Source organism: Pempheris klunzingeri, chromosome 5, assembly GCF_042242105.1.
Source record: "Pempheris klunzingeri isolate RE-2024b chromosome 5, fPemKlu1.hap1, whole genome shotgun sequence".
NCBI classification, from domain to species: domain Eukaryota; kingdom Metazoa; phylum Chordata; class Actinopteri; order Acropomatiformes; family Pempheridae; genus Pempheris; species Pempheris klunzingeri.
Genome location: NC_092016.1, coordinates 27,375,064 through 27,519,242, shown reverse-complemented (window position 1 = coordinate 27,519,242; position 144,179 = coordinate 27,375,064). Strand labels below are relative to the sequence as shown.

The 144,179-nt window shown below is 42.3% G+C and overlaps 3 protein-coding genes and 1 long non-coding RNA gene across 4 annotated transcripts in view; 3 read left to right on the top strand and 1 right to left on the bottom strand.

The window, feature by feature from the left end:
* The first annotated feature begins 43,608 nt into the window (after window positions 1–43,608).
* Window positions 43,609–82,153, top strand: ripor1 (RHO family interacting cell polarization regulator 1). The gene is made up of 24 exons (XM_070831304.1): window positions 43,609–43,832; window positions 59,925–60,048; window positions 61,193–61,345; window positions 62,149–62,227; window positions 62,845–62,868; window positions 63,224–63,277; window positions 64,229–64,378; window positions 64,492–64,555; window positions 66,040–66,083; window positions 66,182–66,307; window positions 66,592–66,740; window positions 68,047–68,179; window positions 72,644–72,769; window positions 73,653–73,816; window positions 73,961–74,660; window positions 76,693–76,832; window positions 77,589–77,709; window positions 78,458–78,593; window positions 79,002–79,163; window positions 79,275–79,433; window positions 79,528–79,724; window positions 80,515–80,598; window positions 80,777–80,867; window positions 81,540–82,153. The coding sequence occupies exons 1-24, from the start codon at window positions 43,814–43,816 to the stop codon at window positions 81,635–81,637; spliced, it is 3,297 nt and encodes a 1,098-aa protein (XP_070687405.1). The 5' UTR covers window positions 43,609–43,813; the 3' UTR covers window positions 81,638–82,153.
* On the bottom strand, window positions 51,583–52,943 carry LOC139201871 (uncharacterized). The gene is made up of 3 exons (XR_011584329.1): window positions 52,437–52,943; window positions 52,125–52,230; window positions 51,583–51,926 (listed from the first exon to the last, which is right to left on the bottom strand). It is a non-coding gene; the product is annotated as an uncharacterized lncRNA (long non-coding RNA).
* A 5,608-nt stretch (window positions 82,154–87,761) lies between the features above and the next one.
* On the top strand, window positions 87,762–104,224 carry ctcf (CCCTC-binding factor (zinc finger protein)). Its single transcript, XM_070831301.1, has 16 exons — window positions 87,762–87,938; window positions 92,091–92,271; window positions 92,401–92,543; window positions 92,688–92,807; window positions 92,983–93,162; window positions 93,734–93,949; window positions 94,097–94,259; window positions 94,865–95,035; window positions 95,173–95,306; window positions 95,626–95,746; window positions 96,242–96,391; window positions 96,505–96,665; window positions 98,994–99,176; window positions 99,298–99,430; window positions 99,535–99,792; window positions 101,269–104,224. The coding sequence occupies exons 2-16, from the start codon at window positions 92,103–92,105 to the stop codon at window positions 101,511–101,513; spliced, it is 2,547 nt and encodes an 848-aa protein (XP_070687402.1). The 5' UTR covers window positions 87,762–87,938; window positions 92,091–92,102; the 3' UTR covers window positions 101,514–104,224.
* A 2,527-nt stretch (window positions 104,225–106,751) lies between these two features.
* Window positions 106,752–144,179, top strand: part of carmil2 (capping protein regulator and myosin 1 linker 2) — a 51,581-nt gene continuing 14,153 nt past the window's right edge. The window contains exons 1-34 of the mRNA XM_070831295.1: window positions 106,752–106,779; window positions 108,644–108,747; window positions 108,849–108,899; window positions 109,628–109,687; window positions 109,954–110,075; window positions 110,924–111,021; window positions 111,251–111,321; window positions 111,784–111,857; window positions 111,948–112,023; window positions 113,051–113,139; window positions 114,332–114,426; window positions 114,979–115,065; window positions 115,376–115,485; window positions 115,979–116,056; window positions 117,105–117,181; window positions 117,760–117,864; window positions 118,896–118,965; window positions 119,137–119,218; window positions 119,714–119,810; window positions 120,478–120,532; window positions 120,769–120,941; window positions 121,304–121,372; window positions 121,888–121,981; window positions 122,072–122,158; window positions 122,836–122,964; window positions 123,258–123,374; window positions 124,676–124,851; window positions 127,353–127,440; window positions 127,983–128,072; window positions 128,175–128,241; window positions 130,677–130,742; window positions 130,794–131,206; window positions 137,047–137,150; window positions 142,186–143,089. Of these exons, the coding sequence (XP_070687396.1) occupies window positions 106,752–106,779; window positions 108,644–108,747; window positions 108,849–108,899; window positions 109,628–109,687; window positions 109,954–110,075; window positions 110,924–111,021; window positions 111,251–111,321; window positions 111,784–111,857; window positions 111,948–112,023; window positions 113,051–113,139; window positions 114,332–114,426; window positions 114,979–115,065; window positions 115,376–115,485; window positions 115,979–116,056; window positions 117,105–117,181; window positions 117,760–117,864; window positions 118,896–118,965; window positions 119,137–119,218; window positions 119,714–119,810; window positions 120,478–120,532; window positions 120,769–120,941; window positions 121,304–121,372; window positions 121,888–121,981; window positions 122,072–122,158; window positions 122,836–122,964; window positions 123,258–123,374; window positions 124,676–124,851; window positions 127,353–127,440; window positions 127,983–128,072; window positions 128,175–128,241; window positions 130,677–130,742; window positions 130,794–131,206; window positions 137,047–137,150; window positions 142,186–143,089 (4,206 nt within the window). The remainder of the gene's footprint in view (window positions 106,780–108,643; window positions 108,748–108,848; window positions 108,900–109,627; window positions 109,688–109,953; window positions 110,076–110,923; window positions 111,022–111,250; window positions 111,322–111,783; window positions 111,858–111,947; window positions 112,024–113,050; window positions 113,140–114,331; window positions 114,427–114,978; window positions 115,066–115,375; window positions 115,486–115,978; window positions 116,057–117,104; window positions 117,182–117,759; window positions 117,865–118,895; window positions 118,966–119,136; window positions 119,219–119,713; window positions 119,811–120,477; window positions 120,533–120,768; window positions 120,942–121,303; window positions 121,373–121,887; window positions 121,982–122,071; window positions 122,159–122,835; window positions 122,965–123,257; window positions 123,375–124,675; window positions 124,852–127,352; window positions 127,441–127,982; window positions 128,073–128,174; window positions 128,242–130,676; window positions 130,743–130,793; window positions 131,207–137,046; window positions 137,151–142,185; window positions 143,090–144,179) is intronic.

The window sequence follows — 144,179 nt, the reverse complement described above, 5'->3', positions numbered from 1 at the left end:
AATAGTCACAAAATCTGAATCTATGAATTTGTGTTTGGTTAACATTTAACCACCAGATTTTATCCTTGTTTTCCTCTCTTTATGTCATCAGTCTGCACCAGTCCTCGGCGGTCCAGAGGGTCCACTGCCTGTCAAAAACGTGTATTTGATAAGTTAAAAATAGGTCATGTCTATTAACTCGTCCCTGCTACCGCTAGCTAGCTAAGTGCAAAGAAGAGACCAGACAACATGTCTCTATTGTGCCACTGCTATTCTAACTGCATTTGTATAAATATATCAAGTTAATGGCTGTATTAGCCCTGTGGGAAAAGCCTTTCCCTCATGAGCTGTGAGCTCACAAAGCGAACGAATCACTCACTTGCTCACTCCAGCAGCAGTGCACTCGCACTCGGGAGTGAGTGGAGCTTGTGACTGACTCAGTGACTCAAAAACCCGATTCTCTTTGAGAAGTGACTCGCATAAACTCGAGTCAGTAAAACGAATGGAGTTTCCCATCACTAATGTGAACAACCTATTGTATAAAAACAGTAACATTTAGCCCGAAATAAAATGTGCCGGAGCCCAAAACCAGAATCTAAACAAACATTTTTCAGCCTTCAGTCTTTGGCATCTTGAGTCATAGGCCAAACAGAAGAAACCCGTAATGTCTGTACTTATTCACAAACCATGTGAATGTAGGTAATGAAAAGCTCAGTAACCTGTAAAAGCAGAAGAATGAATGAGCGAGCGAGTGCAGCAGTGACAGGAGCAAAGCACAGCACTACCTCCTACCGGTAACAGCAACATGCTCAAAGTGTATTAAACAGAGGCCTTGTAGTCTCATCAAAGGCAATAACTAACCATTATGGCTCGTATTTGCATATTTCAAAAAACTAAATAAACAAAATGATACTCTCAAAATGTAAAACCAAACCACACGACTTTGTTACCGTACAGTTTGTGTGAGTCACACTCACACACTTGACCTCTGAGGCTGGGATTTGCATCCAGGCTCTAATCTGTGGTGAGGTTCATACCGTCACAGTTGAGATGACCTACACGCAGAATCACAAGGCAGAGGAAGGTGGAAGGTGTTCTGAATGATTTAGGCAGTGTAAAGTCCAGTCCTGTCCAGAAGTCACAACCGAGAATCCAGACAACCAGTCAGAGGTACAAATCACATAAATAGGCACAGGTCAAAATTGGGTCCCCAGTAAGCACTCAGTACCAACGGGTGTAAGGAGTGGATGGTCTGGTCTTAATTAAAGAAGAGGACGTGTCTCTTACAATCAGAAGTGGGACCCTTTAAATGGCTGCACTGTCACAACATCCAAACAAATCCACAAATTCCTCAGCTGGTACGTCCTAAAGAAAAGCCTTCTCTGTGTTGGTGCTGAGCAGGCAGAGAACAGAGCGTTTTCACTGCAAATGTCTGCCTGCTGCTGCTGGAAAGTAGGTTGATGAAAGTGCAGTTTTTGTTCTAGGAAGCCAAAACAATGAAGAAAAGGCTAAAAAGCTCCATGGAGTTTATCACTTAGAAGTGATCACCAGAAGTTCACTTGGTTCAATATTCATATAAAATGACTGATCAGTGTAATTTTTAATTAAATTGAGACCTGCTGTAGTAGAGAACAAAGCAAATCGTACTGCTATTGTGAATTATATTTCTTCTCATCTTAACGAAACACACTACTATGTTAAACCCTACCCACATTACACGTTATGAACACATATATACTGTTTATGATTTCCAGTTCTTCAAGTGTTGAAATCCATCAGCCCTTCAAAATGACAGTTGGACTACAGACCAACTAATGAAGCACTTGTCAACCAGCAGATTATTGCATCTTGCCTCTGCGACTGGCAATTTTCTGCTCGGTTGTCTCATCACTGTGCTCACTGGAGTGTCTTTCTCTAATTACTAATCTGTGTCTAATAGTAGCTGCAGCAAATAAAAGTTTGTGTCCAACTTTCTAATTACTCATCTGCCTTCAATATTGTTACTGTGAGTGAATGACCTGCCTTCACATCATAATGACACAGAGAGCAGAGCCGTGGAAATGTCGATTTGACGTTTAATCAATTTGTGCAGTGAAGTGGATCAGAAATCATCAAGGGTCCATTCCATTGGTTCCCATTACACTAAAAAACACACTTATTATTGACTGCTTATCAAGTTTATCTTGTGGACAAGTAACCTTACAGATTACATAGAACAAATGACAATCAGTGAATAACTCAGCTCAGAAATACTTACTGTAGCAACACTTAAAGGGATAGTTTGGATCTTTTGAAGTAGGGGCGTATGAAGTACCTATCCATAATCAGTGTATTATATGCAGTAGAAAAAAAATCTGACCTATCCCTTTAATTTCAATGAGGACATATTTTACCTTTTTTTTTGTGCCATTTTTGGGGCAAATGTGTGCGCATGTGAATATGCAAAAGGAGGGAAGATGTGCTGTCTGAGACAACGGAAGACAGCATAAATGGCAGAATCAAAAAGGTGACCTACCTACAAAATAGCTGCCACTCAGATGTGTGTGGGGCCAGGTCATGTGTTGGATATATGTTTGGCTGTTAGCTCTGTCTCTTGGTCAAGGTCAGTGTGTGTAGGTCTATATGAGTGTGTGTAGGATAACAGTGGTAGGGTTAAGAAAGGTTGGTTAGTTTGCGTGCAAGAACCTGTGTCTGTGTGAGCAAACCTAACCAACTTATCGTTATGGCCATGCAGCAAACTAACAACACATCAAAATGATCAAACCCAATGAAAACACTAAAGCAAATCTAAACCAATACATTAACAAGGTGAAACCACTGCTTATCCATGTATACAGTTATTTCTGCTCTATTTGCCCAGTTAGAGTTTGTTACCAGTCCTTGGAGGGAGAGAAGAGAGATCCTTGGGATTGTGGTTCTGAAGTCAAAGTTGGTCCTTAACCTTGATGTATTCTCATTGCAGGTTAGAGGAAACCGGTCGCTCCTTTGTTTTTTGCCCAGTGCTAACTTGCTTGTGTCCTGTTTGCTTGAAAAGTCAGCTGGCAGAGTTCGTGTCGTACCTGGTGGTGCTAAATAAAGTTGGTTCAGGCAGAATTTTGTGCCACTGCCATGAAAATGTGGTCTGCTCCAGGGGTGTATTTCGCACATAACATTGATAGAAACATGTAGTCTCTACCACTTTGGTTGAGGTCCAGCAACCTACTTATCTGAGTGAGTCTGAGTCTTATCTTTATCATCTGAGTCTTTATTAAAAATGCAATGTATAGAAATTGGCCACCTGCTCCTGAAAATAGGGGCAGCATTTCCCCTCCTCATCCCACCCTCCTCTTCCTCTAATAAACTTTGGAATGTCCTCAAAAAAAATGTACAGTCATCACCAAATGTCAAGATTCAAAGTTCAACACAAGGTTGCACAATGAAATGAAAGTTGTAGTGTCTTCATGCTCCACACTCATGGGACATTCTGTATGTAAAGATAATTACATTCAGAATAGAACACATCAATAATGTCACCCGGTCAGCATACTTCCTTCTACGCAACATTAATCGCCTCCGTCCTTCCCTCACCCCCGCCAGCACCGCCATCCTGGTCCACTCTCTGGTCACCTCCCGTCTGGATTATTGCAACTCACTTCTCTCTGGTCTCCCCCTCAAGTCCCTCCATAAACTACAACTGGTTCAGAATGCTGCAGCCCGGATCATCACCAGGACCCCTTCTATCAGTCACATCACCCCTGTTCTCCAACAGCTTCACTGGCTCCCAGTCACATACCGCATTTCATATAAAATCCTCCTTCTAACCTTCAAAGCCCTCCATAACCTCGCCCCTCCATACCTGACTGACCTCCTCCACATAAACACACCCAGCCGGACTCTCAGATCATCATCCTCCATCAACCTCACGATCCCTCCTGCCCGTATGACCAGCATGGGGTCCAGAGCCTTCAGCCACTCTGCCCCCCGCCTCTGGAACTCCCTCCCACCGGACATCAGGAACATCAATACTTTGACCATCTTCAAATCTCACCTCAAAACCCACCTGTTTAAACAAGCCTACTCACTGTAACATCACTCTGCAGATCTTCCACCCCTTGGTTTTTTACATTTTTTGACTTTTTAACTTGCTTTTTCACTGTTTGTTTTTAACTGTGTTGTACGGTGTCCTTGAGTGCCTTGAAAGGCGCCTATAAATAAAATGTATTATTATTATTATCATTATTAGAACAGCATTAAATATAAAGCTATTTATATACTGTATATGTATTCATATACCAGTGACGTGCGGTGAGGTTCCTGGCACTGACTCTTTCAGATTTACATATATCTGAACCCAATGGAGTAGCTTAAATTCACCATTCAATTGGCAGCTTGCACAATGACTACTATCTCATACCAGCATTCTTTACACACATCAGTAAGGTACATAACTGGCCAAGGAAGAACGATCAAATTATAGCTCGGAGAAATATGCTCTGCATCCCTCCGTGTTCTTCTTAATTTGCCATTACAATTCCACAATTCATACTCATTCAACACAGTAAGCATGGTCTTACCTTTACTTGTAAATGAAGTCCATTCGCCTGTCCTTCTGGACAAAAACCTCTGTGACTTTGTTGTAAAAGTGCTTTTAGTTTTAAAAGTCTCTCCGTCTCGTTGGAGATTATTGCCAGGGATGAAAGTCGTCCTCGGTCAGTCCGATTCCGACTGTACGTCTTGAGTCTTTTCAAAGCAGAGAATGGCCTTTCCACTGACACTGTTGACACGGACTACCTCAATTCAATCATTTTGTATTCTGTTTGACAAGCCAGAAAACACAGCGGATATCTCCAAGTGCCTGACTAACCTTTCATCTTTCTCAGCAAAAGCATGTAACAGTTCGACATAGTTGCCACGATTAGAAGAGCTTGTGCTGTCAGCGTTACCACAGAATGATGGTTCCTGTTTAGCCAGGAAGCAGGCTGCATTAACGAGGTCTTTTAAAGTCTCTGTTTTCCTTCACCTTAGCGTTGTGGATGCTAATATTTTGTCTCCACTGTTCGTTTAAAGCCTAATCTATTCTTGAGGTTCCAAAAGTTTTTAAAGCAGTTTGGTTTTGAATGTGAGTAGTTGGTCTTTCATGTTTGCTGATGCTTCTTGGTAGATTTTTCAAGTCACAAAATCCCGTTTTAGTCCAGACATTGTCACACGTTGAGAACAAAAGACAGGAAAAGCAGTAAAGGCGGTTTCTTGCAGAGCAGCCACACAGCCGGTCTTTTCGGGGGTACCCCTCTGTTTGAAAAGAGCGAGTTATCTTCTGTCCCGTCGTTTGAAGCGAACTTTTTAGCTCCGGCATTGGTCTTCCATTATTTATCACTTCCTGTTTTGATTGAAAGTCCAGTTTTGAGAAATGTTGTAGCTTATAAATGGAATCTTCCAGGTTTGCAGTCAGAGCAAAATATAAAAATTTGTGAACTTGATGTAGTGGCATTGATTCTGCGCAGAAGAAGAGCAATAGCAGAACGAGCATAAACCCTTGGGCTCAGGCACGCCCCCTTCTGTGAGACAGAGGTACTGGCTGTCGCACCCCATGCTTTTTAGTGTGGTTTTATGTCAAACCCTAAATGCACATATATGAAATACGTGACCTATTCTATAGAAAGTGATGACATACAATAGGAGTGTGAACAAACCCAGTTTGAGGCTCAGCTCGTCTCTGCCTCACTTTGCACATTTCCCCTCTGATTGAACAGGAAATATCATGTCATTTTGATTTAAATAATGAGTGGAATTATTAGAATAGCACAGAAATTGCAGTTATAGAACAGATCAGTAGACAAATATTATGTTATGTAAGATTTATTTTATCATTATTTCTCTTTTTACTTTTCATGATGGCTCCCTGACAGTACGTCCCTGACACTCACCGAGGAGATCATTCTGTAGTGCATTTTTTAAATGTACATGTGGGAAAATGTAAAGAGCAGCAACAGGGTAGTGATGATAGTATGGTCTTGGGATGGATGGATAGATGGAAGAAAACAGAGTTAGCCAGTTAATCATGACTTACCCAAACCTTAAACATTTTTTCTTCCACAAATGAATAACTAGATCTCGGTTATCAGTAACGTTATTGGTTATTATCTCTTTCAGGCGTAAGCCTGGAGGGGATCGTGCATTTGGTCATGTGCGTGTGTGTGTTTGTGTGTGTGTGTCTGTTTATCTGCCTGCGGCTAATTTAAAAGAACACTGGACCTATCAGCCAAATGTTCTTGTACACATTTCTACCTGTATGCTGAATTACATCTCAAGGTTGTGATGATTCACAAGTTTTGAAAAAACAGTTTTACTTCCTGTCATTGCCTACTGACTCCTCACCCCTCTGAACTGTCCTGTCGGGGGCCACAAGTCACCAATAACTGCTTCAGTCTGACGTCACAGAATAAAAGGCCAAAAACAAGCCTTTTGGCCTCACTTTGATGCAGGGCCTCTGCACATTCATTCCACACGTAATATTTTCACATGAAAGAAATCTCTTTATTTAACAACTCTGTTGAACCAGAGTATACAACAAGTTTAAGACACATTTACAGCTGCAAAGTCTACAAACACATCAGGGGGACCAAACACGATTACAAAAATATAAAGTAAGATAAATATCTTGTAATGCCTCCAATGCATGGTTACAGGTGCATGTTTAAGTTTAGTTACATTATGGTTGGGTTGTGATTTGGTGGGTTAGGTTTAGGTTAGGGTTAGGGTTAGGTGCTCTACTGAGGGCACTTCTCTAGTTAGAAATATGTTTTAGTCCACATTAGAAACGTTGATGTTGTTGATGTGATGCTGCTATCATGAAACCTTTCTTTTTCATTAGAACATTAACTTGTACTGTTTCAAGACAGATGATGAAGACATTTCTTACCAAACTAGACTAATAATGTTTTCGCTAACACACACAAAGTTTCTGACAGCACTAAGTGCTCTGATACAAACGCACAGGCTGATTGACACATTCTCTTCTCTCTCTCTCCCACCACACACACACACACACACACAGAGTTAATGAAGTGTAAACAATATTCTCTCCAGACCTTCACTACAAAAATGGATTTTGCACTTTATGAAACCGTTGTTGCACATACATGTGATACACACACAGCTTTAAAAGGTGTCATTTGTCCGCTTCAGTAACCAAGGTGAATATTCACCCTGACAGCTCCCAGCAAAAAGACAGAGCAAAGAGAAGCCATTGACAAGAAAGAAAGAAAATAAATCAGCAGGTTATTTTATTTTAGATCAAAGAGATGATTATTGCAGGACTCACATGAGGAACATCAGCCTTGTGTTTGTGTGTGTGGTCACACAGACATCTGTCCTCCACTCACCACTGACTCTAATGAGAGTGGAAGCGTTTCATACAGTTGTACCTGACCTTCATTAAGCGGTCAGTTAGAAAGAAAACAGATTTTCTCACTTTTGCTTCTATTTGTCCAGGTTTTAATCTTAACTTTCTCTGAGCTTTGAGCCTGCGCTGCATCGCACTGAAGAAGGATGGAACTTTATCCTTTATTTTTATGTCCTCTGCCTTTAGTCTAAAAGAGGCTGCAGTTCTCATCTATGTATGTATGTATGTATGTATGTATCTATCTATCTATGTATCTATCTATCTATCTATGTATCTATCTATCTATCTATCTATCTATCTATCTATCTATCTATCTATCTATGTATCTATCTATCTATCTATCTATGTATCTATCTATCTATCTATCTATCTATCTATCTATCTATCTATCTATCTATCTATCTATCTATCTATCTATCTGTCTATCTATCTATGTATCTATGTATCTATCTATCTATGTATCTATCTATCTATGTATGTATCTATCTATCTATCTATCTATGTATCTATGTATCTATCTATCTATCTATGTATGTATGTATCTATCTATCTATCTATCTATCTATCTATCTATCTATCTATCTATCTATCTATCTATCTATCTGTCTGTCTGTCTGTCTGTCTATCTATCTATCTATCTGTCTATCTATCTATCTATCTGTCTGTCTGTCTATCTATCTATCTATCTATCTGTCTGTCTGTCTGTCTGTCTCTGTCTGCATGTTTGTATTTCAGACAGAATGGTAATCATTGGACATTGGACCGAAGACCATCTAAAGTTAAATGACTTGGAAACAACATCAGCACCCTCAAACAGTACACATGTCCAAACACATAGTGCAGCCTGTGTGTGTGTGTGTGTGTGTGTGTGTGTGTGTGTGTGTGTGTGTACTGTTTGCTTGAGAGGCTGCATGTTGACTTGACAAAGCTCTTTGTCCTTTTAAATAAAAGCCTGAGGACACACACACACACACACACACACACAGTGACACAGACACACAGAGCCACATGTCACAGCTGGGGGTGAGAGAGAGGAGCCTTTTAGCTAATGAGCTTTTTCCATTCCTCACCCACTCTCACACTCTCTGCGTCTACAAATATTTCACCCATTTCTGTCTCTCCTTTGTCTGTCTCACTCCTGGTGTCTGTTGCTCTGTCTCTGATGTGAGTATCACTGTGATGTTTCTTTCTGAGAGACCATATGACTGTCAGCACTCTCAGTAAGAGAAGAGTGTGGGGTTCCCAGGCTGCAACATTGGTTCTGTAAACACAACGAGGTTTAGTTGATCTCAAAAGTACATGCTACATTACAGGCAGCGACGTGCACAGACATTTGAATTCTCCATCTGGATCTAATGTAACGTGCCCAGCAGGGCACGACTGGTCCCGCAAAATGTGCTCTTATCTCGTCAGAGGCCAAAAGTCCAGGCGCTTGAACACCACCTGGGGTTTATCTGTGCATGTGCCTGCTGACAAGACAGGCAAAAAGACTCCCATCCTTGAGTTGGATGTGTCCCCAGTAGAGCTCCGTGGCCTACAGTGTCTGATTAGTTTAATGAGCACAGCCTGAAAGCAGACACTGTATTCAATATAAGCTGTGTGAATGACCTGCTCTATAATGACTGGTCATCTGTGTGACAAGCCACATCATAAATATCCAGTGTTAGATGACCTGTGAATCCATGTCTGTTGACACAGACAGGATGAGCTTGAACGATGAGAGTCTTAGCGACAGGGAGTGTAAAACTAGTGGTGTGCAGTCAGGCTCTGTGAAAATCAAATAAGACTAAAAGTCTACAGACATTTAGCTCCCAGAAGCTCCAGTGCCATTACAATCAGCAGTGGAGAACAGACATACTTTACTATTCTTTGAGTTTTCCTGTGGATGACACTGTAAGGGATCTAATGGGGTGTCCGAACGGAAAGGGTTCATCCTCTGGAGAACTAGATTACACCTAGGGCAATCACATCGTTATATTTTTACCGTTCGTGAGGACATTTTGGTCTGATCACGGCATTTACTTTGCCATATACTGTAATGCCATATTTTGGCCTGATTTCACTGGACAAAATGACAGCGTCATCACAGTTATCACAGGTCATTGGCTATCAGAGAACATGGACATCTAGCTTGTAGGCAGCCTGTTGTATGTTTAAGACCTAATACCTAGGTAAGAAAGAAAAAGGCTCTGTGAAAACTATTGCAGTATGCTGTGTTAGAGAAATACTCTCTTTGAAAACAGTTGTGGCTGGAATCGTTTTTAGTTTTACGAACAGACCCTTTAAAGGCTAACTTAACATTAACTTAACAAAACAGTATTTCACTGTCCACTCTGGTTGAAAATATAAAGTCTGTTGCCCCCCTGACACCAGTTTCACTGATGGGGCAGTCAGTTGTGTGCTCTGTTGCTCTTGTAACCAAACCCAACAGTGATGTCTCAGTAATCTGACACTCAGAAATGGACACAAATTCACCAAAATGTATCTTGTTACAAATTACAAATACTGTATTTACCGGACTATAAGCCGCTCCTTTTTCCCCACGCAATATCCTGCAATATCTGATCGTACCATTATCTCACAGGACATATGAATCTAACACCACAGCAGCCTTTTCCTTCGAGCTGCTGGTCAGGAAGGACACAAATGAAGTCATGTAGGTCACAGAGCTAGAGATCCAACAGGACACGTCATGTGATTCACTTACATGGAGCCAAAGACAATGACTGGGCTGATCATTGTACAGTTTTTTTCTACATTTTAACCTTGGGGAAAAGGTGGAATATACAGATGAATATACAAGCTCTTAAAGTATTTTGTTACAAATTGCATCTTTTTCTTCTGTCCAGCAAAATACAAATCACATTTGTATTCTAAACACTGCCCATGTCTGGCTGCAGGTCTCTTCCTTTGCATCTTCACACAAATTTCCTGCTGAATCTAGCTGAACAGGCTGCAGGTATCATGTAGTGAACAAAGCGTGGAACAGACTGACATATGGACAAACAGATGGGCCGACCAGCTGATTGCGATTGCCACTGCCATCATCTGATCTGGTTTAACATGTTAGAGTTTAATCACAATTAGGTTATTATAGGAAAAAGACAGATATGTTGAGTGACATTTTCTTTTGTCGTGTCAAAATACTTGACCCTTGTCTTTAGATCTGCTGTAATCCAATTAAACTGTGGTATCTAGAAACATGTATACTGTACATATGAGGTCATATTATTTGGAACAGTTGCTGCCTACATCTAGACTGCTGTGCAGTTGACCATGAATTGTGGCATACCCTAGGTTCACTCAGAATGGGGTATGTTGGCGTTTGTTACGCATGGGACACATGTCTACTACACAACCTACGGGTGGCTGTTGAGGCCATGTTCTTTTCTATGCTGAATGTTGTGGTCATCAGAAGTGCGTGCATTTAAGCTGCATATGTGGTCAAATTCTACGTCTAATTCTTATTGTATCCTACCTGCATGTTACTGGTAAAAAAACTAAGACAGAGATAGAAAGAGAATACCGTGTGACTGCACATACAGAGGGAGAGTAGTGAAGAATAATGTGATCTAAAATAGTGATAGAAAAGTGAAGAATCAAGACAGAAGGGAAAGAGTGGTAGATAGAGTGATGTAGGAGGAGGAGGGGAGTTGATAATTGTGTGTCTGACAGATAGAGAGAGAGAGAGGGAGAAAGAAGAGGCAGAGTTGCTAATAGTGTGTGTGATGTTGGTATTGATCAGTCACACAGACAGAAAGGTGGGACATGACACCATGACCTGACACTGTGGCTAATCGAAAACTAATTCCCCGTCTCCATCATCATCATCATCATCATCATCATCATCACTGCCGATATCTCACGCACACATTTACAGCTGTGATCGGACTTCATCCAACTGCTATCATCTTTGCTAGGATATATATATATATATATATATATATATATAGATCTAATTGATATATATACACACACACACACATAAAACTGTTTCTATCAGGACCAACTTTTCACATCACAGAGCTCATAAACACAGAGCAGCAGCTACATGTCATGTGTCTGTGGAAACTGTCTCACTCCTGTTCAAGTCAAAATGCTGTCTGTCTCCGTCTCTCTGCTGTCTGTCTGTCTGTGTCTCTCTGCTGTCTGTCTATCTCCATCTCTCTGCTGTCTTTTTCTCCGTCTCTCTGCTGTCTGTCTGTCTGTCTGTCTCCATCTCTCTGCTGTCTGTCTGTCTGTCTCCATCTCTCTGCTGCCTGTCTATCTCCATCTCTCTGCTGCCTGTCTCTCCATCTCTCTGCTGTCTGTCTCCATCTCTTTGCTGTCTGTCTGTCTCCATCTCTCTGCTGTCTGTCTATCTCCATCTCTCTGCTGCCTGTCTCTCCATCTCTTTGCTGCCTGTCTCTCCATCTCTCTGCTGTCTGTCTCCATCTCTCTGCTGCCTGTCTGTCTCCATCTCTCTGCTGTCTGTCTCTCCATCTCTCTGCTACCTGTCTCTCCATGTCACTGCTGCCTGTCTGTCTCCATCTCTCTCCATCTCTCTGCTGTCTGTCTCTCCATCTCTCTGCTGCCTGTCTCTCCATCTCTCTGCTGCCTGTCTGTCTCCATCTCTCTGCTGTCTGTCTCTCCATCTCTCTGCTGTCTGTCTCCATCTCTCTGCTGTCTGTCTATCTCCATCTCTCTGCTGCCTGTCTCTCCATCTCTTTGCTGTCTGTCTCTCCATCTCTTTGCTGTCTGTCTCCATCCCTCTGCTGCCTGTCTCTCCATCCCTCTGCTGCCTGTCTCTCCATCTCTCTGCTGCCTGCCTATCTATCTATCTGTCTGTCTGTCTCTCCATCTCTCTGCTGCCTGTCTCTCCATCTCTCTGCTGTCTGTCTGTCTGTCTCCATCTCTCTGCTGCCTGTCTCTCCATCTCTCTGCTGTCTGTCTCTCCATCTCTCTGCTGTCTGTCTCCATCCCTCTGCTGCCTGTCTCTCCATCTCTCTACTGCCTATCTCTCCATCTCTCTGCTGTCTGTCTCCATCCCTCTGCTGCCTGTCTGTCTCCATCTCTCTGCTGCCTGTCTGTCTCCATCCCTCTGCTGTCTGTCTCTCCATCTCTCTGCTGCCTGTCTCTCCATCTCTCTGCTGCCTGTCTGTCTCCATCTCTCTGCTGTCTGTCTCTCCATCTCTCTGCTGTCTGTCTCTCCATCTCTCTGCTGCCTGTCTCTCCATCTCTCTGCTGCCTGTCTGTCTCCATCTCTCTGCTGCCTGTCTCTCCATCTCTCTGCTGTCTGTCTCTCCATCTCTCCATTAGTAAAGGTGTCTCCTTGGGTCGATGTTTAGCAGGGTGACAACTTGTGACGCCCACTTCTCTATAAACATCCAATCATAGACCTTATGACTCTCAGCTGACCTCTGACCCCTTTCCACACCCAGGGTACTGTGTGTGTGTGTGTGTGTGTGTGTGTGTGTCACAGAGAGAGAGAGAGAGTCTTTGTGCACATGGCAGATTGAGAGCGCTGAGTGATTACGCTGTCAATAAATGTGTTTATTTGCCAGGGGCTGAGTGGAGCTTTTCTTGGAGATGAAAAGGTGTTTTGAAGCACTTTGTTGCGAGGCGGAGTGCAGACAAACGCTGTAATCAGATCACTGTCTGGAGAACAATGTGTGGTCAAAATAATGAGCAGAAATCACAGGGTAAAACCCCTCAACACAAAATCAATATGGCTGACAGCAGAGACAGTGAGAGACACAGAGAGATGAAGGCCTTCTGCCTAATCCAAAACACCTCACTCATCATCTCAGTGGACATTCTTTGGCCTTTACAGCCATGAGTGAGTGACTGAGTGTCTGAGCTCCAGTATGAGCCACAGAGAGAAAGAGTACTGAATAAAACCTGTGATGAGACCAAGACTTCCCTCATCAGCTTTCATCTTCTCACTGTGGCCTTAACAATCCTGTTCAGTGTGATGACAAAGACTGGATGAGTTGAAAAAAGATAATAATAGTAATGTAAATACTACTGCTACTCCTACTACTACAACTAATGATAATAATAATATAGTCAGCATGTCAAAGTGTCCTTGGGCCAGATACTTGGTGTGCCAGATGCTTTGATGTGTGAGTGTGTGTGAATGGCTAGTTTGATTAGATTATATTATATTACACTGTTGCCCATAAAGTTGGAATAATTGTTCAATACCCCCAATTTAGTTAAAGCCTGAATCCACAGTTTGCAAAGGTTCATTGTGGTTTAAGTTTCACTGTGATCTGTTTGGAAGAGTTTGATCAATAAAGTTGAGAAGATATACACTTTATTTATCAAGAATAAATCACATTGTCACAATCATTTCATGAGAAGAGGTAAAAAACACTTTATTCCAACTTTATGGGAAACAGTGTATATTAGATTAGATTCAACTTTATTGTCATTGCACATGTCACAGGTACAAGGCAACGAAATGCAGATTGCATCTAACCAGAAGTGCACAGGCGGTAGCTATATACAAAAGTGCAGATATTAAATATAGAAATATATATATATAATATGGAATATAATATGGATAAACAGATGGAAAGAAACTGTTCCTAAACCTGGTGGTTTTAGTCCGGAGGCTCCTATAGTGTCTCCTAGAGGGCAGGAGGGCAAACAGTCTGTGTGCTGGGTGGCAGGAGTCTTTACTGATGTTTTATGCTCTCCTGAGACAAACGCTTCCTGTAGATGTCCTCAATAGCAGGAAGTGAAGCTCCAGCGATGCGCTGGGCAGTTTTAACCACCTTCTGCAGCGCCTTCCAGTCCGACACAGAGCAGTTCCCATACCAGACTATAATGCAGTTGGTTAGGATGTTCTTGATGGTGCAGTGGTAGAAGTTCACCAGGATGTCTGAAGAAAGGTGGTTCCTCAGGAAAAAGAGGCGCTGGTAAGCCTTCTTAACCAGGTTGGAGCAGTTAGTCGTCCAGGTGAGGTCCTGTGAGATGTGGATCCCAGGAATTTGAACCTGGTCACACGCTCCACCGCCACACCGTTGATATGGATGGGTGTGTGTGTGTCAGCTTTCCTCCTGAAGTCTATGATGAGGTCCTTGGTCTTCTTGTGTTTGTGTATAAACCATAGATTCCCTCAAACCTCAATATTTCTTTCAAACGTTCTTGATTTTGAATTGTGTTTTCTTGGCAAAGTGTGACTAGCTAACAAACAATAGGGAGAGAGAGAGAGTGTGTGTGTGTGTGTGTGGAGACACACTTTCTTTCACCTTATTATGTTGATGTGAATTATATATCTAAGTTCAAGTGTGCCTTTCCTTGTCAGGATTCTTTTTAAGGGAAATGAACTGATCAACATGACCATGCTGCAGTACACTGCATTGAGCAGAGACACTAACTCCTACAGTGCTGAGCACTCTTTCTGATGGAAAAAACTGATGGCTGGTATAAAGAGGAGACAGCAGACAGCAGAATCAGAATCAGAATTCTTTTATTTGTCATTGAGCACGAAGCACAACGAAATTGAAATAAAAACAGCAGCTCTCATGGACAGTGCAAGAACAACGAAAAGGTGCAAAAAGACAGAATGTGCAAAGATGAAAATAGTGCAAAAGAAATTAAATAGACTGTACAGTTCGCGGGGGGGTAGGGGTATTTATACTGGAGGAATAAAGAAATATATACAAAAATATATATATATAAATATAGGTGAAGGTAAAAGTAAAAAGTAAACATTCAACAGCAGCAGTCCACCTGCTGTAGTGGGCTGTCTGTCATTCAGGGCCAAAGACATCTGCTCTCTGTACCTTGTAGTGATTTGGTGTGCTGTGATGGTCACATAAGTTGAGGCGTCGGTCATTATTGCCACTTGTTCTGTATTGGAAAGTTCTTGTTTAACTTTGTTTTTTACTTTTGTATAAAACTCAGGCAATGTAGTGTTGTCTACTTTATATCTTCTAAGGTCTGAAGTCCTTAACAATAAAACAGGCTATAGATACCGTGATTACCTCGGACCTTGCCGCGTTTTGGCTTAGTTGGAGCTGGAATACGTTTTAAAGATCAAGTGTCTTAGTCACAAGACTGTGTGTGTGTGTGTGTGTGTATATATATATATATATATATATATGTATATATATATAGGAAGCCAGCATGGAGGGTTTCATCCCAAGTCCAGCACCCTGAGACTGTACACTAAGTGGAACCTGATAATGCAGAAGAGAAGGATGAACCTTCCTGGAGGGACAAGCCCCTACACAGCATGTACCACCAACAGATAGAAGAAGTGGCTGGAAAAGGCTGGGTTAAAACACAGCACAGATCTAATCATGGCAGCACTAGAGCAGGCACTTAATACAAGATCAATAGACGCTGGGGTCTACCACACCAGACAGGACCCCAGGTGCAGGCTGTGCAAAGATGTTCCTGAAACAAGCCAGCACATAATAGCACGGTGTAAGATGCAGGCAGGAACAGCGTACAGTTTAACGTCATTATAGCATCACCGGATAGACAGTGATAAGAATGAGCCTCTCATTGGACACACACACACACACACATGCAGACACACACAACTTGACATGCAGTATATACAATGTGAAGCACACATTAGACCTCCAGTATGCAGTAATTACAGGCATTATAGGCAGTTTTATCTATATTAGAGCATTAATTACATACTGATCTGGTCCACACACACACATAACGGTGCAGAAAATTAATTACATACAGTTAACAGATAAATAGTCCAAGGTGACATCTCAACACTCACTGAGAATGTCTGTGGCTGTGTGTTTGTGTTTGAGTGTGTCCTACAATACAGAGATGCAAAGAGTGTAAGATCGGAAAAACAAGAAATGCATTTAAGAGTCAGTCCTGCTCTTGAAGGGAGCACTCAGAGCACCTTGGTGACTGAATGTTTACAGCCCATGCCACACAGTCACATGGTTACAACCACTGCCACTGTCCAATTAAGGCAAAAATGCCACTGAAAAAAGAAAAAAGTTTCCAAACTCACCCACATCATCTCTATGGTGTTTTCTTGTGTAAAAATAGAATAAAACATATTGTTCCTTGTTAATGGTAACAATAAAACATACATTTACCCTTTGTGTGCAGGAGTATCATGCACAGTTTATGTTGGCATGGACAGTTTTACCTCATACAAAGATAATAATTGTGTTACCTGCTGTGGATCTGAGTGTTGGAGGTCCCACCTGATAGTTCATTTGGTCTGAATGAAGCTTGTTTGTGACATTCAGGCTGAACGTGTCTCTCCTGTTTTCTCTGCTCTGGATGCTTTTATCAGAATTAAAATCAGCCTCGTGTCTCTAGATTCTTCATATTGATGTTATGAGCCTGAGCTGACCTCACCAAAATCTGAACAAAACTTTGAGGTTTGCCACTTTGATTTTGATCGGCCTTAGTGCATAGTTATATGGACGTCAAAAGAAAAAGGGCTGAATCTCACCAACAGTGTTGTTTTTCGTTTCAATACTTGCAGCCATCAGCAGCAGAAATAGGCTACTGTATGTGCATAACATCTGCAGTGTTCAGTGTATTACTCATGGCTCTCACAAGTAACTTTGACCTGACTGTTGACCTTCACAGGGATGGGCTGTTTATACAGTGAGGTCTTTTATACTGTATCATTCTTTACTTAAAGCTCATTTCTAAACCCTGTTTCCTCTCAGTAATCAAAATAAATTCTGTAGTGTCAGCAAAGTTATTACGGAAAGGTTGTGACCAGACTGCTTTATTCATTAATTGCAGAAGAGGCACGATTGTGCATGTGTAAATGTAATCAGTTTATTCAGCTATACTAAAAAATAGTGAAACAAAAATGTACACATACAGCAGCTAATAGACAGCAGTAATGGAAGATACTTTTAGATGTACAGTGAGCGAATTGTTTTCTAAAATAACATTGTGCTCATCATGTACGCACTGACAGGAGTTTCACCCCCTGAAATGTAAACTCAACATCATCTGCCATTGGAAACTGACTGGGGATGTTTTTCTCCAAAGGGGCAGCTCATTAGCTAATTAAAGTGTAAAATTGTGTGCTGCTTTAGGAGGGTTAATGGGGAAGTCCTCAGATCTGGCCGAGGGCACCACCTACTTCACTGTATGCTAGAAACAGCACTGTTAATGTTCACACTGAAGCCATCCACTTACCAGCAATATGTTATGTTTATGATCAAACATCCTACCTCTCATTAGCCGAAACCCAACCCCTAACAAATGAATGAAATGAAACAGTGGCCATATAAAAGCGTACCCTCTAATGGATGGATGGAGCGTCTGAAGTGAAGCTACACCCACAGCAGCTGGAGGCAGAGTCTGGGGCCTGTCGCTGACACCAGGCAAACAACCTGAAATCCACTGACTATCTGAATAACAGTGTAAAAACAGAAATTGAATTTTGAGAGGATGTATTTCTTTTGTCCATGAATGAATGATAAAACTTTTACTATGCAAAAAACTCCCTCTGTACTGCAGTAGTCTGTGTAGACTGAGCACAGTATGCAAGAGTAGCTGTGATCATTGTGATCCTTGGCTGCCATCTTCTGGCAACAGTGGTAAATATATTGCCGACGGCACGAGTGGTGCCACAATAAACACTGGATCAAAGGAAAAACTGTTGCAAACTAAATTACACAGGGAGGACACACATTTTCATTTATTACATGTGGAAAAGTTTATGCAATAATTAAAACATTCCTCCCTGCAGTTTCCTGGTAGTAAATGTATGAGGGTTAAAGGAAATGTCTCGTATATAATAATAATAATAATAATAATACATTTTATTTATAGGCGCCTTTCAGAACACCCAACTGTATAAGACACAGATAAAAACAAACAGTTTAAAAACAGTATAAAATAATATGATTAAAAAAAAGAGTCAGAGACAGTCAGAGTGAGTAGGCTTGTTTAAACAGGTGGGTTTTGAGGTGAGATTTGAAGATGGTCAAAGTATTGATGTTCCTGATGTCCGGTGGGAGGGAGTTCCAGAGGCGGGGGGCAGAGTGGCTGAAGGCTCTGGACCCCATGCTGGTCATACGGGCAGGAGGGATCGTGAGGTTGATGGAGGATGATGATCTGAGAGTCCGGCTGGGTGTGTTTATGTGGAGGAGGTCAGTCAGGTATGGAGGGGCGAGGTTATGGAGGGCTTTGAAGGTTAGAAGGAGGATTTTATATGAAATGCGGTATGTGACTGGGAGCCAGTGAAGCTGTTGGAGAACAGGGGTGATGTGACTGATAGAAGGGGTCCTGGTGATGATCCGGGCTGCAGCATTCTGAACCAGTTGTAGTTTATGGAAGGACTTGAGGGGGAGACCAGAGAGAAGTGAGTTGCAATAATCCAGACGGGAGGTGACCAGAGAGTGGACCAGGATGGCGGTGCTGGCGGGGGTGAGGGAAGGACGGAGGCGATTAATGTTGCGTAGAAGGAAGTATGCTGACCGGGTGACATTATTGATGTGTGTTATATATATAGTACAACCTGACATATTAATTCCATTAATGTGGGCAGGGAGATTCAAACCTCTGAAGGGGGGGATCAAGAGGAAAACATCTTTTTAACTTTCATTATGAACAAATAACTTTTACCTCAGTATGCACAGAGAAAAAAGAGAGCGATTTAGCATGAAGTAACAGTGGTAACATGCAGCCTGTGAAGAAGCTCATGCAGAGTCTGTTACATGTAAATGTGTATCTGTTGAAATCTATAGCCACCTGCCAGTCATCTTCAATAGATTCTAGATTTCTTTCCCATTCATGAGAAATATTTGGCAACTTGTATGTGTCAGAGGAGTCTATAAGCATTTAAAATCATGATATATTTTCCATTTTGGTACAGATTTCCACTGGTCTAATGTCCATTCCTTGTGTTTCTTGGCCCAAGCAATTCTCCCCTTCTTGTTCTTCCTCAGCAGTTTCTTCTTTGCAGCAGTTCAACCATGAAGGTCTGACTCACACAATCTCTTCTGAAGAGCTGATGTTAAGATTTGTCTGCTCTTTGAACTCCATGAAGCGTTTATGTGGCTCTAATCTGAGGGTCTGTAAATTTGTGGTTTCTGAGGCTGGTAACTGTGATGAACGTGTCCTCTGCAGCAGAGGTTACCTGGTCTTCCTTTCCTGGGGGGGCCTCATGAGAGCCAGTTTCATCCTGGTGTTTGATGGTTTTCACGACTGCACTTTAGGATATATTCAAAGTTCTTGAAATGTTCCTGATTGACTGACCTTCATGTCTTTAAGTAATGATAGAGTGTAGTTTCTCTATAGGAGTACTTGAATTGGGCCGTTCACTGTACAGAACTCTCTACCGGCCCTACCACTGGACAACAAAACTGATGGTCTCAAACACATTAAGAAGGAAAGAAATTCCACAAATGAACTCTTGACAAGGCACACGGCTGAGAGAATGAGCCATGACTGAGAGAAAAGGAGGCTACTGTGAGACATCTAAAATATAAAACATATTCTGGTTTGTTTCACACTTTTTGTTCACTACATTATTCCATATGTGTTCCTTCATAGTTTTGATGTCTTCAATGTAGAAAATAATAGAAATAAAGAAAAACCATTGAATGAGAATGTGTGTCCAAACTTTTGTCTGGTACTGTATCTGTGACGGAGCTTACTAGCAACTTCCTGAACTTTCTGTAGAATTCGGTACCTTAACGATTTGAGTCAAGAGCTTAAGTTCCCTTGAGAATATGTATGACACCTGAGCCTTCTTCCTTACTAATTGGCTTGCATAAATCCACTTTCTGCTAATCAGACATGAATGGAATTTTATCTTCTTAAGAAACTTTGCTCTGGTCCAGCAGATGATGTCGGTCTGAGCTACAAGTTACCAACAAGGTTTACTGCCTGATCAAATCACCTGTGTTTCCTGGTCAATAGCTGGTTTAAAGTTACACTACAGTTAGTGTAACTTTGGGGCGGCTGTGGCTCAGAGGTAGGTCAGAAGGTCGGTGGTTCGATCCTCCAGCTATGAGTCAGCATGTCAAAGTGTCCTTGGGCAAGACACTGAGCTCCAACTTGCTCCTGAAGCAGCTTCAGTGTGCGAAAGAACAGTCTCCTCCAACTTAGATTCCTCCTGAATGAATGATGTGTGAATGGTTGAATGAGGATGTGATGGAAAAGCACTTTGAGTGGTTGATAGTTGTTATACAAACACAGACCATTTACCATTTAGTTAGTTACACTTTAAGGGCAGTGACTGGTGGCCGATATAATCCACTACTACTACGAGAGAGAAGCAAAACCTGATGGGGGATTGTGACGAATTCTTTATCCAAGGGGCGTAACAGCCTCTGGATACTACATATAAATCCAAGTCATCGTGAAATTCACACATTTTGTACTTTTTTTTTGGAAAGGTCAGAGCAGGAGGGAGGCATCAATATCTGGGTCTGGTAGACTGTTAAAGACACCTCACAAAAATTAGTATTAGAGGAAATGTTGCCAAATATGACAGACGTTGTTGGATGGTAAATTAGCTACACTAGTATAGCGTTTTTCCAGTCACCTATTCACACACCATTCATACACCGATGGGAGGCTGCCCTGCAATCCTGCTAAGGACAAAGGAGGCTTTATACATCCAAGGACAACGTTCTTGGGCTCTGAAAGTTCTCTGGCACCCAAAGTCCCTAAAAAGGTTCCTGCATTCCTGCTTAGAAAGTTGTCCACCTCATTTGGACTAAAGGTGCGATCCTCCCTGTTGAAAGTAGGGCATGAGCTTGGTTCCATTGATCTGACGTCTGGCTTCCTTCACCTGGAGAATGTAAATCTTGTTGCACTGGTGGGTCAGTTTACCTTTCTGCCTGACTGCCGCAAGAATCTTTTTTTGGCACCGAAATTGTGCAGTTTAATGATAATAGCCTGTTTTTGTTTTTTCTTTGGCGGGCTGAGAGCTCTGTGTGCCCCGTCGATCTTCATAGTCCATCGCTTTGTTTCCAGTCCCAGTGTGTTTAGACGCCTCCTTTAGAAAAACTTGATTGCATGCCTCCCTTCTGCACCTTCTTTAAGATAGATGACTCATATGTTATCTCTGTGGCTCCTATTTTTCACGGTCCTTGGCTGTCTCAGGTTTGGTCTTAACTCTTTGCTGAAGTTTAGCAACCTGGCCCTCTGCTCAGGTGTGGTCTTCCCCTCAGAAATGTGTTACTCTTTTGTTACTGCAAATTCAGTGTTCATTTATTTGAATCAAACTAACTCTTAACCTCTTAAGACCCGAGCTCTTGTTTGATATGCATTTTTTATTTCTCCTTGCTATTTGGGCTTATTGGACCCTGATAAGTATAAAACCTAAGCATCATCTTTTTTTACATGGTGTAGTTTTAGAGAAACATTATGTCCACATATGTGGACAATCGGTCTTAATTTCCAGAAAACGCAATAAAGTCACCTTTGTGCAAAACTCTTTATTTCCACCCTGAACATAGCAGTTTTTTTCCTGACTGACTATTTATAACACATACAAAACATATTTTGAACATGTTTTGAAAATCCATCCAACGGTGCAAAAAACAATATGAAATATCAACAGTTTTGCCCACATACATGTCCATACGGCCCCAGCTAAGCAGAATTAACTACTATGGTAATATAACCCAAAATGTGATGTCCACGCATGTGTACGCCAGGTCTTTAGAGGTTAAGCATTGACAATGCAAATACACATGATGATGCTAGCGACTACCACAATGTGTGGCTAATAACGTAACTGCTGCACTGATTCATGTTGGAGGAGATGACAGAGGAGACCAGTGTGGGAGTTTCCTAGTGCTGGTAGACATCCCAGTCTACAGGAAATGCTGACACTAACCTCTAAAGGCAGCAATGGGTAAATGGTCTGTATTTGTACAGCACCTTTCTATTCATTTCGACAACTCAAAGCACTTTTCACACATCATTCATTCAGGAGGAATCCAAGCTGGAGGAGACTATTCTTTCACACACATGCAAGTTGGGGTTCAGTGTCTTACCCAAAAGAGACAAATTACAGAATTTAAAAACTTAAGATGAACTGTTATTATCAAATGATATATGGTCTGCGCCTCTCTAGTCATTACATCACATCCTCATTCACCCATTCACATCATTCATACAGGAGGAATTAAGTGTGTGAATCACATTCAGAGATCGAACCAGCAACCTTCCAATTGATGGACGATCCACTCTACCTCTGCCTCTCTGAGCCACAGCCACCTCTAGTATTGTTATTATTATTATTACTGCTTCTATAGATATTACAATAGTATCATTATCGTGGTACCTATTTTCAAAGTAGTTCACTAATCAGGAGCCTGTTACCCCTATATCTTCAAGATGTTCATTTGTCATGTGCACAGTAAGAACACGATGGTGTTCGTTTCCCTCCACATAGACACAAGAATAAAAAATAAAAAAACAATTATAAATATAAAAAAAGAGGGCAATACAGAAGAATAATTTAAAAGGATAGTGCAAATACAGTGTGCAAAAAGTAGCGTGCAAAAAAGTATTCAAGTATTAATGGTTGCGGAGGTAGTGTGGTTCACAGCTTATGACCGGTTATATGTATTTATTTAAGAGCCTGATGGCCTGTGGATAGAAGCTGTTTTTCAGTCTTGTTGTTCTGGCGGTGGCGCTCCTGTAGCGTCTGCCAGATGGAAGGAGTGTGAAGAGTGTGTGTTGTGGGTGTGTGCTGTCTCTGATAATGTTCTGTGCCCTCTTTGTATATGTGATGGAGTGGTGTGAAGGCTGCTCCGCAGATGTACTGTGCGGTTTTAATGACACACTGGAGAGCCTTCCTCTCCTGTATGGTACAGTTCCCATACCATACTGTGATGGAGTTGGTCAGGATGCTCTCCACTGTACATCTGTAGAAGTTGCTGAGAAGTTTGGTGGGCAGACCGAACTTTCTCAGCTTCCTTAAGAAGTACGGTCTCTGTTGAGCCTTCCTGATGATGTGCTGTGTGTTGTGAGTCCATTTGAGGTCTTCACTGATGTGAGTGCCAAGGAGTTTGAAGGTTTTCACCCTCTCCACCTCAGACCCGCTGATGAAGAGTGGTGCAAGCTGCTCTTTCCTCCGCCTCGGATCAATAATCATCTCTTTAGTCTTCTCCGCGTTTAAAGAGAGATTATTTTCATGGCACCAGGATACCAGCTGAGCCACCTCTTCCCTGTAGCCTGCCTCTTCTCCACTGGTGATCAGGCCAATGACTGTCGTGTCATCAGCAAACTTGATGATGGTGGTGTCATCCTGGGAGGAGATGCAGTCATGGGTGAAGAGGGTGAACAGGAGAGGGCTGAGCACACAGCCCTGGGGGGTCCCTGTGCTCCCTGTTCTTGTGCCTGATGACCTGTTGCCAACCTTGACTTTCTGGGGTCTGTCTGTGAGGAAGTCCAGCACCCAGTTGCAGAGGAGGGGTGTTAGTCCGAGGGTGAGCAGTTTCTCAGCCAGTCTGCTTGAGATGACCGTGTTGAATGCTGAGCTGTAGTCAATAAACAGCATTCGGACGTAAGTGTCCTTCTTTTCGAGGTGTGTGAGGGCTGTGTGGATGACTGTGTTGACGGCATCGTCGGTGGAGCGGTTCTGACGATAGGCGAATTGCAGGGGGTCCAGTGTGTCCGGGACAGCCTTCTTTATGTGTGTCATTACTATTTTCTCAAAGCACTTCATCACAACTGAGGTGAGTGCAATGGGACGATAGTCATTCAGGCAGGTAACTGTCTTACAATTTGTCAATAATAAGTCATGGTCAACAGTGTCAATTGGAGATCTAGGAATACCCCTACGGCATAATCTGTCTTTTCTATTGCAGATGTTATTTTGTCCAAAAAATCCATAAGTGCAAACAAAGTTGTCCTCTCGGTCCATCTCTGAAGTAATACTGCTGTTCATTCTAGAGAACTGTGGAAGTAAGGACTCAGGTCTGTAACTTGTGTACATGTCTATTTTCATCCAAGTATTGGTATGACTTTTGGGATTTTCATTTTGCTTAGAAATAGCCTACAACAGTGTTTAGACTTACAAATATGTGTAAGAGCTTTCAATACACACTAAATGATATTGTAACCCAACAACTGGAACTCATAGTATCGTTCTACCCCACTAGAGCACTGTGCTCCCAGACTGCAGGCCTACTGGTGGTTCCTAAAGTCCTCTAAAGTAGTTCAGGAGGCAGAGCTTTCAGCTATCAGGCTCCTCTCCTGTGGAATCTCCTTCCAGTTTGGGTTCGGGGGGCAGACACCCTCTCTACATTTAAGAGTAGACTAAAAACCTTCCTTTGTGATAAAGCCTATAGTTTAGGGCTGGATCAGGCCTTAGACCAGCCCCTAGTTTTGCTGCTATAGGCTCAGACTGCCGGGGGACTCCTATGGTGCACTGAGCTCCTCTATTCTCTCTCCTCCTCTTCCTGTCCATCATTATGTCTCATGTCAGTCAAATGTCTGCCTCTAACTTGCTATCTTCCCCGGAGCCTTTCTGTGCTTTCTCATCTCTCAGGTTCCTGTGGATCCTGGTCCTGGTCCTGCTGCTGTGGTTCTCAGGTTCCTGTGGATCCTGGTCCTGGTCCTGCTGATGTGGTTCTCTGCTTCATGAATCACTGCTGCGGATTGTTGGCCACTTGTCATGTTTTTTAATAATATCATACTGCTAATCTTTTAGTCACACTCCTATTGTCAGTGCTATAGTCACTGCTAGTATGTTGGCTGCTGGTTGTGTTGTCTCTCTCTCTCTCTCTCTCTCTCTCTCTGTGGACCCTGACAGAAGCCACCCACATTGAGCCTGGTTCTGTTCCAGGTTTCTTCCTGTTAAAGGGGAGTTCTTCCTCCACTGTTTCCTAATATAATAACTGATGCTGCTCATGTGGGAATTCTTGAATCCTTAATGTTGAATTCCTGAATCATTGGGTCTCTCTCTAATTAAAGAGTTTGGTCTAGACCTGCTCTTTATGGAAAGAGTCTGGAGATAATGCTGTTATGAATTGGCGCTATATAAATAAAGATTGATTGATTGATTGATTGATTGATTGATTAATTGATAACCAGTCATATCAGTTCCAATCCAGTAGACTTCTTACTCTTAAATGTTCTGACAATGTGGACAATTTCTTATTTATCTGTTTCCCTAATAATCATGTCAATGAGAAGGACATCCCAAGTCATGTTCACACAGGTCCTCACACGCCTCCTGCTACAGATGAATTCAAGGTTTCGGAGGTTTTGATTTGTAATATCAAATTTAGTGAAATATGACTAAAAGTAAAAAAGAATAAAACGTCATTAAATGAAAGGGAGGCACAAAGTACAAACAACGCATTCATTTAAGTCCCAGCTACCATGTTCAAAATCGCAAGAAATGAATAAGCTGTACAGACTGCTTTAAGGACTTACTGGGGCAACCTGACAGAAAGGAATTGCAATAATCCAACCTGGAAGTGACAAATGCGTGGACCAGTTCATTGACAGGATGGGCCTGATTTAGTAATGTTTTGCAGATGGAAAAGGCAGTCCTGGAAATTTGTTTTATGTGGAAGTTAAAGGACAAAGCCTGATCAAAGATAACTTCAAGATTCTCTACGGTGGAGCTGGAGGCCAGAGTAATGTCATCCAGAGCAGCTGTATCATTAGAAACTGTGTCTGTAAGGTGTTTAGGGCTGAGCACAATAACCTCAGTTTTGTCTGAGTTTAGCAGAAGAAAATTGCTGGTCCTCCGGGACTTTATGTCCTTAAGGCAGACTTGAAGTTTAGTCAACTGGTTGGATTCATCTGGCTTCATTGATAAGTATAATTGGGTATCATTATAAAACTATTTTAACTTTTAACTTGTTTTTTTCACTGTTTGTTTTTATCTGTGTGTTGTACGGTGTCCTTGAGTGCTTTGAAAGGCGCCTATAAATAAAATGTATTATTATTATTATCATCTGCATAACATTGGACATTAATGGAGTGTTTCCTGATAATGTTTACATGTAAACTAAAAAACAGCTTATAACCATTAGGACACACTTTTGTTGATTAACCTAATTCCCTTGTGTGGTCTGATAAAAAAAAAAACAGTCTGGCCACAATGTCCAGTCAAGAATGAACTATCTCAATAACTTATACACAATGTGTTTCAGCACCTTATACAAAACCTGCAGCACAGAGTGTCCTGCTGTGAACAATGGGAAACTACATAGTATGTTTAAAGACATGAAACATTCAGAACTGTTAAAAAGCTATGACAGGTGCTCCCAAGTGTACCACATTTTCACTTTTGCTCTTTTTTCTCAGAGCCTCTTGTTGCTTCCTTCCCCAAGTGTGTCTGTTAGTTCGTGGAATGTTTTCAACACCAAATTAATTTAGCAACATGAACCATGTACACCAGCATCAACTGAAATTACAGATGGTTTGGCAGGTTCTGTCATACCTTATGGCTTTGAATCCTAACAGGTTATAGGGTAAATGATGCAGGTTTCGCTGGTGATCAAGTTATTTGATTTTTAACTTTGACAACATAGTGATTATTCTATTTGTCCACTTGTACAACTTGTACAAGGAAAGACATCTGCTTCAAAAACTCATCTCATGTGCTGTCATGTCCTTACAATATGAGTACTTTATCCCATATGAACATGTGTATATACTGTACAGAAATACACGATTCATTTTTGTCTTCCTCAGGGTTTGTTTTGCACTGTAAAACACAAAGAATCTCTTTCGCAATCTGCCATTGCATTGTTTCTATACTTTAGTAAAAGTTGGTCAGTAGTTGCTAAAGTAAAAGCTGTTATGTCTCTAACTAGAGTATGGTGGTAAGTATATGAGCAAAACATTACATGTCTACTCTGTATAGATACATAGATAGATAGATAGAAATACTTTATTGATCCCTGAGGGGAAATTCTGGTGCTACAGCAGCAAAAGAGTAAAAGCGAGTAAAAGTGACCACCACCATGAATACAACAATGAATAAGCAGATAATAAATAAGCAGATAAATTGATAAAAAGATTAAAACCAAAGTGCGGGTTAAATAAAATAAAATAAAAACTATAGTGCACGTTAAAGAACAGAAATACATATTTGTCAAATAGCAGAGGGTGCTGAGAGCTCTCTGCCAGCCAGAGTTGACTTATTAAAAAGTATACTGAACTGCATAGTGGTCACCTTATTCTGCATGCAGCCACTTGTGCATGGCCTGGAGCGTTCCTGCCTTAATATTCAGTTGCATTATCTTTTTTGACATCTGCATTCATCAGGAAATCCTTTGCTCCTCCATTTTTAATGGAGTGAGCAATTAGAAATGTAGCCAAAGAAGTATTACTGCCTCACAATTATGTTGCAAAGACGTTTTAATTTGAAAGCGCCGACCGGAAGTCATCAGATAAAACGCGACGTGCTTGACGCTGGTGAAGTGAACGGCAGGCTGCTGGCTGCATGGAGGAAAGCTGTGCAGTGAACTAACCTGGCGGATACTTTTGAGCAGACTAGACACGGATAACCACGGCACTGATGGACTGAGAGAGGAGCCGCGCTCGGAACGATATTATCTGGAGGCTTCCGCCGCGGAGCTCGCGCTTCTCTCATTTGGATAAAGAAAAGATTTGTGTCAGCGCGTGAGGAGAGCAGCGCAGCAAACATGTAAGTGGGTCCACTTTTCCATTTATCTCCCTGTCCTCACCGCTAACTACCTGTTTCGCCATATTGTTTATCTTGTTCAGATTAGCCGTAGCCGTCCTCTGTGTTGTGGCTGGGCGCTTAGCGGCGGCATTAGCCCGGGACACCTCTGACCGGTTCGGTGGTGTGTGTCCCGTCCTGTCCTGTCTGCCTGCCGCAGCCTGTCTGTGTGCTGTCAGCCAGACATGTCCCGGGCCCTTCTCTGCCGGACGGACACACGGACCAGACCTCCTCAGCCAGGAGGTTTCAGTGAAGAGGCACCTTGGTGTTGTGCTCGCTGGTCAGTCAGCAGTGTTCTGCCCAGGAGAGTGTTCTGAGGGTCTGACTAATGTCTGGATCTGTCATTGTCATCACACTGACTTTTTGTTGATGTGCCCGTGTGTGGGACACTAGTGATGGAAGGGACCCTGGTGTGTGTGTGTGTGTGTGTGTGTGTGTGTGTGTGTGTGTGTGTGTGTGTGTGTGTGTGTGTGTGTGTGTGTGTGTGTGTGTGTGTGTGTGTGTGTGTGTGTGTGTGTGAGAGAGAGAGAGAGACAGACCATTTTAGCACCATTTTATTACTGACCTGAGTCACTTATATCACCATATCAACGGTTATGTTATTGCATATTGACTCTAAAACTTCCATTTTCATTCTATGAAAATATAAAATAGTAGATGGACTTTTCAAATCAAGGGGAAGCTCAGAGTTTCTTCCAACAACCGACCATTTACCTTAAAGTCGAGCTGAAAAGAAAGAGGATCCCATCTGAAATGACAACAGTTGACTTCAGTACCAGTGCGTCTCTGTCCTCAGCAAGCTGCTAATATCAGACTGTAGTAACCACAGCAGCCTTTCTGTCTACATTGTTCGACTAATTTCAATCTAGAATAAGAAATAAAAATATGCACACAGCAAGAAATAAATAATTTCAGACTTAGAATTAAAAAATGTACTTCAGATGAACAGCAGCTCACTGTTCTATGCTTTGACCTGAGCAGTCTGTCAGTATGTTCTGTGTATGCACACATTACATACAGTACACTGATGAAAGTGTGTGTTTGGAAAAGAAGTATGAATAAATAATTACTGATAAACAGAAAATTACTAAAAGTCATTTGCCCCTCTGCATCTTCCCACCCCCTCCATTATGACAAGCTATCTGTCTCCAGATGGACTGGCAGCATTCTTGGCATAGCTTTGAAATACAGCACATACAGTGTTGATACTCCGCCTGTAAAGACAAACACACAGTCCCGCTTGATTGTGGTCCAAGTGGGAAGGTTGTGGAATCCAAATGTTGCTGTAATAGGTGACAAAAACAAACTTGTTCAGACTGACTGTGAAAATGCGCCCTCCAAACCACTAACACACTGTCTGTGTTGCTCTCTCAGTGCCAAGTGAACAGTAAGTCCATTGTGCTGTTGCAGGACTCTCACTGCTACAAGACCTAATTCAGCTAATAATCAGGCCAGACCTAACAAGCTGTGTGAAACGGATACAGAGGGCAGACACTGTACTCACTCATCTAACTGTCATTTCATTATTGTATTCATCCATAAAGCAAGATGGAACATTTAGAACTGTGTCAATTTTCAGCTTTAGCGGTGTACTTGTAGTTAGACAGCTGTGCTTAGTGCACATTACACATTTAGGGTTTTTTTTGTCTGTCCGACTGCAGTTTTTCAAGGTCAAACTTCTTTTCAAATGCTGGCAGAATAGATCTTTATTGTCATTGTTGTGAGACAATGGAAGGCAGTTTAGCAACTCTTCACTTAGCAGCATGGTAAAACAACCAAAGTATGAATTAAATATTAACAGCAACTATATTAGTGACAATAGGAATATGACTAATAATGAGCAATATGGTGACAGTGAAAAACATGACAGTAGTTAATATATGAATAATAATAACTAACTAATAGCAGTAAAAAGTGTCGGCGGCCAACCTTCCGCAGCAGTGATTCATGAAGCCAGAGAACCACAGCAGGAGAACCAGGACCAGGATCCACAGGGACCAGAGAACCACAGCAGGAGAACCAGGACCAGGATCCACAGGAACCTAAGAACCACAGCAGGAGAACCAGGACCAGGATCCACAGGGACCAGAGAACCACAGCAGGAGAACCAGGACCAGGATCCACAGGAACCTAAGAACCACAGCAGGAGAACCAGGACCAGGATCCACAGGAACCTGAGAACCACAGCAGGAGAACCAGGACCAGGATCCACAGGAACCTGAGGGATGAGAGAAGCACAGAAAGGCTCCGGGGAAGATAGCAAGTTAGTAACAGACATTAAAGAGACATGAAGCATCAGGATGGAGAGGAAGAGGAGGAGAGAGGAGCCCAGTGCATCATGGGAGTCCCCCGGCGGTCGAAGCCTATAGCAGCATAACTAGGGGCTGGTCTAAGGCCTGAGCCAGACCTAAACTATAAGCTTTATCACAAAGGAAGGTTTTTAGTCTACTCTTAAATGTAGAGAGGGTGTCTGCCCCCCGAACCCAAACTGGAAGGAGGTTCCACAGGAGAGGAGCCTGATAGCTGAAAGCTCTGGCTCCATCACTACTTTAGAGGACTTTAGGAACCACCAGTAGACCTGCATTCTGGGAGCACAGTGCTCTAGTGGGGTAGTTTGGTACTATGAGTTCTTTAAGATATGATGGAGCCTGATCATTAAGAACCTTGTAGGTGAGGAGAAGGATTTTAAACTCTATTCTAGATTTTACTGGAAGCCAATGAAGAGAAGCCAGTACAGGAGAAATATGGTCTCTTCTCTTAGTTCTCGTCAGAACATGAGCAGCAGTGTTCTGGACCAGCTGGAGAGTCCGAACCTTGTGGAGCTCCATGCCTAACTAGTGTGGATGGGCTCATTGTTAACATGTCCAAACTGAAATCGATCTGATAAATAGGACATAAACCAGCTTAATGCGGTTCCTTTTATGCCAATGAAGTGTTCCAGTCTCTGTAATAGGATGTGGTGGTCATTGGTATCAAATGCAGCACTCAGGAGGAGGTTGTTGTCCTCAAATAGACTGTTGGCATTTAGAAAATTACGCAGCTGATTGGATACTACTTTCTAAAGGATCTTGGGGAGAAAGGGAAGGTTGGATATACAGTGCTGTGAAAAAGCATTTGCCCCTTACAGATTTCTTCTGTTATTGCTTTAAAAGCAGTTTTTAAATGATGATAAAAGCTATCCAAACCAACCTGGCGCTATGTAAAAAAGTAATTGCCCCCTAAACCTAATAACTGGTTGTGCCACCCTTGGCGGCAACAACTGCACTCAAGCGTTTGCAATAACTGGCAATGAGTCTTTCACATCGCTGTGGAGGAATTTTGGCCCACTTGTTTTAATTCAGCCACATGGGAGGGTTTTCGAGCATGAACGGCCTGTTTAAGGCCATGCCACAGCATCTCAATCGGATTTAAGTCCTGACTTTGACTAGGTCACTCCAAAACCTTCATTTTGTTTTTTGAGCCCCTCAGAGGTGGACTTGCTGGTGTGCTTCAGATCATTGTCCTGCTGCAAAACCCAAGTGCGCTTGAGCTTAAAGTCACTGTCACAGCCATCAATCAAGTCGTCCAGGTCCTGAAGCAGCAAAGCAGCCCCAGACCATCACACTACCACCACCATGTTTGACTGTCGGTATGATCTTTTTCTGAAATGCTGTGTTAGTTTTACGCCAGATGTAACGGGACGCACACCTTCCAAAAAGTTCCACTTTTGTCTTGTCAGTCCACAGAATATTTTCCCAAAAGTGTGGGGGATCATCAAGATGTTTTTTGGCAAGTGTGAGATGTGCCTTTGTGTTCTTTTTGGTCAGCAGTGGTTTTCGCCTTGCAACTCTCCCATGGAGGCCATTGTTGCATCATGACCTTAACTGAGGCAAGTGAGGCCTGCAGTGCTTTAGATGTTGTTCTGGGTTCTTTTGTGACCTCCTGGATGAGACGTCGATGCGCTCTTGGAGTCATTTTGGTCGGCCGGCCACTCCTGGGAAGGTTCACCACTGCTCCATGTTATCTCCATTCGTGGATAATGGCTCTTACTGTGGTTCGCTGGAGTCCCAAAGCCTTAGAAATGGCTTTTTAACCCTTTCTAGACTGATGGATGTCAATGACTTTGTTACTCATCTGTTGTTGAATTGCTTTAGATCGGGGCATGATGTGTTGCTTTTTGAGATCTTTTAGCCTACTTCATGTTGTCAGCCAGGTTCTATTTTAGTGATTTCTGGGATAGACTGATAGATTTTTCAGTATTATGCATATCATGATATCATCATGCAAGATCATTTGGTAACCACAGTAACACCTATGCATGTCAGCACTTACACCTATCCATCCATCAGAAAGGGTCTTTTTTTTTTTTTCTTCCCATTCTTATATCAACTACTTCCATCACTGTTTGTGTGCACAGCTGGGTGCAACACTAAGAATACCACAGAGAAGAGACTCCATTCAAGTGTGTGCTGGCCTCCCTGTTTTTCCCATGTTTTTCGCATCTTTATGACAGCCAACTTGTCAGCATGCCTTCAAGTTTCTTCTTTATGTTTATGTTGCTCCAGCCGATGGTAAAGTGAGAGCTGCAGTGAAAACTGGAGCACCACTGAGGGAGTGGCGCTTTAAGGCCCCAAAAGCAACCCAACAAGGTTTACCCAGCATGCATTCTTTCTTTTTTAGAAAGCCTTAGGCATCTGTCTCTCTCTCTCGCTCTCACACACACACACACACACACACACACACACACACACACGTGCGCACTCCTTTGAAGGTAATGACTTCCTCTGGTGGAGTAGACTTCCTTGAAGAACTGGACAAACAGCCAATTAACCCACACAAACTGGACATATACACACTTATAGAGACATGCACACACACACAGGCCAGTGTGGACTATTAAAGTTCTAATGACAGTTAATGACTTTGACTCTTTAAACAGACAGTGTTGTGAAGCCAATAACATTCTCCCCAAGGTTTGTACTGAGGGTTTGTTTTTTCAGAAATAAAGGTTTTATTTTGTGGTCTGGAAGATTTTTTAGCCTCCACAGTCAGGGTTTTAAGTCTGGTTTAACTCAAGGCCAGCGTCATGCGACACTGAAAGCACTTGTAAGAGCCAGATGATGCTAGAAACTGACTAGTTAGTACAAAAGGTACAATATTGCTTAGATATTGGGATAATGGCTCACATTTACAAGCAGCCTCACCTGGAAGGCAATCACAGTGTTTGCACTTGGTTGTTGACACGAAAAGTGACAGAAGTAGTTGTGTAAAAAATGTAAAAGGAGACGAGAGAGAAGTTCAGACCCTGGCTCTCCCCCACACAGCTGACCAATCACAGCATTATGTGGATGTGGATGCTACTATCTGGCGAGTGGTTCGGATGAAGCATACTGGCAGCTTTGAGGTGTGAGGTAAAGTGATGGAGGAACCTGTAAAGGTGTCTTGGTTGTAGGTGCAAGTAACCAAGCAGCCATCACTTCTAAGCCAACACAACTACAATGTAGAGTATGTAAAGAATGACACTTTTGTTCAGTTTTGCTGATGGATATGTTCTAGGAGAACTTGTAGAACCGGCTACGCTTGATGTTTATTGGAGGTGTATTTAATATTTTGTACACCTTGTTGTTACCTTGTCAGAGAAGATGTATATTAGAAACAACATTCAGTATAATGCAAAACAATGCAACCGAATCTAAAACTGCAGCCTCCAAAATGATCATACAATTGAATCAAATCTGAATCAACCTCTCTAAATATGTCCTTATCTTTATCCTTATCCTTAACTTATACTGAACAGTCAAACATTCAAGAAGGGAAGATTTATTCCAGTGCTGTTTGATTACACTTTATCTGGTGTAGCTGGGTGGATCTGACTAACTGGTAACAGAGTGCAGGCATCAAATTGCCACTGGAACATTCAGTAGGTTACATGTAATCTCGCAATGTCTAAAAACTACAACCTCTTGATAAGATCAGCTGTAAATCACCGAAACCAGGCTGCTCCAACGCTGCACTTCAATTTGAGAAATAAATGGGGAAAGCGAACTCCACAAGCCTGTGCTTCATGGACCGATGGCTGCATCACAACACCGCCTGTGGGATCAATGATTATTTTAGAACTAGTCAGTGATTAGACATTCTTTATGCATTTCAAGTATTTTGAAAAAACTACAAATATTGTAGATATTAGTAACATTTTTAACAGCAGTGGCCAACACTGATTATTGTTGTCTGTGGTCACACCGGGGTAGTCGTCAGCCGTAAGTACACATGGGTGGAACCTTAAAGAAACACAGAAGATAGATCACTGTTATTATCAACGTCAGAGTTCTACCTGACATGACCTCTGACTCAGCCCAACACGCACTTGGTGCGTATGTCCATGCAGTGGAGAGCTGCACAGAGTGGCTCATGCTGTATCTTTGACTAATAACAGAGCTGGTGCAAGAATCATATATTACACCAACTGGAACAGCTATATAGCCCTGGACAGACCTCTTATCTTTCTCTCCTTCCTAAAGTAAGTGTGTATGGGGTTGAAGAAAGTTTGGTCATCAGATCGGTTGCTGTTATTTTCAGCACTGGCCCTGGGCAGCTGTTAATGGTGGAATTATCTGGTCTCCTCCCTGGAGGCTTTTGCTTTGAAAAGCAGTGACAGGAAATGTTGAGTTTGCATCAACTGCAACTTACACACACAAGCCACGCTCATTGTCTGTTTCATGCTCATTCTCTTTCTTCAGCGTCGCTCATTCCTTCTGATGCTCATGAAAAGTGTTATCAGTGATTTCTTTTTTTCCCACAGATTATCCTAGATTTAATGCAGGCTGCCTGAATTTTAGATAACCAGGACAAACAAACAGGAGTTTGTTTGATCATCTTTCCATTCATCTAATCTGCCCTGCCTGTAGGCTACTATGAAGAGTCACAGTGATTCTGTCTGTCTGTCTGTCTGTCTGTCTATCTGTCTCTTTCTCTCTCTCTTTGTCCTCCTCTGATGGTGTCTGCACATGCAGATGGTTCAGGTGAAAGAGATAAGAGGATTACCTACTAGGCCATTTGCCCGTAAGACAAAAGCCAAGGCAACAGAAAGGGAAAGAAACATCCAGCGTCCTTATGCAACAAATGTATTAGTATTATGGATTGTTAAATCTATCTATGTATCTATCTATCTATCTATCTATCTATCTATCTATCTATCTATCTATCTATCTATCTATCTGAGGTTATCAGCCCCTCTCCCAATCAGCACAGCATATGGCCGGGAACCAGGAGTACTGATGGGACTCATTTCATTAAAGTGAAGCTACTGAACAGGTGGAATCAACCAATCAATCAATATACTTTATTAATCCCTGAGGGGAAAATCACTACCATACTGTACAAGAGTCAGTACTGCTTTGGGTATTTTGCCAATTTAGCTCTGCAGTGAGCAGCAAGCACTCTAGCTCTAGTATGATCTGTGCAAGCTCATAGCAAGCTCGAAGAGGAGGAGTGAAGGAGCAGGGCCTGTCCCAGGGTTTGACCCCCCTGCTCTGCCCGCTTCACACCGGACACTGCATGCAGCCTGACAGAAGCACTCTCTCAGTTGCCATCCTCACAGCTGCAGCCCTCGGCCACTTTATTCCCTAGCATGAAAGACACCCCTCTAATCGCTAAGGCAACATTTTGGCTACGGGCTTAAAATCACATAATTGCATGTTTAGAATTCATAAAAGCATCAGACAATGGAGTCTGGATTGGGATATTTGATGAGTGAAGTACTTGCGTATCAGCACCTGATACTGATATTTGATCAGATCGGCTCTAGACTATACAACTCTGGAAAGTTACTGCAGCACCAGCAATGTTCTCAATAGTACACACCCCACAATACACACACAGTACTGTAATATACTTACGATGTGTTCTTGCTTGTGTTGATTGGTTATAGCAGTTGGATAACGCTATACTGAAGCAGAACCACTTTTGTGTCAGGGTACCTTTTCTAATTGTGTTTTTGCTGTGGTTCTCCGAGGCAGCACCACTGCTGCACCAACATTGAGGCGTGATAGAAATAAGTGTGCATCTCAAAAATACTAAGCAGGTGCCTTAAACTCTGGAGGTGAATGTAGTACTTCCTTTGAGAGTGGTTGTTTTCTGCAGGCAAAGCGAACAGAAGGTAGCACTGAGTCACAGTGAGGCCAAAAGTACTGAGACCTGCACAGATGTAGTGGAGAGGCACCTCTCTGTACAATACGCTCAACAGGATTAAAATCATCCCTCTTACTTTTGTGTCCACTAAGGCGTTTATCAGAGTGTGGGCCAATACATTCTTTACAGCTTCTACATACTTAATCAACTATTGCCCAGTGTTTGCTCATGTGGGATTCTAGAGTCCTTCATTTGAAATTCTTGGCTCGTTGGGTCTCTCTTAATTAAAGAGTATGCTTTTGACATGCTCTATATGAAAAGTGTCTTGACATTGGCGCTATATGAGTAAAGACTGATTGATAGACTGGGCCCCAAAACGTTGCTGACTCCCTACCTAACAGTTGTAGTAGTGCTTTGAAGAATCTGGGTTCTAAGGTAGGGGTCTAAAGCTGTTTTCCATTTGAACTCCAGACAATGTCCAGAGAATCAGGTCCTGACACTGTCTGTGGTTGCCCTGTCACACATTTAGCACACAACAGCATCAGGTCTATGTCAGACATGGTCCTACCTACTGGAAATACTCTTTTTTTTTTTTTAGGCCAGGGGGTACCTGGGTAGAATATATAGGATGCAGGACATGACCCAAGAAGTGCAGTAGAGTAATATAGATGTTTGTTTACGGCACATCGAAGAATGAGGAGGAGGCTGCTGAGTCATCAAATCACTGCTGAGCCTAAGTACAGCCTCACAGAGCTGCCAGTGTGGCTGCAGACTCTTCGTCTGGCTAACACTTTTGCTTCTTTTCTTCATCTGAGGCATGTGGTGGTTTTAACAACATGTTGTGGTTGGAGATTATACCACTAGTTCAGCAGCTGCTCTGTCTGCCTTTTTACCTGCCCATGCAGCAGCTTAACCTTCCATGAAGGGTTAACCGAATGACAGTTCCCCGCTCACTGGCCCAGCAGTGTAGAGTCACAGTCACAGATACAACAGCACTCCTCAATAGCAACGATGCCAGTCAATAGCCTTGTGTCTTTTAAGAAAGTGATTGATTGATCCACCTGACTGGGTCATGTTTACTGTACATGACTAATGGAAACTGCGCTAACATAACATTTTCCCTTTCACAGTTAAATGTAGGTGTGTAAAACAACACTATCTAGAAACTTGAACATCCATAGTATTTTACCACGAGTATTAATGTGGAGGTTATTTTCAGTGTGGTGATTGTATTTGTGGCTCTGAACCATATTAGACATATTAGACCAGTAATTAGCCTGCTGCGCTCTAGTGACAGTAAAGCTGCTTATTGGCCAGCTGGAGATTAACCAGAAAGTCCCCACTTCACAGGGGTCCACACACGCACACACACACACACACACACACACACACACACACACATTCACATTCGCACACACACACACATTCACATTCGCACACACGAACAGACACACACACACTGTCACACGCACACACTCTCAGGGCCAGTCATGTGGTGCTTAGTGAAGTAGGAACAGCCTGTCAGCTCATTAACAAGCTCACTCTACTTCACCAGAATGAAACATGGTCAAAATGATTATCAGTACTGGGCTGGTCCCTGCTTGACTATACCTGACGTGGGCCATGCTGACTGATATCAGCTACATAGGTTAGAGGATATCAAAGTGTGAAACACTAAAAATATGAAGCGGGACATTGTGGAGTTCTGTTAACATTCCCTGGATAGAGTTAAAAATAATCCTATCCACAGAATAGGAGGCAGGTCACACAGACAGCCAGGGAGAACACTGTTCTTCATTCAGTTGACCTTTCTAAATGCAGGAGCCAGATTTTTTTCTTCTTTATTTTAACTTTGTAACTTCCTAGAAAGAGTCTCTGCAGGTCCCACCTCAGAAATATTTTGGCACATTACCCTCTGCAAAAAGAACTGTGGGCTACCTTTTACATTTTGGTTTTGCGAAGATTTCCCATGTTTCCATTCTTTATGCTAAGTCAAGATAACTTCCACAGTACATTTTTCCACTGGTCTAATGTCCATTCCTTGTGTTTCTTGGCCCAAGCAGTTCTCTCCTTCTTGTTCTTCCTCTGTAGTGGCTTCTTTGCAGCAGTTTGACCATGAAGGTCTCTGAGCAGTTGATGTTGAGATGTGTGTGCTCCTTGATCTCTGTGAAGCATTTATGTGGGCACTAATCTGAGGTGCTTTTCATTTGTGGTTTCTGAGGCTGGTAACTCTAATGAACTTATCCTCTGCAGAAGAGGTAACTCATCCTAGTCTTTGAATGTATCCTCAAGTGCAGTCGCAAAAACCATCAAAGTTTTCTGCTTTGACTGACCTTCTTGTCTTAAAATAATGATGGACTCGCTTCTCCTCAATTAGTTGAGTGGTTCTTGCCATAATATGGATTTGAACAATTGTCGAATAGGGCTGTTCACTCTGCCAGCATCCACTGTAGATATCAAAGTTATTTAATCTCGAATTCAAAAAGTCGTGTCAAAAGACATAGTGTAAGTGCAGCATCATCTCTTTTCTCTTCCTACAGAGACCTCTGAAACTTCTATCAGAATATTTGAAGTGATCGTAGTCAGTTTCATAATGTGTGTCAGTGTGCAGAGATGTTACTCCTGAAGACTAAGATAATAAATAGATTTCCACAGCCTTACCAAAGGACTGTACCAGTGGTTTTCCATCCATCCTATAATTGTTAAATTTGTGTATTCTAGCCTGGCCTAGTCAGTTTTTGACTATTTGTCTAATGTCTCAGGGCTATGCCCTGAGAAAATCATTGTGCAGAAATGTGAATATTGCATAACAAAGATAATCCATTGAAAAAATATGTTTTTGATAAGGAAACGTGCATTAGTGATGCATTTAATGATCAAGATGTTAAAAGTGGCTGAAAATCCTAGCTATGATGTTGTCCCCAAACCCAGGTACAGCAACAAACAACAAGTAAATATAGCTGTTGGGAAAAGGATAATGTGAAGTTGTAGGAGGTGAACATACCAGCAGAGGGAGGTCTCACCACTGCATTACCACATGATGATGCTGTCAACTTGGGCAACAGCGTGCTCTAACTGCAAGTAATATGCTTGATATTGCTTAAGTCATGTAAATCTGCTTTGCTATAGTTAGCCCACTATGTGTCTCTTTAAAGGCAGAGGCCAGAGAAGGATGGAAGGAAGATAAGGAGAGCTCGATGAGTAACCGCAAATCACACCATGGTTTAGACCTTTGATGAAAAAGGGAGAGATCTTTCATGCTTCGGCAGTATTCCTCCCGGATTTCTCCTGATTGATGATGCATTCATTTGACTCTGTAACATAAAAGGGCCTCCTGCAAAGGACCATTCACACTCACAGCACATGATGTTGCCACTATCAGGCTGCGTGGTAGGGGTGCTTTTATTATCTGATCAAATTTAGCGTTAATGGCCAAAATGCTCAATATTAGCCTCAGCACTAGCCCGACTGTCACTTCAGTTGCTTTCAGGAACTCGAACGCTCTTACTGATGAGTCACTTGGGCATCAGATACTGAATACACAGTGTCTCAAGTCTCAAAGCTATAATCTCTTAGAGATCTGCTGATCAGTGTCAGGAAACCTATTCCATCCTTGTATGTGGGTGTGTGGTTCTTAGTGTGAAACAGAGAGATAACCCATGAACATGTCATTTGTGTGTGTGTCAGATGGTTCCATTGTGTAAGTGTTAGTTCAATAGCAGCTGATCTCCTGCTCTACTCAGATAAGACACAGTTGACTGTCCTACAAACCATGGATGCCTTTTTGTCCATGGAGATGGTTCAATGCTTGGCTCCTGGAGTAAGGCGAAGATTCAAACATTGAGGCTGTCTAGGAGAAAACCTTGCAAATAGCAAACATTTTGAAATTTAAAATGTACTCACATTATGTCTCACATTACTTTTTGCTGAGAAATGCACTGAGTGTATGTTGCTCAGTGGAAAGTTCACTTTTGGGGAGTATACGTTGGTAAGACATACTGTATCTGTATTCTGCTTTTACTCTACAAGTGGCTTTTGTGTTTCAGATCAAAAACACGTGAAGGCACGATGAGTAGGATTTACCTACAAGAACAACATATAGACTCTCAATCATCACTAATGGCCCACTAATGTGTGGCAGTGTCTGTATCTGCAGAGACACTGCTGCCCTCTGCCTGTATTTTCCCATTTTCGTATTAAATTGCTGTGTTTGGGACACTTTTGGGCTTCAGTGTTTGTGTCCAGTGGGTAAATATAAAAATATAAAATGTGGCAACCAGGTTCCATTATTGTCTCTGTCTCTGCAGAGTTTTGAAGAGCTGCAGGTCGGAGCTACACACAGCTGCTGTACACTGCTTTGTTCCCACTAATGCCACTCCTTCTCTTCATTCAATCTCTCACATGCTAAACCGCCACTGCTCTCTCTCTCTCTCTCTCTCTCTCTCTCTCTCTCTCTCTCTCTCTCTCTCTCTCTCTCTCGACCATTTGGTTTTTAACCACGGTTTCCAGCTGCTTCTGAAACACCAAATATTGTGAGGGCCTGGATATTTTGGTTTGTACAGCAAGTGTTTTTGACAGTTCTTTTTTTAGTAGTATTAAGTATTTGTTGTCCTGCTCCACATAGATGCAGTACTGAAATAGCTGGAATTGTCCAATCTGCTTGATCTATTGTGGCACCTCATCTGCTGGGCTAATCACTTTCAACAGCAATGCTGCCAACCACTACTTCTTACTTAACTTGTAAAATGTTGTTAAATGGTGTGCAGGCAACATATGAGATGGCAGGCATTGACTCCACTGTATGAAAGACTGGATAAAGGAAGTGGATATGACCCGCCTCTGATTGGGTAGTCAGAAAGTAGCCCCTGCCCTGCTTTATCATTTATTTCCCTCTAAATGGGAGCATAATTTACTAAATGAATTCTATACTACTGTAACGTAGAGACTGTAGACCATAAACTCATTAGGAAAATGTTTACTGAGGTGATAAATCAAGTGGTTCACAGGGGGCGCACAAACCCCCCCACCACGATCACCACCTTTATCGTGGAGCTGTGTTGTCAGGGGCTATAGCCCCTGGTAGGGTCTCCCAAGGCAAAGTGGTTCCAGGGGAGGGGCCAGACTAAGAGCAAAAAAAACCCTGTATTAAGTGGAGCCAGAAGTTCAGTGTTCCCTCACCCAGATTAGGGAAGCATGCATGGCAAGCCAGGTGGCAGGCTAAGGCGGGGTCCCTTGCATTGCCGACTAGCTCTGGAGACTGGAATGTCACCTCTCTGGCCTGAAGCAGCAGATTGGTGCTGGGGACCAGAAGGTTTGTGGCTTCAGTGGTTGCTGAGGCGAAAAACCTGGATGTTGGAGGAGTTAGGCAAGGCTATGGAGAAAGACTTTGGGGTGGCTTCCAGAAAGTTCTGGCAAACCATTTGGTGGCTCAGGAAGGGAAAGCAGGGCTTGGCTCAGGCTGTGTTCAACCAGGGAGGAGAACTGCTGACCCAGACTGGGGATATCATTGGGCAGTGAAAAGGGCACTTTGAGGAACTCATGAACCCAATCAACACGTCCTCTGTGGAGGAGTCTGGGGAAGCCTCAGCCATATCCCTCGCAGAGGTCTCCGTGGTAGTCAAGAAGCTCCTCTGTGGCAAAGTGCCAGGGGTGGATGAGATTCGCCCTGAGATGCTGAAGGTTCTGGACATTGTTGGGCTGTCATGGTTGACACGCATTGTCCTCAGAGGAACAATGCAAATTTTGCCCAGATTGTGGAACAGTGGACCAGCTGCACCCTTATGAGGTTGTTGGAGGGGTCATGGGAGTTCCATCTAATGTGTTTTGTGGAGAAAGTTTATGACAGTGTCCCTCAGCAAATCCTTTGGGGGTTCCTGCAGAAGTATGGGGTACAGAGTTCATTGCTACAAGCCATCCGGTCACTGTATCTCCAAAATGAGAGCTGTGTCTGCATTCTCGGCACAAAGTCAAGCACGTTCTCAGTGGGTGCTGGACTCCGCCAAGGCTGCCCTCTGTCACGATCTATGGACAGGATCTCAAGGCGCAGCCAAAGTGAGGAGAGTGTCCGGTTTGGGGACCTCAGAATTGCATCTGTGCTTTTTGCTGTTGGCTTCCTCAGACCGTGACCTTCAGCATATGCTGACATGGTTTGCAGCTGAGTGTGAAGCGGTCAGGATGTGAGCCACGCCTCAAAGTCTGAGGCCCTAGTTCTCTGCTGGAAAACGGTGGATTGCCCCCTCCCGGTTTGGAGCGAGTTGCTGCCCCAAGTGGGGGAATTTAAGTATCTCGGGGTCTTAGGAAGGACAGGAAGAAAGCAGGTTTCAGGCACTTTTGCATTGGCTTCAATTTTCATAGCAGAAAGGTGCGTCCACTTCCTTTATACAGTGTGTCTTTTAGAAGTTAAGTTTTGTCTTGTAAATTGACATTTGAATGAATGTGCAACGATTTGTACAAACGCACACATTTCTGACCTACCTAAAAATGTTAAATTAAATATTAAATGTAAAACTTGGATTCATGTGTGCATTTGTACAAATCATTGCATATTCATTCAAATATCAATTTACAAGACACAACTTACCTTCTAGAAGACACAAGTTGGCTCTTAGTGTTAATAGTTATGAGACAAATCTCTCTCCATAGTTCTAACTGAAACCACACTCAACCAGCACAAATTGACACTGTGACAGATTTTGGAGTGTATCCAGTATCACCTGCTGCGTCCAAATTTAGCTCCAGAAAATCGTCCCCAATGCAGGGTGGAGTGGAGGGAAACTAAATCAAAACCCCAGACTACGGCATGACGCTACATAACAAAAGTTCCAGCAGTGACAAAGAGCTAAAAGTAATTAACCATGAATGTGTGTTTGCACAAATTAGCACAGTGGGTGTCTCAATGACTTTGCATTGTGCTGTGGAAAAGTTGAGCCAGGTTAAATTTTTTTGCTGGACGACCCTGTGAGCCCTCTGTGACCACCTGATTGGGTTCAATTGCATCCAGAAGAGTCCCCAGTTCACTAGCTATCACTGTGCTTTATCTCTGCCAGCACAAATTAGTGTTGACGCTTTTCCATGTCCCCATGGTTCTTTCTCTTAAATAATGTGTCATTAAATCCTCAAAACAATATAGAGATATGTGTGTGCACATTTACCTACTGTATATGCGAACTTTGTCAATGTTTTGCCATCTTTTGGCACTGAAATGATGCTGAAAACCTGCAGTGATTCCTTACAATGAGTTATGTTTGAAAAAAATGGATGCTGTGGTGATAGGATGGTTGGTAGAGTAAGACTTATGTGGTGTGTAGTGAGAAACAATATGTTCAGCAGGGAGAAGGAGGGGCAGGAAAAACTAGTGATGTCAGCAGAGAAGAAGAGGAGGGAGGACCGCCTTGCTTTTTCCTTTTTCCTCCTCCTCCCTCTTCCGCCTCCTTCCCCTCCTCTCCTTATCAGTGTGGTAGAGAGGGGGAGGCCGGGATCACTAGTTGAGTGGACGAGGGATTAACAACTGTGACAGTGGATATGGGAGAAAAGCGAAAGGGAAATAAACTGGGAGAGAGAGAAGTGAAGTGAAGCAGATGCCAAAAAGAGTGAGAGAGTAAAAGAGAAAGGAAAGGGAGATATCAGAGGAGTCTTCTAGGAGCGAGGGCTGAGCGCTTGTTTCTGGAATTGGGTGGACCCATCGTAAGAAAGACCTGAGCTTCACCATCACAGCTACCATGTACAGTGGATATGGAGGTATGAACGGGTGTAGGACATTAATAATCATTAACTCTCTCTGTCTGTCAGGATGAACTCAGAGTTGCTGGTTAACAGGTTTGTAACTCATTGTGAGTTGAGGGCGAGAGAGCTGCGCTCCAAATACCAAAGACCAACAAAGCCTGTGACTTGTTTAGAGCAGCATTTGTTTGTCATATTCATGTGATTCAGTGGAGGTCCCTTCCTGAACATAGCAGCATACTGTCTTAATACTTTTCATGACTTGATTATATTAAATTGATTAAATTAAAAAATAATTGTTCCTACTGCTAATGAATAGATACCTTGGGTCACTCCCCCCATGCCACTGTATCACTGACACTACAGTCAGGGTTGGGTTTCCATACCTAGTTCCATTTTGGATCTGGTTTGTAGAATATCCAGATCCATTGTTAAAGTGCGTTTAAGGATGGGATTGTATTTTCTCATGTCTGTTTTGTAAAAGTACTGTGTCATGTATGATATATTAAAAAACAAGATGAAAAAAAACGGTGATAGTCGTAAAAGCTATTCGATTTATAATTATAATTTAATGAACATTCGAAAATCATGGCCCATCCCTGGCAGTTGGCAGTTTTGACTGTTTGTCTTCATCTCAAGGTTGAATTAGTTTTTTGTCTTTGGATTTACACTGGTTCTTGAAATGTCATCAATCTTTCTTTGTTCAGACACAGTAACTGTTCACAGACAACATTAGCATTGAGCAAAGAGAACAGTACACTGGTGTAGGCGGAAGCGCCTACACTCTTTGGTGGACCAACCACTGTCAGGTGGTGGACATTACCTTTAGATTTTTCCAGGGAATGTTGTCACTGAAACCCAGTTCTAGTTTATATCTTTAAGGAATGCCCTAAGACTTAGTAATGTGTAAATGGTTTGTGAGGAAATCTGTTTGTCTGTGTAAACAGGTAGTCACTGCAGTACCTCCTACTCAACATACCTTCCAAAAACAACAGCTGTAAGGGGACAAGTAATGTGTTAAACCCTGACATTTCTATTATCCACGATGAAACTGGAGCAGCAACAGTTAGGTTGGAGATTTGGATGTGTTATGCTAGTAGTGACTAATGTGGCTTAGAGCCTCTAGCCTTAACCAGACATAAGGAGGAAGCTACAGAGATCTGGTCAGCACACTTCAGATTTCTTTCAATTTATCAGATTTTGTGCAGCTTCCTCTTCAGCCACAAAAGGCTTTATGCAACTTGTTTAATATATGCAGTTGTACAACCATTCAGAGAAATGAAAGGTGTGATGTTACCAAATCCTGTCTGAAGTACACCAAACGCATCTTTCTTATTAAAAAAAGCTTTAGCACAGTTGTCTGTTTTTCTTGTACAAAACGCAAGCGCCTTCAAGGATTCAACAGAACGTTCCACAGCAGCAGCAGCAGCCATCTTGATTGTTTATGAAAATGTTGGTGTATTGTATCGTATCAAATAGACAGCATTTTAGATAAATGGTTGTGATTGGCTGGAAATCTGTCTGAATGGGAGGGAGACCAGACGCATCTGCCAGCGTAAATGAAACATGAACTTGTAGATTCCACTCATTCCAAAGCTATGCATTCCTTAAAATGTTGAACTATTCAGTTAAGATTTTAGAATGTTTTCCCACTGTTCAGTCTGTGAAAACAGATGTTTTTATAGTTACATACTGTTGCATGGTAATACAGTTGTACCTGTAGATTGATTATAATTGATTGATTACAGTATTGATAGTACTGTATTACCTCACAACAATAATTTACCTTTTTAACTACAAAAACAGAGTTGCTGCTTTGGCCTTTTCAGCTTTATAATAGTTTTTCAGATACTACTGTCCTTTGGAAGTGAGCAAGGCTGTACAGTAAAGCTCTTGGGTTTATTTCTGTGACTCAGTGGAGCCATAAATTGCACTAGTCTTTTCCTGACCCTGCCCTCTTTGCAGGATGTTACTCCCTCCTGGGTTTCCTTCTCCTAAAGACACTAATATGAAGGGAATGTCCCGGGATTATGAAACTAAACTATTTGCACTTTATGTGAGGGGCTGTGAGAAACGGTGTATAAAATAAGTGTGTTGTAAGCGCAAGAAAGTAACATCAGATGAAGCAAAAGTGATCCCAAGATGAATACTAAGGAGTGACCCTTTGTTCACCTTGCTTAGACAGTGTTGTCAGTGGCCACAGCTCACCAGGAGGAACCATGTGATGGCTGTGAGGGGCAGGAGGCTAGTTTCTTTTCTTCACATTAGTTCTTATGGATCCCACCATGGGTAGAGCCAACCATACCTCACAGGTTCTTATCCCAAGCTTAAACATACATACTCTTACCTAGCCTTTTATACTTGAACCCACTTAAGACTTAAGATTCCACACAAAGACAGTTTGCATACAAGATACGTGTAATTTCATGTTTTGAAAAAAAACTCATAGAGCGGATTTGATCCTGTATTGTCTATGGTTGCCTCCTAAACGTTGATGTTTCACATTGTAAAGCCCTCAAATGAACCTAAGTTTTGTCATTCAAATCACTTTTTAAATTGGTACAGTAACACAGGATAACAGTACAGCAGGCTGTAAACCATTACAAACTGAGTGTGTGACCTCAAAACCAACTAGCAGTGATGGAAACAGAGGGGTGATGAAACGTGGGGCAACGCAGCGTAAGGCATTGATTCACTTCTGTTTACCCCAGGCACTCTCAGCCATAGTCGTCAATTTGTTTTTACCCGTGTGTGCCCACATTATGTGAATACTTCATTTTTAGTAGCGTGCTAGTCATATTGTACTGTATCTTACATTATGTGCTAAGGTAATTGATTTAATTCCTGTGGTATATTGTGCCAAGAATTATGAGAGAGAGTGACTTATTCATGGCCTTTGCCCAAGTAATATGTAAAGATCAGTATAAATGGCACATATATAGACCAGGCTGGAGTAGTAACTGTAAAACAGACCGTGTATAATCATTATCCTGCTAGGCCTTGCACCCACAGCCTACCACAGTATGTTACCAACAACTATGGCCAATGTTTTCTGAGCTTATGTGTTTTTAACAGGACATGCTTCATTAACCATGGAAGTATGAGGTTTGCATTTATTGCAAAGATTTTGTTGTTGTAGCAAAAATTTAAAATCTGATCAGTATCAGCCAGCATCATCAGTAACTGAACAGCAATCAGATACTTAACTGGCACCTCACCTCCCCGATATCACTGCTGCTCGTAGATGGTATTATTTGGTACCAATCATGTACTGGGCTTGGGGACTGGGACACACATTCCATCTGTGATGTTTCCATTCAGGGTGCTTTCTGTTGCTCATCAAAAGTTAAAGAGTAATAAAAACTGGGCACAGGATTTTTGTCTAAGTTTCCTTTAAAACATAGTTTTACCCTTATATTTAGTTAGTTTAGTTATAGTTATCTCTTATTTGACTAATTAATGATAATAATTCTAATAATAATTACATTTTTAGCTGAAGCATTCCTTGCAGTTGTTCCCATCAACAACTGTGTTCAGCTTGACTGTGGCAGCAGTATAGGTGCACTATTGGGTTTAGCAGTTTAATTATTATTCTTGACACAAGTGTGTTTTTCCCCTTTCCCACTGCGTGTATGTGTGCTCTTGGATCAGCCTTGCTGGACTTGACATTCCTGACATGGCAGAGGTATGCACAACCAATTTTTCCCTGGAGTGCATATAAACATACGTGCACCCACAAAATGTGATTCTGACAAAGAGACTACTTCTAGTGGACATAACAAGCAACATCGTGTCAAGTTTACCACTCTCAGAGCTTTACCAGCAGTGAGCCAAGACACTGTCCAGCTGGTAGGTACAACAATGGTTAATGGTTACAAAACTCAAAAGAACATGAATATGCTCTGCATATTTTCTGGCAATCTGCGTTTTAGATAATTAGCTATTTTATGTGGAAATTTTATATTTTTTGCCCATATTTAGATTTTTTTTGCCACTTTATCAGTTAAATCAATATTTCCCTTAAAGGACCATTTCATGGATTGCAGTTGTTGCAGATGTTTTCTGTCTCAGAGGTGCTTCTGCAAAATCTGTTGTTGTTCCACCATTAGTGCTGTAATTTGACTAAAAGCCATTTCAGCGATTTCTAGTCTCCGCCTAGCTGGGGCGCTAGGGGTGCGCTCTAGATGCCGCTCAAAAACAAAACTTCCTTGTTCTTTTCCCTTGTATTCCAACCTGGCCTTGTTTCCAACAGGCTTCTCAAAATATGAGTGCAGTAGATGTTATGGTAAGGATATGGATATATTTTACCATGTTGTGGCCGACTCAGATATTCCAGTATATATAGATAGATATAGGTATATCCAGGCAGCTGCTGGAAGGATTTTGTGTTTGGGTGTCACAAGCTTGGGTGCAATGCATCCTACTACATGTAGGCACGTGTAGGCATGGCTCTGCAAACAAAAGAATTGGTGCTCTACAGTAGCCCCCCACATCTTGTATTTTAATACATGATCTTGGAGGAGGAACATTCAGATTGTTCTTTATTTGTAATATGTCATATATGTTGTGATGCTGACACTGTGTATGTTCTTTCCACTCTGCAAACAAAACCCACCGACTCTGGTCTTGGACCGTTGGAAGTGAAGTGAAGTGATGTTTAGAGACTGTGTGCTTCTTGCTCTGCATGCGTCATTTGATGTTTGCGGTGATAAACTTTGTGTGTTTCCCGTCTTTGATGGAACAGTTTTTCAGCATAGTTAACGATACACAGTTCATCATCACAATCACTCAGTCTGCCTGGCTGAGGCTTTGTCTTATTTAGTGTTTTAATCCAGTTTTTAGGCCATATTTTTTTGGTAGTTTTCCTGTACTATGAAAATACAGGAAATGCTACCTTGATTGTTTTGAATAGTTAAAACAATCAAGATACCAGTTCCTGTATTTTTATGGTACTTTTAGCCAATTTCAGGATTTTAGCTCTCTCAAAAGAGAGCCTCAAATGTGGCTGCCTCACCCCCTGTCCTACGTCTCTCCAACTGGTACTTGACCCTGTGTGATGACACTCCTACCTACCCAGTCCGTCCAACTGGCTGATGCACCCACAGCTTAGCAGCCCTCATCTCGTGTAAAGTCCAGACCATTTTTATGCTGATGACTGTTATATTTGCCTTTAAAACATACTGAACCTACCCAGCGAGCTTGCCTCGCTAATTGTCTGTCTGATATTAAATCACAAAACTTCCTCAAATTCAATATTATATTACATAGGCTGCTAGGAATCTTGGTGTTTTATTCCAACCTCCGTTTTAATGGCTAAGTGAAAAGTGTTTTTTAATCATGTTTTTACCTTGTTAAACTTGTTTTTGAAATCAGGTCATTCCAATCACCTGCTGATCTAAAAAAAAAAAAAAAGACTGGATTACTGCAATGCACTATATTCAATAGTAAGTATTTGTCTGAGCTACTCACCCAATATGTACCTTCTCATTGTCTACAATCAGCAAATGAAGCCCTGTTAGGCATTCCAAGGTCACAGTTGATGACAAAGTGGGAGAGGGCTTTTGTTATTAGAGCCCCCACACTGTGGAACTCTCTGCCCACTAAACTGAGACTCAACAAATCTCTGGGTTCTTTAAAAAAAACATTTGTCTTTGTAAAAGCTTTTGATAACGCTTGATATGTTTTTAATTTTACCATTCTTATCTATCTTATCTTACTTACTCCTTTAATAGTTGTAACTTCCCATTTCCCTTTATCCTTTAGTTTTATCTTCATTTTTAACTACCATGTCTGGTTTTGCTTTGTTTTCTTAAAGCACTTTGTAACATTGTTAAGAAAAGTGCTATATAAGTAAAGGTAAAATAAAGTTATTAATGTGTCAGATTTGAAGTGTTATGGCCAAATGCAGCTGTAAGAAGCCATGCAGCTGTTTATGTTTGAGGTTGCTGTCACTTTTGTTGCTCTCTGAGCCAACACTCAAAGTTGTCTTTAGCTAACTTGACCAACCTTTCTGTGCCTATTTTCAGACGTGGGCTGTCCATTCATAAAGCACTGCAACATATGATGCGCTATATCTACACCTTCCTTTCAGCGTGCATTACTATCACTTATATCAAACTTTGATATATTAACAGTACATCAAACTTGTCTTGCCTTTGTCTTCAACAAGTGTCTCTATCATTTCCTGCCTAGTATAGAAATACAGATTTAAGACATTGTGATTTATCCTAACATTACCACCCTTAGGTCATTCCACTAGTGGTGCAAAAATAATGTAAGGGAGACATGGGCTAAGTGTTGTGCTGTGCGTGTGTGTGTGTGTGTGTTTTGGTCCTAGGCGGTGCTTTTCCAGAACGGTCTGGGAGAGAGAGGCAATAGAGCATCAAACAATAGGCATGGTGTCACACACTCGCGTGTATGGAAGGCTGAGTTTGTGGCACAGAGCCACAGTCCCACTGTTTTGTAGGAGAAAATCAATAGCAGAGGAGATGGTGTGACAGGAATCTGTTGTTATCACTGGGCAAGACTGGACCACTGTTTGGATCAGGTAGGGAACACAAAACACAGCGCTGTTTGACTGACCAAACTTCTGGATGAGCTCGTTGAAGCTTGAATAGAGCTGAAAGGTCATTAAGCTGAATGGAATGCTGACTGATTAGCTCATCAAAGTGTAATATTAAGGCTGGAGATTACATAGGAGACAGGACAGTGGGATGTGACAGAGGAGAAATGTGCCGACTACCACTGTCCTGTCTGACCTGGGACTCTGACAGAGACGTGGAGCCTTGTCAAGGTTGGTGTTTGGTTTTATTAGGGTTAAGGGTACATACTTTGTACGTGCCTTAATTTGGGTATTATGGGTCAGTACATTTTTAACACAGCAGAGAAAACCAGAGAAGTATATCTATCTGTCTACATCTATATGTGTATCTGTATCTATCTACAGTTGCACTCAAAGTTATTCAGCCCCCTTTGCAAATTAGGTGTATTGGCAAAATTGATAAACTTTCAGCTGCGGTCAGTGAACTACTCAAACAAGAACAATTGAAATAGCTCAACACAACTAATATTACAGGTGCTTTCTCCAAATTCAACACAATATGCCACTTTTAATTACTACTGCAGTCTCTAAATTATTCAACCCCTTCTTGACAAGCATCTTTAGTACTTAGTAGAGCACCCTTTGCTGTTATGACCTGCTGCTAACACGATGCATAGCCAGACACCAGGTCCTGACAGCGGTCCTGAGGAATCCCATTCTTCATGGGCAACAGCCTCCAGCTCTCTAATATTCTTGGGTTTGCGTGCTGCAACCACCTTCTTCAAATCCCATCACAGACTTTCCACACTGTAAAACCTGATAAGTTCAGAATACTCAAAATTTCTGTGGAAACTGATTACATCAAAATAATTGAACAAATTTTGTTAAGTAAGTAATTGTAATTATTGAAAATTACAATTTATTCAAACTTAAATTTTTACATTTTGTTTTATTTAATTATAATGTACTTAATAGTATTGAACGTAATTATTAGAAATGACAGTTTATTTAAATTCAAAAGTTAACATTTTATTCTTTAATCAATTTAAGTGCACTAAACTAGAAAATATTTTATATGTAACATTACTTAATTGAATACAAATCTGCTAACTCTAAAACTAACTAAAAATATACACTGCATAACTCAGAGGACTCAAGAAAATAACAACTTCAGCTGTACAATTTAAGTTTTTTTTTATTCAATGTTAAATATTTTATCCAAACATATCTGAACACTTCTAAAACCCTGTTACAGCTCAGGGATATACTATGTGTCATGGAGGGCCAAGTGTATGCAGGGTTTTCCTCCCAACCAAAGACTTGAGTAATAACACTGATAAGTTCCTCCTCTGTGGCTAAAAGTGTGTTAATCAGTGAAATCACCTGTTTTGAAAGAAAGGTATTGTACAGGTAGATGTTATAGAAGGGCTGCAGTGCGTTTCATGTTGACATTGTGCTCTTGCCAGAAGGACAAGCAACGATTAACTTGATAAGTAAGCGTTGCCTCTTTGCTGCTGCCTGCTGGCTTGGTGCATAGTGGGAGAATGGGGTTTCTCATCTTCTTTAAGTTCCTGCAAGAGAAATAGTCATGAGGTCACCAAAGTTCATCCTCTGGGAAGCATGGATGTGCTCTCCAAATTTCATGGCATTTGGCCCAGTAAATGATGACATATGTTGCCTTGACCCAAAGTATAAGACGACTGACAGAGGGGGGCAAAAACATTTCCATGACTTAAAGCTCAAAACATGTCTATATTACAAGATGAGACCTTCTTTGTGTCACAGCCATGCCAGAATGTGGCATCAGACATGGTGTATTGGTCGAGCTCAGCACAGAACTGGCTCCGTAGATTGCTGATTGGTGGTGGAACAAACCTACAAAACGACATACACAAGTAAATGTATTAACACCAATGATGGATTTGCAACTGAACAACATGAATGAATTATCCTTTAAGTGATAAATCCTTTGGTTAAAACGAAACCGTTGTTCACAAAAGAGGATGATTACCATTGGGGCCTTATTAAAAAAAGAAGGTGCATATAGTATAGTCAGATAGAGGGGAGAGTCTGTGTTTTACCTGTGATTTAATCTGAATCCAAGAAGTCCTTCATGAATGGGTTGTCCTGAATGACCTCCTGGCGACAAAGGTTAAAGGTCATCTGCATGAGCTTTTCAATCAACTGTAGGTTCTCCTGTCTTTCCTCAACTTTATGCACAATCTGTAGTCTAATTTCTTCTAGACTGGCCTGGTCTTCTCCTCTTGTAAGGTTTGAAGGATTCATTTCAGCTTGTTTGGCCCTCTCTATGTTGGAGTGGGGGTGCTCTTTGTCAGGGTTGTTTCTGTTCCTTCTGCCTGCATTGACAGACACCTCCACACATCCAGATCATGCCAGCTTGGTACGATAATCCCCCATCGTAAATTTGAGGCTTATTCTCCATCCGTACCGTTCACTCACACTTCCAGGCTCCCTAAGACATGGGTGAGGTGTTACAAGGGCTTCTGCTGTGTCCACAACAGCATTAACCAATCATTCAAGGTAGTTTTAGTAGGAGAGGTGTCAGATGATGAACTATTTCCTGAGATGCCATGTCGGAACAAGGACAAAAGAAACCATTTCATTTTAAGAGATGATTTTGGTTAGTTTACTCGAGAACAGAATAAAGGGAAAACAAATGGCAAAGACGGTGTTTGACAGATTATTAGATATAATATACTACGGCTTTTAGTAGTACTCTCATTACCACCACTTATACTGGTGCTACTACTGCAAGTTTTTGCTGGCTGACATTACAGGCCAAACCAGAGGCAGGGGACACAGCCAATATCTTGTCTTGGTGAGTGAATTGATCCCCAGCCAACTAATGATGCAGAGAGGCTCAAGATAAAATTCCATTAGTCCTAGCTTTTCTAAAATCTTAACTTTGGAATTCATTAACTCTGAGTTCCAGGAGAGTGGGAACCCTGTGACATGATCTGCATTTTTCTTTTTCATCCAAAATGTCATTTTATGGTCAAGAGTGCAAAAGCCAATGTTTTTCAAAACTTTGCCTCCAGTCTTCCTATAAATTTAAACCCTGAAACCATATTATTTGATTCTACTGAGTTGCTTTCTTGAAATCCACGAATACTAGCCCGACATTTAATTTAGTTTATTTGTGAAGCTAATGTACTGAAAAATGCTCAAAATATATCAAATGCTTTTTGTTGTTGTTTCAATTAACATTTAAGTTCTCTTGATTCTTAACTCTTCTTAAGAACGTTCACTGCTCAGCATCCACGTCAGCCTATGAGGAAAGAAAATTTAGTACAAATGTTTACAAGTTTGCAGATTTCATTTGCTAACTTAATATCCAATATCTTGCTAACTTCGTGTCCATGCATTAGCCTTAACATCATTGTGGATAAAAGTTACAATATAATAGAAATATTAGTTCATTCAGTTGCATGCAGAAATATCACATTTACCAGATCAGGGCAGCAACACATTCCTAAACAATAGGACTGCCTTTGACTGAAAAGGACTAACGGCTAACGCTAGCATTATTGCCCTGCAGTGCTGTCATTAACGTTATACTAACTTTTTTTCAGGCAGTTGCCCTATTAGAGCTCAAACCTTTGCACAACACACTAAGAAATAGTAGGAGTGCCACTGACTGAAAGAAGTTATCAGGCAAAGACGTTGATGGAATTCAAAAAATGTGCATGAAAACACTGGTGAACTGAGAAGCCACGTGTCGTACATTAAGTTACCCGAAATGTAAAAACAAGGCAGTCTAGCAGCCAAACATTTTCTTCATTATGACATCCTTACGTTAAAGCAAGCAAATGGGTTATAGTACTTTTTTTTTTGTTTTACTCACAAGTAGCCCCATTTGTGAGAAATCCCGTCACTTGTGGAGGGCAGCCATGTTGGATTGATTTTGGTGGTCACTTCGGTCAGGGCAGAGCCATAACGTCATGACGTAGATGACGTTGGTGTGCGTCGCTTAACTCTTGTAAAAGTATACTTAGAAATAATGATTGAAGTTGTGTGTATGGTAGTGGCGTATAATCAGAAGTGATGAGCACATAAAAATAAAACTAATACTCACGTTCAGAAAAGCTACAAGTTTCAAATCCCATCAACTATGGGAGACTTTTGTTGCCTCAAGTTCTCAATCTTTATAAGTTAGTAGAACTGTGCAACTGTGACGGACACTCTCGTATCTTCCAGGAATTTCTCTGGAGCCAAGCCTTGGTGGACTTTGAGGTATGCTTGGGGTCATGATCCTCTTGGAAGGTCCAATGACGCCCTAGTTGCAGCTTCCTCACAGACGGCCTGACGTTTTCTCCTAGATTTCCTGATACTTGATTAAATCCATCTTTCCCCTCAAACTCTTCACTCTCCATGCTTCATTGTAGACAGGGTGTTCTTTTCAGCATAAGCCTCATTCTTCCTTTTCAGACATACTGCTGATCCATAGACCCGAGAAGCACAGAACAGAATCCCAAAACTTCTCTGGCTTATTTATATGGCTTCAAGCATACTGACTTGTGCTTGGAGCTGACTTGTCTTGTCTGGAGTTCAGTCATGGAGGCCTTCAGCGTGTAGTTTGCTGTAGAAACTCAGTGCCTGCTGCTGGTCTTCTGCAGTCACTTGAGGGTTTTTGGCCACCTGCCTCCTCAGAAATCTGGTGGCAGCATTGAACTTGCAAACTATGCTTCCAGCATTATCTCTAGGAACACTCAGTGCCTTTGCTATCTTTTCGTATCCTTTTCCTTGTTTGTGAATAATTTGGAGACTCCAGTAGTCATCAAAAGTGGCATTTTGTGTTGAATTTGGAGAAACAACCTGTAATATGGTGTTGAGCTATACCAATTGTTCTTTTTTTTTTTCTTTGTTCATTGATCACAGCTTGAGGTTTTCTGCTAATTTGCAGTGGCGGTTAAATTATTTTGAGTTGAACTGTATATCCATATATAGCCAAACCTTCATATTCTCAAATATAAAGGATTTCTTTTTAATTGGCCTTTGAGGGCAGAGTGTGCAACATTGGAGAAACTAGCAAGAGTAGCTAGGTTTTGAAGAATTTAGAGGAAGATAATATTAGCTTTAGCTCATAGTTCCTGCTCACTGGGTTCAGACGCAGTGGCTCTCTCCTGCTCTTCGCCTCAGCGGGTGTCAGCTTCCTGCTGGTAACTCACCAAAGTCTGTAGCTGGCCACACTTTCTCTGCCATTCTTGGGCGACTAGCTCGCTAGCTTTAGCCTTGAGGAAGACTCCGGATCTAATTAGTGTATAAGGCTAATTTGACTAATTATTGGGTTCTCTTAGTGAGCTCTGTTTTCTAGTTTTGTTTTTATGTTTTTTTTATAAATTTTTTGGTTGTCTCTTTTTTTTTCATCCAGCTGCGAGCAGATGTTTCAGATTGCCAACTCTAGTTGTGTAATTGTGAGGAAAATAAACTGCAAGGCAAAACTTCTGGTTTTGTGTCTTTGGAGTCTGGTGGCTTTGAAAAGAGTAGTGTAATGTCTGTTTCTAGTTAACAATGATCTTTGTTGCTAGACACATCTGACAGAAACAAGCACTTTTTAGTTGAACTTTGATCAGGTGCAGTTGCCCAAAAGGATTACATTACAGCCATTGTAGCTCATTTGCAGCTTGTTTGCAGCTCTTGGCTGAAGTGGGTCTACTGGAACTACTGGGTCTACTGGAACAACTCAACTTTTTGTACCTACAAGTCATTTCCAACCCAAAATACATAGAAATATGACCATGGTCTAAAAATACTGGAGTTATTGTTTAAGATGCTGTTTCTTTTTCCTTTGCCATTATATGCTGGCAATGATAAGACTCAAACTATATAACTCATTAATATAATATATGAATGTTTCATAGAGATTTCTAATTGAACAGAAACTGTTGACGGTGACCAAACTTGTGAGCCATTGCTTGTTATTTAGACTTTCTCATAGAGATGGTGATTGGTGACACAAGCACATGACTTATCAGGAACTAAAGACAAAAGTGCCTGAATGTGATGGACCCAGTATGACCGTGTGTTTGTCAGCTCTGCACCTCTGGCAGGCTCAGTTTCCCATCAGCTCCTCTGTACTGTGTGGTCAACCATTTGTTGACTTAACCTAGTTTAAGTACTCACATAAAGTCCCACAGCACACAAACAGACATTCTTGATGGTTTTCAAAGGTGGAAGTGAGTAACTTCACCTCCTCTTACTGTTTTAGCTTACAGCTACTTTTCTCAGTATCTTTAACACGTTTAGTTAAAGAGCAAATTAATTGTTTCCTTTTTATTCAGAGATCATTATCATTTTTACCATATTTTTTAACTTAAAAGGATGATGTGAAAGTTGTACCATGAATTTACTTCTACAACAATAAATGTTGTTATAGTACTCTTTCCATCCCTCGTGATTTATTTAAACTCTAGCAGAACTGACCTTTTGTCTCCAGCCAGATGACTGCAGCCCTCAGGACTATCTTCCTTTGTTAAATTTCCTGTCAGGAGAGGCAGTTGCTTCTGACTTCCTGTAGGATTGTGACATTTCCTGTGCTGTGGGAGGGGGGTGTTTGGCAGTCATCTTGCAAAAGCCTTTCAGTTGTTTGAAGAAACAGGATACAGGACACTGGATAGGCAACAGTAGGAAAACACTGACTTAGCTGACAGAAATTAACCGCTGACTTAAGCCACAATAACAAAACACTGTTTCAGGCCACAGACTTCAAATGTTGAAACAAAATGTATTGTACGTACTGTGAGATAAAAATGGGTGTCATAACATATCCACATACTAGCCATTGTGTTTTTTTCACTCAACTATACAGAGACACAGTGTTCTTATCTATGGTTTTAAGATATCCAAAGACCCATGATAAATGCTCTCATTTAGAACAACCATAATAAGCATTTAGCAATTTAAGCAAAACAACCAGATCATCAGTGTCCCATTAATGGTATGAGTGAAAAGTGGCCTCATGAACTCTCATTGAATATAGCTAACATGGGTTCATATGATATCATAGATTCCATCCATTTTTTTTCTTTACATCTGGAGAAGATAATCCTTAATCTTATTCTGGCATCCATTACACCGCTTACAACCTCTTCCCCATGTATTCTACTACTTTTTCTGTGACACTGACATGTCCAACTAAATCATTGGTCAGCAAGCCCATCCTGTGGAGTTTAGGAATAGAATAAATCTATGTATTAGCTCATACACCACTTCTATGGTAGCTATTATAAAAGCTATAACTGAATGCAAAAACACTTCTGAACAGTTAATCAAAGTTATGTCAGAGGCTCTTCATACCAAGGACATTTGCTGTATCAGCTTTACATTCGTTGGATAACACAACTAAGATTTTAGGGTGGACCTTTCATACTTTAGCAGCCTTGGTCTGTACTAAGGCATAGACCCTTTTACAGTGTATTTGGCTCATCATGGTAGCACCATCGTGTGGTTATTGAAATGCAGAGAGAATTTAGAAGAGCTGGATGTCTCTCCAGAGCAAAGTAAGTAGTTTGAGGTTAAACTTGTTTAGCAGAAAAATAATTCATTCACATTGTTGCTTAGAATCAGAGAGCGATACTATCACTATATGTTGAATAAATTGTGTCTCTATTCTAAATGTGTAGTCATCCGTGATGAGTTACAGTATTTTACTACTAAAGAGGAAATGTAGCAAAAAACAAACAAACAAACAGCTGTTGGAGTCTGCAGCCATGTTAACAGATTGTGCACTTTATTTTCACATCGACGTGATCCGAATGCTAGAGGTCCTGATTGAGAATTATACATTTCTTGAGTTTAGATAAGACAAAAGAGACATTATCCTGAAACCCATGTGACCTGATCAGGTGATCGCGTCATGAGAGAAAACTCAGTGCTCTGTTGGTCTCAAAGTAAAATGTATATAACATATTACAGAGTGTGGCCTCTTTTTCTAACAAGCAATATGTGAGCGTGCACTACCCAGCCAACACCCAGTTTCATTTTGACCTTTTGGCAAGTTATTTATGGAATTTACACTGTTACACATCTGCCAACTGATGAGTGTGACATTTACCAGGCAAAACGTCACAGTTTACCTTGGAATTAGAACAGGATACTAGATTCCAATATGGTGCCCATTTAGTTGAAATAAAATCGCTTGCTCAGTACATGAACGTTTTCTCTCTTCCTGGTTTGCTCCAAATTCTCATTAGTGTTGCTCTCCTCCTCTCCTCTTCTTTTTTGTTTTTTGGCAGTACTACCTTGGCCATTGGGACAAAGTAGTAGCAAGGCTGATACAGATATACAAAGAATAGAAAAATAGACAAAAATCTAAGGCTAAAACAGGAAATTTACATTTGCAAAAATTATAAAGAGCTTGTGAAGTAATGTTGTAAATGTATTTCCATAATGAGAACTGGTTATAGACCGCTATATAGATCTATATACAGTGGGGTATCAAATATACTGAGATGGATATGCTGTGATGGGTAAAGACCCTATTGACAGGTAGTAAATAAATATTAGTGCTGTCAAAATTGATGCTTTCATTTTGTAGTTAATTTTGAATATTTTTTGTGTTAAAAAGATGAATGGAATTAATGCAGCTGTGCTTATTTTGTAGCCAGTGATCATCTCACGCTCTACTGCTATTAATCCAAACCCCACCAGGAGTGTATTTCTGCCATAAATAATTTGTGTTTCGGCAATAAAGCTGGAAATAATAACAGTAAAAACAAAGAAGCAGGGAAGTTTGAAGGTGCTATGGCCGCTGCATCTGTAGGTGCGCCGCTGTCACTGCTGTTAGCGGCTTTATTGCTGAAAGGTGTGAAACCTGTACACTCAGAAGACTATAAGAGATAAAACTGCAACCCTCTGGATCTTACTGTGCTTTGTCTCAGTCTGCCTTCGCAAGTAAGATGGCATATGCTGCGGAGGTGTTGCATTTTTACTGCATTTGAACAGGGACGCCTAAACATTACGGAGGGCCTGGAGCTACTGACATTTTGTCAATTTCCTCCTTATTCATATATTAATATGGTAAACTATTCAATTGTCCTTAACTTCGAATCTCTATCAGATATCTGTGTATGAATTTAGAATCTGTAGGCAAGGAGCAAGATTTTGGTATTAGAAGCATTATGTTGAGTGGGCAGTCATGTGATGTGCTCCTAGATTGGTGAATTTCACGTGTTAATTGCTATTAGGGATATTCAAGATTTTACACAAACAATATTAACTTGCCACATTTACAGCTGCATCAGCACGCTCTTTGTGATCCCCGTAAGACATCCAGATACAGGAGTGTCCCTGCAGCCTAGTGGTCTAGGGCCTGTACTATGTACTTACGACGCCCCTAAGTTTGATTGCAGCTGGGACCTTTGTTGCATGACACCCCTTGTCGTCTCTCCCCTTGTTTCCTTTCTGTCTCTACTGTCAAACTGTCCAATTAGGAAAAAATGCTCAAAAATATTGTAAGGAAAACTCCGGAACAGACTTAATGTTGATACCAGATGGGAAAAACATGGCTGTGTGCATTCTACTGATGCTTCTTCTCCTCTGCTCTTCAGGGAGTCCATCCCGAACTCTCTCCACCATGTCGTTGTCTGTTCGCCCAGTCAAACGCCTCACCTCCAGATCCATCACTAGAAGCCAGAGCTTCACTGGAGTCAACACTTACGACAAGCCCTACAGGTACACACACACACACACACACACACACACACACACACACACACGAATACATAAAGCGGGGAAGTACACACTTGACAGGACGTCCTGTCAGGTGGAACTCAAACTGACAGTGTGTGACAGAGTGTGTGTGTGTTTATGCAGGATAGAAATAGACCAACATGGGATTTTTTTTGTCTGATTTGGATTATTCCAATTTAACTTGGATTATTCTAATTTAACTTTTAGATAATCTATGCTTCTACTAAAATACAGTGAATACATTTTAACCTGTTTCTCCTACAAATGATGCTGTTCAGTTATGTTGTCTTCTGTTACTGTTGAGAAATAATCACTGAGATTATGGATTTGGGATTACACCCATGGGAGATTTTTGCTTGCTTGCCACAGAACGGCTTCATTCAGATGATTACAGCTGTAGGGAAAGGCGGTACTTGTTTTCATTCTCTATTATTTAGCTCCTGTGTGTTAACACGCCAAGCTCGTGTTGGCTGTGACATGGCTGACAGTCAGTGTTGTTTACGTCATGACTTTGAGCTCACAAACATTCCCAGCTGACTGAAATTATTAGAGACCATTTGATTGAAGCCAACAGGATTAAGTATTCTGTAGAGTTTGGAGCGGTTTCAATTTATCTGAATGAGATTGTTGTTGATTCACTCATTGAGGTAAATGTGTTTGCAGATGGGAGGTTTTTTTCACAAATCATATTTAAACAAATTTGTAATGTTCCTAAGAATCTGTTTCAATGAGACAAAGAGACAAACATCAGCTGAATTTGTACACATGCATGTACGTGTATTCTGTTACATCTCCTATGTAGTGTATGAATATCCCTGTTACATAACTATGCTGTACTAGCACACATTTTTTTCTTTTCTAGACTGCTACATTCATTTATTTCTAACTCTTCCACACTGGTCCACACTTGTTCAATGTGTGCTGAGATATGCTCCTGTCCAAAAGAGGCTGGACAGGATGAGTGGTGACTGTATATGAAAAGTGTCTTGAGATAGTGTTTGTTATGAATTGGTGCTATATGAATAAAAAATCATAGCATAGCGTGATAAGTTAGTAAGCTGGTGTAATAACGGGTGATGGGGGTGTCCGGAGGTTATTTGAGGATGATGTTGACCTGCTGTTACAGGAACCTCTCAGTGTTCAGCACTCCAGGTCTCAGCAGGAAGCCCAGCAGAGCCAGCAGGATGTTCACCATGTCTGCGAAGTCCAACCCACCACCTAAAGTTCCTCAACCAGAGCGACTGGATCAGGTCTATGAGGCACTGAAGAAAGGCCTTCAGTGAGTGTATACACACACAAATAGCAACTCTAAGCTTTATCTGTCCTTGACGGAGCAGTAGTGACTGATATTTCTGCACTCCCGTCGTCCCACGGGCCGTGCTCCTACATTGTGCTACTATAGCAGAGCATGCGGCTACCTGACCCTGTCCAACAGTGTGTCATTTGTTGAACCTATATTCCAAATTATCATACTATTGCGCCACGGTCAGCTTGTAAGGGTAGAAAAACAGTGAGTGTCCATTTGTAGGAAGCGGTAAATTGCTGGCAAGCAGCACAGTGGGATAGCCAGCAGTGAGGGACGGTCAGGTAGTGCAGAGGGCAAATTCAGCTAATGTTCTCCAAACTTGTGCACGGAAAAAACATCACACTTCAAGCGTGTGTGTGCACGTGTGAAAAATTAAACTAGGTGTGACAAACATGTTAGTTACCTGGAATCAAAGTAAAAAGTAGACATGGTCAGATGTCAGATGTGTGGACACGAGCAGCCTGAGGAGGCCTTGGTGCGTCTGTTACTGAGACTGGGAGGCAGTCGCCTTTACTAACTGCTGCGTTTGGATGGAAAACCAACTGTGAGCTTCTTAAATCTGCCCCTGACAAGTAAACCCCCCCAGATTAGAATAAAATCACTAATAAAAACTAAACAAAAATAAAACATGTTTAAACAATAAAAACTAAACTGAAGCAAACAACCCCACTCTGCAGACTGACTGAGATTAACTGGTTAGAAACCAAAATTAAGAATAGAAATGAAAACCAATAAGAAATACCAAAATGTAATACCTGTGGTGTCTTCTCTTTCAGCTCTTATCTGCAGGTTCATCAGATGGACTTGGGCAGCCTCAGCAGACAGATGAAAGAATCAAAGAGGAACTCCAGACTGGTATGTTATCACATGGTACTGTTTGCCTCAGCACTTCAGTAGAATAGGGAAAACAGTTCCTTAACACAATTTTCTGTCTAATGTCTAATCCGTCTCGTGACTTCTGGGGGTCAGTGTGTGTCAGTGTGTCCCTGAATGCACTTGCTGGCAGAAATTTCTAAATGGTTTCTTGGTGTTGCGCATTCTTGACATCTTTATAACTTTGGTTTGAAAAATGAAAATGTTCTGACAATAGGAAGAGTGTGTGTCGTATTGTACTGCCACTTAATCAAGTGAAACATTCACTCAGTAGAGTGCAGATCTTCACCAGGTGATTCCTGCTTTGATTAACCATAACCTAACCATGACCTAACCATGACCTAACCATGACCTAACCATAACCTAACCATGACCTAACCATGACCTAACCATGACCTAACCATGACCTAAACCTAGAACCATTGTAAGCTTTGCAAGATATTTATTTCACTTCTTAATTTCATAAGAATATCTTTCATTAATTATCTGCCATTTGATATTTTTATGATTAGCCCCCCCACACACAAACACACAACCCCCTCCATGCTCACGAGATAAGGCTGAGAGACTGATTAACTTGATATTTTCTTCGTCCTCAGGGTTTCCTCTATGAACTGGACAAGGTAAGCTACTGTCAGTTCTTAACTCAGCTGCACAGAGAATTTGCTTCATATTCAATATTTCTAATTTAGCCATATGATCATATCATTGCAAGAAGCCTCTTGTTTTAAATGGCTGTTTATGCTTCCTCCATGTTTACTTGCTATCTGGATAAATTCAGTGGAATTTACATTTTCACATCAGTACAACAGAACCTAGAATGATGTAGTTGTGCATTATGTGCTGTAGAAAGGTAGATTAAATGTATGATGCTCAGTACATCACAGGGAGCCTGTGCTTTTAGTGGGCTGAGCCTGGAAATAGTTTAGTCTGTGTCGACTAGTAGGAATGAATGTTATTCTGTGCTCCCTCTGACAGCAAGTGAAGGTGACTGAGAGGTACATAAGACGACTGGAGTTTCACCTCAGCAAGGTAAGAAGACCATGATCACTATCATTGTGTGCTTTTCTATATCAGAGAGACAATACAACCAGTCCAGCACATTTTGTTCACAGAAATGTACATTAATGAATTCTTATTAGACTGGTTGCTTAAATGCATGTTGATTTTCTGTTTTTTTTTTTTTTTTTTACTGCACCAGAGTCCCAGTTAGCAATACCATATACTGTGTGTCAGCTGTTGCAGATGCTTGACCATGAGCATTTTTATCAGCCAGTTTTCAAGTAACACGATGCAGCTTACAGAGGTCAAAATTAGAAATATTAGTGACTGAAGTGAAGCAAACACTCAAAGGTGTAGTTGTGCTGGGCTGTACGGTCAAGAGTCTTACATTTTATGTGCTGCATAATACAAATGTATTTGACCAAATGGCCTGAAGGATGCGTTTGGGTCTACCTATGCACTGTACATGTGCTGTATCATTAAGTACCAGAGAGAAGCAGCCACAGCTGGCAACTAGCTGCTGAACATAGTGGATCATGTAGCAGCTGAAGAGGCAGCTGTTTTTCTCAGGAGTCGGTGGTTGGTTGGTGGTGACCCAACCAGAAGTAAAAGGAAAGTGAATATTTGACTCCACTTGAATACAATAGTACACTGTGTCTGCTGGATGTATGAGTAGCTGTTTGCTTCACCATAACATCTTTATGAAATTATAAAAGTGGGGAAATGGAGACAGGCAGACCTAATGATGAAGAAATGGTTCTAACAGTGTACTTTGTGCACAGTGTTGAATATGCTTTTTAAAAAGCTGAGTGTTCTCCTGTTATCTACAGACTGTCAACAGTGCTTCCTGAGACACCTCCTCCTGTCAGTTCCTGTTCAATACTGACTTACATTATCAGCTTTCTACTTGCTATCAGGCCACTTTCCTCTTTGCATGGAGAGAAAGATGAAGTGTATAGCTTCTGTCCCCTCTTCACCCAGATTGAGGAGCTATATGAAGCCTACTGCCTACAGAGGAGACTCAGGGACGGAGCCAACAAGATGGTGAAGGCTTACACTGCCTCCCCAGGCAGTAAGGAGGCCAGGGAGAGTTTAGCAGAAGCCAATAAAGGATACAAAGAGTACACAGAGGTATGATAAGTATGGGAATACATTAAAGAGTGTTATAACAGAGATCATTTATTAACAACAGCTGTTTGGTAGAAGTGAATAAATGTTAGTGTCCTCTCTGATCCTCTCTGTAGAACATGTGTGTATTGGAGAGCGAGCTGGAGAATCAGCTGGGGGAGTTCCACATTAAGATGAAGGGTAAGAAGGAAATAGTGAACTCATCTGTCTTAACTCCTCCTTCCTCTTGTCCTCCATTTATTCTCCTCTCCCTTTTCATTCTCTTCCTGAACTTGATGTTTTCTACATTTTTTTCAAACATGACATGGAACAGTACTCACCAAGCAGAACCAACGACACACTCCACTACCCAGAGTGACTGGGAGGATTACATAATTCAAATATCTTTTAATGTAGCATATTTTTTTATGAATTCTTGCCATGATGTCAATTCAGTCTTCTTTGCATGCAGCATCTCTGAACTCATAGTTTCTTATTATGAGAAGATTACTTCTACCCTAAATGATTTGGCTGTTATGGGCCAGTGTTCTGCAGCTACTGTCTGCTCTGGATGAATAGTCTTGAACACTTATTCGATGACTACTGAACAAACATGGCTGCTATAGATCAATCAAATGCGGAGGCTTCTAAAATCCAGTGTACTGAAAACTCAAGTTGTTTCGACTACTTACCTAACCCTTCTTATTGAGAAGCTACAGTTTGGGGTCCAAACAGCGTGGTGTTGGAGCCCAATTGTACTTTTGTGGATTTTTATTATCCAATGTACAAATATGAAATTTGCAAGATAGACAGTAGGGGAAGAAGACCTACTAGCTACAAAATAATTCATGTCAACTGTAGGGGGGGCGCTAACTCATGCTTAGAATACTTTATGTCCTCCTGCTCCTTGTATGGGTACCACCCATTTCCACTTGTCATTTTATTTTTTGGTGATTTCATAAAACATTTGATACCCTCTAGCCTTTGTCCATATATATCACCAATAGGCTCTCTAACTGACACCAAATTTGGCAAATGTCCTTATTGTGCTCATCACATACTGTACCAGGTTTGTTCCAAATGTCATAGTAGGAGCATGGTAACATCTTTTGTTAGTAGTCTCACAGAAGTCCATATATACAACGTTTATACCCTCCAATGGTCTGTAGTTGACAAGTACATTCAACATGGCAAAGCTAACCCCCCCCCCACGGGGCTGCCAGCGGGAAATACAGAGAGACAGAGGAAAGATGCTGTATGACGAATGACTCAAAAATCATATTCAAAGCCATAACTTCAAATCTTTAGACACAGATATTAAACACTCTGATGTCATCCAATGTGACATAAGCTTTCTGAGGATTGTACATACATCTGCTAAGAAATCAGTCGCTTCAGAGCTTTCTGGAGAACCATCATATTTTCAGGTTTTCTTTAGTATCAAAGTAATAGCATGCTATTAATGCCACAAACTTGACACTCCATAGCAGCTCTTTTTTCACAGTCTTTTGTGTTTTCACAAACTCTCACAAGAGCAGCACTGGCCAAAAAACAGTAGGTTATTTCGACCACGATTATCACCAGGGTTAAAAGCAGGTAGTGTGAAAATCACCCCACCTCCCACAGACAGAAGTGCAGCAAAATGGGAAGCTGATGGGTTACATCTGTTTCTACTTGTCTCTCAGGTCTGGCTGGATTTGCTAGATTGTGTGCTGGTGATCAGTATGAGGTTAGTAACACCCCCCCACACACACACACACACATACACACACACACACGTATCTAATAATTACCAAATAATTACATACTTTGTTTATGTGTGTTCAGATCTTCATGAAGTATGGTCGGCAGCGGTGGAAGCTCCGAGGCAGAGTAGAGATCAATGCCAAACAGGCGTGGGACAGCGAAGACATGGTGTTTCTGCCGCTCATCAACGAGTTTCTTTCTGTGAAGGTAAGTCCCTCCCAATATCTTCTGTCGATCTCTTTTCATTACTTTGGTTTTATTGGGTTTCTGCTTAGTTCTGATTGGTCAAAGAAGGCATTGTAATCTTCCACTGTTTGTGTTCTTACTTCTCTGATGCTTTAAATGAAGCACACTGATTAGCACACTAGGGACATTAATGTTATTACTTATTCAGACGTAGTTTGACAGTGTGTAGGTATTAACCTGAATGACCGACAGGGAGTGGCCTGTTGAATATTGATAGTGTGATCAAACTTTCTGTGTTCTCCAAGGTGACGGAGCTGAAGAGCCTAGCCAATCACGTGGTGGTAGGAAGTGTTTCTTGCGAGACGAAGGACCTGTTTGCTGCACTACCCCAGATGGTTGCTGTGGATATTAATGACCTTGGGACAATTAAGCTAAGTCTCGAGGTCACGTGGAGGTAAGTTTTGCCAACCTTGCTGACTGTGTTGTATGGAAAATTTGATTGGTTTAAAGTATAGAATTAATCACTATTCATCCACCAATACAATCTGAGAGCCAGCATGATATTTACCTTGGTAATCAATCAAAAGAGATAACACCTGAATTCCCTTTGAAAATAGAAAGGAATCAGATATATGAAGTTACTGAAAACCACGACAACCACTTGATATTTGAAGCATTTATAACTATTATTGCTTACAAAGAATGGCACAGTGTTGACAGAGACAGTTGGGAGTTGGAGTTGGCAGGGGAAACGTGCAGCAGACAAAAGAATGAGTGGAAGCAGATGTAAAAAGCAGTGCTACATTTAGAATCGGTTTGGTTAGGGAAGCCATTTGTAACCACTGAATTCTCCTGGTTAGTAAAAAGGAAGTGTACTTCTGTGTCTGGTGGCCATCGAGTAGGCTGAGTGATGTCAGAAGATAGCATTACAGCTGCAGAGGAGTGGATTCATGAAAATCAACAGGCAGAATTGTGCTAATGTTACAAAAGGAAAAGAATGAGCACTTCACACCTGGGATGGAGAGGAAAAGGAACTCTGGGGTCCAGGAAGAAATCCACCATTGCATCCCCATAGATTTCCCAGTAAAGTTTTCAGAAGCATTGTCTAACCAATCAGTGGTCGTGCTCATGGTAGCAGTGTTTGTTTGTCAGCAGGAGTTGAGATGAAAGTCCAGGATGAGACGTGGAAATGGCAGTGCTTGCTGCCCTACTGCTGTTATACAAGCCTGGGAGATCTTTGGAAAAGATCTCATACAGTCACTTGTGAATCCATCCCTTCTTCTGCTCCCTTCAAGGAGACTTTGATGGTCATTAAATACCAGTCTCTTGTCTGTATTCTTGTCTCTGTGGTGGCTATGGCTCAGCAGTAGAACCATTAATTGGGAGATTGGAGGTTCGATTCCCAGCTCCTCCTGTCCGTCAAAGTATCCTTGGGCACTATAGTGAACCCCCAAAGCTTTGGCATGAGTGTGTGAATGGTTAGTGATGAGCAGAGCACCTTGCATGTTAGTCCCTGCCATCAGTGCATGAATGTCAATGTGTAAAGGGCTTTAAGTGGTCAAAAAGGGCTTCAGCCCATTTACCATTTACTATCGGTGCCTCTGATCTCTGCAGACACACACACACTAAATGTGTGAACAGACTGTGAACTGTGTTAGGATTTTGGCCAAGCCAAAGTATTGCTGAAATATTATATTAAATGTATATTTTGTCTTTTGTTTCTGTCCTCCCTTTCCTCCATTCTTTTTTTCCTTTGTCAGTCCATTTGATAAAGATGACCAGGGATCAGTGGCAAGCACTGTCAGCAAAGCTCCAACTGCCAGTAAGAGATTCTCAACAATCTTCAACCAGAGTCCCCCTGACACGCCAACTTTACGTGAACAAGCCTTCTACGTAAGTGTTTCCATATTCTAGTTGCCTCTCTTTTACTCTCTCTCCAGATTAATATTTCACTGATGCAGAGGAATGACCAGATCTCTGTTGGAGACTGGGCATTTAGTTTGGCCTTTTAGCAGAGTTTTTTTGTCATTTCTGATTGAAGTTAATTGATATGAAAACACCTAGAGAATCAAATTGATTTCTCATCAAAGAACTTCACGTGTGTGGAATTGGCCGTTGTATACTTGCAGAGAAAACAACACAGTTGTTATCTCGTGGTTTAGAACTACTAGTGGGGAGGGAGCGCCAGTACCTAACTGCTCCGCTGCTTTTTGTTCCACCTGCTGCTTCTTTGACGTGCAGTCTCTGCCTCGGACTCTGACAAGGCGGCAGCACTGGCCACTGCTTGACATCTTCAGAGACACTCTTAGCCAGAGCTGTTCCTGTAGTGACAACTCACCAACAAGACCACCTACGGCAGTAAGTCATAAAGGAGTAACCCCCTCCCCCCAGAGACTGAGGGAGCACAGAACCCATACTGACAGTGATAGTGCAGAACCATAGACTGTATACAAAGATGGACGACACATTTCCATTTCCTCCCAATGTTCAGAAATGAAGCCAAAATATCTTGGGTATGGGTGCTGCCATCTTGCTTTGGGAAGGTCATTTGGAGCCAGAGTTTGCACTGTAGTGATCAGGGTTGGAGCCGCGGTATCAGGGTCCCACCCACAAACCCACCTGGCTCAATCAGGAGCACTGCAGAACAACTCAAGCGATCAATCAGTCAATCAATCAGTCGATGACGATCCACAGCAGTGATCCATGGAATCCAGAGAACCACTGCCAGGGCGAACCGCAGCCACAATCCACGAGAACCTGAGAGATGAGAAAAGCACAAAATGGCTCTGGGGGAAGAAACCAAGTTAGTAACAGACATTACACTCATTTATTGGTTTGAAACAGATGATCATTGTTAACGGTAGAGTAAAACCAAACTTGGACATACATTAATGACAAAAACCATCTTTGGGAAAAATGTATTTGACGTGACCTTGATTTTTTTTTTGGCCCATGTCCCTCCGCTAACAAGGGGCTGGTGTATGACCTATACTGCAGCCAGCCAGCACGGGGCAATCTAAATAATTTGGCCTCACTTTTGGGAATCTGTCAGGCCATCCATCTTCATATACAGTCTCTCTGTAGAACATTAGAGACCTAAAACAGTAGTCTCCATTTGTTTGTCCATGGAGCCTGTAGGGCAATTAGAACCTCCCAATAGAACCTTTCCAGTACTTTTAGCCTTTTTAGTACATTTCTCATGGTAAACTTTGGAGAATCATGGACCTATAACTCTGTACATTAACACGTGATGTAAGTTAAGACCACGTAAAACCTGTGAGGCTATAATCTGCCAACCTCACCCCCTACCCATCCCAGTCAGCACTGTGTCAGTAAAGGGCCAGACAGCCCAGCCCGGCCCCAGACCCCATTGCCCTTATCTGATAGGAGCGATCCCATCTGCACTTGCAGAAAAGGAGAATGATTGTGACAATAGTACTCTCAACCCAATAAGTAATGTTTATGTGTAGACGGAAAAAAGGATGTAATCATCATCATCAATAGCAACCACAGTAACACAACCACTATTGTAATCTAAAGAAGGAATAATGAGACAAAATGAAACAAAATGAAATGTGTGTGTATGTATGAGTCTGTATGTGTGTGTGTTTGGGTTGTGTGTATGTATTATGCATGTTTTTTAAGGTTCCAGCTCTTTAAATTGCTGATTTGCTGCTTTTTGCAGTTTTATGTCATTGTAAACTGAATACGAATGGGCCCTGGCTTGCTGGTCAGGCCAAACAATACACTTGAAAATGTCACCTTGGGAAACCTTGGCAGACATTCAATTGCTAAACCAATCATGGAGCAATCGAGAAAATAACCTGATTAATTGAAAATGAAACCAATTGTTAGTACAGGTCTGTAATACAAAATTCTGTGTCCCTAAAGGGTGTAATGTTGTATGTATTCTGAGAGGAGGGTCAACTAATGGTTGATATTCAGCCACTCACATTCAATCACTCTGAACTGCTGTTTGTCAGTGCCTGGTAGTAGAACAAGAAGTTTGGTTTATCCAGTCTCAGTGGAGTCTTAATGAATAATGGTGGTTTATTACAACTTGGGTCCAATTCTCATGATTTTGGCCATCAGTAATGATAAAACTGTACTCACCAAGGTAATTGCTGAGATCTGGAAATTTGGCAACATTGATAAAAAGTTTGTCAAGAAGCATCAGCAGCCAGACAGTCACAGTTAAAAAAAACAAACCTTTTTTAACTTGTTTGGAAGAGATAAAAAATGAAATTATTTCCAAAAACTGTCTACTTTTCTTACTAACAGTCAGAGTTTACAGACCCTCTCGCTGCTTCTGCTTACACACACTGTACCGCTGTGTACCAACCATGGTTTTCCGAGGCACACCTGTGTACAGTTTTGGGTCCTTGAGTCAAGATTGTTTTGTCAAACTATACTTCTGCTGTTATAAATTATTATGGGAAATGCCTTTAAAAGCCAGGACTTTGTCCATATGTCTATAAGAGCCTGGTATGACATGTCATCCAATGAAGAAATTCATGGTGTCCCTCTCTGTACGCCTGAAAAGTGATGGAAGTAGTTGTATGAGGAATGACAAAACTTTAAACCAAACCTCTTTTCACACCTTGTTTATGTCCACCTTACCAGCCACAATGCAAAGAGATTGTTAGATTGTCTGTTTAATTGTTGTTTTCAATAGGATAAAATTTTGGCACATCGATCAACTTATTTATTACCTTATTTTCAGTTGTTGGTCTGGGTACCGTGTTCATGATCAGTTCAGTATGCTGCAACATCTGCAACAACCAGAGTGGTGATTTGTTACTGGACTTCTGTGTTAGCCATGGATTGGCCATAGCAAACACCATGTAAGTGCATAGAATTTCTCATGCATCCCGGTGTAGGTTGTGAACATGGAATCAGAGTGGACCATGTTCAAAGCCTCCATGGCAGATGCGGCTGTTAGGAGCTGGGGCCAGAGGGTTGTCAGTGCTGGTCGAGGCGGCAACCTAAGAACCAGCAGGTAGACACTGGCAATGAGGAAGGCCTTCAGGCTGAAGAAGAGGCATTTTGGGCCTGGCTCACACTGGGGTCTCCTGAAGCAGCAGACCAGTACTGGAGGGCCAGAAGGCTTGTAGCTTCGATGGTAGCTAAAGCGAAAACGCGGGTGTGGGAGGAGTTCTGGGAGGCTATGGAGAAGGACTTTCGGGTGTCCCCAAGGAAGTTCTGGCAAATCGTCCAGAGGCTCAGGAAGGGAAAGCAGGGCTTGCGTCAGGCTATGTTCAGCTGGGCAGGAGAACTGCTGAACTAGACTGGGGATATCTTGGGGTGGAAGAAGCACTTTGAGGAACTCCTGAGGTCTCAGAGGTAGTTAAGACAGATACATTGTTGAGCTGTCCTGGTTGACACGCTTCTTCAATGTTGCATGGAGGTCGAGGACAGTACCTGTGGAAAGGCAGACCCAGGTGGTGGTCCCCATTTTCCAGGATCCCGTCCTGATCATGGAACAGTGGACCAGCTCTTTACCTTGGTGGGGTTGTCCTGTCCAGTCTACTCCCATCCATGTGTTTTTTGGACTTGGAGAAGGCCCTCTGTGAATCCTGTGGGGGATACTGTGGGAGTATGGGGCACCGAGTTCATTGCTACAAGCCATCCGGTCACAAGATAACCAAAGCGAGAGCTTTGTTTGCATTCGTGTTAAACATGTTCCCAGTGTGTGTTGGACTCTGCCAAGGTCATCCCTTGTCACCTATACTGTTTGTGACATTCATGGACAGGATCTCAAGGCACAGCCTTGAGGAGAGCATCCAGTTTGGGAACCTCAGAATTGCATGCATTTTGCAGACGATGTGGTTCTGTTGGCTTCTTCAGCAGCATGTTCTGTGGTGGTTTGCAGCCGAGTGTGAAACGGTCGGAATGAGAGCATAAAGGCTGGAAGCAGGATGAAGTGGCTCTGTCCAAAGTCAAAGATACACCTATCAAGACCTCTAATGCTCAGTAATGAACACATTGCATCTCATTTGTTTAATTCGTGTATAACATACATACAAGACCATTTGTGGGTTTAGAAGGAGTTCTGTGCTGTGAACTCTTTCTTTGTGATCAACTGGGCACAGTGACTGTCCATGGCTTCCTGACGTTATGTGTAGAGACCAAACCCAAAGCCTGTGCTTACCGAGTGGATGGACAGACAGTTGCTGGTCAAGTTGGTTCCAGCAACTCAACGATGACTTATCTCCTCAAACATTTTGTTTACCATGTGGAAGACAATGCTGTGACCAGAATGTGTCCACCACTGCTTAATCAAACCTGTATATACATGCACATATCCAACTCCATTTTTATCCCTGCAGCCTTTTACACTGTCCTCTTCACTTTTAGAACATGCTCCGCCGCAATGATGAGTTAGATAACGGGACAGCATGGTCTAATTCATCTGAATCCTCTGATGACTCCTCCAGTCCTCAGATGTCTGTAGGGGGGGCACGCAACTCTCCATATCAAAAGGTAACACAAAACACACACAACATGCTGTCTGTCATGTTGTCTGCTGTTCTGATTGGAATATTATTATTCTATCTAGTGCTTTTCTCTGCTTATCATTGTATCATTATCTTTGTTCATGTTTGGGCTGTAAGCTAGAACAACTGTGAAAAGGACACTTGGAAATATAACTAGTTTTCCTGCTTAAACCTATAGATGCCTTTCAATGTCTTTGCATGCTCCTCAGTCATAGTGACCCATGCGGTCGTCCATTGTAGCTAGGCTAACTAAACAGCACCTTGTATGTGTCTACATTGTATTTCTGTTGCATCTAACAAAGAAATGAGATTTCATCACAGCACAGGCAGTACTGGTAAAATGACCACACCTTGTAGCTATACCAGCTACTGACAGGCCATGGTAGGGCTGAACAATATGGGAAAACAATCCTTTTTTTTTTTTTTAGACTAATGTTGTGATTGTGATTCAGTATGGGATTTTTCAGAGTTCCTTATCCTCTGTATATTCAGATTAAATCAACATATAATCTTGGCCTTTGACACTAAAGTCACCTCTTTGCAAATGTTCCATGGAGCGTAGGGCAGGGTGTGTGCACATAATCCACGGAGCCAGCTGGTACTGACCATCTGCTTAGTTAGATTGTGTAACATACCTGTCTAGCAGGAGGCCACTGCTCTGCTTTCCTTTTCCATCCCCTTTCTCTTTTTCCATTACAGTTAAGTTCCCATTTTAGTAATCTTCTGTTCTGTGTTGCTTACAATCCCCATACAATGACTGACAACGTTGTGGTGTTTGGCTAAAAAGAGCTATGAAGTCATTTGCTACGTAGTTAGTGTATTGAGCTGACTCTGAGTCTGGGTGCATCCATGTCTCTCTCGCTCTCTAGGCGGTGGTGGTGACACCAGACATCCAACCAGCTGTAACAGGAAATTCCTCCCCTCAGCCTGACATCTCATTTTGCCTCAGAGACGACTCCTCCTCAACTCCAAACTCTGTCCACAAAGTCAGTGAAGTTCCCAACATATCCAAACACCAAGCAGGGAGTAACAGGTAGTGTTTGATTTTGGTTTATATGCTTGTTTGCTGGCCATTCTCATTTTTTAAATGTTTATAAATCCCATTTGTTGAATGACTACTTGCTAGTGCAGGTGAATGCCTGGTATATAGCTCTCTCATGTACAGTCTGATTTACAGGGAAGAGGAGGGGACAGTCACTGTAATGACTAAATCTGACAGCGAAGAAGAGGATGCTGGGAAACAGTCTTCTATAGCACCAGCGGATGGGATGATGAGCAACAGCCACGCCTCACGCAGCTACTCGCGCTCTCTGAGCCACATCAGTGAAAGCAGTGCTGATGGCGTCGTGTTGATGGACAGGTCAGCTGGTGAATCAGGGGAATTGATGTCTTTGGCCTCTGGGCTCTCCATCAACGACATTGAAATGGAGATGCAGAGCAGAACTCCTGAGCCCCCCAGCTCTGCTCCCACAGACAATGACCCGTCACCACACAAACAGAACACAACAGCAGATGATGTCACAGGTCACACACACTGGAACAAACAGGGTGCATCCAGCTCTGTGGTCACATCCCCCTCCTCCAGGACTGAAGGAGTGGATGGTAGCACATCACAAATGAACTCACACCCACACCTTGTGAGCCACACACTCCAAGAGAGCGGAGATGTCACGTATGTAGCCCGGCGGGTGTCGGTGGAGGAGGAGATGCCAGATGCAGGAGAAGATTGTCTGTCCAGTGAGGGTGACGGTCTGGTGGACAGTGGAGTGGAGGATGCCCTGGTGGCTGTAGTTTCTTCCCTGGATGATTACAGAGGACAATTCCCTGAGTTACAACTACTGGAACAAGAGCTGAAGCTGCTGCAGGTTACACTGAAGGTGAGGATGAAGCATGTGTGAGAAACAAGAGAAGCTGCTTCCAGAGGTGGGTGGAGTAGCCAAAAACTGTACTGGTGCCACCAGTTGTAAATTCTTTGGCTGGGAGGCTCTGTAACATATATATCTATATCTATATCTATATCTATATATATATATCTATATATATCTATATATATATAGAGAGAGAGAGAGAGAGAGAGAGAGAGAGAGAGAGAGAGAGAGAGAGAGAGAGAGAGAGAGAGAGAGAGAGAGAGAGAGAGAGAGAGAGAATAGGAGAAAAAACAGAATTTGAAAGCAATAAAGGTATAAAGCAAAAAAGATATAGAGAACTACGAATGTAAAAGCAATAACAGGTGCATATAAAATTAGCACTCCTATTGCATATGCACCTTTATTATTTCAGAGATAAAATAGGCGCATAAACCAACAATTATCACATATTGTATACAATATACAATATATATAAGTATATACAGTTAATACAGTCACATCATTCCTTTGAATATTTACATTACAACAGGAAGGAGCAGTGTCAGCCTAACACAGCAGGTCAACACTGTCTGCTCTGTGGTCTGTTAATATTAGCTGCTAGCACTAATCTGCAGCTTCAGACATTGTTCTGCTATGAAGAGAGTTGTGACGGCTGCGTTAGGATAAAAGAGAACCAGCAGACGAGGGATCACAAGTCCACCAGCCTTTTAGCGTGATGGGCAGTCATGTATTGAAATAATAAATAGAAATAGTGCGATGAATTCTTCCAAATGTAACAGAGTTAGGACACCCCTTTAAATGTTCAGTTCTTTATTAAGGAATGTTCACATATCGATGTCTAATCTTGCTTTTATTTGTCTCTGGAAAAGAAAGTGATTTAATTGCAGATAAACAACAAAAATGTACCTTGTTTTACTCAAACAAAAATGTGTATTCTAACTGAGGAAAAGGTTAGGACACCCTACCCCCTAATAGCTAGTGCTACCCCCTTTGGCTGAAATAACTTCAGTGAGACGCTTCTTGTAGCCATCTACCAGTCTCTGACATCGGTCTGAGGAAAGTTTGCCCCACTCAGAATTCTTTCAGCTGAGATGTTTGAGGGGTTTCTTGCATGTAGCTACGGCCCGTTTCAAGTCACCCCACAGCATCTCAATGGGATTAAGATCTGGGCTTTGACTCGGCCATTCCAGGACTCTCCATTTCTTAGTTTTCAGCCAGTCCTTGGTGGATTTACTGGTATGTTTGGGGTCATTGTCATGTTGCAGGGTCCAGTTCTGCTTTAGCTTGAATGTTTTTACAGATGGTCTCACATGTTCCTCAAGCACCCTCTGATACAAGGTAGAAGAATCTTAGGGGTTTTGGAGACTTCTTTTAGCATCTTGCGGTCTGCTCTCGAGGTGAATTTGCTTGGACGGCCAGACCTGGGCATGTTACCAGTTGTTTTGAACGTCCTTCATTTGTAGACTATTTTCTGGACACCTGTGTGTGATTTTAGCCATTTTAAGTGGGAATAAATGTGGGGGGGTCCTAATTTATTCCTCACCAGAAATTTCATTTTTTTAAATTACATTTTACAGAGTTTTAAAAAGTCTTTTCTTCAGTTTTAGTTGTTTAGTTATATTACTTGAATCTCTCAGTATTGTTAAAATTCATATTAAATATCCATATGTCCAAATGTGTTCCTAAAAAACACACAGGCTTTCATAGGGTGTCCTAATTTTTTCACATGACTGTATGTCATCAGATATCAGCATCAGCCTCAATGCAAATATTGTTCACAAACGTACAGATTCTTTGTATGTACATGTACATTGTATTTTGGTCTGTCCTGTCAGTGACAACTGTGTGTTACCAATGTTTGATATTAAGGTGGAACCAGGGTTGTGCAGTGTGCCTCTGACTGTGTGTAACTGTGTGTGCATCTCTGCAGGCACAGTATGTTCATACACAGACCTGCATATGTATCTGGACTCTTGTGCGCATCTTAACACATACCTGAATGTTGGCCTATGTCATGATTACGTACCTTGTGTGTGTGTAGGGTGGTAAGCATAGCCGTTCCCCCAGTGTGGTCAGCCTCACAGTGGAAACAGCTCTGGGCAGCTTTGACTTTCTCAACGCTTCTGACTGGGAGGAGGAGGAGGAGGAGGAGAGGGGCGACAAGAGGAGTAGAAATGGAAGGTCGGTGCTGACAAATGAACTTTTAAAAACAGTGGAAACACTGAAACCCAACCAATTCCTTTTTACTAATGTTGTAATTTTGTCATTGTTCCAAAGATCTGTGATTTAACAAAACCACGTAGAGGTGACACATGGAGCCACTAGCTCTTCATCAGTCAGCAAACAAATGAAATGGCCTTAACATTACTGTCAGAATATAGCAAATATCATATGAATAACTGGTGCTATGCTTATTGCACGAATGTGTGCAGTAAAAGAAAAAAAGTGTTCAATGTGTGCAGATAGTGATAGTGAGCAGTGGACCTCAGGAACATTAACCTCCTCTTCCTGAACAGTCTCATTGTTGTTGTAGCATCTTGCTGCCATCTAGTGGTGTAATGGAGCATCGCTGCAGCACAAGCACAATGGTCTGCTGACACTGGTCTTTACAGATGGGACAATATGTGAGCAGGCTGGAAACAGTCCAAACTTCCTCTAGAGAACACAGCAACATTAAAATATGACTTGACGAGGAAGTACTCCACTATTTTTCTCTCAGTGTAGATTTGGATACGTACATCCCACGAACATTCCTCCTTAGTGTGTGCAGTCATATTCACCTTTGTACTATTTTCTCTCACATGGCTGTTGACGTTGTTGATAATGTGTTAACCTGAACTGACTCGATGTGTGCTAGCACACAGTCCGGTCAACAGAGTAAATGCAAACCTCACATAGCACCATGAATGTCTGAAAGTTCTTCCTGTGTTTGTGTAGGTCTCTGCAGGACAGAGGCTGGGACATCCCCTCCTCCCCGACCTCCTCCCTCTCCACAGGCTGCACCGCTCTAGACTGCTCCCTGGTGGTCCACCTGAACAACTGCAGCACACAGCTGTTGGTAGGACAACACTCCTCAAGTCATTTCCCACTTTCAGATAGAGGTCTCCAGGTGCCACACCACAGGGCCAGCTGTGGCCAGGGATAGAGTGGGTCATCCATTAATCAGAAGGTTGCGGTTCGATCCCCGGTTCCTATGAGTCAGCGTGTCGAAGACACTGAACCCCAGCTTGCTCCTGAAGCAGCTTCAGTGTGTGAATGTGTGTGAAATAACAGTCTCCTCCAGCTTAGATTCCTGAATGGGTGAATGAGGATGTAAAGGTGCTTTGAGTAGTGGAAAAGACTAGAAAGTACAAATACAGACCATTTTCATGCCTTTTTCACATTGTTACCTTGAAGTCAGTCTGTCTAGGTTCCATCTTTGCTTATGCTAATCTATCTTGGACATAAGCAGCATCATAAAGATGGTTAGAGGACAGAAGTAATTATCACTTAATTATCAGGATTTGTCACTTACACAGTTCATGCATTCATAGTTTGTTTCACCACTATAGTAACTGAAAAGTAGTGTCGAAACACAACATGAGGCAGTGAAGGCTGTTATCATTGTGGAGATTGATTGTTGTATTAGTGAAGGTGGATAGAGTGTTAGATGGGTCACGTCTAACAGATCATCGTTATCGTTAACTCTGCCTCATATCTCTGTTATTAGAGGCGCACCACATGGGTGTCAGAGCTGTTATAGTGTAGATGGCTGTACACATTTGTGCCTGCTTTGTGTAAAGTGACACGTGGCATTCTGACTCTAGCGCCTGGGTACGTTTGGTCCTCTGCGCTGCGGAGAGATGTACGCCTTGGACAGACTGCTGAGAGAGGCTCGAACCCTCGCAATCATCCGACGCATCACCAAGGACAACCCAAGAGGCCTGAGACAGCCCGCTGAGGGTAAGCTCTTGTATCTGTAAGTCTGTCTGAGCGTTACTTCCAGAAGCAGAAGAGCCAGGATCATCACCCCCCAGTGGTGTCACACAGACACTTTAATACCTCTTTTTCATCAAGCCTTTGATGTGTTTCCAATGATGGTTGGCCAGAATTGGATAAAACTGATAAGACATAGAGTGTGCTTAAATGCACATTAGTATTCCAGTTTTGAGCCTTAATCTGGTTCTGATGTTTCCATGGAGCATGAGGGGAACGTGGTTACTGATGTCTGATGCACATGATTCAGCAGCTTCCAGGTTTCTGATCACCTGTGTGCAGCTGAGTCTTGGTTTCCTACATCATGTTCTGTACCAACAAAGAATGTTCACAGACCTGGACAATTCAGTCTGACCCATCTTCTCTCTTTCACAGTGATACCACCGCTGGACATGTGCCTGGGTGCTGTGTCACTATGGCAACAGTGTGTAGGGCAGGGCAGTGTGTACAGCATCTCTGCTGAGAGCTTCCTGGTTACACTGTCCACAGTCTACTCCAGCGTAGTGCCTGAGAAGGCCAGCAGCATTGCAGATACAGGTACAACAACGTGTGTGTGTGTGTGTGTGTGTGTGTGTGTGTGTGTGTGCACAGAACATGCTGCGAGTACATGTGTGCGTCTGCCATGTTAACACCTGTGTGTCCGTCCAGTGTTCCTGTGTCTGGCTGAGCGAGTGCTGGATCAAAGGTTGCCACGACGAGACAGCAACAGAGACAAAGTGATGGTTACGCTGTTCCAGCTGTGGAGTTACTTAGAAGCCAACAGCATCGGTGACATGGGAACACACATCGCTGAACTGGCAGAAGAAGGTATCACACACACACACACACACACATATATATAGAAATTATACACACACAAAGCTGAATGTGACAATAATCAGTGCTAACATCCCTCCAACAGTGTGGCTGGTGCAGAGCCTGGCGTCATGTGACCAGGATGTGATCGTGCATGCTCTGCGACATCCTGTAGAGTGCAGCCTGAGGAGAGAAGGACTTCATGCTGTGGCCAAATTATTGAAAGACCCGCGGGGCAAAGTGTCAGCCTCCGCCAGCTCTGTGCTGAGGAGCCTGGGTGCCCAGCCCAGACAGAGGGAGCAGGTGAGAGGACACCACAGTGTGTATGTCCAGCATGGACGTGTGAACACTATGTTTCAAACACTCATACGCTCAACTCTTGCTAAAAAGAGAGCATCTTTTAAAAATGCTTTCCTTCTATTTTGTATTACTAAACTGACTTGTTTTTGATGTTCTCTCTGACCTCATCTGTTCAGAGATAACAGTTTTACTGTTTAACGTTTTTGAGCTTATTTTCATTTTGATAAGAATATTTGTTCCTGTTTCTAATGATGAGTTTGTATGTTTTACTGTGGAGACACCATCTTTTAATAGAATGGTCAGCTTGCAACCAGGAGTGAGTGACATTTGACAGTGTATAATGTGACACTGTTTTCTAAATGTCAGCACACATACATTTTTGTGGCCTGTCTGTACTGACGTTTTACTTATTATCAGCCTGCATAAACACCAATACTGATATTCTGGAACATCAGAAAGACAAAATAGGCTGAGAATATTAGTTGGGCTCTAATCATAAGGCATACACATTACATGAGCTGCAATGTAAAGAGCGGAGCAGGGCTTCATCATGCAATTAATAATGCCTAATATAATGTGGGGATTCTTGAATCCTTAATGTTGAATTCCTGAATCGTTGGGTCTCTCTCTAATTAAAGAGTTTGGTCCAGACCTGCTCTTTATGGAAAGAGTCTTGAGATAACACGATGAATTGGTGCTATGTAAATAAAGATTGATTGATTAGTTAGAAGACAGCAGAAGCCTCATACTTGGTCTATGACAGACACTAAACACTGTGCATTGTCCTCTGCAGGCGTTGGTCAGTTGCCTGGAGCTGCTGGAAGACGAGAATGTGCACACCAGAGTTTGTGGATGCAAGGCCTTGGCTTGTCTCAAGGTAAGAAACATACAGCACGTGTGTTCTTGTGCAAAGCTGTTCCACCCTGTCAAAATACTGTCAATAGAACATTGTAGAGTGGTAAAATAAAATATCAAATAGATAACCAGCCATAAAGTCTTTGTCTGTCTGCAGCTCGCCTGTACTGATGCCTGTATTCCATCTGTTGTCATTCCAGGCCAAAGAAAGTATTGACCAGTTAGTGTATCTTTGTCGGACAGACAAGGAGGAAGTCCGTGATGCTGCCAAACAGGCGCTGCTCGTGCTCGGTAATAACAACCATTATATTAAGTAGAAAGAGTGTTTTAACCCTGGCATCTGGTTTTCTCTTTTAAAGTGTGGTTTGGAGAAATCTGGTCAAACTCTACTTATTTCAACCCTGATCAGTCATTTTACGATGCTGTGCAGACTCCCTTATAGTAGTCATCTGCATAGCACCTTTACAAAATGCTTAACAAGCAGCAAAATGAACGCAGACACAAATATTAAAAAGAATAATATATAAAGAAAGTATATGCAGATATTAGTGGGGCAGTTAGGAGGTTCTGCTCTGACGCCAGCAGTGTAAATTGTAAGTCACAGGCTGCTTGGTGTTTGTTAGAGGTCTGACAGCACAGTGTTGAACAAGCTGGGGTCTAGATGAAGACAGTCGTCTCACCAGGAACGCTGTCTCACCCCAGAGAGTGTTCTTCTCGTGACTGCTAGTACTGATGCAGTATTGTTGTGTTAATTCAAACACAATGCACTTGCTGCTTCTTATGTGCGTACTCCAACAGTTAATTTATTTCTTCTTCCATTTGTTGTTGTTTTTTTCTTCATTCATCTTCATTTTTATTTGATTGTCTCACTTTTGCCATAAGGCAATAATTAAGGTAGAAATAAGAAATATGCATCTGTCGTTTGTCCATTCTTTCATTCATTTCCATTGTTGTGTGGAGCAGGCGAGGAGGGGAAGATGGCCCACAGACACGTGGAGACGTCTCAGGACAGCATACCAAGACTCTTTGCTCCAGGAAGCATGGCCAGCACTGCTTTTTAACACCACACACACACACACACACACACACACACACACACACACACACACCACAAAAGCTGAAAGTCAGTAACACGATCTGAATGTTGTGCTTTGACACTATGTCATGAGAATATACAGTAAGCTCTTCTTCTAGCCCTTTACTACCACTAAAACATACAAAGACAATTTAATGGACACTATCCAGTATATACACTGTCAGAGAGGTTGCTATGATATACACACCAAGAACAGCAACTAAAGCCGGTAAGCTACAAACACACCATGTTTGTCCTGTCCTGTGCTGAAGAATGTACAATGGGAGTAGGCTTGAACGGAGGGATGTTAAAGGAGGAGTAGACAGATGAAATGAATACTGAAGGAAGAAGATGTGGAGGAGTTTAGAAGTCAAGGAGGAAAATGATCGCCTGAGTCATATTCAAGTCAGATTACTGGACAAAATGGCTTTCCTCATACAGTTCTGCCTTTACTATGGCTATTGGCTCTACTTGTGCTTGTTGACTTAATTTGCTGTTACCTGTCTGCAATATTTGCACCAAGGCTTTAGTCAAGACCTCTTAAGACAAGTGGGAGTAGTTTTGAGTCCAAATGAAACCAAATCAAGACCAAAAGTAGCTGCTCCAAATTCTCTCTTCTTTTGTCTCACTGTTGGATGTAAATCAACCTGAATGTTGCATTATTTGCAAATCGTGATTTGTGATGACTGCACTTCTGTGTGTCACCTCTCCACATATACATCTATGCATACATGCACATGTGTTGAAACGAGGATGTTTGAAGACTAAAGAATGAGGCCAGGCTCAAGAGCTAAAGTCCTGACCTGAAACACTGTGCAGTGCTTCAAAGTGGAAAAGCTGAATCTGTAGAGGAAGTCCCACACTTGATGGGGGCATAAAAACTATGACTGACTCACTTCATTAGAAAGGGTATTGGTTTGTTCTCAAAATATCGATTTTCTGGACTTATTGAACTCATATGAATTCCTTTTTCCATGCAGGAGCAACTAGCATGATTATTGCAATTGTGAAACCATACAGATCCACAGGGACAGAAACATCCCTGTGATGCTTTAAAGGATAGTTTCACATTTGTTTCAATCTATCCCATTGGACGTATAATAATAATAATAATAATAATAATACATTTTATTTATAATGCACTTTTCATTGCAGAAATCTCAAAGTGCTACAGAGGAATAGAACGAGTGCATAAAAACAGGAACACAATACAGCATCAATAAATTAAAATGAATCAAAGGCTTTTTTAAAAAGAAAAGTCTTCAAGCCTTTCTTAAAAGCCTCCACAGACTATTGAGCCCTCAGATCGTCAGGGAGAGACTTCCACAGACGGGGGTTATTGGTTCCTGTAATCTTCATCTGTCACTGCACTCACACTTCAAAGAAACAAAAGTAGTTTGTACATTGTGTCGTCTAAAAGTATTCCTACCTGTTCTGAATGGCCTCACTGGAAGATGAAGGACAGAAAAGCCTGACACCGTAGCCTCCTCCTGGCTCCATCCCTGAAGTCTCTCCAAAAACAATGAAGGGTACAAATAAGGATTGTGCTGCACACTTTCCTCTAAGGCAATCATGGTGCTGCAGCTGTATTAACGAAACACACGACACCTCCAAACACCTGGGCAGTCAGTGCATGAGGTGGCCATGAATGCCAGGGTGTCAGCCTCAGAAAAATACCAACATTGTCGGATACAAAGGGGTTCAGATGCCGTGTCAAGTATTTAGCATGAAGCCAAATAAGGAATATGAAGTTTCAGCAGTCTCCCCTCTGGTAGCACAGTTAAAAGCATTTTTTTTTACCTGCGTTGCAAGAAATGCACAAACTGCTCACAAATATGAAATGCATCTTTATTTTTGAGTGCAAACCAGTACTTGTTCTGACAAAGCTGTACTTCACGCATGCTGCACCACAGTGACCACCAAAAGAGAGAGCCACACCCTGGGAAGCAAAGAAATATAAATGATTTTCATTGGATTGTATTTGTTGATACGATGGAGAAAGACATGCTGTATACGTGCTCATACACTCTCCCTGGGTCTGTGAGTGGAGCTTCAGCCAGTTGTATCATAAAGCCACTAGGCAGAGATGAGCACGTTGCTCAGGATGCCACACTGTGGCTGCTGCAGGGAGGGCACGCTGCATACTGTAGGCTCAGCAGCTCACACAGCTGCAGCCAGCAGGATGTTCTAACAGCAGAGACAACCCGTGGGCTTTCTGTTCCACGGCTGCAACGCTGCTACTGCTGGCTTACTAACCGTGAAATGTTTTCCAGTTCAAAAGATGAGAATGAAACCTTCCCATTCTCTGACTCACAGGCCTCTGTGTTTAATGTCGTCAATATATGGGCAGCACATTGAAGAGAAAGAAAAGTGTAACTCGCGCTGTAGTTCTATATAAAGGTTTGAGATTAGGGAATATGTGTTACATTGCTTCTGCACAGTGAATGATTTAAGCAAATAAGTGCCATTTCTTTTCTATAATTATGATACAAATTATTTTTTATGGAAATACATATGTAATGAGTATATGTCACTGGAATTCAATTTTCTGTGATTGTACCTTTTTTTATTTCAGCACAGTCTTATTTTGTAAATGTATACTTTGTTTTATGTGATGCATTTTTACTGTTATAATGCAATTTATTATCAGTCATTCAACCAATCGGTGTGATGAGCTGACTGAGTGAGTGGCACTGAACTGCACCACTGACATATCTGCTGTAAATGGGGTGGTGTTGTGTTTGGAGTCACTGAATATTTACAATAATGTCACAGACTGCTGTGGAGGACTGGGATCACTGAGCAGAGAGAGACAGGTCCAGATCACTATTATAGGAAGATTTTAAATAGAACTGGATTGAATTAAATGTAAATTGGCCCCAGACTGGAATCATAAATTGTTTGAGTCACACTAGTGTTTTTTGATTCTTATGCTGTTTAGTACAAATATTCTAAAATCTTTTCAATACTGCTGACCATTTTTCAAAATAAGCACATTGCATTCACCAAAGAAAAACACTGAAGACTCATAATTACAAAATGTGTATCCTATAATTATGACTCATAATAAGAGCTATAATTATAAACGATACCCTTGCAGTTACAAAATGTTTCATCATCATTATGAAATCTCATCAGGATCTAATTTCCCTACTGCATCTTATAAGGATCTCATTTTGAGATTTTCTCATAATTATGAGATTCTAAGTAATTAAGGGTTAATATCCTACAGTTTAAGTTTGGTGAATTCAGTTTGTTTGCATTCCAACCAATAGCTTAGTGTTGAAGATTTTCTGGTATTGTGCTTATTTTCCCCTTAATCCAGCCACTGATTTCCAGTTCTGTAAGTACAGGATCACCATGGTAACCATCACATCTCCACCATTAACAAACATCATTTAAACATAGAACTGATGTCACTGTGATTACCAACCTCAAGTTTCAGCACTTTGTAATCGTACACATTCAAAATAGTCACATTACAAGTTTGGGGAAATGGTCAGTCTGAAGTCAAGAATGTGTAGAAAAAGACTCAGTAACACAGGTATTGTCCTTTAGACATCGTCAAGATTCTAAAGAGTCCAGTAGAATCACACAAAGTGTTGATGCATCGTACGTTTTTCCTCAGTGTCAGACGAGCTGTCCACACTGAGTGTGACCAGTGCCGCTGAAAATGGCAGAATGTCCAGACCCTGTGACTCCAACTGGTCCAGTTTATTGTAATCTTGTTTGGTTTCAAAAGGACTGCTGACAGTGAGGTTGCTACTCTGCCTTTTTCATTTCCTGAACCCTGTGACTGGGAGCTCATCTCAGCCTGTTGGCCTGATAGTGGTTTATTTATGGTATGTAGATGAGTCCCAGTCTGATACTGAATACTAGCTGATGTACTGGCTGTTAAAAAAAGAAATTAGTACTGACAGGGAATTATATGTAAAGTTTAGCCAAGCTAACGGTGATCACAGTGATCACAGTGATCACAGTGATCACAGTGTGCTCAGTTGGTCCACCATGCCAAACAATTGATGGATCCATGAAGTGTGGCTCAGACATTCATGTTCCTTTAGGATGAACAGTAACTATGATGATCCTCTGACTTTTCCACCAGTGCCATCTTTAGGTCAGTCTCAGTTGGTTTATGGCCAGATACCTTCAGAATGAATTCCCTTGCCACCAGCGTCAGTCAGCATCACACAAAAATGTAGCACTTTTAGTGTGACTGCTGACAGTTTCAGCTGTACCTCACCATCAGGGTTTCCAGCATGTGAATTTCCTCCACACTCCCAACAGTAGTAGTTATTGTAAAGTATCCAGATGGAACACACTGTTGGTCTTCAACAAGGAGGGTTCGGGATCCTACTGGACAACGTGCCAACCCTGTTCTTAGCAACACTGAAGTGTTATTGTGAATCTACTCTTTAAGACTTGAGAACCAAATGAGAAGTAGCTGTGCTTGTGTGGGGATGTAACCACCCACGCGGTGGATTAGGGCCGTGGCTTAAGAACTTCTAACATCAAAGTCAGAGTCCTCGTTATCAATTAGAATAATCAGAATTTCGCCAGCAAACTAGTGGAGATGAAAGATTTCAGACTTTTTTCTCTGTGAACTCTGAGCTTTACCTCGGAACAGATTTTTTTCCGCATAGCCCTAACCCTCTTTCATGCATGGTAGATACATATTTATTGAAGGCAGTAATGAATTACTATTCTGTACTGTTGCAGTGAGGTGAGGGGTGACCGGACAACTAGTTAGTTGTGTAATGTGTTCAGTTTGGATGTTTAGTTCTGAAACCCAGCATATTGTACGTGACAGACTGTGTCACAGCAATCATCATGTAGGACTGATGTCGCATGGGGTAGGGGGGGGGGGCTCACTGTATTATATGATAGCTACCACTGTATTTAATGCATTTACTACTGCTTGTTTCTATAGGACAGCAGCAATCTGCAGCAATACCTCTGCATTCATAAAGCATCTTACAGTGTTTAAGTGCCTCAACATCTGACAGTAACAGAGATGCAGTATAACGTAGGTGAGACACTTTATTTAAGAATGAAGAGAGTGAGGCAGTAGGAAACCACTGCAACACACACACATTTTTTTTTTTCACAATCTTGATAAGTTGTGCAACATTGGAAACAAAATGTTTTATTCTTTTTTTTTTTTTCTTTTCTAAAATATATTTCCAGGCATTCTGGTGTCAAATATATACAAACTATTAAAAATGTGTTTAAAGATTGTGTTTTTTTTGCCATTATATTTGTTAACCACACACGTACAGATAACACAAAGACGCTCTGGCTGAGACCTGTCCTTCGCCTCCCTGAAGTTTTTCTGAGATTGTCTGAGAGGGCGTCAGGCGGCACTGCATCTCCTAAAACAGTGATGGTGCCTCTGAACAACAGTAGCTGGAACCTCATTAAACAGGTGTCTGATTTGTTGGGCTGGCAGTATCACACAACATTAGATATCACAGTACACACTAGAAGTCTGCCCTGAGAGCACAAGGTGAACACATGCTGCACTCATGGCATGTATGGATGTCTGGGTATGGAAAGCAAAGAACACCTCTTAGCTCAGCTGTGCAGTTAAATCTAATGCTAATGATGATCAGTCATGCATTCATTCATCATCAATGGACATTCACATCAATCTAAGGCTTTCCAGAGACAGTAAATAAAGATTTCTGAGGACTTTCATCTCTCTTAGTCATTTTTTTTACACTCTCAGTATCTCTCAGTAGCAGTGTGCCTGACAGATGTGACTATGCTGGGCAGACAATCAAACGCTACAATGCAGCACAAATCCCAATTGCAGGTTGCCGGATCGTTCTCAGATCATACTGACAGTAGAACATTTGGTTTTATTTGACACTAACAGAGTTTCTTTAACAGAAAAGACCCTTTTTTTCCCCCAGATTTCACTCTTTATGCTTAATTGCAGCACAGCCTGACGTGGAGCTTCTGCTCTGACAGATGTCTCCGAGGGGCTGGCAGCGGCCTCACTCCCAGCACTGTGTGTGATAAATGGGCTTCAGTGTATTCCAACGGGGCGCCCCTCCTGGCCAATCAGGGTGTCTGCAGCAGCTTCGACACCACCCCCCAGCGGCCGCACAGGCGCACTGAGCTCCCAACTGCCATTTTGTGGCAGAGGCTACTCTGCTAAAGCGGGAGAGGGATTAAAACAAACTGCGAAGAAGCCTGGATTTCTTACCAGCCTGTTAAACTTTGTAGCAGAGACTCTCTGCTTTCGGCTGAGTTAAACGGGAAGAGAAACACACTAACAAGAGGTAAAGTATTACTACTTTTCTGATAAGGGGGGAGTTTGCAGGATCTTTAATCGGCCTCTAGGTGTCACGATGGGGCTCCGGGTCCGGGCAGCTCGTCGGAGAGTGTTTGTCTCCCTCTATCGTTATTGAAAAACCCGTCAAAATACGTTTAAAAACCCCAAGTTCTAATTATTGTATACACACCCCACTGTATTTTACATCGGTCTGTGAAGATGTCGGTGAGAATAAGATACGAATACTTCGACGATTTGGTTGGAGAGTTTAGGCCAAGGCGTCCATTTTCTCGCTTCTTTGTTTCCCGTCTTTACAGCCTTGACGACATGGAAACTGGCGGGTTTAAGTTATTGCTAACGTTAGCTTGTTGCATTCTCACAGGCCGAGCGCAGCACAAAGAAAACATACCTGCACGTAGGGAAAGCTCGCCACGGGGGCTGGAAGCGCGTTTACACGGCTGGTGTGGAGCTAAGCTTTAGCTTGGAAACATGAAACGTGACTTTTACTCTGAGAAATGGCTGGAACGCACTTAGCTATGCTAGCTATGCTAGCTGGGAGTCCAGGCCCTTCCCCACCCAGGGCTCCTGGTAGCGCTACGCCTGTGAGTGTCGCGTCTCCAAAAGGACCGACAGCGAACCTTCATTCTGGTATTTTTTTAATGTAGCTGAAGTGAACTGGTAAGTTGTCGCATCCTCAGTGTCACTCAGTTCACTTTAGCAGGTAGTGTTAGCGACGTGTATAGACGAACTACGGAACACGGAACGTCAAGGCCACCGCTTCAGACCGTGAGACGAGGCATTCACAGCAAAACGATCCTCGTTGATCCGCGGCCACTGATTCACTCAGACCAAACACACGATTTGTGATCTCCCAAAATCAGCCATCTTCTACCGCAGGTATCGCGTTTCTCTTCTGTCCTGTCATCGCGCCGTGGTCGGAATTGGCAGTTGTTGTTGCACCCGTCGCCCGCTTGTCTCTTATTCTAAGCCCACCTAGAGCATCATAGCCACAGACATATATTATAGCAGAGAGCTCCCTCTACGATTCGGCTTGGAGAGCTACAAAAATACCGCTTTATCATAGCTGCGCAGTGAGGTGACAGCTGCCCGGCTGGGCGCTGAGGGGCATTGCCATGTTGTGGTAAATGAGTGGTAACGTTGTCATTAGTAAAAGGAGCCACGGAGGCCTGTACTAGAGCCTCTCCAGCTTCCAGCCATCCCGCAACATAAAGACAAGCGGACATGCAAACACACAGATGTTGAGTGTTGTCACAAACATGACCATGCAGTTGTTCGACTTATTGGCAATAACGACATACACATTTAGCGAGCTGTCTGCAGTCACTCCTTTTTAGACCAGAATGGTCATTTTAGATGAGTTGATCTAATGCAGGGTCTGCTTCACATGATCTGAAGCACACAAACTCAAGAGTTTGTCTTATTTGCTACTTTGGTAGTCAAGGTAAACTACCATTACACCTAAAATATGAATCATGCATCAGGCTGTTCACTCACTGCTCATCACCAGTGCATTGTTCTGTGGACTCTATCAGCCAATGAGTGTGCTGGTGAAATGTCAAGAAATCTTTTAAAAGCTTGGCTTTCTATCTGTGGAAAAAGCATCATTGCATCAGAAATTCTTATTTTGTTCAAAGACTGTTGTGAATATCAGAGTACAGATGTAGAGGAGCCCGACCAATACTAATTTTTAGGCCAATAATAAAAATAATACTAATTAGAAATAATTTTCCAAGCTCAAAATCATATTCACCCCTATATGAGCCCATATCTTTTCATCATTCTGTTGAATCTAAGTGTTCCAGCTCGGCTATGTCAGAATCTAACAAGGAAGGCAAGGTATTTTGGAAGACTGGAAGAATCTCCTTGACTGCCTTTTTAACAGAAGTTGGATTGACAACCAGAGCTAATTGAATATTGAACACATTTGTGAGTGTGCTGTCATCTGAATGTTGTGTGACACCATTCTTCACTTCATGTCATATCACATGGTCCGACAAAAGATGAGAGGAGCTATTCTGGAAGCACTTACTAGTATAGTGACGGATGTGCCCATCACACTGTGGGCATGTGTTCCCCCTCCCTTCCTACAGGTTCACAGTCGGTGAGAATGAGAATGAGTGTCCTCAACAGTTAACATTGTCGCAATATGTATAAGTCCCCATGAAATCTTAGTCTCTGCTCACACCTGCTGCATTCACGTGCTCTTTTTTGTGAATCAATCAAAGCAAGTGGACAACTTGTAGTAGTGGCCTTGATGCCCCCAAAATGCATCATGGATGCGCTGAGGTCCCATCATTCAGAAAAAAAATCGTAGCTGGTCCAGGCCATATGTGGTTGCAGTCATTTAGCAGTGTGGCCAAGGCCACATTGAAGGGCTGCCTGTGCAGAGGTTATGTAGATATTAAGCCCGTTTGAACTTATCAAAACTAAAAGATATTATTAAAATAATCTGTAGAATCTGCCCCCTGCTGTGCATTTGGAGATGTTAGTGATGGAGCGGCATGTCCACCGGGTGATGAGTGAAATTTAAATGTTCACTGTCTCTTTTCCTTGGATCTGATACCCTGCATCTCCGTCCTCCATGTTCCTGCTCACAAGACTGTGCTCTGAGCTCCATAAGATTAGTTAATGTTATGGATCTGATTTGGATTGTGATTTTGAACATATGATAATGCTGTGATATTGTTGCACCAAATACAGACACATGGGTCTTTAAAGTAGAATATTGTTTCAGTGGAGAATAATTTGATATTAAATAGACTTTTTTTATGTGAGATTCTGGAAACACATATGTCTCCACACACGCTTCCAGGCGGACTTAGAGCAGTCTGCTTATGATTGGATCCCCTGAGATGTAGGTTAATGCCAGGTATGAACAGGGCCTCAGTGTGCAAGTGCAGCTGTTTAACATGTCCCCCTTCCCTCCCTCAGCCTGGCAGGGACAGTGAGGTATCAGACATTTGACTCAGCAAAGCTCAGGGCTTTCAGCAGCAAAGCAAAAGGGAGATCACCTGCATCACCAGTAACAGCCCTGCAGACTACCGCCCAGTCTACAGAAATCATGAAAACAGCCAAGTTATCATTGCTATTCCAGGTAACACCAGTAGTAGTGGTAAAGTTAAGTGCCTACAACTTTAAAACAGTGGGTTGTTTGAAATATGTTCCACTTTTTCACACACACATACACCTTTTTCACCACACTTTGGGTCAGAAGTCAGAGTGAATGGTTCCTTGATGTGCAAGGAGCCATGTAGACAACCACAAGACAGTCAAACAGAGGCACCGAGATTCAACGCAGTTGAAAATAGTGCTGCACTAAGCTCTGTCAGCCAATGTCATGCGAGGTGAGCATGTGCAGAGTTTGTTTTTGGCTCACAAGCTCTGACCGTCACTCCCAACAAGCAGAAGTCCCACTCAGCACCAGTGTTTAATGTTTCCCCTAACTTTAGAAGGATTTGCTGGTCATTTCTTGGTATTCATATTTCTTACCATAAACTAAAACAGAAACACAAGTCACTTGTCACAGAAAGACCTTTTGTTTACCGTATAATTCAATAGTCATTCATATTTGGCAGATCTAAGAACACTGATTAATGATACAGAATTGTTTGATCTTTTTTTCAAAATGTACTGTTACCAAGTTGGTTGTGTGATTATATAAGTGTTAGAGCCAAAGCAATTAGTCGTCCAACTTCAGTTACTTAGTTGATTGGCAGAAAAGTAGTCGGCAACAATTTTGATAATGAGTTATTTTCTTAAATGTCTTGTTTTTCCTCTGTTCTAGTAAGTTCAATAAGTTGGGGCTTTGGACAATTGGTCAAACTGAACAAGCAATACAACAATCTTTAGTATGAACACATAGGTGCACAAGCACACACTGGCAAAAAAAATCCTATCAATCAGTGTTAAATCCTGCTTATCGCCAACAAGAATGGCAAGTACTTTGAATCAGAAACTGTCAACTGGTTAGTTAATTGTTTCCTGCTGTTTTTTGAAGGCCAATGAGTTGCAGTGAAAAGCTGCCGGACCGAACACCACTGTCATAAAACAAGCATGCTTCCAGTCCATGGCTTTAAGAGCCTGGAGGAGATGAAAAACACTGCTAGATAATGTTTGTTTCCACGATGCCATGTTTCAGTTTCTACCCACCATGGACGGAGGGCCGACAGAGGGTGTAGGGGTGGTGGAGGTCCCCGCCAAAGACTTCCCCTCCATTCAGGCTGTTCACAGCCAGGATGACATGGTGGCTGACCTCCTCCAGCAAGCTGCAGAGGCCGGGGGTGTGGTAGAGGGACAAGCTGGAGTCGTCCTGGAACAAGGTTATTAATAACTGACATGCAGTGCTCCCACAGTTGCTATGTAGATACACCACAGAGTAGTTTAGACTTCCATTGCAAGTAGATATGTTCTTGTGGAGAATGTGGTCAAATGTTTTCTGTTGTGTTCAGGTCACAGTGAAGGAATGGTAGCAGCCAGCCATTCCCAGCAGCTCATGGAAGCTGGGGTGGGGGTCGGTGTGGAAGGTGGAGCAGGGGTTGAAATGATGGTTATGGACTCACTGGATCCCACCCTGTTGCAGATGAAGACTGAGGTAATCTCACGGTTAAGAGCTTTGTATTTGTGTGATCTGATTTCATTTCTGAAACTACAGTACACCATACCTGCCTGCCAGAGTGTCACCTGGCTCCAAACCTCATGTAACTTGTAACGTTATTGAAATCAATTTGATTTGCAGGTTATAGATGCTACAGTGGGGGGATCATCCACAACGGTGGGTGTGGTTGGAGGGGTTGCGGGTGCAGCTCACCAAGCAACTGTAACAACAGTGGACCAGACTCAAATCATCACACTACAGGCAGGTGCTCTTCTGATGCCATTTCACATCATAGTGACCTTCAATTCATTCATTCCCTTTATCCGTGTTGGGGCACAGCTGTATTCACAAGCTGTCTATAAGCAGTTACAATCTCTTGTCAGATCTTGCATATATCTTTCTCATGATCACTGGACTCAGACGTCTCTGTCCTCAGGTGGTAAACATGGAGGAGCAGGCAGCTCTGGGTCTGGGGGAGCTCCAGCTGGTCCAGGTGCCTGTTTCTGCTTCCACTGTGGAGGCCTTACAACAAGGCACCTTTGTTGACACCACCGCCATGCCAAAGGATGGAGACCCTGTCATTTGTCACACTCTGCCGCTGCCTGAGGGCTTTCAGGTACACTGACAGACCCGCTAGTCTCGCTTTAACTCAGATGTACAACACTAGTGCCTGACTGCATCTCAAAGTTAGCTACTGCTTGTCTTGCTACTTAGTGGCCTATCGTACGTCGTTACATCAATCTGCTCACTTATAGTCTAACATTTGAATTTACTTTCATGTTAAACTCATTCGACAAGGCCACAGCAACACAAGGTAAAACACACTCCTTTCGCCATCTACAAGAGCTGGGATTTATCACAGTTATCACCTCTTATGCCAGGTAAACCACACAAAAGCCAGTGGGTGAAAGTAATCAGCACCAGCTGAAAATGAGAAGGTGTTAGCCTAATGTTTTGTATGCTGCTCCTTGCTAATGAGAGTGACAGTGAGAAAGGTGGAGTCAAAGCTTAGCAAATCTGTGTATCAGTATTATCATTTTTCACATTCACACACTCATATTTTAAAAGTGAAATGCAATAATAAGCCACAGGCACAGCTCAGGATATAATAATAATAATAATAATAATAATGATAAAAACAACATCGACAAGGACAGTTTGTCTACAGTGATCAATTTGATGTGTAGGTAGTTAAGGTTGGTGCTAATGGGGAGGTGGAGACGGTGGAGCAGGAGGAGGAGGGAGGGGAAGCCCATCCTGAAGAAGAGGAAGATATGGAGGTGGGGAACCAACTGCTGGAAGAAGGGGAGGACGAGCCCATTCACCCTCCGAATGACGATCCAAACTGGGCCAAAGATCCGGACTATCAGCCGCCATCTGGAGCTCTCAAGAAGTCCAAAAAGGCAAGATAGTTGTGTGCTATCTGTTTTTTTTATTACTGAGGACAGGAGACTCTTGTGTGTGTTTGGACTGGACTAATAAATCATCTGGGCAGGTGAATCTTAAGTTTTCGTCAGCTGATGCTGATGTCTAATGACTTGTTTGTCCAGGGTAAAAAGAGTCGTCTTCGTTATGCTGAAGGAGATAAGGACATGGATGTCAGTGTTTATGACTTTGAAGAGGAACAGCAAGAGGGGCTTCTGTCTGAGGTCAATGCTGAAAAAGTAGTGGGCAACATGAAACCACCAAAACCAACCAAAATCAAGAAGAAAGGTGAGACTTTGCAGGACAGAGGGTGTGATAGGATGACAATATCAGTCACTGTCTGGAGATTTAGTTTGCTGCTTCAAAGTTGGTTTGACACAAGTAATCTGTGACAGCCTGTCATAAAGTTAAATTACCACAAATGAATTGTGAAGTTTTAACAGTGACATTACAAGTCAACAATTTACATTGACAATAACATAACCACCATGCAATACCAGTCCCACGTTAAACTTGTTATATATGTACAGTATAGCATTACATGCAGCAGTTGCAGTACAAAGAAGGAAAGAATGCAAATATAAACTAAACCTTCCATAAGATGCAAAAACCAATTGGACCCAATTCTGAAAATGTAAACGGGTTAGCAGTAAGTATTACTGTATGTATTTTGAGTAGAAGTATCTTATTATTTTCAAAATTCTGCTCTCCAAAAGAGTCATTCAACCCAACTTGTATTGACTGTAATCAGTTGCTGAAGTTTTCGTTTTACACATGATTTGTAATCATGCTCCAGTTGCAATTTTTTGTAATTGTTTGGACCAGAGGCTGTGGGACTGATACAAAGATTGTTATTGAATGTGATGTCTGTGTATGCCATTGTCTTGTGATAGGAGTGAAGAAGACATTTCAGTGTGAGCTGTGTAGCTACACGTGCCCTCGACGCTCCAACCTGGACAGACACATGAAGAGCCACACCGATGAGAGGCCACACAAATGTCACCTGTGTGGGAGAGCCTTCAGGACAGTCACCCTGCTAAGAAACCATCTTAATACACACACCGGTATACACGAACACACATCTTCATTAAAATGTTACACTCCAACATAGTTGCAGTTTAAGAGGAGACTGAAGGATGGTTATGATTTTTAGATACCACGCAAAGCTAGTTTTCACATCTTTTGTTTTTGGAATATTCAGGAACTCGCCCACACAAGTGCACAGACTGTGATATGGCTTTTGTGACAAGTGGAGAGCTGGTTCGTCATCGTCGCTACAAACACACACATGAGAAACCTTTCAAATGCTCTATGTGTGACTACGCCAGTGTGGAGGTAAGATGAGCTCCTGTTTGCTTTACATTCTCTTCCAATGTCTAGTGTAGTGATTACGTTTGCAACACTACAAACCATCTCCATACATATCAAGTCATCCAAGAGTGAAGAAGACTTAAGGAAAAGGAAATTCACAGTCTGAGGCCAGAAGCACTAAGTTAAACTGTGTTAATCCACACTGTTTTGGAGACTAGATATACAATTGCTCTGCTCCAAGAGTCCTGCAGTTACCAGCCACAGGCCCTGTACCATAATGGCAGATGGCTGGTTGCTGTAGGGTCCTGATATTTGACTGTGACTGTGTGTGTGTGTTGTGTAGGTGAGCAAACTAAAGCGGCACATTCGCTCACACACCGGCGAGCGTCCATTCCAGTGCAGTCTTTGCAGCTACGCCAGCAGAGACACATACAAGCTGAAGAGACACATGAGGACACATTCAGGTAAAACTGACATCTGAACTGCTGTTCCACACTTCTGAAGCAGCAAAGGAGACACAGTGGCAGAGAGATAGGACCAATATTGTCTTTTTATTGTTATTTTGGAGAAAATCTCAATTCTCCATGTTTCAATATTAACAAGGTTGTTTTCGAGCTCCCTTACAAAAGACTTTATTCAGGCTATATTACTAAACTCCTCCCCCATTAATTATCATCTACAGAATTATCATTTCCATTAGTAATAAGTGAAATTAGGCCATACTGACGGCTGTATCGTTATTAAAATCAATACTTTTGAGGTAATTCATATATTGGCCTGCACACCTCCCACCCTATTGTTACCTCTGCATTTGTATTTGTCACAGCGCTTTGAGTGGTCAAATAGACAAGAAAGGCACTATACAAGTATTTACCATTGTTTTGTTCTGTTATAATAGAAACATTAATGAGAATATTGAACAGTGACAAACTTGTGCACATGCTCAACCCTCTTCTCAGGAGAGAAACCTTATGAGTGCTACATCTGCCATGCCCGATTCACCCAGAGTGGAACCATGAAGATGCACATTTTGCAGAAACACACAGAGAATGTGGCCAAATTCCACTGTCCGCACTGTGACACCGTGATCGCACGCAAGAGTGACTTGGGTAACACAAGCACACACACACACTGTAAATGTATGAGACAGAAACAATACTTTACTTTGCCATGCTGTTTCATTCAACTATGCTGCTCTCCTATCATCTGTGTGGGTCCCCAGGTGTCCATCTTCGTAAGCAGCACTCGTTTATTGAGACAGGAAAGAAGTGTCGTTACTGCGACGCCGTTTTCCACGAGCGCTATGCTCTGATCCAGCATCAGAAGTCCCATAAGAATGAGAAGAGGTTCAAATGTGACATGTGCGACTACTGCTGCCGCCAGGTGTGTTTACACAAATCTCTTGAGTGTAGCGATATTTTGGGTTATCATACTCATGGTTGGAAAAGTCAATTCATTTGAATATCAGGTATGGGTCACCTGAGCCAGAGCTACTAAAATGATCAGAATCATTAAATGTTTAACTTTTTGGATTGGGGATTAAGAGGGCTCAGAGTCTACAGCCATGATGGAGAAATAATGTTCATCATGTTTACCTCCAGTGCTCCTACACAGCCTCGTCTGAATAAGTAAGGAGAAATAGTTTTGTTTTCAGTCTGTTGCCCTTCTTCTGCCCTTCTTTTTTTCTAAAATATAAAAGTCAGATTTCCCCCAAAAATGTATCATGAAAGTAGATTGTTTCTCATGGAATTTGGAGCAGCCAGCTAATGTAGCTAATAAACTGTTAACTTCAGTCTGAAAGAGTGTTGGCCAAAGCAAGGCAAGAAGCACCATGTGCAACTGAAGTTATGCTTTGATGTATTTATCAGAAACATAAATGGATCCTTTCTGCGTAAGGAAACTATACCTTTTTATAGCTGCGTTCATCGTCATTTCTATTAACTCGGCGAAGCTGTACATCCTCTGCTGTGCTGGAAGGCCTGTTTACTCATCCATTTCAACATCATTAGAAGTGGTAGACTGCATAAATAACACAACTGTGTGATACAGGTCCAAAGTTTATTAAGATATGTGTTGTTTCTACCAAAAAGCTTATGTGAAACCAAAAATTGAGGAGTCCAAGCTAATTTCTGGAGGGGTGGCAAAAGAGGATAGACTTTTAAAGAAAACGAATGATTTGTTAATTGTGTGTATACGTATATGAATAACACATGGCATACATCTGGTGAAACTTCCTGTATTTTTTTAACATCAGGAAATAAATATTGCAATATCGGTTCAAATATTGCGCAGCCCTAGTTTTAATTTTAAAAAGAGACTGAAAATATGTGGGGAACAAATGCATAGTGTGAGTATATATAACACTGGTTCTTGTTTGGCCCAACGGTTGACAGTGGAACTTCCTGTGTACTGTCCTCTGTCAAGGAACTGAAATTCTTTTTTCTTGTTCCCATCTGTTACTGTAGAGGTTGGATGTGTACAGATATTTAGATTCATATGACAAAGACTTAATAACATTGCAGCTTGAATAAAATGCTGTGCATTGAACTTGTCTGGGTTTGGTGTTAATGAAGCCTTACCTCGCTGAACACAGCCAGTCACAGCGTAGCTTCGGCCAGCACCGATCAGGGGCTGTGCTCCAAAGACACTAATGCAGTCAGTTGTGGATTTCAAGGTATGCCTGTTTAGTCATTTTACAATAATGATACAATAGTGAGAGTTTAGGAGGAGATATTAGTAGCATTGCAGCACTTGAATAATTAACTAGCACTTCTATGCTATGCTCACTTTTGAAGGCTTACTGCATGTATACACATGCTGCTTTTTTTTAAATGATTGTAACAGTGAATAAAGTATCTACCCTGCATTACAGGAACACTGTGGCTCTTTATAGGGTCACATTGCTGATTTTCAGCCACCTCTGTACCATCACAGTGTAGCTAGTATCTGCGAGTGTAGTATGTTTAACTTTAGGGCTCCCTTCTCGAATTTCAGCTCATAGTCAACATTTACTGCCAAATGTTACAGCTAAATGTGCGCCAGATGGTGCGGATAATGAACAGGGAGGAAAGCTAAACATCAATCATTCAAGGTTACAATGTACGAACCCAGTTGAAAATTGGTCAAGTATCTACTTAATTTCACTGTCTTGCTCGCACGGTGATGTGGTGGTTGACTTGTACACTGTTGTCTGTGACTTAATTCTGTGCTTTATTCTTCTCTTTAAATCACCTTTTTGTTTTTTCCAAAAATGAGACAATATTTCTTCAGGGAGCACAGTTGGACACAGTGTGGGCTCCATGCCTGGTGACTGAGTAGCAGCAGCTAACAAAAAGGTGGCTCGCATCTCATATATGGTCTGAAAAAACTCTACCAAGAAGTCTGGAAGTTTGAGTCAGGAAAAGTGTAGTCTATAGTTTTGAAATAGTAAATGTGAAGGTACCCTGTACTTCTTCATCTTAGTTGTTGATGTTTTATCATTTTACTGTATGGCTGAAAAGTTTGACACTCTTGTGGCCAAAGATAAAGTCAGGGGATCTCCAAAGTCATTAGGATTCAGTTTGGACCAAAGTGGTAGGTAGACCAACTGATGGATCAGCATTGCCATCCATAGGACCTTGCCATTACCATGGATACAAAATGAATTGGAATAAATATATAGTGCTGTCTGTAACTGGTTTTTAACTGTGTGCCCTGTGCGGGTGGGTCCAGGAGCGCCACATGGTAATGCATCGTCGAACCCACACCGGAGAGAAACCATACGCTTGCAGCCAGTGTGAGAAGACCTTCAGACAGAAGCAACTGCTGGACATGCACTTCAAACGCTATCATGACCCCAACTTTGTCCCAACCGCCTTTGTTTGCCCCAAGTGTAACAAGACCTTCACTCGCAGGGTAAGAACACTTGTTTTTGTAGCTGTTACACATCTGAAGTGAACTCTAAGATAATTCTGTGTGGACCAATGACCAATAAACTAGGAAAGTCAACAGACTATCTAACATTGTGTTTTTGTAGAACACCATGGCCCGCCATGCTGAGAACTGCAGTGGTGAAGTGGAGGATGCTGAGAATGGAGCTCCAACCCCAAAGAAAGGGAGGAGAGGACGAAAGAGGAAGATGAGGAGCAGGAGGGATGACGATGACAGCGGTGAGAATTAGCCATTGTATGCAAGTATGGACATGAAGTTGTGTCTGCTCAGCTCTGATCAGTTTATCAAATGTCCATCTTTGTTGTATCTCTGTGTCATTCAGAGGAGGATCATGTTGAACCAGATGAGGAAGAGGAGGAGGAGGAGGAGGAGGGGGTTGAGGGTGAGGAAGAAGCATCACTGCTGCAGGAAGAGGAGGAGGCAGAAACCATGGAACTGGACCAGGCCCCTGCCGCCATCCCAGTACCAGCTCCAGATGAGCCGCCGGTCAAGAGGAAACGGGGCCGACCCCCAAAGAACGCCCCCAAGCCTCCAACACCCAGCAAGTCCGTCAGGGTGGCTTCCAAGACGGCTGCTTCAGGTGAGAACAGGCTTCAGGCGTTTAGTCTTGGGATGGTGCTCACATTTGATCATTAAGTACTAAAGAGGTGCTGTCACACCTCTATATTTAGTGTGGTTCTAGTCAGTAATGTAGCTGATGATAATGACAGCTTCACTTCAAGATTTAACATCAGACTGGATGTTATTTTACTGAATCTTTCATTTCATGCCATGATTTGAACTGAATTAGTCTGAATATTGATAAACTGAATGTGCCCCAACAAAGGCCATCTACAGTGGATATAAGAAGTCTACACAGCCCTGTTAAAATGCCAGGTTTTTGTGAGAAAAAAGCTACTAGAAGAGCTGAACTGTATTTGGGGTTAATCAGAGGCACTTTAAATGATGGCAGGTGTGTACAGAGTCCTATTAACATGATTCTGAATGTGATTGGTTCATTCTGAACACAGCCACATCCCCAGTTATAAGAGGCTGTGCACACTTATGCAACCACATTAGTTTAGTTTTTTATTTTTACCCCCCCTAAAAGATTTCAGTTTGTTTTTCAGTTGAGTTGTACAGGTTCTAGGTCACATCAAAGGTGGAAAACGTTCTGAAATGATTTATCTTGGTCTCTTTTTTACATCACAGAAACCTGGTATTTTAACAGGGCTGTGGAGACTTTTAAAACCCACTGTATTCTGAGTCAGTATATGCAAGAGTTGTTATTGCACGTGTCAGAGAGCTGTAAAACTAAAAATCTTGTTGTTTCTTGGACATTTCCCTTTATCCTATGATATATATAAATGAATGTTTTCCTACCGAGTCAGATAGCTCGATAGGAAAGTGGGCTAATGTATTCAATTCAAGTCAGTTACTAAGTCATGATGACTTGTTGTCAGCAGAGCTCCAGAAGACTTGCTCTGATCAGCCCTCTGAGCAGAAGCACGTCCACACTACTTACTGCTTACTGTGCTTTTAGCATCAGTTACTTTGAACATGTTGCCTGTAGAAGCTCTTTTTTCACCTCACAACTGAACTGCTTGTTACAACACACTCATCTGTCATGAGATGTTTTTAACTCGGGTTTAATTATACGGCAGTGACAACCTGAGGCACCACTGAAAGCAGGGCAGGCAGGCAAGCAGAGGCTTGTGTGATCTTGCTCAATTAGAACTAAAATGCATCTTTCAAACAGTATAACACATTTGTAATTGATATTTGATGCCCTTTTTTTGACCAAATTAAAATATGAAATTAGAATAAAAGAAAGGCGTTTCTAGTCAGAGGCCAAACAGACCCCCAGCACCCCCAGAGCTTCATCTGTGTACAAACCTGCCATAGAGCACTGTGCCTGGTATGTAGTGCATTTTTATATGATGTGGCAACATATAGCAGAGGTCATTTCAGCCATTGTTTTGGCACTTTCAGATGAATTCCAGTCTTTCCTGTGACAGATGTTCACTTATTTAATTTAATAAACCCCCAAATGTATCTTTGTTGTTGTGTTTTGTAGCTGCTGCCATCATTCAAGTGGAGGATGAGAGCACTGGAGCAGTGGAGAACATTATAGTGAAGAAAGAGGATGGGGATGCCTCTGCCGTGCCTCTGGAGCAGGGAGTGGCCTTGACTGTGGAGGGGGTGGGGCTAGATGGGGAAGGGGTGGAGACTGTTGAGCTGGCTGTGAATGAGGAAACGGCGGCCGCTGCGGCCAACGGAGATCTGACACCTGAGATGATCCTCAGCATGATGGACCGGTGAACAGCACACAGGTGCAGCCGGACCATGGGTAAAACTGGCAAATGCACATCAACATTTCCACATCCTTGGCCTTCACCTGATGTTCCATCTGCATTAGCTTTTAAAGGCAGCCATTTTGAAAAAGTGGTGGCAGCAAAAACAACCGTGCACAAAGAAGGGAAGCCGCATGTAAATACTTCTACACAGTAACTTCACATCCATGTACATCGACCTGCATGATATTTGTGGGTCTCACACACATGCAAAATATCAGATCCCACTGCACATACTCGCATCATATAGATATCGTCCAAGCTAATGACAGATTGCTCTTAATGCTTTTTCAGTTTGAATGTCTACTGAATGAATCATTGCGTATTTTGCTACTTGTTTCTACCCAAAGCCACATCCTGTGTCAGTCTGCCCACACACTGTGCAGTTAACCTTCAGCTCCTTTCTACGTTGCTCTGCCAAACAGAGACATTATTTCATCTACCTTCACTTTTCATCTTGATTTTTCTTTTTTTTTTTTGATCCTGCTTGCTGTTCCTGCGACTATGCCGATTTTGCAAATTCCAAGCCTTTATATATGTGTATATATAGATATAAATGTAGTTTTTCCTAATGATTCGTAGTATATGGTACTTGAGTTTGCCTCTGAGATACCACTTGCTCTCAGCCATATGATCTGTATATTTTTTTTGCCCGAAGTATGATTTTCCTTCTTGGCCTGTTTGGTTCATGTTGTGGTGTTATTAGTTGGCTATTTGTACATGGAGACTTGTGTGGTAGGAAGTTAACACAAGGGTTCTTTACACATGAGCAAACAGGCACAGGCAGAAGCAGTCAAATGAAGCGAAGCAGTGAGAACTGCCATTTCACATTCACACCTTGTTCTAATGATACTTGCCCTCAGCTCATCCAAAGTAAATACTTCACATTATCATTTAGTTGCCCAGCACCAACATAGTTTGAGACTAAGTTATTTTTCAACAGGTTTTTGATCCTACTCCTATTTGACATTGATAGCTGATGATCCCCCTCCTGTTCCACGTGTTTAAAACCAGGTTATCACTGCTGGCTGGAGGAAATACGGATAACTCGACTCTGATGTAGTCGGTAAAACATTTCTGTGATTTTGAGCATTCCAAATACTTCAGTTAATATTGAATTATGTCTGAACATTTGAATCATCTCACTCGAAATATTCCGCAGTAACAAACATTGTTTATAGCAGCTGCCTCTAAATGTTTCCACTTCCAGCTCACACTAGAAGCGTTATCAAAGACCAGACAGTAAATCAGTGTCATTCAAACACTCTCCTCCCCTCCCCTCCCCTCCCCTCCCCCAGACTAATCAACGCTCACCAACTGTGGCAGATGGTTTGCATGTAAATACACTTTTTAAACCCTTTGCTTTTAGATGATTTGTGAGCCTTTTTTTAATGTTTTTAATTGGCTGACCCAGCAATGTGTTGGTTAAAAGGGACATGGAGGTTTTGATGGTAAAGGTGTTGGTGCCATACGTGGCACTCCCAGTCCTCGGTCTGTCTCTCCATCCTGCTTTCCCCCCACAGTGGAGCTCCTCTGAACCAACTGAACTGAACCCATCTGAACCACTATCATTTTTCTGTCCATGTTCTGTTGTCACTTTGTATTTGCTCTGATACTGTTTTACAGTTTAGAAGTTTCCACTGCGTTTCTTCAATTCAGAAACTCTCATTCTGTTGCCCTTTTACTTTTGGCCCAATGTGTGCTGTTAGTTTTCTATATAAAGGAAAAGGATGTTTTATGTGTCTGCTGAAAGACAGAACTGCACCCATCTAAGAACCTTTACTGAATCAACTTCAGATCACAAACTGTACTTAATAACAACTCAACAGCCTTCTCGTTCTTTTTGACAGGTTTTAATACTGCTTCTGGAAGGATGACAGTTTTTGGAAGCTGTGTATTTTGTTTGATGTGTTATGTCACTTCATTAGTAATCAAGATTAGTCCTGGACTGAGACCCTGTTACTGCACTTGGCCTGGTGGTGAGGCCCAGATCAGTCCCTCCAAATCATTATCGTTATCCATCGGTTTATCTACTAGAACACAGGCTTCTAGTCACTGGTGTGAGGCAAGGTTAGAAGAAAAGGGAATCCTTTTGGCACTGGTCTCAACAAGTCCTGTGATTTTAGTCTGGGGTAGATGTTAATCCTTAGACCAGGCTGAAGGCTCTGATGTGGCCTTCCCTCTACTACAGCAAGACCTGTATTCATGAGATGGAACCACATGCCCTGTAACATACGCAATGCTTAAATACCCTAAAACCAGACTGGAAGGAACCATGGGTAGTAAACGGCCACAGGATGAACGTAATGCCAAGATACTGATCGAAGGCGTCTGAAGAATTCAACGTTCATACAAATTGACAGTTGGGTAAGAAAGCTGTTCAGAAACATGAGTTCTGTGACTGTACTGCTGTAGTCAGATCTCATTCTGTAAAACAAGAAGAACACCATGTTCTGTGGTCAGTCTGTTGTTGTTCTGCAGGCAGATGGATGTTTGGTGTCACAGCAGCAGTGTTTTTTGGTTTGCACATTGCTCGTCTGGTTTGGCAGAAGAGAACAGTTAAGATGGTTTGAAACGCATCCCTGTTTTAAGACCAAGAAAACAGAAGAAACCTTTGTCATGTCATTTTTGAAGATGAGACACTGTACAGCTGATGAAAAATAAAATCTTCCCAATGGGCCCATGGGTGCTGCATGCTTCTCTGCTGTAGGTTCGCTCCGTGGCTCCGGGGGCCTAAATAAGCACAAAGCCTATGTGTATGATATTTGACATGTTCTGATTCTGAAGAGTAACAACCGACTCCAGATGTCAGTCCGTTCTCAGGTCGTGTCCTGTGGAGGCTTCATACACACTTCAACTGAGACTGAAGGTGAGCACAGAGACACTCAGCCAGGGTTTCTAAGAGTTTCCATTAGCACCACCTCCACCAGCAACAACCCCACTAATGCCTCCAGCTCAGTAAACCTGCTGTAATGTGAATATATGTATGATACTTGACATACTCTTAGGAGCCATTTTGCACATTGAAAACTTTTTCAGAACATCTTTACAGCTAATATGTTTGTGTTGAACTACAACTCAATGTTACTTTGTACAATACTGTACAAAAGCAGGTGGGAAGAAATTAATAGAACATTTAACATTTAATTAAGATAAGATAAGATATTCCTTTATTTATCCCACAATGGGGAAATTTCAAGTCAGCAGCAGTTCTGATTCACACATACAAGATACAGTTCACACATACAAAGAAAGGGAATAAAAAATATAAAATATATATATGTTTACATGTACAGTATATACAAAAAATAATGTATGGTGAAAGAATGAAAGAATGAGGTGATAGAAAGGCTATTGCACATGGGGGAAAATATAAATATATATGAAATATTGCACTTGTTCCTTTTTCTTGGTCTTTGGTCTACTGGGAGCAGATTTGGTTGTAAAGTCTGATGGCAGCAGGGAGGAAGGACCTGCGATGCCTTTCTTTGGAGCAATTGTCATCGGTTTTACAAAATGCAAAGTGAGCAAACAGAAGAAAAATCTGAATCAAATCAGTATTTGGTGAGAGCTCCCTGTGCCTTCAGAACAGCATCAGACCTTCTAGGTACACCAGCACACAGTCAGGGATTCTGTAGGATCACAGTCAGGTGTATGATTAACCAGTTCTACCAAACAGCTGCTAACAATCACTGTCATATGTAGGCTGAAACAGAAAGAGCTGCAGGAGGCTTTAAACTGGGGGAGGACCAGCCAAACTCTGCTACCAAGGTCACAGGTCATGATGCTGAGACAGCAGGTGGTTACGCTGCAGCAGGTCTCTGCCAGGTTCAGGTTTCAGAGCACCCTGGGTGTCAGGATGTGCTCTTCTGTTGAACAAGCAAAGAAACAGGCAGCGCTGAGCACCGTACATGCAGAGGCTGGTGAAGGAAACATCAAAGACACAGTATGCTTACTTCCCTTCGAAATCAGAAGATGTGTGAGAACACACACACATATATATACTGTGTGTGTGTGTGTGTATATATACATAAACACATATACACACACACATACGTACACACATACTGTCCAATTACTTTTGGTCCCTTTAAAAGGTGGAGGGCACATATAAAATGAGTTGTAATTCCTACACCGTTCACCTGATGTGGATGTAAACACCCTCACATTAAAGCAGAAAGTGTGCACTTAAAGCACATCTAGATTGTTTCATTTCACATCCATCATGGTGGTGTACAGAGCCCAAATGCTGGAAACTGTGTCAATGTCCAAATATGTATGGACCTGACTGTATCTATACACACACACACACAGTACTGTATTTATATATATGGTATTCTTACCTAATCAAAACACATCTTGATTGACGAGTGCAAACAAGCTACTTTTTTGAAATGTTCAGTATGTTTAAGTGGTTGTTGTAGTGTGTGTTTTGGTGCCCCCTGGTGGTGTGAGGTCAATTAACCAGCCTTGCACTGGCTGAACCACAGAACTGATGTCTCCATCATAATGCACCACCTGTGTCTTAAAGATATATCATAGATGATTTATCCTACGATGCCCTTCAGACACTGTGACGCTCTCTTGCAGTTATGTTTCCATTAAGCTTTTCACATCTCGGCACGTCTTGAAGTGTCCGTAACAGTCTGAAGCTTAAACTTTGTGAAACTGCAGGTTTCCTGACTGCTGTGTTTTTCGGTGTGGGAGGTTAAACGTGGCCGAGTGTTCTCTCTCACGACGTGGAACAGGATGTGTGTTAAGTTCATGAGCAAGAAATGTGAGCAAGACGAGGTGACGTGTGTGTGTGCGCACACATGCGTGAAGGGAAAAGAGAAAGTGGGTTATATGCATAGGTGCATCAGTGAGAGAGAGAGATGTGGTGGTTTGTGTGCCTGTGGACGTCTCCACACCTTTAGTATGTGCACCCTGCTTTTTTGATTTCGGTTTCCTCGCACCAACACCCTGCTTCTCTGGTCTCTACTCTTCATCACATTCATACTTACAGTCTTATTCAGGCAGGATTTTTAAGGCTGGACAGAGTTTTAACCACTTATTAAGACTCATTCTTCATGTTTGTGCTGATAACGTGGTGCCGGAGCACTTCTCAGTCCAGATAGTGATGTTGGAGGTGGGACACTGGAGGAGCAGGAGGTGAGCACCGCTGGACTTTTGGGCCCTTTTCCATCGTGTTGTTGAAGTCTTCAGAATGGACTCTGTCTCTCCAAACCTGCAAGGTAAGATAAACTAACATATTAACACCAGGGACATCAGTGCTCTTATATCTTTGTGGCAGAAGAAGCATTTAGAGCAGTAGGTTATTTCCAGTGGCTAATAGAGGATCCTACCACTGTCAGGTACTCCGAATCAGATAGATAGATAGATAGATAGATAGATAGATAGAAAGATAGAAAGATAGAAAGATAGAAAGATAGATGTTGATGCTGTGGAAGTGTTTCATGTTATACTGAGAGGTTTTCGCCCTCTCTCTTTCTATCAGGTAGGGTTTATTTCTTTTGTAGATTTTGGTGTAAACAATCCCAAAAAGCAGATTTTTGACAACATTAAAACCAAAAACATCATTGAAAGCATTTGACTTTTTCATACAACCATGGAAAAGCTTTTCAAACAGTCTGGCTGGTAGCACAGTGTGTGGGGGAAACTGTCAACCACTGGTAGATTAAACACGGAGATAATTCATGCACTGGATCCTGTGTCACGTATCGGAGAGAGAGAGAGAGAGAGAGAGAGAGAGCGCCCTTCGCTGTACCACAGCCTGGCTTCACTGACACCAGTTGGACTGAGTGAAGTCGGCCTCGGGGCTGCTGCTACAAAGGTCAACTGTGAGTGAATCAGTAGCACAACAGTAATTTCACGCCAGTGGTTACAGCTGTGTTTCCACTGTGACCGTCAGCGACACCAACTGACATGAAGGAGACAACATGACTCATAATGTCGTATCTTTGCCTCATGCACTCGTGTGTGTGTGTGATGTTGCCCAAACTGGTGTCAACCGGCAGCTTTGGATAGTTTTTGGGAGATCTGACTCCATCTTGTGTAAGGGGACCGTGTGCCGGCTCTATGGTGTGTGTTCATTCTATTGTAAAAAAATAAAAAATGAAATAATCAAAAAACAAGAGGGAAAGAGCTCAGAGACAGGATTCTTTTCTGTTACTGACTGACAGTTTCAGATCAAATGTCCAGAGGAGTTTATAAGGTGCATCATGTGAAATCCTCTGTACCACAATATAGCGACGGGGCAGGAGAGGCACCTGGTGTGAACAGCAGTCATTTTCCTGCTGGAAAAAAGTGAAGCGTTAGAGAAACATAACTGAAAGAATGTAAGTCCTTTAGCCCTCACTGGTTTAGGTGATCCCATTTAAATGTATTGATTTTGTCCTAAATGTTGGTTTGACTGAGCCTTTAAAGAGACACATCAGACCTCCTGTTCTTGGTGTGGTTCCCAGCCGGCAGTCAACAGCTGCAACACTGTTGTTCCTTCCATAACTGCTCCTTATAGAGGTCCTCGAGCACACACCAACTACATATTTGATCAAAAAGCTCTAAGAGTAGGCCTTTAACCCAAAGAAGTATTAAATGAGTAAAATAGTTAAATAACGTGTCCACAAACACTACATTCCATCAGATTTCCTCAGCTGGCACTTGAAGCTACGGCATCAGATCCAGGCCTCTGACCGCCGTGAGGCTGAAGCTGAGGCTGTGTGTCTCGTCACACATGCAGGGTTGTATCATGTGGAATATTCCAGTCAGCGGTGACGACAAAGCCACAGCTGGGACTCTGTTGACTGAGTCTTAACCATTCTAAAAGTGATTGCCAGCCTTTATGTTCCTACTAATGAGCACTGGAGGATCCAGCAGATCACTACTGGATCACTAGTGCAGTGTCCCCTCTGGCCCAGTTGGTCTGGCTTAAATAATGCTAACCCTAAAACCGACCCTGGTTGCTCCTGCTGATGTTCTGAAAGAACGTAGTATGAACGCACCAAGCTGAATGACATGAGCGAGACAAAGGATCGAGGGTGATGAAGGTCCAGCAGCAGTCTTCATAACAGATCTCTGTGTCTATGACCCGATCAGCAGATCAGATCTCAGAGCTGCTAAGACCTCACAGAGTCTGTCTGGTGACGCCTGTTGTCATGAGCCCCCCCGGTCAGCTGTGTGGGAGATCGGCCAAGGAGTTGATGGTGAGTGATGACTCCATGTGACAAACTGTGAGGTTTATCATGTTTACTGTGTAGGAACAGGTGGGGGGGTCCTTCTGATCATGTCTCTCTGTCTGCCTTAGGTACTGAGCCTATGGAGAGGTTATCTGGTGACCAATAAGCAGCTTGTCAGGGTAAATCACAACTCAAATGTTAAAACATCTATTCCAAACAACCCACACATTCTCCAGTTAGCACGTTTCACAAGAAGGTCTGTGACCCCTCCAGTGTGTCTCCACATGAATGTGGGCCTGCAGGGACAGGTGTCCTTTCATTTCCTGCACTTTTGTCTTATTTTTGCTTTCATGTGAAATATTCAGTCATTTTACATTAAAATAATTATGCAAATGACATAAAGTGAGTAAGTTCAGAGGGAAAGCTCAGTGAAGGACTCTCATTTTGAAGGCTACGATGAGGGTTTGGAAGCAGACACCTCCAGCTTTGAGGGCTGCAGATTTATCCTAATAGTTATGCAACCATGCAGATAGTTTAGGTTTTATGAGCCGAGGCTTTGAGATATCTTCTGTCCTCACCTCATTACAGTGGAGGTGAACACCGTTTAGCTTCTGGAAAGACTTCATATTTCTAGAAACAGCAGTCATGTGATTGTGGATAATCCAGACGTGACGTGATCAGGTTTTATTAGGAACTGCTTTCGTTTTTAGGATTATCCTGATTAACTGGGACACTGTTTTTGGAAAAACGTGCTGGTGTTGAATGTAAAACGATTTTTTTCAGTGCTTAGAGCAGCACAGACTCTGTGTGTGTGTGTGTGTGTGTGTGTGTGTGTGTGTGTGTGTGTGTGTGTGTGTGTGTGTGTGTGTGTGTGTGTGTGTGTGTGTGTGTGTGTGTGTGTGTACAGGTGGAGAGCACTTTCAGCTACCTGGAGATTTGTTCCATCAACATCCACAGTCTCACACAGGTACATTCTCCTCATCATTTTGATCGACATGTGCACTTGTTTCTATTATTTAGTGACGTTTTGTTCTGTTAGACTTTTTTCAGTCATATCCTGTTTACCCTGGATGCCAGTTGAAACAGAGGAAGATCAGAAGAGCGTTAACCAGTAATCACTGTGAAATACTGGCTGATGAAGTATTTCTCTGTGGATGTAGATTCTCTGTGGCTAAGGCTTGTCGTTGCTGTGAGTCAGCATCATACACATGTGACATGATGCGTGTTTTGCAGATGGAGTTGGAGACCGACAGTCAGACTCTGTCTTTCAGTGTGTTGCACGCTGAGGATCTGGAGGCCGTGGTCAGTCACATCACTGCCTCACTGAAGAGGATCTTCCCTGATTCCTCTCCGGGGTGGGTCCCACTCCACAGCCTGCTGCATGTCCGAATGCACACCAATCAGTTGATAAGCTGCTAGCTCATACTTCACATGCAGAATTGGAATTTTAGTCTTTACATCCTGTAGCTTTCTTTGGGTCTGTGCTGAAAAAGACTTCTTTGACTATTAAGTCAAATTAAGGTGAAAAGGTCAAACACTCTGTGCAGATGGCCAACAAAATAAAAGTACAGCCACAATACTCTGCCCGGTATGGAAGTATCTGCATTGAATATGTTTCTACACACACATTTATTCAGTGCTACAGTGATGGAATACGATCTTCCTGTGTGTCCCGATTAGCCGCTCCATGTCTGAATGTACCCTGAAGTGACACCTCTGTGTCACAGTACAGCCCGTGAATGTATGAAGAGAACAGGACACAGTCTGTCTGCTCATCCCTCTGAAGGTTGCTCAGTGGTGCATGAAGCCAAAGACAGAAAAGTCCCCTGATCTTCAGCATCATCTGGCCCTTAGAGCATGTGTGCCAGCGTGTCAGGCCTGCAGAGCTGGCTAACTTCCTGTTAATCTAATCTGAACAGGGATAAAATGATTTAATCGTGCAGCTCGACTAGATTTCCCAAATGTTATCGGACTGAATGGATCAAATTCTGATGGTGAAGTCATTTCGCCTCTCGAAACAAATGCAGCCCCTGATTTACAGTCGTCTCCTTCACAATGTTAGTGTGGAAAGAGCTTGGCTTCAAAGCCTGGTGTGTTCTTGGAGCCATGGTACGGCCTCACAGAGCTGCCAGCAGGGCTGCAGACGCTCAGTCTTCTTACACAGTATGTCTTAACAAGCATATGTCTGTCCTTCGATCTCCAGGAAGTTGTTAAAGATGATTACTCCGGACCTCCAGCAGCGACTCCTCACACTGACTGCTGCAATAGAGGAGCAGCTGAACAGTGAGCCTGGCTCCTGTGGTACGTGCTTTTCACATGACAGGACCGATGATTACATTACTAACACTATCAGCTGGCTGCTCAGCTCACTGTCACCTGCTATCAACACCGTGTGACTTGAAGATCAGTTATGCAACTAATAGAAGTATTATTCGTGTCCTTATTGGTACACAGCAGATTTACCAGGATCACTGATCCATTTGCTCGTGTGTTTGCAGATAGACAGTGTGTGAATGTGTGTGTTCCTCAGGGGGATTCTCTGATACCTATGCTGCTCTGTGTGATTTCAACGACATGCCATTTAGAGAGGAGATTCAGTGGGTAAGTCACTACTGTAATAAAACATTGAAATATGCCATGAGTACTACCAATGACCTTCACTACCTACCTCATAGACTACTTCAATGAGAACTCAGCTAGTATGACAAACTGTCTGTAGGGATCCTTTCCATGATGCTGTCACACACTTAGAATGACACTCTGAGCCTGTCAGTGGATCAAACAAGCTCTTGTAGTGGACCTACTGTGATCAGGTGCAGTTGTCCCAAAGGATCACGTTGCAGCCATTGCAGCCCATTTGGTGGCTGCTGGCTGAGGTGATCTACTGGACCAGTTCCAACACTTTTACTACCTACCAGTCACTCACACACCAGGATGTGGACAAATAGGGTCCAGGTTCAAAAATGCCAGAGTTCTCATTTAAGTGAAACGTCATAACAGCTTAACAATAACCAAAGTGTGTTATTGGTGTATCTGAGTAAAGCATGGCTAACTGATTTACAGGATGTTGACAACATCTACTACATCAACAACTGCAGACTATTCAACCTGCAGGACTTCAGCCACTTAGACAGCAGGTGGGACACAGTACAATGCTGTTTCTTCCAATCACATATTTGATTTAACGCCCCCCCCACCCTTAACATTCTCCTGTCCTTTCCTCTTAGGGACTTGGCATTGGCAGTAGCAGCACTGTCTTTCAACCAGTGGTTTACCAAAATGTCCTGCAAGGAACTCAAACTGGTACCCTCTTTTTATTGCATTTGAATGTTTCCTCTAAAGAATTGTGAAATAGTGAAAATAGTGTTTTTAAGATTTGTGAATGTTTGACCTTTCTTCACTGAGGGCGTGCACCTCATGGGAGGGCAAAGACGTGGACTACATCAGACGCTTTAATGATTTAGTGACAGATATTAACCTTTACTATCACCACCAGTGTTGACAGGTGGCCTGTAGCGTGCATAATAGTCACACAGACATAATTAGACCACAAATATCCCGGGGGAGAGACTACAGGAGCCCAGTTCACTCATCATCACATTTAATAATCGACAAAGGCTCTGTCTTAGAAAGATGTCCGTTGTTGGTCACTAAACTCTCTCTCTAAGTCATGCTAATTATCTCATTGCTATTAAATGACTAGTGAAGCTGATTGGATGACCGTGGCCACTGTGTGACCTACGCATGTCAAATCAAAGAGCCATTTAGGGAATTATGTCCTTGTGTCCTCTTTTACCATGAACAGTGCATCGCAGGACACTGGTCTAAACTCCCACGTCTGAAAACAGATTGGTGAGGACGATCGATGATTGCACACATCACAGTTGGTCACTCTCACCTTTATAACAAGCTACACTCTGTCATCACTGGTGAACTGGTGATGAAATGAAATCAAATTACTTCAAATCTGACTTCATTTTATTGACAAAAACTCCACCAAGCAAAGGTGTAACATCTTCACTCAGTAGCTCGGTCAGTCAGTCAGATGTTCATGTCGGCAGGACTGGCCAGCTTTGCTGCGGTCCAAGTGGTTTTTCAACAGTCTGAGTTGGACAAATCTATTGGGTATCTTCCAAAGTTACAGTCTTTAGTACCAAATCCTCACCTTGTGTTTTCCCAGACAACATTTCTTGCTGAGCTGAGGAACAGTAGCATTAAGCACAGAGAGTATTGATACATATCTCTGGACTTAATGCTACAAATGAAATTTGGCAATACCAGCCTGGAAGTTTGTCCTGGACTGTCTGTCTCTCTGTCTGTGTCCCTACAGTCGGTGGACGTGCAGCAGCAGCTGGCCATCCTGCTGTCCTCATCTCCCGGTCTGGAGGAGCTCTCGCTGCAGGCCAGTGGACTCAAACTGTGAGTTTATGTGTGTGTGCAGAGAGGTTGGTAGATCGGGTGGTCCGAGTAAACAAACACCTCCTCAACAAGAGGAGAACAAGGTGCATTGCAGCAAATGCTCAGCTTTCCTCTTTGTTAAGGACGCTGCTCAGTGGCTCACAGCTAAAGGCTGTTTGAATCTGTGCATTGATTTAAAGTGGACTGTCCCTGGATAGAGTTTTAAAGTTGAAGAGGTGATTCTCAAGTTCTATACATGCGAGACAGAGGCCAACCTAGGCTGCAAGCAAGAGGCCCTGGGATCTAATGATGTGATGACGATCCCAGTTACACAAATCTAAGCCAACATACACTATACACAGATATAGATGGAGGACAGAAGCCCTGGGTCAACGGTGAAGCCCGAGCCAGACTTAAAGAATGTCTACAGTTCTGAACTGAATACCTTCTATGCACTGCCATACGTCACCCAGAGACGGGAAGGTTTGGTTCAAAGAACCTTATGGTGGGGACAGTTCTGTCAGAGATGAATTCCTAAGATAAGAAAGGATTCTTCTTAAATGCAGTCAGGAAACATGTTTCTGTATTATCAAAAACCCTACATGCCAAACTGAGACGGGACAGGATGTCAGACTCAGGAACTTTCTGTAATGAGGCGACAGGTCTTTTTCTCCTCTGTCCAGCTCCAGATGCCCTGGTCTGGTCTGGTCTGGTCTGGTCTGGTCTGGTCTAGTCTAGTCTAGTCTAGTCTTGTCTGGTCTGGTCTAGTCTAGTCTAGTCTAGTCTGGTCTGGTCTAATCTGGTCTGGTCTAATCTGGTCTAGTCTAGTCTAGTCTAGTCTAATCTGGTCTGATCTAGTCTAGTCTAGTCTAGTCTAACCTGGTCTGGTCTGGTCTAGTCTAGTCTAGTCTAATCTAGTCTAATCTGGTCTGGTCTAGTCTAATCTGGTCTGGTCTGGTCTAGCCTAGTCTAGTCTAGTCTAGTCTAGTCTAGTTTAATCTGGTCTGGTCTAGTCTAATCTGGTCTGGTCTGGTCTGGTCTGGTCTGGTCTGGTCTGGTCTAGTCTAATCTGGTCTGGTCTGGTCTGGTCTGGTCTGGTCTGGTCTGGTCTAGTCTAATCTGGTCTGGTCTGGTCTGGTCTGGTCTGGTCTGGTCTGGTCTACTTTACAACGGTTGATTGAGGTCGAGAAGTAACCTTGTTATTCTGCTGCAGGGACTTTGCAATCAAAATGGCGGCTGCCCTACGGGAACACACCTCCTCTACCCTGCAATCCATCAACCTCTCAGGAAACCTAATTGAAGACAAAGGTGGGCTCTTTACATGTCACACCTGAGTGGTATGAACACAGCGTTATGGTCCACCTGGAGCCGAGTGGCACTTCCTCTGTCAAGTTTTGTCAGTGAGTGAAACAGGCAGCTGTAGTGTTTCTGACCTGGTGTGCAGCTTAGGCTCAGTCCATCCAAATGACACGTGGTAAACCACCTCTAGTAATATCTAGCCATGCAGATAGTCTGGAGTTAGAAGTTTGATCCATCCCTGCAATAAACTTGGGACGGGAACGTTTGGTAAAAGTCTTCAGTTGGTCGGGAAGCAGGAACCAGCAGAGGGAAGAGCTAAGAGGTGACGTCAGCCTCTGCTCCAGTCATTCAGATACAGCAGTATGTTAGTGCTTCCCACATCACTAGACGACTGCATTCATGTCAGCCTCACATTTTAGATGAACCTCACAATTCATTGTTTTGTGTGTGTGTAAAGTGTGTACTTAAATGTTTGTTTCATTGACTGCTCATGCTGGATTGTAGACATATTTCCTTGTGTGTGTGTGTGTGTGTGTGTGTGTGCTGTGTTTTCATTCCCAGGTGTCATGGCTCTCAGTCAAGGGCTGGGGTACCTAGCTAAAGGACTCAAACATCTCTCTCTGTCCCGGGTATCAATGACTGCTAGAGGTACACACTCAAACAGCTGGACACACACACACACACACACACACACAGACAAATTAGAGGCAAGAGCAATATGTAGAGGTAGAGGATGTAGACAGAGGAGGTGGATGTCACCTGTACAGTGCACTATATATAACATATATAACATATATAATATATATAATATAATATAGAGTTTGGATCTGCAGCCTGCAACCGTCATTGTCATTTCAAACCCAATGCAAGTAGTTAACAAAATTACCGCTACATCCACATCCAGTTAAACTCCTCAACAACATGATCACCAGTTCTGGTCTGGTCCATCTGTCTCCAGGTCTTGGCTGTCTGAGTCAGGTTTTATCCTCCACACAGCTGTTCTCTGCATCTCTGACCCACCTCGACCTGTCTGGAAACCCCGGCAGCCTGGTTACTGAAGAGGCCATGGTACTCTCTGCTCTGTGTGTGTGTGTGTGTGTGTGTGTGTGTGTGTGTGTTACGGATTGAAGAACTGTCAACTGTTGGGTTTGTTCTATTGCTCAGGGTTTCAATCTGCCTGAACTGTCAGCCTACAATCAAAAAACAGATGTTACTATAGATGATTGTAAGGATATTCAAAGCGACTCACATTGCACTGATGGATCTTCTACATATCCCAGTTATCAGTGTGTGTGTGTGTGTGTGTGTGTGTGTGTCTGTGCCCTGGTATTACACACTTAATGGGGCCAGACAACTGGGAGAACACCCACAATATGGGGCCTACAGTGTTTTATGGGGCCATTTGGGTGGACCCCACTGGGAGAACAATGTTCTTCTGAACTATGTAGTTGCTGTTATGGACAAAACTAGTTAGTGTATTTTAGTTACAGTTTCCATCGTGTCTATGGGAAGTGTGTTTGCAGCACCTTGACTGGTGTTTGTGTGTTTGTGTGTCTTGCAGTTTCTCTTCAAGTTCTTGTCCAGTACAAACTCTCTATCTCATCTGGACCTCAGTGACACCAGCTGCCCTCTGGACACGGTCAGTGAGACACTCTTTAAACCGCTGCCCTCCCCTGAGGCTAGTTGGTTGATTTCACCTAAAGGAATAATCAAACATTTTGGAAAGTCAGGGGACACAGATAGCCTCACACAGCAGGGCCAGTGCTAGCCTAGCTCCGTGGGGGAAACCTGGGCGCAGCACAAGGGAGATGACTCCCCTCTTGACCCGTGCCACAGCAGATGCAACTCAAACAGAGCGGTTTTATTAGCAAGTCTTTGGCTTCAGGGTGAGATCAGGACAACACGATAAACTAAACATCGTATTAAATACATCAACTACAGCAGCTAACCGAAGGAAGTAAAATGAAAGAAAATACAGGCCTCTTACCTACAGTATCTCCCTAACAGGAAGACAGTGCTTCTCACCCCTACAACCACCTTGTACTACTTTAGGAGCACATTTAACATCAGCTCGAGCACCGGCAGAGCAGGGTCCCGTTCAGAGCTGAGAAGGAAAAGGAGTAGAGATTTTAAGGTAACCTCCATCAAGTCCTGAGCCAATCCGCAGCCACCACCTGTAGCTCAAACACTGGACAGACGGGGCAAAAGCACCACCCTCAGGCAGGGAGGAGACACAACACAGCCACCCCCAAACCATTATGACCTGGGTCCTAACACTGCGTCGTCATACATGTACATGTTGTGTGTTGTTGGTTGGAGCAAAAGGCTTCGGACTGTCCTCGCTCCACAAACAGACCCTTCAGTATAAAGCCAGGGTGAAATCTAGGCTGAGACAGGGGAAGAGTCACCTGCTCATGTCATCAGAATCAAATTGTTCAGATAAATAGTGGTGTATTGTGTGTCAGAGTTAACATCTCATCAGATCTGTCAAAAAGTCTGGAAGGTTTGTTTTCACCTGACAGTTTGGATGTGTCTGCTATTAATGAAGTGTTGCTCTTGTCTGATTGGAAGGTGTAACACACTGTTTTCTGTATCCAAAATAACAGCAGAGCCTCTCAAATCTTTGTTCCATGTCGCTGTTGATTCTCATCTCATCTCGTCTCTCTCATCCTGACCTTCTCTTGCAGTTGTTTGTGTCACTGTCTGCTGGATGTTGTTACAGACTGACACACCTGAACCTGGCCAGGAACCCTTTCAGCCACAGGTCAGCCCCACTGTTGTAATGTAATAATGTAATAATGTAATGTCAGTGGCGTTCTAGATGTAAGACCAGTGAACTTAACAACCTCTCTGCATTATTAAGTCACTATTGTGCACTGTCAGTACATTTACATAGGATTTGCACAACTACAGGATTCCTTCCCACCACTGTCCAGCTGTGCAATGTCATTTCCTCAGTTTCTAATATTGTATTCATTATTTATAGGAAAGCCAAAATTGTTACTTTCTCTCAAGATGTAAATGTTCACATGCTGTACATTTGTCCATCGGAGGATGCTCTGAATGAGCAGACAGACACCACAGCACAACGGCTGGAGTGTTTATGTGACATAGTTGATCTGAGACAAGCGGGTGAACACTGGCAGGTACGCAGACAGCTGATTAAACAGGTGACACACCGAGGAGAACTCGTGGGCACGCTTGGTATTGCAGTCTGACATAACTGGAACTGTTGAATGAATCTACTGGAATGAGACGCTACGATGCACTCTAGCACAGTTTCACAGTGTGGTCCACTGAAAACACGGCCTGTGACCGTTTGTGTTGTTTGCGTCTGTGTAGAAAGGTGCAGGGGGTGACCAGGAGCATTCAGCAGTTCTTCAGTCAGAGCCGTGAGCTGAAATACGTGGGTCTATCTGCAACCAAACTACCTCCACAAGCTCTCAGGTGACTTTTCTCCCAACAAATGCAATAACATGATATTTCCTCTTTTTTCCCAACGTGAAAGTTCACTGTTCACTTTCCTAAAACCGTTCTGTTCATTCACCAACGTGAAAGTCCAACATTGAGGATACCTGAAGACAGTTTTAGAAGCAGTACTGATCACGCTGACACCTCCAGGGTGACTCCAGGGTTGACCTGTGATTAGGGATTTATTCAGCACAGACTGTGTGATACCACTCGACATAAGCAATGTCAAATCTGAACACATTGGGGATCCTCATTAAGGAGGGTGTCCAGAGTCACCGCTTTATTTAATTTAGCCTCTTATAATCAACATTATGAATCCTTTCATTTAAGAACTGACCATTAAATAGGTGAGAACTATTACATGTGTTCAAAAGACTACATTCTGTTTCCCACTAGCACACATCTGTTTCCCATATATGGCCACTCTTAAATGACGATTCACCATTTTTGATTAGGATCTCCTCTGGAATCAGCAGTTTATTCATTTCCCTCCAAAACTGCCGTGCATTACTGTCCTGTTGTTCTAACTGGAAAGTCTGTCCGCCACAAAGTCTTCTATGATGAAACTGACATTGATTTCAGTTCCTTCTCTTGCTCTGGTCCCTACACATGAGAAATATTTTCTCTGCTGAGCATGAGTAAAGTCAAAACTCACTAGTTTGTTATTCCAATATAGTCATTTTCCTCCTAATACTTCTCCACAACATCCTTTTTTACTGCACAGTATTTATCCATTTCTGTATATTTAAGATCACAAAAATGATCATATCAATGATCCACACTGTCCTGACTTCTCTATTTCATTTTTAACTTTTTTTTCTATTTTCTTTTAATGTATTCTATTTGCTTTTCTTTTCTTTCACTCTGTTTGTTGTTATGCACCAAGATACCAAGGCAAAGTGTGAAAACCTACTTAAATAAATTTGAATATGATTCTGATTCTGAAAGATGCCAAAGCAACTTTGCTATAACTAGACTTGTATGTTTCATATTTGTCTTGCAACCAGGTTATTACTGCAGGGTCTGGCGACCAACACTTGTCTCTTTGGGCTCAAGTTGGACATTAGTAGCTGCGAGGTACAGTACACACACATTCACAGATGTACGAAACCCATTTTTCAGTTGTGATGATGAGTGGCAGAAGCCACAGTAAACAGTGCCAATGTGTGTGTGTGTGTGTGTGTGTGTGTGTGTGTGTGTGTGTGTGTGTGTGCGTGTGTGTGTGTGTGTGTGGACATGTATGTGTAGTTACGCTCAGCAGGGGCCCAGGTGATACAAGAGCACGTCTCTGAAGCTACAGCTATCAGGAGCCTGGATATCTCTAACAACAGTATGTTAAATCAGACACACTGTTTTCCTCAAAAGGGTTCACATCCATCGACTCCACCCTGCTATATGCACAATAAACACTCTTCTTAAGCCATAATACTGCAATCTAGACCAAGGCCACGAGTTTGATCCACACTGCTGCAGCATCAAACTGCAAAAGGATGCAGGTGTTAGCTAGCCTGGCTAAAACTGATTTCACTTGTTTAATCTGTACAAAACACGAAGGGTCAAACCGAGGAGTTGTGCTTTTACAGCAGGTTATTGCTCAACCTTTTCTGGGCTTGAAGCAACGACTTCCTGGAGTTAATGTCAATGCACATTTTGATTCATCTAATTAAATTGAACGTCATTGGATTTAATGCATCTCATTAATGTTAAACAGAGGATTCACTTAAATATTGGTATACTTGATGTCATTAAGACCAGGAATGAATTAGTGAAATCATCTAATCAATGATTGGTAATGTCTGGAATAACTCTCTCTGTGTGGCTGTAGGTTTTGAGAACGACATGGTGACTCTGGTTCTGTCTGTTGGTCGATGTCAATCTCTTCGACACCTTTCACTGGGGAAAAACTTTGCCATGAAGTCAAGGTCTGCTGTACTCACTCCATTATACATGATCCTTTTGCTCTATCACTGTCCTCTCCTGACGTCGGCTCAGTACATGGACAGTGTCCTTGAAATGAGTCATTTCTACGTTGGCCCTGAGAGCTCAATGCGCTGTTCTATAAGAATACACATGCAAATACATTATTAATAAAACATCTTCACCAATTTGACTAAATGTGCTGCTTTCAGAAAAAATGCTGCATAGTGACAAAACAGTCAAATACAAAACTGTCGTTGGGGAAACAGGCACATCTGCACACTTCCACTCCCCTCAGCTCTGAATAAATACAGGCATTCCCTTAAACATCCATTTGTAAAACAACACTTCTGCTCACTCCACCCCTGTGAGACCAGTCAATAAGCAAAACAGCAAAGAAGCAGTGCAGTTTTACCGTGCTGCATCGCAGAACCAGGACAGCTGTTCCACTCCACCATTAGACACAGCTCTGAATAGTGCATGAGGAGCACACATTCTTTTATTAATACCAGCTTGGGAAATGGCATGTGTGGTTTAATGCCTACGCATTGTGAATACATCTGACACTGACTTAGAGCGTGTAAACCGAAAGTTCCTACTAACTACTAACTTTCAAAACCTAATTTTTGATTAAATGTTTCTGATATCTTTCTTTCTTTCTTTGTCTACCAGAGCTCTCACTGATGTTCTTCATCGTATAGCTGCACTCATTCAGGATGAAGAGTGTGTGAGTGACTCTGCTTTCTCTCAGTTGTTAATATTAGCTTTTCAGTAAACCATGCATAGACAGTGCATTAGATACAATACATGGAAGATTGTGGATCATTTCTAATTCTTACTTATGAACAACTTGACCATCATCAAAACAACAAATGTAGGGCATATTTCATTTAAAGTTCTCAGTCTAAATGTTCTTTCTCCCCGGTGTTTGGCACGATAATATATGTGCATATGTGTATGTAGCCCTTGCAGTCTCTATCAGTGTGTGACTCCAAGCTGAAGACAGGGACACACATCCTGCTGAGCGCTCTGGGCGGCCATGCAGCTCTGGCTGAAGTGGACATCAGTGGAAACAACATTGGAGATACTGGAGCCAAGATGCTAGCCAAAGCCCTGATGAGTAATACCAGACTAAGGTGCACACACACACACACACACACACACACACACTAGCCAAGGTGTTGCATACATATTGCAACTAACAGACAGCAAATCATTTTTATTGTAATGCCATCTTAAAATAATTTGTGAATTATAGAATAATGGCAGCCTTTAAATAACTGTAACTGTCTTTATTTATTTGTCACGTGTACTTTAAGCTGTGGGTCTGCTGTTTGCCACTAGGTGTCATGATTCCATTATTTGAAACTAACATTTATAACATTCAGTGTGTGATTAGCTCCGAGAGTTTTCACTGACAGACCATCATACTCAGATGATGCTGTACCAGGTACAGCTGCACTTCCTTGCAGTGACCTCTGTCTCTATATCTTTTAAGGACTCTGACATGGGACAGAAACAATGTAACTGCCAGAGGGTTCCAGGATGTGGCTGATGCCTTGGAGAGGTCATATATTCATACATGCAGACACACAAACACACATACACATCAGCCAGAGTATAGTATACTAAGTCACGCACCAGTAAACACTGATAAAGCCTAAAAACTAGTTTAGTGCAAGGTGCAGTTGTTGACTAACATGCTGCTGCTAATATCATGTGAAGACCGCCTTTGCCTGCCTCAGCCATCAATGAACACCTTAAAAATCACCTCTGATCATCAGATTTGGACACTGACAGTTTTGCAACACCTGCTGTAGTAAAGCAGCCCCAAAAGATCATATCTTATCTTGTGCACATGATAAAAACAACATCTCTAAGGCTGTAACTAAGGTGCAGCAGTCAAGTCAAGTTTATCTATAGAGCACATTTCATAGAACAAGCCAAAACATTAGGCAGAGGTCATTCTTGACATAAATATCTAAGGCAGGAACCCTAAGAAAGGAGGGTATTCTTATTATTAATATTAATAATACTGGTAATAATAACAATAATAATAATAATCATTGAGTTGTTGTGCAGGAACTTCACTTTGCAGCAGGTGTCTCTGCCGCTGGCTGACATCACTCAGAGTTACCGCAGCAACCCAGACAGAACCAAAGAAGCCCTGCACAAGGTCAGTGTGTGAGGTGTGTGAGGGACTCACATTCAGATCTTGTGTTATTAATTTACCTGTATAGTGACAGTGTGCACCCTGTGTGTGCAGATTCAGCAGTGTTTAGACAGAAATAACCAGAGACAGTCTGACAGAGTGGAGCTTCAGCAAGCCTTTAGGGCTCAACAGTCTGAAAAGGTAAGAAGTATAAATATAACATATACCTGATGATGATTGAGACCTTTAGTTCAAATATTTAATGTTCTGAAAACTGCATATGACTTAAATTTGATTATGTTTATTCATTTGAGTTTGACCTGATATAGAAAATTGCATTTGCCGTATTGCCCTACTCTTTAATATACGTATGTTCTCTGCTGTGAGAATACTGTACATCCTGACAGCAAGGACTATATGGAAGATTATGGATCGCACGCAGAGGACATTGAACACGAGCCCCCGCTGGGTTTTAATGAGCTAAAGCTTCACCTAATTGGAGCACAACCAAAGCAGGTAGTGAATGGTGTAGAGCAACAGTACTGCAGTGCGTAGTGGAAGGTTCATTGTATGTTACCAAGAAATATTAGAGTGCCCTGCAGGAACTAGTTTACTATCATTTGCAGGAATTATTGTGCTGGTTAAAGTTGGTTTACCAGGACAGGCGCTTTCCTCCGCCCCTCTGTTATACAAGCAGACTTCACATTTTACATTTTACATTTACATGATCAATGCAGCTAAATCCTATCATGTCAAAGGTGGGACCTTCTGACTGAAGAATATTTAATGGTTATTTAAAAATGCTATTGGCCCTATAAGCCAGTGTCTGCAGGTCTTTATTTTCAGCTCTGTCTGTGTCGGTTGTTCCTCCACTTTAGCTGGTCCAGGCTATGTGTCGGCAGCTGGAGGACAGCCTTCAACGTTTAAACCACTGCAACAATCAGGAGGATCAGGCTGACACCCTCATGGTACATGAGGTGCTGCACAACACCAGGGAGTCCTTCAAGGTACAGGCAGCTCACTTGGTTTTGGGCGAAACCACCAATCATTGGTAACTGCCTCGTTACTAGGTAGAGCTGTACAATCGAATGCAATCCAATCCAAAAGCTGACCTGTGAATTATAACTTACTAACAAAGGTAATCATTTGATTAACCCTGTCAGAGGTGTAGCTCTTAAATGGCACAATATGTGGCAGAGCTGTCGTACTTCCTTGCATTAGGTTGTAAAAGTGTACCTGTGACGTGGGGATGTAAATGATGCTTTACTGACTAATGCTTTCGTTGTGTTTCCCTGTGCAGCTCCTTCCCGCTCTCTACGAGGCAGGCAGGCCGTGTGCCTCTGATGGAGACTTGGTGAACAGCATCCTCACTGATGCAGCTGCTGCCCTGACAAATGAGTTCAATAGGAGCATACAGGTACACGTTTAAATACACCAGCTGTAAACCTTATCACACAGGCAACATCACAAGGTAGCACACTGTTACTCAATCATGTGGAGGCCAACTTTACCAATTCAGAAATGATGTGTTGTGGATCACAGAAGCGGGTTGAGGCTGTAGTTCTTAGTGTAGTAATTAGAGAGAGACCCAACGATTCAGGAATTCAACATTAAGGATTCTAGAATCCCCACATGAGCAGCATTAGATATTAGATTAGGACACAGTGGCAGGAGAGAGAGGAACCAAAATAGTAACAGCAGCTATAGTACTGACCGTAGGAATATGACTAATAGTTAGCAATATGGTAGCATTGAAAAACATGACAATAGTTAATATATGAATAATAATAGCATGACTAGTGAGGCATATGGATGGAGAGGAAGAGGAGGAGGAGAAGAAGAGAGGAGGAGAGAGGAGCCCAGTGCATCATGGGAGTCCCCCGGCAGTCTGAGCCTATAGCAGCATAACTAGGGGCTGGTCTAAGGCCTGAGCCAGACCTGAACTATAGCAGCCAACATACTAGCAGTGACTATAGCACTGACAATAGGAGTGTGACTAAAAGATTAGCAGTATGATATTATTGAAAAACATGACGAGTGGCCGACGATCCGCAGCAGTGATTCATGAAGCAGAGAACCACATCAGCAGGACCAGGACCAGGATCCACAGGAACCTGAGAACCACATCAGCAGGACCAGGACCAGGATCCACAGGAACCTGAGAGATGAGAAAGCACAGAAAGGCTCCGGGGAAGACAGCAAGTTAGAGGCAGACATTAGGCTGACATGAGACATAATGATGGAGAGGAAGAGGAGGAGAGAGAATAGAGGAGCTCAGTGCACCATAGGAGTCCCCCGGCAGTCTGAGCCTATAGCATCATAACTAGGGGCTGGTCTAAGACCTGATCCAGCCCTAAACTATAGGTTTTATCACAAAGGAAGGTTTTTAGTCTACTCTTAAATGTAGAGAGGGTGTCTGCCCCCCGAACCCAAACTGGAAGGAGGTTCCACAGGAGAGGAGCCTGATAGCTGAAGGCTCTGCCTCCGGCACTATGTGCCACCACATCAGATTAAATGGGCTCATTTGGAGCAGAATTCACATAAAACCATTTGATTTAGTCTTTACACTATTTTACAGCAAAATGTCCTGTTCCAGTTCTACCTTCATGTCCACAGATCATCCTGAGGAGTGTCTGACAAAAACCTTTTCAGAGCATGTGTGTTATATCCCACAGCTTAGTGTTCCGCCATGCTCAGCTCCCAGTGTGTGTGTTCCAGGACATGGCTCAAGGCCTGATGAGGTGTGCAGAGGCTGCGTGTCCACGGGTGGTCCAGCGGTCTAGTGTGTGTGAGTGTCTGTCAGAGTGTGTGTCCAAAAGAAGCAGACAGACACACAACTTCCTGAGAAGCACTCTGGTGGAGAACACAGGGCAGATCATCAGCAACAGACTAAGGTAATGACAGGACAGTGTCAGTTTAATCAACCCAATTTACACTGTATAATTACCATAGACACTGTATGAGCTGAGAGAATGTTGGGACTGATTGTAAAAGAGAGAAGAGTAGAAACTGCATGTGTGCAAAAGTTTCTCTGGCTGCCACAGGAGCTATGAAACAGTGGTCAGCACATCACGTCCAAACATCGACCAGCAGTACAACAGTAATTATTTACTGTGTGTGTGTGTGTGTGTGTGTGTGTGTGTGTATATATATATACACACACACACACACACACACACAGTGGTGTGAAAAAGTATTTGCCCCCTTACAGATTTCTTCTGTTTTTGTTTTATTGTCACACTTACATGTTTCAGATCATCAAACAAATTTTAATATCACACAAAGATAACCTGAGTAAACACAAAAAGCAGTTTTTAAATGATGATTTCATTTATTAAGGGAAAAAAGCTATCCAAACCAACCTGCCCTATGGGAAAAAGTAATTGCCCCCCCTTGTTAAATCATGAATTAACTGTGATTAACCACATGTTTGAAAGCTGAGTTCAATTTCACTAGCCACACCCAGGCCTGATTACTGCCAGAGCTGTAGAATCAAGAAATCACTTAAATAGACAACATGAAGTAGGCTGAAAGATCTCAAAAAGCAACACATCATGCCCCGATCTAAAGCAATTCAAGAACAGACAAGAAACATAGCCATTGACATCCATCAGTCTAGAAAGGGTTAAAAAGCCATTTCTAAGGCTTTGGGACTCCAGCGAACCACAGTAAGAGCCATTATCCACGAATGGAGATAACATGGAGCAGTGGTGAACCTTCCCAGGAGTGGCCGGCCGACCAAAATGACTCCAAGAGCGCATCGACGTCTCATCCAGGAGGTCACAAAAGAACCCAGAACAACATCTAAAGCACTGCAGGCCTCACTTGCCTCAGTTAAGGTCATGATGCAACAATGGCCTCCATGGGAGAGTTGCAAGGCGAAAACCACTGCTGACCAAAAAGAACACAAAGGCACATCTCACACTTGCCAAAAAACATCTTGATGATCCCCCACACTTTTGGGAAAACATTCTGTGGACTGACGAGACAAAAGTGGAACTTTTTGGAAGGTGTGCGTCCCGTTACATCTGGTGTAAAACTAACACAGCATTTCAGAAAAAGATCATACCGACAGTCAGACATGGTGGTGGTAGTGTGATGGTCTGGGGCTGCTTTGCTGCTTCAGGACCTGGACGACTTGCCATAATTGATAGAACCATGAATTCTGCTCTCTACCAGAAAATCCTGAAGGAGAATGTCCGGCCATCAGTTCGTGACCTCAAGCACAAGCGCACTTGGGTTTTGCAGCAGGACAATGATCTGAAGCACACCAGCAAGTCCACCTCTGAAGGGCTCAAAAAAAAAATGAAGGTTTTGGAGTGACCTAGTCAAAGTCAGGACTTAAATCCGATTGAGATGCTGTGGCATGGCCTTAAACAGGCCGTTCATGCTCGAAAACCCTCCCATGTGGCTGAATTAAGACAATTCTGCAAAGAAGAGTGGGCTGAAATTCCTCCACAGCGATGTGAAAGACTCATTACCAGTTACTGCAAACACTTGAGTGCAGTTGTTGCCGCCAAGGATGGCACAACCAGTTATTAGGTTTAGGGGGCAATTACTTTTTCCCATAGGGCCAGGTTGGTTTGGATAGCTTTTGTCCCTTAATAAATAAAATCATCATTTAAAAACTGCTTTTTGTATTTACTCAGGTTATCTTTGTGTGATATTAAAATTTGTTTGGTGATCTGAAACATGTAAGTGTGACAAAAAAGCAAAAACCGAAGAAATCTGTAAGGGGGCAAATACTTTTTCACACCACTGTATATACTGTAAGGAATCATTTAAATGAACTGATTATTTACTGTGGTGGGGGCTGCCTTTCCCTGTCCAGATTCAAAGGCAACTATACTGGAAATGTGTTGCCAATTGTGTGTAAATTGAGTAATTTACATCATCATAATCATGAATAATAAACACTGACCAGCAACTCATACACTATCAAGAATGGGAAATGATTTCTGCTGCTTATTTTGTTTGTTCAGTCGCCAGGTATGGAAATGGAAATGGAAAATGAGACATTTTTGGTTCAGCATTACTTATCCCTGGAGCTGTTTCTTGATTCAGAGCTTTGTGCACAGTCTCTGCGTGTCTGAAGGCCTTTCCTCACGTATCACAGACTAGTTGTCTAACAAGACACAACTTAGAGCAGAAAAGCTGTATGCCACAGATATACTGCATGTGTGTCTAATATGTTGGGCTGCTATTAACTCTGTTTGGACTACAATAAATGTGTTCAACTCCAGTTACATCTAAGACCATGCTGTGCTGCACCACCACCGTACAGATTCTACCTATCCAGTATTAACTCTGATTTACTTTCATTGATTGACTGTTTGATTGTTTCTGCTGCTGTAATCAAATGTTCGCCATTCCTCTGTTCTCACTTTTTATCCAGTGAATTGAGACAAACATTGAGTGTCTCTCTGGCTGAAAGCATCATAGAACAGGCTCTACAGGACTTGACAACGGCACAGGACAAAATGGTAAATGTGTGTATATTATTGTACGTGTGTGTGTGTGTGTGTGTGTGTGTGTGTGTGTGTGTGTGTGTGTGTGTGTGTGTGGTGAGGTGTTAATGATGACTGAACTGTATTTATATTTATTGTATGGTTAGACACTGTGTTTTAACAGTTTATCATCCATGTATTAACTCCAACTGATGAACAGTTCAACACTTTGGGAATTTTGCTAGTTTGCTGTTTTATGCACAATCACATGGAAAGAATAATTCATTTTAATCTCAGCGGTGAGTCCAGGATGTGTTTATTCTAGCTTAACACAAAGACTGCATGCAGGGGGAAACTGCTGACTTGGTCAAAAGTGAAACAGTACACCCTCCAATAACTCCAGTGTCACTCTGTAGAAGATGCACACAAGAATATCTCCTCAAACGCTGCACTGTTATACTTCCCTTGAGAACACTAACAGGGAGTATTAGTTGTCTGTATAACTCCACAGCATTATCAGTGATATTTTATTAGAAAACATGATCACATATTATTCCTGTTCTTTATTTCCTGTTTAGGATTGCCTGATAAAAGAAAACTCATGCAGCGCTCTGAAAATTCAGATCCCAGAGCTCCGATTGGTCAACAGCGACTTCCCAACTGATGATGTGAGGGACACACACCCATCTATTATCATTCATTCTGTTATCCATTCATTCCTTTGTGCTTTGGATTTACCACTTTTGTTCTTTTACTTTGTCCATCACCAGTACTGTCCAGCATTTTGGAGACATAGTTTCCATTCCAAGAGTCTGAGGCCTGCCCCTTCGATTAAGAGTGAGCTACAGCCGGTATTATCATGTGATTCAATATGTCGGTCCTGCTCTGTAAATCTCCTTTCAGTTCAGTTCACTTGAACACATTTGCATATGTGGGTGAGCCATTAAATGACAAAGTGCAACAATACTATAAATACAACAATACTGACTAAAGAAGACTAAATATTCTTTGGTTCATAAGTATTCATGACTGTACACGCCACAACACAAACACATGGAGCCTGGCAGGTGTCATGGGGGAAAATGAAACACATGTGAGCACAGGACTTCTTACTTTGTACTGAACAGTCCAGACTGGACTGTTCAGTAACGTGTACAGTCAGTGTCTTAATGACCGCCAGTGATAACATCAGTGTGTGTTGATGTGGTGAACAGTTCTCTCTGTACACATTCAACAGACACAGCAGTATTACCATTCATTTGGCGTTGTGTGTGTGTGTGTGTGTGTGTGTGTGTGTGTGTCCACCTTGTGAATGTATGTTCAACAGTCACTCATTTTAGCTCTGCTTTTGGTCTTCCCCAACACCTGAGAGAATATCTGTCTCTTTTAATCACCAGCTGGTCTCTGACTTTGTCTGTCTATGGATCCCAGAGCTTGGCAGCTGGCTGCTGCTGCTGCTGCTGCTGCTGCTGCTGCTGCTGCTGCTGCTGCTGCTGATGAGAGCAGCAAGACTGAAACAAACAGTGCAGCTGTGAGAAAAACCGATTCCTGAAAGATGCTAAAATGCTGGGTAGATCTGCGTGGAGCTGCAGAGTTCAGTCATGGTTCTCTGTTGGTTCATCATGTTGCGCAAAGCCATGCGATCCACTGATAAGACCTAAATATTGATTAGAGCAACTTGTGAATCCACATATCTTCATCCTAAGTGAAAGCATACAGTAGCCGTGTTAAACCTGTGGCCCATGGTCTGACAACTGTCACTGTATATTTTGAGCTGCATCAGGTTGCACAGTTGGAGCTAAGAATCAGTGGTCAAACACAATTTCTGAAACTTTGACTAGTGCAGCATCACTACTTTATAAAAACAAGACTGCAGAAGGGACAAGGAAATAAATCATGTCATATGAGTATGAGGCAATTTGTTTATCAAGAATAAAAGATAATAATTCAATGGCACAAATTAAATTTGGTACATTAATATTTTGAGAGCATAAAGTCATTTGAAAGTACTAATTACAATATTTGAGAATTTGAAATCTTTAAGTCTTAAAATCTAAATGTGTTATTCCACCCAGGACCATGAGCTCAGTCAAAGTGAGCAAAGCTGTTCAGCTTCAGTTGTAATTTAAACCACCAAACACATTGGATGAATAATGATATAACTTAATAAGAGGCATGTGGCATCCTTCCTGAAGAATCCCAGACTGGTGAACTAATCAGGATTGAATTAATAAATGCGATAGTATTACATTGTCAACAACATCTGAAAATAAAAGTGAAGCGTGTGATGCTGCTACAGTGATCCAGTGTGACATCTTAACCTCTCGTCATGTATTTCATCTGGTCCCATTGTCCTGGTCCATGAAGCCCTCTGTGGCAGACAGTGCTGTTTGGCTAATTGGAGCATGGCCTGTTTACTCTCACACCAGTGACTTTCACCATGGGAGAGATGAGATGGGGAGAAGATGGAGGAGGGGATGATGAAGGAAGAGGAGGAAACACGGGGGGGATTTGGGGCGCCCCGGCTCATAACGCCCCACCCCCGCCTCTTTTGTTTGTTGGAGGGAGGATAGCTTTAAAAGAAATACTGATGAACGAACTGATACTGTGCTGCTTACAATAGTTCTCCTAAGCATTTTCTGTTTCTGAATACTTGTTTGGCAGATGTAGGTCAAGAAGAAGTAGGTCAATATTTTATACAGCATCTTTATAAAGAATCTAAATTTGAGCAGTTTATTTCTAAAAATGAATTCATCGATTTGCATTTCAAAGGCTTCTGAAATGAGCAGAGGACTGTGTAACTGAGAGATTAGTAACAATGTAGGCTGCACCACATTCTACCTTGTCTCCTGTGTGTGTGAGTGTGTTAGCTTGTGACGGGCTGATAGCTGTGTTACTGTGTGCACCACCGTGTGACTGCAGCATCCATCTGCTGTGCTGCCTCCTCTCTTTTCCCTCTGCATGTCTATACTTAACGGGTTATTTCTCTCTTGTATGCTGCCCCCCTTTGTCTCCCCTCTTCCCTTGCATAGTCTCTCCTCCCCCTCTACCGTTGTCTCTTGACACCCCCTCCTCCATGTTTTGTGTCTGTGTGCTGTACAGCTGTGCTTGCCCTAGCTCTATAGTACATATATTCTGTACAGTACACTCCAGCAAAAAGCATGCTTGCTGCCTGGGCTGGATCCCTCCTCCTCCTCCTCCTCCTCCTCCTCGCTCCATTCCTCCCTCTTTCATCATCTCTCCTCTCATCAGTCAAACTGCTTCTCTCTCAGGCCTCCTGGATGCAGACTTGGATCAGCAGACCAGGGACAGAGTAGCAGAGAGAGAGAGGGGAGAGGGTGCAGGAGATGAAGGAGGAGGAAGGTGTGGGCTCCCTCAGTTGCCGACAGCAACTGCCCTGTCAGTCACAGCTTCAAGCCCCTCCCCTTCCACTTCCCTGTCCCCCTCCCCCCCGAGACGGAGGGGTTGGAGGCGGAGAGAGGGAGAGGTGGAGGCAGTGGATGCTGCTGCAGCATTATCAGGAGTGAGAGGAGCATCGTTCATTCCTCCTCCCAGCCTCCCCCGCCTTTACTCCATCTCTGCTCGAGCTCCAGAGGAGGAGGCAGCCGGCCGCGGAGGCTTATCCACACGAGAGGCTCCCTTCCCTGGCTGCGGCCCCAGCCTAGGCCCCCTCCCTGACTCTGGATTCCCCGCTTTTCTCATGGAGCCTCTACCTACCCAGGGACAGACTCTAAGGCACTACACCGCCTCCCGACCACGGCCGCGACGCACGCACACTCAGCCCCCCTCCTCCAGGCCTCAGGTAAGGACACACACATACCCAGAAACACTGACAACTGACCATACAATCACACACACACACACACACACATATTGCACAGCATTTGCATGTATGCATCCACACAACAATACATGTGCAGACAAATATCATTCAGAACACAGCCACAGGAAAAGGTAGAAAGATGGATGCAGGGATGGAAAGATGAAAGATGAAGGCGTGATAGATGGAGAGAGGGAAGAGTGGATGAGGCAGCAAGCTAATTGCATGACTACTGAGGGATCCCCAAGGAGAAAAGGGTGGAAATGGAGAAAATCAAAACAACATGATGGAGCGAATGTAAAAAAAAAAAAAAGAAGGTAAAGAGGGGAGAAATGGAGGGATAGAGGCTATGTTGCTCATGACTGGGATCCTTATCCTCATATTATAATTAATGCAGCATAATACCCAGATTACATCTATCTATCTATCTATCTATCTATCTATCTATCTATCTATCTATCTATCTATCTAATGCTCTCATTTCTAGAATGCTGTAGTAATAAAGGTAGCCATCTTTATTCTTGCATTCTCTGTAGTGTAGTTGTGCTCAGTGTGTGTATGAATGTGTGTGAGAGAACAGGCACAAGCATTTTGGGAGTGGTGTTCCCTGGGTTGTTCCCAGTGCTGATTTCTCTACTGAACTCTCTCTCTCTCTCTCTGTCTCTCTCTCTCTGTCTGTCTCTCCGTGTCTCTCTCTCTCCGTGTCTCTCTCTCTCTCCGTGTCTCTCTCTCTCTCTCTCTCTCTCTCTCTCTCTCTCTCTCTCTCTCTCTCTCTCTCTCTCTGTCTCTCTCTCTCTCTCTCTCTCTCTCTCTCTCTCTCTCCAGGGAATGCTTTCACTAAGTCAATTATTCATGTTTTCACATAAGTGGGGGTCTCTTCCTCTGTGCTGTTTAAATGGAAAAAGGGGATTTCTGTGGTGACCTTGTGTGTGTCAGTTGTCTCTCTTTTGGAAGGTTTTGAATGATTGTCGTTTGCTGGTTTGTAGGTGTTAATGATGTTGGCCTTAGTTGTTTTTCAAGTACATGACATCACACGTGGTTTTTGATGGTATGGGAGACATGAGTACAGTGGATGATATGGCCCACAGTCTGGCATAGATCATCATCCCCGTCTTTACCAGTGAGTGATTAGCGAGAATTTCGATTTCGATTTTATTAACGTATTCAGCAATTTATAGCCCAACAACAAATGTCAGCAATACTAGCTGTTACTGACAGTGACTACCGGCATGCTCCATAACGATGTAAAATGACTCTAAGTTGTTGGACATGGAGGATATTTCAGATAGGCGATTAAAAGACAAGAGAAAAGAAAATGATTCATTCGGTTACCATGTCTGCTGATTGGATATTCACTTTTACAGAAAGAATCAGTTCATGTTTGTCACTAAATGTGCAAACTTGAATTTTTTGCTCCAATCAGAGAGCAGAGGTTCACATTTGCCTGTTAGCACCATGGATGTATATTGAGAAGAACTGAATCCTGGGCCTCCATGCAGCCTTGTTTCTAATGTTTCACAGTGGCCACTACTGTACTGCAGCAGTGTAACTGCACCAAGAATCTCCTGTCGGCCAGAAACATTTTCTCCATAGACCAGCATTGTAAAAGACACATGTGTAAAGCTGCTGACATCTCCAGCTATAAACATGGTCAGTTATTACTCTTTGTATTATACTTTTTAACGCCATGGGTGTTTTATCTTTTTTAAACTTCTCTAAAGTCGGTGTCACCTCTGTGAAACAAGCTGTGTATTTATTTTTCAGGTCATTTAACTATGTATTTCATACAGTCTAATGGTCTGAGGCATGATGGGATAAATATTGCTGCTGTGGGCCACATACCCTGGAACCTAAGCTTGAGCTAATCTAACCTAACCTAACCTCACGCTAGAACCTCGTTTTGGCGTATGCGCGAGGTGAGCACTTGTTGGACGGAATAGATGTCATGTTTTTTATACATGCATGGTTAGCAAGCCAGTTTGATTTAAGAGGGGCTAGTATACTTTACTTAGACAAGATTAGCATTAGCCTGCTAACATGCAAGGTTTACATTCATCATGTCATCTAATAGTTAAAAGGGCCTCGTATTATACTGTGTTAAAAAAGGGACTTTGTAGCAGGAGCACAGGTTCAGTGGTTAGCACTGCTGCCTCACAGCAACAAGGGTCCAGGTACTCAGGTACTCCGGTACTCAGGTACTCCGGCTTCAAGACATGCAGGTTGGGTAAATTAGTGACTCTAAATTGCCTGTAGGTTGGTTGTCTGTCTCTATGTATCAGTCCTGTGATTGACTGGCGGCCAGTCCAGGGAGTGCCCTGGGGGTGTACCCCACCTCTGGGATTGGCTCCAGCCCCCAGACTCTGAAGGATAAGCGGTGGATGGAAGTTCCATAGTAGAGGCCTGTGCTGCTGAGAGCAACGAAGATTCAATATATCATTATGCTCAAACGTTTCCACTTAAAATGTTTATGCTGCCATGATTACTTCTCCGAAATTGCACAATTTCAATTGAGATCTTACTTTTTAAAAATATTTTTTACAAAAGGCCTTTATTTAATTATTAATGTTTTCTTGTATATTGCTGCCAATTCTGAGCACTAATCCAAATACACCCAAAACTGACAGCAATATTTCTGCTGACAATCTAAATCCCACCAAAGATTTCATGGTTCAGGCATGGACTTGGAAGTCAATTGCTTATCCATCAGCAATCACTATGCACACCATCACATGACAAGGTGATCAGGCAATTGTGATGAAGAAAATGATGATTTGGTTTTGTTAGTATTTCAGAAGAATTACCATGAAGAGTAACAGTCTTTCCTTCTATCCAGTTCAAGGAAAGAAGCATGCAAGCTAACAGATGGCTAGATTACAAGGCAGCATAGGAGGATCTGGCGTGTGCACAAGAAAACCTTCCCACTGTACTGTATACTATAGGCAAATTAGCAAGAGCCATGAGGTAGGTCACTAATTTCAATGGTGATTCACAAAGGCGGGAAACTCAGTGAAGACATCTAGTGGACATGTGTCATACAACCAGGTGTGGGAAATTACATATACCACACGAAGGAGGACAGAAAACACAACACAAGCTGTAGTCCATCTATAGTCCTGATGTTCCTCCAGAATATGGAGCCAGTAGATCCCAAAAAACAACATGTAGAAGTCCGTAGGTTATTCTTGTAACAAAGTGGTGTGGTGTAATGACCTCTCCTCCTTCCACGGTTTTCCTGCAACACCAACTTCTTCAGCCCATCTGCTTCCTGGTAAAGCTTTACTTCCACCTGCTCTAGCCTGCCCAGTTAGGCCCGTGGTGTGTGCAGTGTGCCTTGGCTCGTCTGTCTGTGCACCCATGGGAGGAATTCTGCTTACTCTCCTGCTGTTCATTCAGCATGCATCAACATTGTTGCTGTAAACAGTAAAAGCTGTAAAAACCTTTGAGAGAATATCAAAGGTCACTTTAGATTTTGTACATGTAAACTTATATATCAGCCTATTATATGTATGACCACATGGTGCGTGCGTGTACAGATCAGTGTGTGGAGACAGCTCTGTTGCCTCTTGGTATCAAGTGTGTGTGTGTGTGTGTGTGTGTGTGTGTGTGTGTGTGTGTGTGAGAGAGAGAAAGAGAAAGAGAAAGAGAGAGAGAGAGTCTTTATGCCAACAATTGTATGACAGAGTGCCATGTTGGCATGCAGCATGTAGAGACAGGTGGCTGCAATGGAGGTGGCAGAGAATGAAAGAGGGGCATGTTGTTTTCTCTGGATGATAGACATAGATGGAAGGCACTGAAAGATGTAGACAAGACTACATTCATGAACAGGAAAACATCCCATTGGTGTGATTCAAGTGTGTGTGTGTGTGTGTGTGTGTGTGTGTGTGTGTGTATGTATGTATGTATGTATGTACTGTATGTACTGTATGTATGTATGTACTGATTGTATGTACTGTATGTATGTATGTATGTATGTATGTATGTATGTATGTATGTATGTATGTATGTATGGACTGTATGTATGTATGTATGTACTGATTGTATGTACTGTATGTATGTATGTATGTATGTATGTATGTATGTATGTATGTATGTATGGACTGTATGGACTGTATGTATGTGTGTATGTATGTATGTATGTATGTATGTATGTACTGTATGTGTGTATGGACTGTATGTATGTACTGTATGTATGTATGTGTGTATGTATGTATGTATGTATGTACTGTATGTATGGACTGTATGGACTGTATGTATGGACTGTATGTATGTATGTGTGTATGTATGGACTGTATGTATGTATGTATGTATGTATGTATGGACTGTATGTATGTATGTGTGTGTGTATGTATGTACTGTATGTATGTATGTGTGTATGTATGTGTGTGTGTATGTATGTATGTATGTATGTATGTATGTATGTATGTATGTACCATATCACCAGTGTTTTTGGTACCTAGTGGGCTCACTTTTGGCTGGAGATGGCAACACATTTTGATTGTTGGGCTGATTATATTATTACATTGACTGATCAGACCAAGCTGAACTGTTCCAGTCTAGAGTGGATGGTTTTGACAGGCGTGAGATAAAATCACAGTGTTTTTAAAGATTATTTTAAACATGTTTGATGTTCAGAAATGGAAGCAGGAGTGCACAAGTAGCCTCTATAAAGTCTCTGTAAACTATGAGTGACAATTTTTGGAGCACAGCACAAGTGCCTTTAGATGCCTCATACCCTGTGAGTCCTGACAAATTATTAAGTTTCACAAACTAACCAGTGGATGATGCATGCAAAAAAATTTTTTATTTGATAATAAGAACATATCGCTGTGTGTAATTATAGTATATAAGGACATTTTGTACATTTGAGGATGTTTTGTTATAATAGGCATACTATACTTTTCTTTTTATGAAGAGACAACTTACTGGCATGATGCCAGCTCTCCAAATCATACTTGAAGTGAATACAGAATTTTATTAATAAGAGACTTTGTTGTGTAAATAACTGTCTGATCTGCATTTGCACGAGTACTACTCAGAGCAGACCGACAGACTGATTTATTAATGAATATATGAAATATAAGTGGCCCAAGTATCAATCCTTGTGGAATATATTTCTCTGTGTATATTAAACTGAATTAATTGCTCTATGTCTATAATGCAGCTGATAAGCTTTTAGGTCAGAACCAAAATAAAATCTTCCAGCTCTCTCTGTGGAGTTTACAGTCCCTATCCTCTTCTGTCCAGCCACCATTTAATCTAAATGTTGTGTTATTCCTGTTTCTTTGTTCATCTATCCAAGTTATAGCAAACGTTAGGAACACCAGCTGTTTTTGATGGCTGTGTCTTTTTTATTGCAGCAATGGGAATGGGAATTTCCTCGTGACATGACTCTAGCGTGTCCCTGTATTTATTAAGTTGCTAAATATGTGCTTCTTCCTGACTGTCAACATTTAAACTGTGTATATTGGTAAATAAACTGCATGTGAGGTGTGTCTTATCTTTAAAGCAAGTTTAAAGCAAGAATAGAGACAGTTCCAGTAACCAAGTGGTAAGATAAAAGCATGAATAATCTTTTTTCAAAACTGCTGTGAGATGAGAGCAGTGGAATAATAGTTTGATATTTCGGAAGTGAAACAAACATGTATGGACCAGTGCCACGCTAATATCAAAATGCATCAGAATCTAGAACACCCAGATTTTTTGCACTGACTGAAATGCAGATTAAAAGAAGTTAATGAACCACCTAATAAACATAAACCCTCACAATTAACTCTCAATGCATGGTGTACATGTTGTATGTTATACTGTGTTTTTTGTTGCAGGAGCCGTTTTCAAAGGTAGAAACTGAGGCCACTGGGGGGATGGGAAGAGTGGATGAAGGAGTAGAGGAGTTCTTTACCAAGAAAATCATTCCTGACTATGCACTGTGAGTTCAACTAATGCATGTACACACGCACACACACACACACACACACACACACACACAAACATGAGCATGCACACACACACTCTTTCTCCTTGTCAAATATCAATAAATAATATTTCGCAAATATCCACCTAAGACAGCAGTATCGGGGAAATAAAATCTTTGAGATCTACTAAGAACAAGTCTTGAAATGAATATAACATTGATATCATTGATATCAATATTGAATTTTGATAATGACTGAAAGCCATGATGGACTGTTGACTGACAATACCTGTTGCTGATTTTCAAAATGTAAAATCATGGCAACTTGCATGGAAATGTTCTTTTGTTTCAGCAAAACCATCCACTAAACCACTGGTTCCCAAAGTGCCGCAGCACCCTGCTGTGCCTTAAGGACAGAACAAGGGTGTTGCAAGATCATCATTCATTTATTGTGCATTTTTATGGTTTCTAAAAAAATCAGCAACATTTGCATTAATAATGTCTTTCGTTCCGTTTTCCAACATATTAAAACAGAAAACAAGCAACAAACATCAAAATCATCACGCTAAAAACTCTAATAAGCAGTTATGCCGCCAATACTGATATAACAACTCACCTTTACTGGTTGTCTGGAATTTTTTAGGAGCTCAGCAGTCTGAAAAATAATAAGCATCCACACAAGCAATGGAAAGATTTGATATATTAATCAGAGCTCAAAGAAATCCTGATACATCTCAGCCTTCACACAGCCCACTCTAATAGGGACCAGACTTACTGGGTAGGCTTTGGCTGGATATCCATCCTTGTGCAATCCCACCACCATAATTGTGTAATCTGACCTGCACATGTGACATCAATAGCAGGGACTCATGTCCCATTAAAATGCCTGCATGAGCTTTTGGGGTGTTTTGTCCTTCCACACCCTAAATATATACCCGTTTACCAATTTATTAGGCACGCTTAATGCAGCACCCCTGCAATAAATCCTCCCTTCATTAAGATCACTTTGTATTAAAGCTGTTGTAGAGACGAGTAGATTCAACTGTAAGGCAATTCTGTAGGTTGTAGTTGTGGTGCTGTTGAACTGTACTGTGTTATACTGGCAGGTGATTCTGTTATTTTGTGTAACAAAATGAGGAAATAGTTGTATGGTCTTCAGTGACTCTGTGGGAACTTTGTCAAGTCTGAGTGTTAACCATTATAAACTGAGAAGAGGAGTTTGAAAGATGGGCACATTTTCGTAGCAGGGATGGTCTGATAAGCTATGGTATTGCATTATGTGAAATGTAGGATTGAATGTTTTTGAAGCATGACCATATCTAAACCTCTGCTACATCAGTTTTGACAAATCCATAGTTGTCTCTTGTGAGGCCCCAAATGTGTTGGAATTTATTTGAATAAATCACTGGAGTGCCCATCTAAATGGATTTCTGGGAAATGGGTGGTTGCATGCTGCATGGTTTATACATGCTGTCTCCAGAACAAAAGTTCAGAAAATATTAAAATTTTTGTTATGGAGACAGCATGTCAAGGATCCCCAAGTTTCACAGTAACATTCATGGTACATCCACAACAGCTTTGAGAACAGAGCCCTGTTCACACTATGCAGATCAAACCACTGTATTTTCCCATGTCAATCAATCAATCAATCAATCAATCAATCTTTATTTATATAGCGCCAATTCACAACAGCGTTATCTCAAGACTCTTTCCATAAAGAGCAGGTCTAGACCAAACTCTTTAATTAGAGAGAGACCAACGATTCAGGAATTCAACATTAAGGATTCAAGAATCCCCACATGAGCAGCATCAGATATTAGATTAGGAAACAGTGGAGGAAGAACTCCCCTTTAACAGGAAGAAACCTGGAACAGACCCAGGCTCAATGTGGGCGGCTTCTGTAGGGGTCCGCGTTGGGTGAAGGGTCGCCCCTCTCCTATCACGCACCGCGTGTTTGTGGGGAGCCTGGTGCTGAATCACTTGCAGACGACCTGATTCTGGGTCAGGGTTTCGTACGTAGCAGAGCAGCTCCCTCGCTGCAATCTATTGAAAGTCAGCCCTTGATCCAAGCTTTTGTATCGGCCTTGGAGCGCGGACTCCAACCGTTATCCCTCCCCAGGTGCTGGGATGACCAGGGGCACGAAGAGAGAAAAAAAAAAAAGACCTGTGAACAGACCTGCTTTGATTTCATCTCTACTATCCTGATACCTTTATAGATACATACACTACATGAATTAACACTACTGTAACACCTAAAATGTCACTCTCTCTCTCTCTCTCACACTCACACACATACACACTCACACATGCACACTGACAGTGTAGACCGGAGTTGTACAAGTATAAGAACAGACTGCTTCTTTTTTATCTGATTATGAGCATCTCCACCAACTTCCATAACTTTCAGTGATAATTTGCTCTTTTTGTCATTGTTGATGCTGTAAAATAATGACTATCTCTGGCAGGTAAGTGAACAGAGAGTTTCCACTGTTATAAATGTAGTTTTTGCATTTTCAAGAAGCAAAGGCCAAACCGCCCCTGATAACCACTGAGAACTGCTTAGATAAGAGTGTATTGCTATGTAATAAATGTCTTTGTGATTTCAGCCATGTAGCTGTTTGTTTAGACTGCATGGTGAATGTTAATGTAGTCTTTAATACACCCTGTGTCCGTTGAGTGTAATACCACAGAAACACACATTCCTTGAATGAATTCTGTTCTGGACCTGCCTGACTGGTGTTTCAGTGCACAAAATCATAAAATGGTTGTATTTTTCTTAGCCAGATATTAAAAGACACCTGAGCATTTTAAAGCAATGCCTTTTTTAAATATATATTTGGGTTTAAATTGACTTGTAGGTATAAAACGTTTTGGAATTAGACAGAAGATACAGTAGATCGCTGCAGCCACCGTTCATGAACAGGCTAATCCTTTCAGGCATCCCTGCCATCAAATGTCCACTAAATGTCCTTTCTTTTGTCACTGACAAGCTCAGATTGTTATGTGTCTGACAATATTATGGAATGGGTAGACCTGTGAAATCCTTTTGGTTTAACCACACACAGCTGTTACATCACTCTCCTCAAAGACACCAGACTCCATTGACAAAAATAGCAATTTTACCTTCCAGAACACTACTGTACTGTGTGTGTCACACAAATATTGTGTTGGATCGGAACTAACCCATGAAAAAACTTGTACAATAACACAAACTAACTAGCCAATTAGGGGTTAGACCAGAAACTTGTGTGCTCTGTGAGGTAACGTTTCTGTTAAACAAAAAAGATCCTACAGGTCTATCTGTGTACGGATCCTTTGCGTAATAATGACACTTCCTGCTTCTTGCTGAGGTGATCTACTGGACCAGTCCCCAATCTTTTTGTACCAAATACTCAATGTGAACCCAAAATATGTAAAAATGGGGCCCAGATTTAAAGACACCAACGTTATCCTTTTAGCGTGAATTGCCATTGTAATCACCCAGTTAGTCAATATGACATTGGCCTGAGATCAGCTGGTCTCCGTTAGGGAATGTGTTATTTTACCCTAACTGCTATGACTGATGACTTGGTGGCTTATACATATTATTACATGCTGTGTGACATGTTGAAATTAAATTCAAAATGATACTCATGTGTGTGTAGTGGGGATTGTTCGATGTCCACTGTAGTATGAACAGAAGTATGTCCGGTGACCACCCAGCACATCAGCAGCTGCTGTCTGCTACAGCTGTTCTTTCTCAGAACTGTCCGAGTTTTGGGACTGAAGGTCCTTCAGTGTGCTGCTTTCTCAGCCTGTTGATGAACCAGGCTGGAAGAAGGTTCTGGTTCTTTGTCCTTACTGTCCTGGCTGCAGGATGTAGAAATCCGGTCGCTCCTTTGTTCCTTGCTAGTTAGCAGCTTGGTGCTAACCTGCTGGTGTGCTCCTGTTGTTCTGATGATCAGCTGTCAGACTTTAGATCATACCTGCTGGTGCTGAGCAACTTGGTTCTGGCAGGACTTTGTGTCGCTGCTATGAAAAAGGTGGTCTGCTCTGGTACAGGCCACACTGAGGCTGGGGCTGGAGGAGTAAGCTGCAGGGCTGGGACTGGACTCTCAGGGGATCCGGTGAGATGAGGTGCAGCTGAACTGGTCTCCAGCAGAGCGCAGAGGTGGAACAGAGGTCCAGAGGAGAATTGGGAGAGAGCTCTGGGAGGAGAGATAGACTCTCCACAGTCTAGATGAGAGACCAGAGAGAGAGAGAGAGAGCAGTGGGGCAGCTCTGGTTTTGTTGACCTGTGGTTGTAGGGTCCAATGGTGGCTGTAAAGCTGGCTCCAGGTGTGCGTTTAACACATATGTGTGAAAACTTAAGGACTGGGGAAATTGAGTTCAGAGAGGGAGCCCTTTGTTCAAAAGACAGAAACATGTAGTCCTCACCATTTTCTGGTGGAGGCCCAACAGCCTGTATGTGGAGAAAACAAGATTTAAAGCCTGAAAATGGTTCCAACCCCAACGAGTGTAGGGATCAGCATTGGTTAAAATGGATGCATACTCTAGGTGTTCCCTTCATGGATGGATATATACTCACAGCCCGGTGATTGAAATCAAGAGGGTTGACCACGTGAAAGCCTCAATGAGCTCAGCAAATCTCATGACCGTTTGCTTTCAGATTAAGAGCTGTTGTGTATTAAATTGTGAATTAAAAATAAGTTTCCTCCTCAGGCAGAGATTTGGTGGAAGTGAAAATAATGTCAGACGAAAGGTCAGAGGGTAACCAAAATAATTAGGGGACAATAAATATCCAGGCCAAATTTCATAGTAATCTGGCCCGCAGTCATCTAGATATGTGGCTCTGTTGAGCAGACTGTCAGGCTGACCAACTGAACATCACCACGGCAGGCCTCGAACTCCAGCCGAGCAAAAAGTGGTAATCACTGAGAGATGTTTTGCTCTGTGTGCTGTTTGCATGACCTCTCTTGTTGTGTACCTGAACTAAGCATGTTGTAGCAGTAGTTGTAGTACTGAGTGTCTCTTCTTGTCTGTTGCTCTTTCTGCTGTCTTTCTGCTGCAGAAAAGGCCAGTGGGAGGAGTCAAACCCTGCCCAAGCCACTCCCTCAGAGTCGAGCTCCACCCCCTCAGCCTCAACCCCCTTTTCCTCTTCGTCTGACAATATCACCTCCTCTACCACCACCACTGTCACCTCTCCCTCTGTCTCATTTACTGACACATCCTTCACACCCTCTGATGTACCGCCCCCCTCTACACCCTCCACTTCCCCCGCCCCCTCTACTGTCACCACTCCCACCCCCATCACACTTCCCACCAAAAACATCAAGAAAAAGTTTGGCGACTTCTTTGCCTTCAAGAGGGCTCGAGCCAGCCGAGCTGCCAAGGCAGGAGGGGGAGAGGGAGGAGGAGGAGAGGGGGTCAAGGTCAAAAGGACCTCCATTGCAGACCTCATTCGACCCCTTCGCGAGGCCAAAGAAAGGGAGAGAGAGAGGGAAAGAGACAAGGAGAGAGAGAGGGGGAGAGGGGCAAGGTCAGTGGAGGATGCTAACGTTTCTAATGATGCCGCCACCACAGAAGGAACCGTTGCCACCAGCCACCATCTTGCAGGCGATGCGAAGGGAACGATGGCGCCTGCCAAGACATTAACCACGATGACGCCTCCCAGTGAGACTGCTCCCTCTTACCCCATCGTCACAAGCCCCGACCTCACCACTGCAACGCTTTCCAACCTGGAGGAAGATGCAGTTCCTGTCTTGCCAGGTCGCACACCCAGTCCTGTTGTCACTTCTCCTCTAACTGAGCAGGAGAGGAGCGGCGTGCCGATGAAGGAGATGAAGTTGGAAGGGACTCCGTATGGAGAGAGGAGACTGAATGTGACCAAGAGGTCACTGAGGGAGGGCAAGAGCCAGAGCCTCATACTGCTGACGGGATTAGAGCCTGATGACAAGGATGACACACACAGCAAGGTCAGTCTGTCAATACACTGAACACACACACACACACACACACACACACACACACACTGTCAGATCATCTAGGAGAAGCAACAGCCCCTGGGAATGAATCACTTGTACTTGAAATTCTTAACTACAGCTTAGAACCAGGCCTTAGAGACTGTTTTATTTCTAATTTGCCCTATTTCATAAGTATGTACATTTAAGTAGCCTTGCTGTTCTCCAATCTTCTCTTGTTTTAACCGTTGTTGATTCCATTTAGCCATTGTCATGGTAGATTAAGCATAATATGCACTCCCACCTGTACCACAACAATCATGTCATACTTGCACTCTGCTGCTGTCAGACTTCTTCACATAAAAGCTGTTGTAACTATCTAATTAATTTTCTTTCGCTGTAAAACTGCTGTTAGTAGTCCTACACATTCACATTTACTGTAAAACATCTGCACAAAGTGTTGATTTTTATCGGCAACAGCTCAAAGGCCCTGCACAGATGTAGTACATTCTCAGTGGTGGTTTCACTTATTTTGGCTGATCAGAGCTCCTCTCGTGGGCTTCCCATTCATTTCTGTGTGGAGCAAGGTGAGACACATCTGTAAATTGACCCTCCTCGTGCTCTCCTCGCAGAGCTCATTCTGATTCTGATTCTGATTCATTTTTCTTATAAGTCATATTTAACAGCATTGTTGGAGGGCGCTGGAGTTTCAAGAATTACAGTTGCACTCAAAATTATTCAACCCCCACTGCAAATTACCATGACCACTGCAGTCTCTAGATTATTCAACCCCTTCTTGATAAGCATCTTTAGTACTTAGTAGAGCACCTTTTTGGTGTTATGACCTGCTGCAAACGTGATGCACAGCCAGACACCAGGTTCTGACAGCGGTCCTGAGGAATCTGAGCCCATTCTTCATGGACAACAGCCTCCAGCTCTCCAGTGTTCTTGGGTTTGGGTGGTGCAACCACCTTCTTCAAATCCCTCCAGAGATTTTCTGTGGGATTCAAGTCAGGTGACTGTGACGAGTATCTTCCAGGTCTTTTTCTGCTATTTGAATTTAAATTGTTCTCGTTTGAGTTGTTCGTTGAACACAGCATAACAT

Bases quoted from the DNA above. Each gene is read 5' to 3' on its own strand.
- ripor1 (XM_070831304.1), top strand. The intron at 66,308-66,591 runs GTAAGTCCCTCC...GTGTTCTCCAAG, and splicing joins ACGAGTTTCTTTCTGTGAAG to GTGACGGAGCTGAAGAGCCT. The intron at 79,725-80,514 runs GTGAGAGGACAC...TGTCCTCTGCAG, and splicing joins AGCCCAGACAGAGGGAGCAG to GCGTTGGTCAGTTGCCTGGA.
- ctcf (XM_070831301.1), top strand. From the start codon at position 92,103: ATGGACGGAGGGCCGACAGAGGGTGTAGGGGTGGTGGAGGTCCCCGCC. The intron at 92,544-92,687 runs GTAATCTCACGG...TTTGATTTGCAG, and splicing joins TGTTGCAGATGAAGACTGAG to GTTATAGATGCTACAGTGGG. The intron at 96,666-98,993 runs GTGTGTTTACAC...GGGTGGGTCCAG, and splicing joins GCGACTACTGCTGCCGCCAG to GAGCGCCACATGGTAATGCA.